Source organism: Pongo pygmaeus, chromosome 7, assembly GCF_028885625.2.
Source record: "Pongo pygmaeus isolate AG05252 chromosome 7, NHGRI_mPonPyg2-v2.0_pri, whole genome shotgun sequence".
NCBI lineage: Eukaryota > Metazoa > Chordata > Mammalia > Primates > Hominidae > Pongo > Pongo pygmaeus.
Window position 1 is genome coordinate 84309722 of NC_072380.2, and position 144179 is coordinate 84453900.

At 38.0% G+C, this 144179-nt stretch overlaps 1 pseudogene; it reads right to left on the bottom strand.

Annotated features, from left to right (window-relative positions):
* Window positions 1-29747: 29747 nt before the first annotated feature.
* On the bottom strand, window positions 29748-90174 carry LOC129042094 (transient receptor potential cation channel subfamily A member 1-like; annotated as a pseudogene).
* Window positions 90175-144179: the final 54005 nt, after the last annotated feature.

Genomic DNA, 144179 nt, shown 5'->3' on the forward strand with positions numbered 1-144179 from the left:
GGAATCAACCCAAATGCCCACCAATGATAGACTGGATAAAGAAAATGTGGTACATGTACACTATGGAATACTATGCAGCCGTAAAAAGGAAATAAATCATGTCCTTTGCAGGGACATGGATGGATCTGGAGGCTATAATGAAATTTTTATCATACTGGGTAACCTCAACTTATGACAATTTTATGTGCACGCCATGGGTGTTTGTATACATGGGGGAGTGTACTTTGAGGACTCAAGAAAATGGTGCTCAGACTTACTGAACCTACAGAAGTCTGGGCCTCAGCAAGGAGTGGAGAAGAACTTGGTTCTCCAATGGCCCCAACTGCAAGGGCCCCAGCTTGAGCACAAGTCTCCAGCAGGCACAGGGAGAACCAGGTACAAGCTCACCCCACAGCTCATCATGCAGTCATTGCCTAGGGGAAGATGCAACCAGAGAGCAAAGAGGCATTCTTTACTTATTAAAATGTTGGGGCAAGAACAATTTTTACTGGTTTTACTGTCCTCCTAGCTGGGGCTGCTAAGGCAGTTCAATTCTACCCGTGTTACATAATGCTTCCTTTAAGTGATTAACAGCTAGACAGGAAAGACTAGATTTGCTGCCCAAAATTCCATCTGCAAGCGGGACCAAGGAGGAAATTGGAAAGATTATTTTAGAATTCACTTGGCTTATTCATAGACTCTGGTTTCAAAATGCCAAATCATTTCTAGATGGGAACACAGTTACCATAGGTGTCTGTAGGTATGCCTGCAGGGAGCGCATGTGACAAATATATAGAATTCGAGGGAAAAACTATATTGAGATCCTCATGTTTGAGATATGGTTCTCTCTCATCTCCTTGGGCAGTGCTTCTTAAACATTTAGGATGCATTCAAATCACCTAGAGGGTTTGTTAAAACCGGAGCTCCTGGGCCTCAGCTCCAGAGTTTCCAATTCTGTAGAGCTGGGTGGGGTCTGAGAATCAGCATTCTTAAAAAGTCCTTGGTGAGGCTAATAGTTCTGGTCCAGGGACCACCCTTTGAGAACAATGGCCCTGGGTGTGCAGGCATCAGAAGCATCAACAGCAGCTTTAGTTTAAGTGCCGGGCAGGGGTGATTTTCCAGCAGAAATAAATCTGGGTCAGAAGGGAAAAATATTTTCCAGGCAGTGGGTTGATTAGGGCTGAGCAATAGTATGATAAGCCCATTGAAAATCTGAAAACATAATAGATGACAGTTTCTGGACCCACTAAACGCACTAAATGACCTCACCGTTTCTTTTTTCTTCAATTAAAATGAGAAGTTTATTCCCATTCTTTCTGTTTCCTGGAAAATGAAATGAACAGATGGTTGGCATCTTACATGTTGCCCCAGGTGAGAATATATTTTTGTTCACATTTGCTCACTCACCACTTTTTTAAACTTTTATTTTAGGTTCAGGGGTACATGTCCAGGTTGGTTACACAGGCACATGGCATGTCACAGGGGTTTGGTGTACAGATAATTTTGTCACCCAGGTAATCAGCATAGTACCCAATGGGTAGTTTTTGGATCCTTGCCCTCTTCCCACCCTCCACCTTCCAGTAGGCCCTGGTGTCAGTTGTTCCTCTGTTTGTGTCCATGTGTACTTGATATGGTTTGGCTCTGTGTCCCCACTCAAATCTCATGTCAAATTGTAATCCCCAACGTTGAAAGAGGAGACTGGTAGAAGGTGACTGAATCATAGAGGTGGTGTCTAATGGTTTAGCACCATCCCCCTAGTGCTGTCTCATGACAGAGTTCTCATGAGATCTGGTTGTTTAAAAGTGTGTAGCACCTTCCCCCACCCTCCTGCCGGCCATGTAAAGATGTGCTTGCTTCCCGTTTGCCTTTCACCGTGGTTGTAAGTTTCCTGAAGCCTTCCTAGAAGCAGAAACCTGTACAGCCTGCAGAACCGTGAGCTGATTATACCTGTTTTATTTATAAATTACCCAGTCTCTGATAATTCTTTATAGCAGTAAAAGAATGGATTAGTATAGTATTTAATGCTTAGCTCCCACTAATGAGGAAGAAAATGAATATTTGGTTTTCTGTTCCTGCATTTATTCACTTAAGATAATGACCTCCAGCTACATCCATGTTCCTGCAAAGGACATAATCTCATTCTTTTATATGGCTGTGTAGCATTCCATGGATGTACCAATTTTCTTTATCCAGTCTACTTTTGATGGGCATTTAGGTTTATTTCATGTCTTTGCTTTTGTGAATAATGCTGCAATGAACATATTCATATTCTATTCATATTCAGGTGTCTGAATATGCATATTCAGGTATCTTTGTGGTAGAACAATTTATATTCCTTTGGGTATATACCCAGTAATGGGATTGCTGGGTCTAATAGTAATTCTACTTTAAGTTCCTTGAGAAATTGTCAAACTCCTTTCCACAAAGGCCAAACTAATTTACATTCCCATCAGCAGTGTATAAGTGTTCCCTTTTCTCTGCGACCTCACCGGCATCTATTATTTTTTGACTTTTTAATAATAGCAATTCTGACTGATGTGAGATGGTATCTCATTGTGGCTTTGATTTGCATTTCTCTACTTATTGGTGATGTTGAGCTTTTTTTCGTATGCTAGTTGCCACATATATGTCTTGTTTTGAAAAGTGTCTGTTCAGGTTCTTTGCCCACTGTTCAGTGGGGTTGTTTTTTTTCTTGTGAATTTAAGTTCCTTACAGATTCTGGGTATTAGGCCTTTGTCAGATGCACAGTTTGCATATATTTTCTCCCATTCTGTAGGTTGTCTGCTTATGCTATTGATAGTTTCTTTTGCTGCACAGGAGCTCTTTAGTTTAATTAGGTCCCATTCATCTGTTTTTGTTTTTGTTGCAACTAATTTTGGTGTCTTCATCATGAAATGGTATTTCCTAGGTTATCTTCCAAAGATTTTATAGTTTTAGATTTTAAATTTAAGTATTCAACCCATCTTGAGTTGATTTTTGTATATAATGTAAAAAAGGGGTCCAGTTTCAATCTTCGGCATATGGGTAGCCAGTTACTCTAGCACCATGTATTGAATAGGGAGTCAGTTCCCCATTACTGTTTTTTTTGTAGACTTTGTGGGAGATCAAATGGTTGTAGGTGCGTGGCCTTATTTATAGGCTCTCTATTCTGTTCCATTGGTCTGTGTGCCTGTTTTTGTACCACTACTATTGCTGTTTTGGTTACTGTAGCTTGTAGAATAATTTGAAGTCAGGTAATGTGATGCCTTCAGTTTGTTCTTTTGCTTAGGATACTCTTGGCTATTCAGGCTTTTTTTTTTTTTGAGATGGAGTCTCACTCTGTCACCCAGGTTGGAGTGCAGTGGCGTGATCTCAGCTCACTGCAACCTCTGCCTCCCAGGTTCAAGCGATTCTCCCATCTCAGCCTCCTGAGTAGCTGGACTACAGGCATGTGCCACCATGCCTGGCTAATTTTTTTTTTTTAATTTTTAGTAGAGAGAGGGTTTTGCCATGTTAGCCAGGATGGTCTCGATCTCCTGACCTTGTTATCCATCTGCCTCAGCCTCCCAAAGTGCTGGGATTACAGGCGTGAGCCACTGCACCTGGCCAGGCTGATTATTATTATTATTATTTTTGCTTTCATGTGAATTTTAAACTAGTTTGTTCTAATTCTATGAAGAATGTCATTGGTAATTTGATAGGAATACCATGAATCTATAAATCTCTTTGGGCAGTATGGCCATTTTAACAATATTAATTCTTCCTATCCATGAGCATGGAATGTTTTTCTCATTTGTTTGTGTCATCTCTGACTTCTTTGAGCAGTGTTTTATAATTCTCATTGTCATGATCTTTCACCTCCCTGGTTAGTTGTATTCCTGGGTATTTTACTCCTTTTGTGGCTATTGTGAATGAGATTGCATTATTGGCTTGGATGTTGTTTTTTCATAGAAATGCTACTGGTTTTTGTACATTGATTTTGTACACTGAAACTTTGCTGAAGTTGTTTATCACATCTAGCAACTTTTGGTCCGAGTCTATAGGATTTTCTAGATAGAGAAACATACCATCTGCAAAGAGATATAGTTTGACTCTCTCTCTTCCTACTTGAGTGCCTTTTATTTCTATTTCTTTCCTGATTGTTCTAGCTAAGACTTCCAGTGCTATGTTGAAAAAGAGTGGTGAGAGTGGCTCTTTTTTTCTTGTTGATGTTCTCAAGGGAAATGCTTCCAGCTTTTTCCCATTCAGGATGGTGTTAAGTGTGGGTTTGTCATAGATGGCTCTTACTATTTTGAGCTATGCTCCTTCAATGCCTAGTTTGTTGAGAAATTTTAACATGAAAAAATGTTGAATTTTATTGAAAACATTTTCTGCATCTATTGAGATGATGATGTGGGTTTTGTTTTCAGTTCTGTTTATGTGATGTGTCATATTTATTGACTTGTGTATGTTGAACCAAACTTACATACCAGGGATAAAGCCTAGTTGATCATGGTGAATTAGCTTTTTGATGTGCTGCTGTATTTAATCTGCTAGTATTTTGTTGAGGATTTCTGCATCTATGTTCATTGAAGATACTGGACTGAAGTTTTCCTTTTTTGTTGTGTCTCTGCCAGGTTTTGGTTTCAGAATAATGCTGGTCACATAGAATGAGTTAGGGAAGAGTCCAGCCTCCTCAGTTTCTTGGATTAGTTTTAGTAGGAATGATACCAGCTCTTTATACATCTGGCAGAATTCAGCTGTGAATCCATCTGGTCCTGGACTTATTCTGGTTGGTAGATTTTTCTTTACTAATACAATTTCAGAACTCATTATTGGTCTATTCAGGGATTCAATTTCTTTCTGGTTCAAACTTGGGAGGTTATGTGTTTCTAGAAATTTATCCATTTCTTCTAGGTTTTCCAGTTTGTGAGTGTAGAGGTGTTCATAGTAGTCTCTGAGGGTTTTTTGTACTTCTGTGGGGGTGGATAGGAATGTCCTCTTTATAATTTCTTTTGTGTTTATTTGTAGCTTCTCTCTTTTCTTCTTTATTAGTCTAACTAACTTTCTATCAATCATATTTATTCTTTCATGAAACAAACTCCTGGATTCATTGATTTTTTGTATGGTTTACACCATCTCAATTTCCATCAGTCCAGCTCTGATTTTTGTTATTTGTTTTCTTCTGCTAGCTTTAGAATTGGTTTACTCTTCTTTCTCTAATTTCTCTAGGTGTGATATTATATTGTTAATTTAATTTGAGATTGTTTTAACTTTTTGACGTGGATATTTAGCACATACACTTCCCTCTTAATACTGATTTAGCTGTGTCCCAGAGATTCTGGTATGTTTTGTTCTCATTAGTTTCAAAGAATTTCTTGATTTTTGCCTTAAATTCATTGTTTACCTAAAAATCAATCAGGAGAAGGTGGTTTAATTTCCATGCAATTGTTTGATTTTGAGTGATTTTCTTAGTGTTGATTCCTAGTTTTTATTGTGCTGTAGTCTGAGAGTGCAGTTGGTTTTATGTGTGTGTGTGTTTTTAATTTGCTGGGGATTGTTTTATGGCTGACTGTGTTGTTGATTTTAGAGTATGTGCAATGAGCAGATAAGATAAATGTATACTCTTTTGTTATTGGGTGGAGATTTCTGTAAATGTCTGTTAGGTCTATTTGGTCAAGTGTCAAGTTAAGGTCCCAAATATCTTTGTTAGTGTTTTGCTATGATGATCTGTCTAATAAATACTGTCAGTGGAGTGTTGAAGTCTTCCACTATTATTGTGTAGTTAGCTAAGTCTCTTTATAGATCTCTAAAACCTTACTTTAGGAATCTGAGTGCTCTTGTATTGGATCCATATATATTTGAGATAGTTTTTCTTGCTGAATTGAACTCTTTAGCATTATGTAATGCCCTTCTTTTTCTTTTTTGATCATTGATGGTTTGAAGTCTGTTTTGTCTGAAATTAGAAGAGCAATTCTTGCTTTTTTCTGTTTTCCATTTTCTTGGTAGATTTTTCTCCTTTACTTTACTTTGAGCTGGGTGTACATCTCACATTGCATGTGAGATATGTCTCTTGAAAACAGCATATAGTTGGATCTTGTTTCTTTATCCAATTCGCCACTACTCTGCACCTTTTAATTGGGACATTTAATGCATTTACATTCACGGTTAATATTGATATATGCAGATTTGATCCTGTCATCATGTTGTTAGCTGGTTTTTATGTAGACTTTATTTGTGGTTGCTTTATAGTGTCAAGAGTTTATGTACTTCACTGTGTTTATGTGGTGGTTTGTAGTGGTTTTTCTTTTCCATATTTAGCACTCCCTTAAGGATCTGCTAAAATGCAGGTCTGGTGGTAATGAATTCCCTTAGCATTTGCTGGTCTGAAAAAGGATCTTATTTCTCCTTCATTTTCGAAGCTTAGTTTGGCTGGAAATGAAATTCTTGGTTGGACTTATTATCTTTAAAAATGCTGAATATATGTCTCCTATCTCTTCTGGTCTGTAGAATTTCTGCTAAAAGTCCACTGTTAGCCTGATTGAGTTCCCTTGGTAAGTAACGTGACCTTTCTCTCTAGCTGCCTTTGACATTTTTTCTCTCAGTTTGATATTGGAGACCTTTGATTACTATGTGTCTTGTATAGACATATACAAGGGGATACATAGGGGATGATTGTCTTGTATAGTATCTTGCAGGGTTCTCTGTATTTCCTGAAGTTGAAATATGGTTGGCTTCTTTAGTGACATTGGGGATATTTTCATGGGTGACACTCTTAAATATGTTTTCCAAGTTTCTTGGTTTCTTTTCCTCCCCTTCAGGGATGCCTATAGATTTAGTCTCTTTACATAATTTAGTCTCTTTACATAGATTTAGTCTCTTTACATAATTTAATATGTCTCAGAGACTTTGTTCATTCTTCTTTATTCTTTTTTCTTTATTTTTGTCTGCCTGAGTTATTTTGGAGAACCAGTCTTCTAGCTCTGAGATTGTTTTCTCAGTTGCTTAATTCTGCTGCTAATACTTGTGATTATGTTATAAAATTCTTAAAGTGAAGTTTTCAGCTCTATCAAATCACTTGCATTATTTCTTAAAATGGCCATTTCATCTTTCATTTCCTGTATCATTTTATTGTATTTTTTTGGATTCCTTGGATTGGGTTTCAACTTTCTCCTGAATGTTGAAGATCTTCATTCCTTCCATATTCTAAATTCTGTTTCTGCCATTTCATCCATTTGAGCCTAGATAAGAATCATTGCTGGGGCACTAGTGTCTTCATTGAGGGAAATAAGGCATTCTGGCTTTTTTAGTTGTCCAGTTCTTGTGCTGGTTCTTTCTCATCTGTGTGGGCTGATGTTCCTTTAATCTTTGAAAATACTGTCCTTTGGATGAGTTTCTCTACTTGTATTTTCTTTGATACCCTTGGGAGTTTGATTGCAGTATAAGGTGGATTCAGTCAACTGGCCTCATTTCCAGAAGAATTTAGGGGACCATGGCTCAGCTCAGCACTACTGGGCTGTATACTCTAACTCTAGGGAGCTGGTACCAGGCCCTGGCTTTGTTCACTGGCCCCTTAAGATTCAGAACCTGCTGAGCTGAGGTGCTAAGGTATTCCTGGTCTGCTGGCCACAGCACTCTGATGGGTGGTGCCAACTAAAGTGCTTCATCTGGGTAGTGGCAGCAAGACCCATGCTCATTTGCATGCATGCCCGTGGCCATGGAAGTGCAGCAGGATGCATGGGTGTTAACTGGGACAGGGACCACCAGGAGTGGGGCTGTATCATTACTGTGCACACTTGTGCCAGTGGCTGGGGTTAGTGGGGAACAGCTGGGACAAAGTTGCCAGTGTCCATGTTTGCACTTACACTGGCAAAGGCAGCTGTGGGGACTGGGCATTGGCGGGCATGAAGCTAGTGGCATCCATGCACGTGTTCACAGTGGTGGCGGTGGCAGCACAAGATGGAGGCAGGGCCACCAGCAACCAGTGTCCATTCCCACATTCACAGCAGCAGCAGTGGGGGTGTGGGGAGCAGGGTGGGGTTGCTTGCATCTATGTGAGTGTTGCCAGCAGTGGCAGTGCAGCCAGATGCCTGCTCATTAGGGAGGCAGGGGCAGCAGGGTATGCTCACACAGGCAGCATTTTGGTGACACAGTACGTGTGCACACACACACTAGTGGTGGAGAAGTGATCTTTGCCTGTGTGCATTCTCACAAAGCAGCGGGGGTGTGGCCATGGGTGAGTGCATCCTAGCAATGCAGGCATGGAGGAGGCTGCAGTGGGAGAAGGTGTGGGTGGGCTGTTGTGTGTTAGTGGAGGCTGCACTGATAGAGCTCCCTGATGATCAGGTGCAGTCTGCTGGTGAGGGAGCTATGATATGAGCCCCCAGGAAGCACCTCAATTGGGCATCCAAGGCTGCATTGCAAGCAGGTGCAATCAGATTGGGGCCCTACGAGAGGTCAGCAGACAGAGGTGCCCTCAGACAGAACTGGCTTTATCTAACCAGCATAAAAAACAGGATTTATACCTCTCTGTGTCTCTTTAATCCCAAGAAGTTGCTTGGCTAAAGATATGAATTATCTTTTTTGCCTCTAAAGATCTTCTTCAGGATGATACACGGCAAACCATTAACATCAAATAAGATCAGTAGAAACTCCTTGAACCATTGAGGAATTCTCCATAAGTGTATTGCCATCATTGGACTCTCTCACATTAGCTGTCAACAAGTTTATCTTCTCAAAATGACCATTTTTATTTATGGTAAAAGTATTTAATTATCTGCTACATAGTTAAAGAAACAGAATGGGCCTGGCACGGTGGCTCATGCCTGTAATCCCTGCAATTTGGGAGGCTGAGGTGGGCGGATCATGAGGTCAAGAGATTGAGACTATCCTGGCCAACATGGTGAAACCCCGTCTCTACTAAAAATACAAAAAATAATAATAATAAATTTGCTGGTAGTGGTGGCACACACCTGTAGTCCCAACTACTCGAGAGACTGAGGCAAGAGAATTGTTTGAACCCGGGAGGTGGAGGTTGCAGTAAGCTGAGATCATGCCGCTGCACTCCAGCCTGGTGACAGAGTGAGACTGCATCCAAAAAAAAAAAAGGAAAAAGAAAAAGAAACAGAATGCTATAGAAATGATTTTGATACTTAGCATTCCCTATAACTTTCACTTTGAATGTGGCGGGTTTCTATGAGAGAGACACCTGTCATTTGTAGGCCTGACATAGATTGCTGCTGATTTTGTTTTTGTTGTTTTTTTCTTAATTTAATTTAATTTTATATTAAGTTTCAGGATATTTGTGCAGGATGTGCAGGTTTGTTACACACATAAATGTGTGCTATGGTGGTTTGCTGCACCTACCAACCAATCACCTAGGTATTAAGTCCTGCATGGATTATCTGTTTATCCTGATGCTCCCCAACACCCCACTCCCCTGACAGGCCCCAATGGGTGTTGTTCCCCTTCTCGTGTCCATGTGTTCTTATTGTTCAGCTCCCACTTATAAGTGAGAACATGCAGTGTTTAGTTTTTGGTTCCTGTGTTAGTTTGCTGAGGATAATTGCTTCCAGCTCCACCTATGTCCCAGCAAAGGACATAATCTAATTCCTTTTTTATGGCTGCATAGTATTCCATTGATGTATATGTACCACATTTTCTTTATCCAGTCTGTGATTGATGGGCATTTGGGTTGATTCTATGTCTTTGCTATTGTAAATAGAGGCAGAATAAACATACATGTGCATGTATCTCTATAATAGAATGATTTATATTCATCTGGGTATATACCCAGTAATGGGATTGCTGGGTCAAATGTTATTTCTGGTTCTAGGTCTTTGACAAATTGCAACACTGTTTTCCACAATGGTTGAACTAATTTACCTTTCCACAAACAGTGTAAAAGCATTCCAATTTATCCACAGCCTCACCAGCAACTGTTGCTTCTTGACTTTTTAATAATTGCCATTCTGACTGGCATGAGGTGGTATCTCACTGATGTTTTGATTTGCATTTCTCTACTGATCAGTGACGTTGTGCTTTCTTTCATGTTTGTTAGCTGCATAAATGTCATCTTTTGAGAAGTGTCTGTTTATGTCCTTTGCCTACTTTTTTAATGTGATTGTTTTTTTCTTGTAAATTTGTTTAAGTTCCTTGTAAATTCTGGAATTTAGACCTTTATCAGATGGATAGATTGCAAAAATTTTCTCCTATACTTTAGGTTGTCTGTTCACTCTGATGATAGTTTCTTTTGCTGTGCAGAAACACTTTAGCTTAATTAGGTCCCATTTGTCAATTTTTGCTTTTTTTGCAATTGCTTTTGATGTTTTTGTCATGAAATCTTTGCTTGTGCCTATCTCCTCAATGTTATTGCCTAGATTTTCTTCTAGGGTTTTTATACTTTTGGGCTTTACATATAAGTCTTTAATCCTTCTTGATTATATTTTTGTATAAGGCATAAGGAAGGAGTCCAGATTTAATTTTCTGCATATGGTTAGCCAGTTATCCCAGCACCATTCTTTAAATATGGAATCTTTTCCCCATGCTTGTTTTTTTCAGGTTTTTCAAAGATCAGATAGTTGTAGATGTGTGGTCTTACTTCTGAGATCTCTATTCTGTTTCATAGGTCTACGTGTCTGTTTTGGAACCAGTACTATGCTGTTTGGGTTACTGCTGCCTTATAGTGTAGTTTGAAGTCAGGTAGCATGATGTCTCCAGTTTTGTTCTTTTTGCTTAGGATTGTCTTGGCTATTTGGGCTCTTTTTTGGTTCCATATGATTTTTAAAGCAGTTTTTTCTAATTCTGTGAAGAATGTCAGTGGTATTTTAATGGGAATAGCATTGCATCTGTAAATTACTTTGGGCAGTATGGTCATTTTTATGATATTGATTCTTCCTATCCACAAGCATGGAATATTTTTTCCATTTGTTTGTGTCCTCTCTTATTTGCTTGAGAAGTGGTTTGTAGTTTTCCTTGAAGTGGCCCTTCACATCCCTTGTTAGCTGTATGCCTAAGTATTTTATTCTCTTCATAGTAATTATGAATGGGAATTCATTCATAATTTGGCTCTCTGTTTGCCTATTGTTGGTGTATAGGAATGCTTGTGATTTTTGCACATTGATTTTGTATCCTGAGACTTTGCTGAAGTTGCCTAGATTGCTGCTGATTTTGTATGACAACTCTGCATGCTATAACATAGCTATTTATTTTCTGAAGCTCTCAGATACATTTTCTTTAACTCAAAATCTTCAGTCTTGCAGAACACTTAGCATTTTACTGTTTACCTTTTCAAATATCAAAATGATAATACATCTTATTAGGTTACCTGGTTTGCAAGAGAATAAAACTTTCAGAAAATATGGTTCATCATGCACAAAAAGAAATGAATGTAAGTGTCCTAGGTCAATATTTCTCTTGTGCAAGAATATCAATGGAAGGGGAAAAAGAAGAAGAAAGTAAATTCTTTAAATTGGGACTGATTTCTAGACCATAGTAGATGGTAACCTAAGGGGAAGAAATGACTCACCATATCTATTTAGAGAAAGCCAGTGAACAGACTGTTACCCATCCTCTTATGAGTTTGTTTGCCTGTGAACTGACCTAAGATAGCTACCAAATTTATTAATTGTCTTATTGAAAAAATGGCTTAGTACCAAAAGAGGCAGGAAATCACTATTGACCATCTTTAAACACCCACCAAACTAAGGCCCAGGAAAGAAGATAGTCCCAAGGGAGTCATTTTCCAAGTTAGCAGCTGCTTATTTGCTTATGTAGCTCAGTCTTCTGCAGTGCCCTCCCCCATGAGAGCTGATAACTTCAACCATGTCAATGGTTACACAGAACTTGCCTTTCTATCAGTTTCCATCATAACTCCAAGCACACCAAGCATTTAATGAGATTCATAAGGTCATACTGCAGACCATGTTGCCCTTAAAATGACTTTTAGACTTGTTCCTTTCCTAAATCTTCACTTCCTATGCACATATTCTACATATGTCCCGTGTTACCTCAAACCTAGGTATCATCACCCACCAACACATTTATCATTCTAGTTAGGACACTCATGTCTTTTAGAAAGATTCATGGATTATAAGGTGTTTTTGTTGTTGTTGTTGTTGTTGGAGTCCCACTCTGTCACCAGGCTGGAGTGCAGTGGCATGATCTCAGCTCACTGCAACCTCTGCCTCCTGGGTTCAAGTGATTCTCTTGCCTCAGTCTCCCGAGTAGCTGTGACTACAGGCGTGCACCACCACGCCCAGCTAATTTTGTATTTTTTGTAGAGACGGGGTTTCATCATGTTGGCCAGGATGGTCTCAATCTCTTAACCTTGTAATCCGCCCTCCTTGGCCTCCCACAGGGCTAGGATTACAGGTGTGAGAAGGTGGGGTTTTTTTTAATGCTTCACTTAAATATACTCACATATGCAATGAATTCCTTCATAATATTTAGCAAGAATCTTAGCCATATTGGTAAAATTTATTTCATAAAAGGCCAGTTCATGTTTTTACCCTCCTGGGCGGAGGCTAAAGATTTCACATATGTACATCCAATAATAAAATCTTCAAAAACTATCATCTATTTATACATTATGGTAGCAATGTTACAAGGTGGAGGAAGGTGGAATGAAATTAAAACAAACCTATATCCTTTCAGGTATCAGACCCCAGGGAAGAATAAAATGAATAGGATAAGCAAATATTCTGGAGATTAATCTGTTTAAAATAAATATAATTTTGTTTACATAAGCATTGTCCATAAGAAAGGTTTACACAATGCATACAAGGTAGGGTGTGACAAGTCCTTCACCTAGAGGGCTTCCAGAATTACCAACCCCATATTATATTTTCTGCTCATTTGCAAAGGCAGAGGTTGCTAAATTCTTTGAAGCTGTTATACCCACAAACCAAGCTACACATAAGTACAAAAACTCATGTGTTCCATGCAGTCACCATGTTTCTTTAGTCTAGTTTAATCTGAAAGAGTTCCAATCTTATGCCTTGATAATTTCATAGAATGCCTCTCAGTTTAGGCTTAGTCTAGTGTTTCTTCTTCATTCAATTTAGGTTATGTGTTTTTGAAGGGAGTATTATGACCTTTGACAGTCTCATTACAGAGGAGGTTAACTTTATTCAGTTAAGGTGGTGTCTGCCATGTTGTTCCTACGCAAACTTACTATTTTCCTCTTCCTCATTAACACACCTCTTGTGGGAGATACTTTGAGACTACGTAATATCCTGCTCCTCATCAGATTCTCACCCTCTAATTTTAGCAGCTGCTGACAACTATTTTAGCAATTCAATTATTACTCTGATGGTTGCAAAATGGTGATTTTCTAAGTCTATTATCCATTTACATGTATTACTTGGCAATCTATTGTAAAGAAAAAGACTTTTTCTTCTCTATTTATCCCATTTGTTTGTTTATATAATGTCAGGGCAATTCATGAATTCTTATTTTATTCTAGGGTGGATTTGTTGTCCAATACTGCATAGCTAATCATTCTAAAACTTAGTGATTTAAAACAACAGTAATCATTTATTGTCTCACATCCATTCTGTGGGTCACAATTTCAGCGTGGTTTGTCTGGATGGGTCTGGCTCAGGGTTTTGATGACATTGCAGTCCAGAGTCAGCTAGTCTTCTGAACATTAGACTGGGAGGAGAGGGGTCTGCTCCAGGGTGGCCACTCACAAAGCAGGCAATTTGGTGTTTGCTGCTGGTGGGAGGTCTCTCCCCAGGAATGTCTGAGTGTCCCACAGCATGGACTCTGGTTTCCCCTAGAGTGAGCCATCCAAGAAACTAAGGTGGGAACTGCATTGCCTTTATGACCTACTCCTGGAAGTCATGCTCTGCTGCCTCCACTGCATTCTATTACTAACACAGCCTCCATTCAATGTGGGAGGGATTGCACAAGGGTGTGAGCCTTAGGAGATAAGATTCATTGTGGGCCATCTTAGAGCCTATCTACGAGTGGATCATTACTCTTTATTATCATTATTTATTTTGAAACTCACTTTTCTCCAGATTTGGCCCTTCAGCGTGGCTCCTATATCCTTTTGACCCTCCCCCATTATTCTTTCAGAACTTCCTTAATTCCAGGTGCTATAAGAAACCCCAGGCTCATCTTATACCTTCTTTGCTCCAGCTCTGGAATTAACTATGTATTTATGGATTCCTTTTAGTGAAGAATGGTTTTGAGAAACCAAGATCTAGGGGCTATGTGTGCTCAGTGCTACAGAGTATCATTGCTTGTAGGTGCTCTCAGCAGAAAGAGGTAGTAAAAGAAAATGCATGCATATATATACATATATATACATATCCATGAATGTATATTGATACCTACAATTCCAATCCAACACCACAAATGTTATTCTAGCCTTCACCCTTTCTATAATTTTAAACCTCCTCTCCTGTGGTAAAAATTCTATTGCATTTTCATCAATATATTTGTGTATTTGCTCAACATCAGAAATTACTAAAAGCAGGTTCAAAATTGTGAACCCACACCACAGGGCAAACAAATGATGATATTAATATGTGTTTATAGTTTTTTTGTCTTTAATCTGAGGATATAACAATACTGTGTTCACAATCACTTGGCTTTTTATCCCCTTCAGTATGGCTGCATTAGTCATCCAAAATACAATTACATTCATCTGTTCCTGTTTATCGTACATTTTTGTTTCCTTCTCATCTTTAAGGCTTTTTTTAGTATGAAAAATTAATAAAATCAGGAGAGGAAATCATTCTTTAGATTTCAGCTAACTCTCCCTCTAGCCACTTCACTGTTTGCTCAATTGACCCATTTACAAGTCCCTATAGTGGCAGATATAGAGGATGTGCATAGGTCCAACAGCATAGCTCCCCCTCACTGAAGCCAACGTGAACGCCACCATTGTTGACTGCCCAAATGACCAGTAGAAGGGACTAACACGAAGACACTGATATAACACCCGCTACCTGGAGGCAGACTGGTTGCAATAGACCTTTCTACCCTACAGGGAACAATGATATGTCCTCACTGGACTAGAGACTTATTCTGGATATAGGTTTGTCTTTTTGTCCACTGTCTTTCTCCTAGCTTCATTATATGTAGTGCCATATTTACCATCCTGTTTTCTGATATAGCACTGCTTCTAACAAAGAAACTCATTTTACAAAAAGATGAGTGGCAATGATACCACAGTCAAAGAATTTCTTGCTCTTTCAACATACTTGATAGAACTGGCTTAGTGAAAAACCCAGTTACGGAGCTAATTCTCTGCAAAATATATGTGGCCTCCAATATGACATGGTGTACCCAAAAAATCACTGCCACTATTTAGTTTTCTCCCATAGCCAGAATATGTGAGTCCAGGAATCAAAGCATGATAATTGAAAGGGCTTGTCTAACTATTTTACCCAAGTCATTCACAAAATTTTTGTTTCTCATCTTCATGTCTTTGGACTCTTGTATGTTCTCAGAGAATACAACAATTGTTTCCAATTGGAAACTAGGACTGCCATTTGGTAATTTGGTCTTATCATCCTATAGAACAAACATCTGAAGGAGATTACTGTGCAGGTTATTATTATTGGTTCTGATTAGCAAGAGGAAATATGGTTGCTTCAACACACAGAGGTGGAAAGGGAGAAGTATATCTGGAGCCCAGAGGATTTTGTGAGATGCCTCCTGATATTTCTGTGTCAATTAGTAAAATTAATAGAAAACAATAACAATCCAGTTGAGGTAGACTCACTGGGGACTTTGATCATCCAGAAATAAAAGTTTGGAGTATTGAGGTAAAACATCCTACTAGCTAAAGTGCTGACTGAGCACAAAGAGAACACCGAAAGAGTAGTGGGGCAGGAAATTATAGATATTAACTTCTGCCTTATGACATATTACAGAAACAATTATAGCATCCATGCATATTTTCTTTCTTTCTTGTCTTAGTAGCCAGCTTCCAAGATAGTCCCAGTGATTCCTGCCTCCTGGTATTTCCATCCATTCTCTTTCTCTCTCTCACTACTTCTCTAGAAAAAGTCAGCTACCAGGACATGAACAGTTTTAAGGACGAGCCTAGATGGCAAAGAACTAAGCACTCCAGACAACAACCATGTGCTTAGAAATGAATCCTTCAGCCCCAGTCTAGCCTTCAGATGTGTATTACTCCATCATCACACTGCTATAAAGAATTACCTGACACTGCATAATTTATGAAGAAAAGAGGTTTAATTGACTCATGGTTCTTCAAGCTGTACAGGAAGCATGTCTGGGAGGCTTCAGAAAACTTACAATCATTGCAGAAGGTGAAGGGGAAGCAAGCATGTTTTACCATTGAAGATCAGAAGACAGAGTGAAGTGGGAAGTGCTACACCCATTTAAACAACCAGATCTTGTGAAAGCTCACTCACTATCATGAGAACAGCAAGGGGGAAATCTGCCCCCATGATCCTATCACCTCCCATCAGGCCACTCCCCCAACATTGGGAATCACAATTCAACATGAGATTTGGGTGGGGAGCCAAACCACAACAAGTGTCAAACCATGACAATATGACTGCAATCTTAGCCAATATCTTGATTGCAATTTTATGAGAGGCCCTGAGCCTAAACTATCATTAAGTTCCTTCCTAATTCTTGATTCTCAGAAACTAGTGAAAGATATTTTTTGTTTTAACCTCTTACATCTTGGATTAAGTTGTTATACAGGAATAAGTAAATAATGCACTTGTTATATTCATATATATAAATATTAGCTAATCCTCCTTTTTCTTTTCATTATAACTTTATATAATGACCACTGTGGTGGTTTACTTAATAATTTGGACTTACACAGGAGATTGAGACCATCCTGGCTAACACGGTGAAACCCTGTCTCTACTAAAAATACAAAAATTAGCTGGGCGTGGTGGTGGGCACCTGTAGTCCCAGCTACTCAGGAGGCTGAGGCAGGAGAATGGCGTGAACCCGGGAGGCAGAGCTTGCAGTGAGCCGAGATCGCACCACTGCACTCCAGCCTGGGCGACAGAGCGAGACTCCATCTCAAAAATAATATAATAATAATAATTTGGACTTATAGAATAATCAGATGAGATCGTGGCTAAACTGAAAGGAAATTACTACCATCTAGAGATGAATAACATGATTGATGGATCTTTCTTTGTATCTCAGCTTGTTTTTAAGAGAGGATAAGACCATCTTCGCTTGTACAAGGCTTAATTGCATCATACAAGGTGGAAGCATAAAGAGGATGTTTTTGCTGCATGGAAGCTTAAATGTGGGTAAAGGCAGTGTTCGAATATTGAATAGCCAAACTGCTGGGCTGGGCTGGTTATTTTTCTGTCAGGTCTTAACACCCACATATTTCTATACTTTGATCAATGCTGCTGGGTTTGGGAATTGGAAACTACATTTCCCAGATGCCTTTACCAGCTGGCTATTTGTTCTGCCAATGGGTGGCATTGGGAGGAGACTAGAAGGTAAAACCTGCATAGTCCTTGTTCTGACAGTAGTGACAGTTGCCAGCAATGAGGGCAGTGCAAGAAGGGGTAGGCTGCTGTGAGCTCAGCAACCCAGGAAATGTACCACCTCTCTGGTGACTCTACTACCTTGGTTACCCCTCTTTGATTCCAATGCTGTCAGAAAGAATAGCTTCTCAGCATTTCCAGTGCTGGCAGCTGCAGAGCTACACATGGCACAGCAAGCAAGTGCAACACATAAGTTCCAGTTAGGGGTATTAGAAACTTTCTGATCTTGTACTTTTATTCTTCCCCCTTTTTAAAAACCCCTCTAGCATCCCCTACTTCTCTTTTTTGTTCTTCAGTCCTCCTAATCACTTTATAAATCATTCACTATATTATATCTTTTCTAGTTTAAATCCTTAAAATGGTTCCTATTTTCCCTGACAGTAATAAGAATAATAGATACTCAGGCTTGATGGAGATGCATTTTGGAAAACAACAAGCTTAAATATTCCCCAGACATTTCTTTTTATCTCTATATATTTTAGAAATACATGAAACTACTGCATTTTTACCTGCATTGTTCTCTAGAAGACTATGCATATGATCAAAGTTTGTTAACATCTGGAAACTAGTATAGTGCTAACAGTTCTAGTGGTAATCAATGCAAAGCAATCCATAATCCAGAAACTAGTAATATGAAACACTTAATTCAGTACTTAAATATTCAGCTACAAAGTAAAGTGTTCTCATGCTGAGATACATTTATCTTCAATATAATATTTGCTTATTTAACTGGAAACTGTTGTCTTCATGTCATGTTGTGTGTTAACACCGTGTTTGTAGATATTTTCAAATCCTGGGTTTTTTCCTTTTTCTATTCTATGGTTTTTAATATGCTTCTAATGTGTTTAAATAAATAACGAAGGAAGTTGAGAATGAAAACAATGATGCAGAGATGCTTATTAATTGATAATTGATAAATGCTAATTGCTTCCTATCTGATCTGGCTTCTGACAACCTCCACCTGCACCCCTGCCACTTTCTGTGGTACTGCAACCACACTTCTTGCTGATCCTCAAGCACACTAAGTTTGTTCCCATCTCAGGAACTGTTCCCTCCGCCTGGAATGCTCCTCATAATATCTCCATCTGCCTCACTCCCTCACATCATTACAGTCTTTGCTCAAGTGCTTACTTTGAAGACAGCCTTTTCTTCTCCCCATATCCTGGCAGTCCAGATTGCTGACCCACACCTGGTCTCTCTCCACTGGGCGTACTTTACTTTTACTCTCAGCACTTATGTCTCCCTGAAATCATGTTTTGCAAGTATATGCTTAGTCTTTTACTCTCTGTCCTTCACTGAGTGTAAATTCTGTTGGGCCTGGAAAACTGTCTTTGTTCACCACCTTATGTCTTGTACCTAGAACAGTGGGTGCTTGGCACTTAATAAATAAATGTCACAGTAAACATTTATTAAATCAACGTTTTGGTCCCTACATTTTCACTGTCATACATGTTTCATAGTTTTACCTCTGCCAATTTTTTAGATTTAACACACACTTTCAGCATTATATGTTTTAAGCAATACAGAGTGTGATGGCTAAATATATGTCAGCTTTACTGGGCCATGGGGTGCCAGATATTTGACCAAATGTTATTCTGAGTGCTTTTGTGAGGATATTTTTGGATGAGTTACATATTTAAATCAATAGACTGAGTAAAGCAGATGGCCCTTCCTGATATGGGTGGGCCTCATCCAATCAGTTGATGACCTTAATAGAACAAAAAGACTGATCTTCCCCTGAGTAAGAGGGAATTCCTCCTGCCTGACTGCCTCCAAGCTGGGGACATTGGTTTCTTCCAGTCAAAACATTGGCTCTTCCTGGGTCTTGTGACTGCTCACTTTTGGACTGTAACTTATACCATGGGCTCTCCTGATTCTCAAGCCTTTGGAGTTGGACTGGAATACATAATTACTATTCCTGGGTCTCAGGGTTGCCAACTGCAGACTTGTCAGCCTCCATAATTGCATGATCCAATTTCTTATAAGAAATATATTGATTGATAGATAGATAGATAGATGATAGATAGATAATAGGTGATACATAGATAGACACAGACACATGCACACACACAAACATACACCCATATTCTGTTGATTCTGTTTCCCTGGAAATCTCTGACTAATACACAGATGTTATCTAATTTTTCTATAAATTACACATAGATTAATAACTTTCCATGTCAACAGACTATCTCACAGGTGAGTGCTCTTGGTCACACTTTTTGTGACAGTGTCTATGAATAGTGTGGGTTCTAGCTACCACTGCTTTTAGACACATACCTTATAAATGCTATGAATCCTGGCTCATTATTTTTATTCAAATGTGTATACAGAGACCAACACGCTTAAGCTAAACTGAAGAGCATTTCAATACTATTTTGCAATAAAAGTAACTTCTATGACACAGTCACATTTGATAAAGAGATTATGGCTCAATGAGGCAAATGAATCCTGCCATCACCAAGTGCCCTAAATGATACACAGTGTGTATCAACCCATATTTGCATTGTTTTCCAAAATGAGTAAATTTTGCTTTATTAAGTTTGTTTTAATAAGGAATATATGTACCTGTCACTTTTGAGTTCTTTAAATCAAGTTTTTTCCCCAACTCAGAGATTTCTAGATATTCTCTCTCTCTATATATATATATATTTATATATATATTTATATATTTATATATATATTTATATATTTATATATATTTATATATATATTTATATATATTTATATATATTTATATATATATTTATATATATATTTATGTATATATTTATATATATATTTATATATATATTTTTATATATATTTATATATATATTTTTATATATATTTATATATTTATATATATTTATATATATTTATATATATTTATATATATTTATATATATATTTATATATTTATATATATTATATATATTATATATATTTATATATATATTTATATATTTATATATATTATATATATTATATATATTTATATATTTATATATATTTATATATATTTATATATATATATTTATATATATATTTATATATATTTATATATATATTTATATATATTTATTTATATATTTATATATTTATATATATATTTATATATATATTTATATATATTTATATATATATTTATATATATTTATATATATTTATATATTTATATATTTATATATATTTATATTTATATATTTATATATTTATATATATTTATATTTATATTTATATATTTATATATTTATATATATTTATATATTTATTTATTTATTTATTTATATTTATATATTTATATTTTTATATATTTATATATTTATATTTATATATATATTTATATATTTATATATATATATTTTTTGGAGACGGATCTCACTCTGTCTCCCAGGCTGAAGTGCAGTGGTGCAATCTCAGCTCACTGCAAGCTCTGCCTCCCGAGTTCACGCCATTCTCCTGCCTCAGACTCCCGAGTAGCAGGGACTACAGGCACCCGCCACCACACCCAGCTAAATTTTTTGTATTTTTAGTACAGACGGGGTTTCACTGTGTTAGCCAGGATGGTCTCGATCTTCTGACTTCATGATCTGCCCACCTCAGCCTTCAAAACACTTTAAATGATGTTTACACTAGAGGAGTTCTGCTTGTACAATACTGAGAAATGGACACTTGAAATACAAAAATCAATTTTCTATTTTGCACTATTTTCCTACATGAGTCCAAAATATGTATTATCTTCTCTATGCTAATTAGATGTTAGTTAGAATATAAGAGAATACATTTACAACTCAAGTTTTCTTCTATTGCCTTATATTTTGTTTTTATAGTTTTGTCTATTTAAAGTCAGAATTTTAAAAAGACACAGAGAAGCCTGACAAATAATCCCTTAATCATACATCAATTAAAAGTTTTTTTTATTCTGACTTCATCTCTTTCCCTCGCAGGCATCACTATCTTGCTTATATCTATCCTCTTGAGGTAAGAGAGACCAGTCTAAGCCCTCTTCACATTGTCAGTGTCTACTTGTACATAAGAAGTGCTCAACATGGTTTTTGATAGTAGTAATTACTTTTGTTTAAGTTGATAAAACAATTTACATTTGTCAATGCCCTATAAAAATGAAATCATGCAAATATTGGGATGGATTTGACTTGCCTGTTGCAAATTATCCTATTTTGAATAATAGTTCTTGTTTTGTACTTGTGTCTTTTGGTAGGTTTTGTTTGTGTTTTACTGAGAAGGCACATGGCCCTCCCCCTCCTAGTTTGCCTTAGAGACCTGGATGCTTGTATTGTACTCTGATGTTTCTACCTCACTTGGAGGGATCGAGCTTACTTGCCAGTGTGTGGCTCATTCACATGAATCCACTGTAGAAAAATATAAAGCAGATTGTTCTATTTTCTGACTGTTTTTGAGACAAGCTTAGGCATTCACCCATCTCTTTCAATTGGATTGGCTACTTTCATTAACTTTGAACTAGCATTCTATATAACATACCATTTCCACCATCTCAAAGATAAGCTTGTCCCATGCCATGGCCTCCATCCACTCTTCATTAAGTGAGTGTGTGAACCAATGAAAGCCTGTGATCCTTCCTAAAGTCAATTCAGTGGAGCCATCATCTTAAACAGGTGGATATTCTCTGATTTTACACTTTAAAGAGAAAACACAATATAAACATTTTTTTTAGATTTATTAGGTTGAAAATTGAATGGGAAAGGTAACTTTTATCATTGTGAAATTTCTGATTAATACAAAAAACTTTTGTGCTAGGTCCCATAAGAAATGAAAGACCAAGGAGCAGAAACATGAGGGCAGGTACCCTTTAAAAAAAAATCTATGGGAGGATCTGGCAAGATGGCCGAATATAAACAGTTCTGGTCTGCAACTCCCAGTGAGACCAACACAGAAGGCGGGTGATTTCTGCATTTCCAACTGAGTGGCACCTGGAACCCCAGCAAGACAAAAACTGTTCACACTCCTGGAAAGGGGGCTGAAGCCAGGGATCCAAGTGGTCTCGCTCAGTGGGTCCCACTCCCACGGAGCCCAGCAAGCTAAGAACCACTGGCTTGAAATTCTTGCTGCCAGTACAGCAGTTTGAAGTCAACCTGGGACAATTGAGCTTGATGTGGGCAGGGGTGTCCACCATTACTGAGGCTTGAGTAGGTGGCTTTCCCCTCACAGTGCTAAGGACTGGGTAGAACTCAACACAGCTGTGGCCAGACTGCCTCACCAGATTCCTCTTCACTGGGCAGGGCATCTCTGAAAGAAAGGCAGCAGCCCAGTCAGGGGTTTATAGATAAAACTCCCGTCTTCCTGGGACAGGGCAACCGGGGGAAGGGGTGGCTGTGGGTGCAGTTTCAGTGGACTTAAACATTCCTGCCTGCCAGCTCTGAAAAGAGCAGCAGATTCTGACAAGGAGGTTTTTCCAGCACAGCACTTGAGCTCTGCTAAGGGACAGACTGCCTCCTCAAGTGGGTCCCTGACCCCCATGCCTCCTGACTGGGAGAGACCTCCCAACAGGGTTGACAGACACCTTATACAGGAAAGCTTCAGCTGACATCAGCCTTGTGCCCCTCTAGGACGAAGCTTCCAAAGGCAGGAGCAGGCAGCAATCTTTGCTGTTCTACAGCCTCCGCTGGTGATACCCAGGCAAATAGGGTCTGGAATGGACCTGCAACAAACTGCAGCAGACTTGCAGAAGAGAGGCCTGACTATTAGAAGAAAAACTAACAAACAGAAAGCAATAACATCAACATCAACAAAAAGGACCCCACACAGAAGCCCCATCCAAAGGTCATCAGCCTCAAAAATCAAAGGTAGATAAATCCATGAAAATAAGGAAAAAACAGTGCAAAAATGCTGAAAATTCCAAAAACCGAATCCTCCTTCTCCTTCAAATGATTGCAACTCCTCTCTGGCAAGGGCACAAAACCAGATACAGAATGAGTTTGATGAATTGACAGAAGCAGGTTTCAGAAGGTGGGTAATAACAAACACCTCTGAGCTAAAGGAGCATGTTCTACTCCAATGCAAGGAATCTAAGAACCTTGACAAAAGGTTACAGGAACTGCTAAGTAGAATAACCAGTTTAGAGGAAAACATAAGTGACCTCATGGAGCTGAAAAACACAGCATGAGAACTTCATAAAGCATACACAAGTATCAAAAACCAAATCCATCAAGTGGAAGAAAGGATATCAGAGACTGAAGATCAACTCAATGAAACAAGGCATGAAGACAAGATTAGGGAAAAAAGAATGAAAAGGAATGAACAAAGCCTCCAAGAAATATGGGAATATGTGAAAAGATCAAACCTGTGATTGATTGGGGTCCCTGAAAGTGACAGGGAGAATGGAACCAAGTTGGAAAACACACTTCAGAATATTATCCAGGAGAACTTCCCCCAACCTAGAAAGATAGGCTAACATTCAAATTCAGGAAATACAGAGAACACCAGAAAGATACTCCTCAAGGAGAAGAGCAACCCCAAGAAACATAATTGTCAGATTCTCCAAGGTTGAAATGAAGGAAAAAATGTTAAGGGCAGCCAGAGACAAAGTCAGGTTACCTACAAAGGGAAGCTCATCAGACTAACAGTGGATCCCTCTACAGAAACCCTACAAGCCAGAAGAGAGTCGGGGGGCCAATATTTAACATTCTTAATGAAAAGAATTTTTAACCCAGAATTTCATAGCCAGACAAACTAAGTTTCATAAGTGAAATAAAATCCTTTAAAGAGAATTTCATAGAGAAATAAAATCCTTTAAAGACAAGCAAATGCTGAGGGATTTTGTCACCACCAGGCCTGCCTTACAAGAGCTTCTTAAGGAATCACTAAATATGGAAAGGAAAAACCAGTACCAGCCACTGCAAAACTACACCAAATATAAAGACCAATGACACTATGATGAAACTGCATCAACTAATGTGCAAAATAACCAGCTAGCATCATAATGACAGGATCAAATTCACACATAACAATATTAATCTGAAAAGCAAATGGGCCAAATACCTAAATTAAAAGACAAAGACTGGCAAGTTGGATAAAGAGTCAAGATGCATCAGTGTGCTGTGTTCAGGAGACCCATCTCATGTGCAAAGACACACATAGGCTCAAAAGAAAGGGATGGAGGAATAGTTACCAAACAAATGGAAAGCAAAAAAAAAAAAAAGCAGGGGTTGCAATCCTAGTTTCTGATAAAACAGACTTTAAACCAAGAAAGATCAAAAAAGACAAAGAAGGGCATTACATAATGGTACAGGGATTGATGCAACAAGAACTGCTAACTATCTTAAATATATATGCACCCAATATAGGAGCACCAAGATTCATAAAACAACTTCTTAGAGACCTACAAAGAGACTTAGACTCCCACACAATAATAGTGGGAGACTTTAACACCTCACAGTCAATATTAGACAGATTGATGTGACAGAAAATTAACAAGAATATTCAGGACTTGAACTTAGCTCTGGACCAAGTGGACCTAATAGATACCTACAGAGCTCTCCACCTCAAATCAACAGAATATACATTCTTCTCAGCACCACATAGCACTTATTCTAAAATCAACCACATAATTGGAAGTAAAACACTCTTCAGCAAATGCAAAAGAATGGAAATCATAACAAACAGCCTCTCAGACCACACTACAATCAAATTAGAACTCAGGATTAAGAAACTCACTCAAAACCACACAACTCCATGGAAACTGAACAACCTGTTCCTGAATGACTACTGGGTAAATAATGAAATTAAGCCAGAAATAAATAAGTTCTTTGAATCCAATGAGAACAAAGACATAACATACCAGGATCTCTGGGACGCAGCTAGAGCAGTGTTTAGAGAGAAATTTATAGCACTAAATGCCCACATCAGAAAGTGGGAAAGATCTAAAATTGACACCCTAACATCACAACTAAAAGAACTAGAGAAGCAAGAGCACACAAATTCAAAAGCTAGCAGAATACAAGAAACGACTAAGATCAGAGAGCAGAAATGAAGGAGATAGAGACACAAAAAACCCTTCAAAAAATCAATGAATCCAGGAGCCTATTTTTTTAAAAGATTAACAAAACAGACCACTAGCCAGACTAATAAAGAAGAAAAGAGAGAAGAATCAAATAGACACAATAAAAAAATGATAAAGGGGATATCACCACTGATCACACAGAAATACAAAGTACCATGAGAGAATACTACAAATACCTGTATGCAAATAAACTAGAAAATCTGGAAGAAATGGATAAATTCCTGGATACATACACCCTCCCAAGACTAAACCAGGAAGAAATCTAATCCTTAAATAGACCAATAACAACTTCTGAAATTGAGGCAGTAACTAATAGCCTACCAACCAAAAAAAGCCCAGGACCAGAAGTATTCACAGCCACATTCTACCATAGGTACAGAGAGGAGCTGGTACATTCTGAAACCATTCCAAACAATAGAAAAAGAGGGACTCCTCCCTAACTCATTTTATGAGGCCAGCATCATCTTGATAACAAAACCTGGCAGAGATACAACAAAAAAAGAAAATGTCAGGCCAATATCCCTGATGAATATCTATGCAAAAATCCTCAATAAAATACTGGCACACTGAATCCAGCAGCACATCAAAAAGCTTATCCACCAAGATAAAGTTGGCTTCATCCCTGGAATGCAAGGCTGGTTTAACATACACAAACCAATAAACGTAATCCGTCACATAAACATAACCAATGACAAAAACTACATGATTATCTCAATAGATGCAGAAAAGGCCTTCGATAAAACTCAATACCCCTTCATGCTAAAAACTCTCAATAAACTAGGTATTGATGGAACATATCTCGAAATAATCAGAGCTATTTATTACAAACCCATAGCCAATACTATGGTGAATAGGCAAAATCCAGATGCATTCCCTTTGAATACCAGCACAAGACAAGGATGCCCTCTCTCACTACTCCTATTCAAGACAGTATTGGAAGTTTTTGCCAGAGCAATCAGGCAAGTTAAAGAAATAAAGGTATTCAGATAGAAAGAGAGGAACTCATATTGTCTCTGTTTGCAGAGGATATGATTGTATATTTAGAAAACCCCATTGTCTCAGCCCCAAAACTCCGTTAGCTGATAAGCAACTTCAGCAAATTCTCAGGATAGAAAAATCAATATGCAAAAACCACAAGCATGCCTATACACCAATAATAGACAAGCAGAGACCCAAATCATGAGTGAATTCCCATTCACAATTGCTACAAAGAGAATAAAATATCAAAGAATACAACTTACAAGGCACATGAAGGACTTCTTCAAGAAGAACAACAAACTACTGCTCAAGGAAATAAGAGAGGACACAAACAAATGGAAAAAAATTCTATGCTCATAATCAATATCATGAAAATGGCCAAACTGCCCAAAGTAATTTATAGATTCAATGCCATTCTCATCAAGCTGCCAGTGACTTTCTTCACAGAAGAAGAAAAAACTACTTTAAATTTCATATGGAACCAAAAAAGAGCCCATATAGCCAAGACAATCCTAAGCAAAAAGAACAAAGCTGGAGGCATCACACTACCTGACTTCAAACTATACTACAAGGCTACAGTAACCAAAACAGCATGATACCAAAACAGATACATAGACCACTGGAACAGAACAGAGGCCTCAGAAATAATACCACACATCTATAACCATCTAATCTTCAACAGACCTGACAAAAATAAGCAATGGGGAAAGGATTCCCCATTTAATAAATGATGCTGGGAAAACTAGCTAGCAATATGCAGAAAACAGAAACTGGAACCCTTCCTTACACCTTGTACAAAATTTAACTCAGGATGGATTAAAGACTTACACGTAAAACCAAAAAATATAATAAACCCCAGAAGAAAACCTAGGCAATACCATTCAGGACATAGGCGTGAGCAAAGACTTCATGACTAAAACACCAAAAGCAATTGCAACAAAAGCCAAAATTGACAAATAGGATCTAATTAAACTAACGAGCTTCTCCTCAGCAAAAGAAACTATCATCAGAGTGAACAGGCAACCTACAGAATGGGAGAAAAATTTTTCAATCTATCCATCTGGCAAAGCTGTAATATCCAGAATCTACAAGGAACTTACACAAATTTATGAGAAAAAAAAAAGAACCTCATCAAAAAGTGGGCAAAGGATATGAACAGACACTTCTCAAAAGAAGGCATTTATGCAGCCAACAAACATATGAAAAAAAGCTCATCATCACTGGTCATTAGAGAAACGCAAATCAAAACCACAATGAGATACCATCTCATGCCAGTTAGAATGGTGATCATTAAAAAGTCTGGAAACAACAGATGTTAGCAAGGATGCGGAGAAATAGGAACACTTTTACACTGTTGGTGGGAATGTAAATTAGCTCAACCATTGTGGAAGACAGTGTGGCAATTCCTCAAGGATCGAGAACCGTAAATACCATTTAACCCTGCAATTGGGTTAACCCATTACTGGCTATGTACCCAAAGAATTAAAAATCATTCTACTATAAAGACACATGCACACGTATGTTTACTGCAGCACTATTTACAATAGCAAAGACTTGGGACCAACCCAAATACCCATCAATGATAGACTATATAAAGAAAATGTGGCACATATACACCATGGAATATTATGCAGCCATAAAAAAGAATTAGTTGCCAGGCGCGGTGGCTCACGCCTGTAATCCCAGCACTTTGGGAGGCTGAGGCAGGTGGATCATGAGGTCAGGAGATTGAGACCATCCTGGCTAACATGGTGAAACCCCGTCTCTACTAAAAATACAAAAAATTAGCCAGGCATGGTGGTGGGCGCCTGTAGTCCCAAGCTACTGAGGAGGCTGAGGCAGGGGAATGGCGTGAACCCGGGAGGCAGAGCTTGCAGTGAGCTGAGATTGCGCCACTGCACTCCAGCCTGGGTGACAGAGCGAGACTCCATCTCAAAAAAAAAAAAGAAGAATTAGTTAATGTCCTTTGCAGGTACATGGATGAAGCTGGAAACCATCATCCTCAGCAAACTAACACAGGAACAGAAAACCAAACATCTCATGTTCTCACTCATAAGTGGGAGTTGAACAATGAGAACACATGGACACAGGGAGGGGAATACCACACACTGGGGCCTGTTGGGGGGTGGGGGGAAGGGAAGGGAGAGCATTAGGACAAATACCTAATGCATGCGAGGCTTCAAACCTAGATGATAGGTTGATAGGGTGCAGCAAACCACCATGGCACATGTATACCTATATAACAAACCTGCACGTTCAGCACATGTATCTCAGAACTCAAAGTAAAATTAAAAAAAAAATCTATGAAAATCACAGAAAAAAAATCACATAAAGAGAGAGTCATCCAAAATATACTAACACAATTATGACCAATTTTTATGAAGTCACACTAGAAATGATGACATAATATTTAAAAATTATCTGGCCATTTTAGATTAGCACACGTTAAATAATCCCAATAAAATGCCCACTTCAGCATTTTAAATTTCAGGCAACAGTCTCCAAAAGAAAGCCCTAGAAATTTTATCACTAACAATTTTAATATAGACAAAGAAATAATCAGGTTTTACATTACGAAAATTCTAAAATTACAAAGAAAATATTTATAAGAGATGGTTTTAATGGAATTTCTTTAAGTTTCCCAAAAAGGCAGTTCTTTGTAAAAGTTGTGCTTTCAAAGTCAGTCAAGTATATCATGAGAAAAATAAACTCACTCTAAAAGGAATGACAATAGCATGCCGTTGTTACGTTTTATTTCTTGTCTGGTCACAGGAGAAGTTCTCTCTCATAGTCTACCCACTGAAGAGGCAGGGCTTGGGGAGGAGCACGTGATATGTGATTTGCTGCAAAGACCCATCTAAACTGGGTAGTACTTCGAGGAATTCATACAAGCGATTCTGTGACTTTCTCTCTGACAAGGGATTAGGGCAAAGACTCTCTGTAAAACTCAGATGTATGTTTCTAATTTTGCTGGACAACACGCTCTTGGAAATACATTGATTAAATAAAGTTTATTTTTGCTTGTTTATAAATCTTGACTCTGCCAGGTTACAGGCAGTTGGTGACTGTATGTAGAAATTACATGAATTTATGAGCATTTATTTATTTAACCTTTTAAAAAATCAAGCTCAAATTTCTATAGCACATCAGCTAGTTTATACTTAAACACTGCAAAAAATTTATGAGTTTTTTTTTGTTTTCAAACATTTATTTATCTAAAAAGAGTTACAGGAAGTAGAACTATCATTGAACTTTGAAATAGAATTCTGAAAAAAACATAGAAAAAAGGCTAAGAAAATATTAAAGGGAACTTCATTGAGCAGCAGGACTAGAATGAACCTACATGAAGCTGTATGTATCTTTCACAGAGAACCCTGAAGAAATGGAAGAAACATTGGAAGCACGAAGAGTAATCATAAAGAGTTACCAGATTTGAATACACCTCTAACTGTAATAAATGTAGAGTAACATAAAGGACATACATTATTCAACTATGTGTCCAGCAATCCAAGCATGAATCATGTCAGTTACAGTATCTGTAATACTGATAAAAATTTTTTACAGTCATAAATGTTTTAAATAACTGTTTTTATTAGATTTGGTTTTAATTCGATAGTATGAGCAATTTAATTTTTGGTAGTTTCTGATTATAAAAATTGAATTAACATTATAATGTTAGTTATTTAGGGTAATGGACTTCCTTCTATTTAATAAAATACCATCTTCTCCCACTGGATGGCAACAATGACTCAAAAATCAAAGGAGTTTTGCAAATTGCCTTAATGTGTTGCAAGTCTCAAGTAAAGGACAAGTGAAGAACCAAATATACGAACAGATAACTACAAAACCACAATAATATAGTTAGGTACCCCAAGACAGGAAGTGCACAAGTTCATGAAACTGTACAGTACGTAGAAATGAGCAATTTTTTAAAAACTTACTGTTTTTTGTCTTATGATCTATTGATAATACTGATTATAGTTGTTTAATTGGAATAAGAAAACCATTGTAAATGGTATCATAATCCTAAATGGATTAAGTGCCATCAGACATACAAATGAGCTACATGGACACATCAAGGCATCATTTTTCTCTAGACCAAATTTTAAAAGTAATAGTTTGTGTTGGACTACTTGTAAGTAGGACTAATGTCTCAATTATCCTAGATATATACTTGTATACCTAAAACATTGGCTGGTACCTACAGATATTTAATATATATTTATTGAACAGAAACAAACCAAAGATATACTTGATCATATAAGGATATAAGATTTTGTAAAATTCCCTTCCAGTCATATCTGCTTTCCATCTTTGCAATTGTGGCAAAGGAATGTCAGCATTTATCTACCCATGCAACAAGAGTATTGGGGGCTTATCCTTTATCAGTCACTTGCTAGGTGCTGAGAGTTTAAATTCAAATAATACCAGGTTCTTGACGTCAGAGAATTGACACTTTGATGGAGTAGAGACTTGTAAACAAATAATTTTAGGAGATTCAGAAATATTTACAGATATATATCTATACGTACTGCTGTTAGAGAAGAAAAAAAGGGGCAAGAAATTCCAATAAGGGACAGATCTTAGTCTTCAAAAAGAAGTACCATTGAGGTGCTTTGCAAACTGTTTGCCTGCTAGTCAAAATAGATGAGTCTCTCATCAGTCAGCAACATAAAATATCAATACCATTGCACTCACAAGAAAAATACTTGAATTAGAAGTCATGGAGCTCCTGTTAAAATTCAGGCAAATAAAACTGAGATTCAGTGAATAGATTCTAAGTGTGTGGAAGACATGATCTATTTACACATTTAGAAAATGGAACAGGTTTGGGCTGGGTGTTTCTGCTTCCCCACACTCCTTTAAATCTTGGTCAAAAGCTGCATGAGAAGAGTGCCCCTCATCCCACAGGGTCATGAAGAAGAGCCCTCGCGGAAACTCTTCTCCCCAGCATCTCTCTGCTTGTTTGCTTTTTTGTTTTTTGTTTGTGTGTTTTTTGTTTTGTTTTGTTTTGTTTGAGACTGAGTCTCCCTCTGTTGCCAGGCTGGAGTACAGTGGCGCAACCTGTGTCCCCCGGGCTCAAGTGATTTTCCTGCCTCAGCCTTCCGAGTAGCTGGGACTACAGGCGTGCGCCACCAGCTAATTTTTGTGTTTTCAGTAGAGGTGGGGTTTCACCATGTTGCCCAGGATGGTCTTGACTCTTGACCTCGTGATCCCCCCCACCTCGGCCTCTCAAAGTGCTGGGATTACAGGTGTAAGCCACCGCACCAGGCCGTCCCTCTGCTTCTAATCCTCCTCCATTCCCCTCCTGAGTCGAGGCTTCTGCTGAGGAGCCCTTACTGGAGATCAGCATCCTGTGATCCTGCGCATCCACGAGACATATGCGCCTGTAACCTCCCTTGGAAAGGGTTTACATAGGATAGAACGGAGGGAGAGTTACTATTGTTTTTACTTCTTCTCTAAGCCATGTTTGCTCTCGCACACACCAGATTTCGGTGGCTTGACTTCTGTGAATATAAATTTGTCAGACACTTCTTTTGTTGATTTAGTTCCGTTGGTAAACACTGGAGCACAGTCTCATAGTCATCTCTCAGAACTGTCAGCTACTAGGAGCTAAAAAAAAGAGGGACTCCTAGGCATACTGCCATTCAACAGAATCTCTTTCTTTATTCTAAGAGTTCAAAAAATATGGTACAGCCAGATTTTTTCTTTTTCACAGAGTTAAGTATAATCCAGCTAAAAATAGTGCCGTGTTTTAATATCTGTAACCTAGAATTTTTATCCACGTAAAAATATTTTCACTTCTTATAGCCCTTTGTGTAAACTTTGCTGAAGGAAATTAATTAATAGATATATGAGTACTTAATTTTAAATGTGAATCCCCATAAATAAAAACATATTTTCATTGGCTAATAAAATTCCCTCATCCCCTCAATTACTTTGCTCTCTCCAATGTAAGTGCTTTTTAGGAAAAATGGGATGACAGCTGGCATTATTTGGTCTCCGTTATGTGCATGGCTGACTGATAAGCAACTTACACACATTTTCCTCTTCAGGTCTTATAAGAAACTTATGTCTCTCTTAGAGAGACATATTATCTCCATTTTCCTAAGAAGAAAACAGATTTGGGGGATTAAGTAACATTTCAAAGATCACATAGAAAAATGTCAATGCTGGAATTTGAGCTATGGTCGATCTGATTTTAAAAGTCTACTTCTAGATTTGTAAAATTTAATCTGTCCTTGACACATGCATGGAATAGAAGACTCTTCCTCTAGCACTGGCAGAGGAAAGGATTAGAATAATGAGATAACTTTCTACAATATGTAAAACCATGTACACCTAACAACACATCAACAATCATACAATTGAAAATGTGGTTTAATCGTATCTGTAGATATGTTTTGTCATAGGTGAGACCCACACTTCAATAGCAACAATAAAAATGAATTAATATTTAGAATATAAATTCTGGCACATACACCACATATTCTTTAAAATTGATTGAATATATTGAAATAAAACCAGTCATGTAAAATGACTTGATGATGAACTTATGGAATATCCTATCGTTCTCAGTGTATGTTTAGAACTTTCTGGTGTTCCAATCTTACCGTAGATCAGGGGCTTACAGCCTGTGCCTGGTACCATCAGGACCCAACAGGTGGATGTTCGATATTATCTTCTTTTATCTTTTAGGTCATTTGCCAATCAGGAAGTTAAACAATGACCTATGTTCTTCATATAAGAAAGCAGAACATTTGGGGCCTTTCCTGTTTCAAAAATTTCTCTGTATTGGCCTAGAGGCTTCTCTTACTTGGACTTTTGCGGTGGCTTGAGGTCATAGTTTTGGGATGCAAACACGTAACGTTCACCTCCAACTTCTGACTCCATTTATATTTCTCATCTATTTATTTCTGCCTTGGTTCTTGTCTGACATCTTGATTCTGGTACCAAATTAGTTCTTCATAAGAATGAATCTACAAGTAGGCCCTGCTGTTTATTCTAAGTTTTTCTTAAATCCTCTGATTTTCTTCCTAGGTATGTCTCCATATATTTAACTATAAGCAGTCCTTTTTCAGCACATTATATTGGTGCTCATAATATGTTATCAGAAGACTAGTTTTTGCTGCACATCATAAAAACCTGGATTCCAATAGGCTTGAACTATCCATTATTCCACATAGCAGCAGATCCAGAGAAAATGCAGGCTTCAAGTTTGGTTGACCTGGTGATGTCATCAACGATCCACAATCATTTCATCTCTTCTCAGCCATTCTCAGTTTAGGCTCCGTTTTCAGGCTGGTGGAAATATAGCTGCAGCAGTTCAAGTTTTCTCATTCCGACACAATATCTAGAAGGGAAGAGAGCATCCTTTTCTGGAGGTCTCTCTTTGAGCCAAGGAAATGTTTCTTGAAGGTCCCTGCAGACTTCCTCACACGTCTCATTGGTCATATGCCCAGGCTTGAACCACTCACTGGAAAGAGGAATGAATCTGCATTGATTCAGGTCAGTCACCTAGGTGGAGTGAATGTTGGGGAATCAGCCACAATATTCACATGTAGTGAATTTCTTCCAAATATGTTATAAATAGTGATGATGTTGGCATACTATCTGGTTGTGTGCATAGTGCCATGACATTGGTCTGTTGAAAACAAAGAAATATTTTACATGGTGTAATATATTGCAGGCTCTTGGGGGCAAAACTACAAAGTATTTTTGATGCAATGTTCCTGTTATATTTACAGGACCTACTACATGCTGGAGTTCTCTGATACAATGCTAATAAATTTATCCAAAGCTAAAATTTGAATGAATTGTATTAGCTGCTTCATCTTTATGAATAAAATTGCATCCTTTCAATAATGGGTGTAATACCATATTAAGTGATGCATTTCACTGTTGCTGGCTATGCAGGATACGCTAAGAGACTGTGATTCTGGTTTTCCCAGCATTGATAGATCATTCACCTCCATACCACCTAAAAGAAGAAAGTTAAAGGCAGCAGTATATTTATTTGTTGAGGGTTGTCACCATGCTCCCTTTCCTTGCTGTGGGTGAGTGGAAGGAAGCTGCAAGAGGACCACTCACAGAGCTTGGCATATGCCCATTAGTATTTGGAGGAGGTAGCAACTGGTACCTGATGTCTACCTGAAAATGTCTAATGGGAAAGATCTGGCCAACCACTCTGAAGGCAGAGCAAGAGGAGTGTTCTACATTCAGAGAAAGCCACTCTTCTACCAAAAGCAAGGACAAGGTATGTTTCCCATGATGACCAAAACCCGCAGAAGGAAGGTGTTCGTGAGTCCTCTTAACAGTGATCTCAGTAGGAAGAAAACTAGGAAAGCAGGGTGTGGTGGAAGCCAAAGAAAGAATGGGCAGCAATTACAAACATTCTTAGATATCAAGTGCCCATTGGATTTGGCATGAAGTTCGTTGGCACCTTTGGTGGTGAAGGAGTAAGCCCAGTTGCAGCACATTGCATTTTCACGGTCATCAGTTGTAGGTTTGATGGAAAGAAATTGAGGAAGTTTCCATCTGTATTCATTATTTGTTGCTTCATAACAAGATCTCCCCCCAACCCCCGAAACATAACAGCTTAACACAGCACACATTCATTATTTCACAGTATGTGTGGGTCAGTAATTTAGGCACAACTTATCTGGGTCCTCTGCTTTAGGGCTTCTCAGAAGGCAACAGTCAAGGTGCCAATCAAAAGTGGAGTCTCATCCAAACACTTGTCTGGGAAGGAGCTGTTTCCAGGGACAAGTGAGCCTCAGCAGAATTTAGTCCCCACAGGACTGTTGGGCCGAGGGCCTCAGTTCCTAGCCAGCTGTTGGCAAGAGTTCCTTGCCACATGGGCCTCTCAAATATGATGACATACTAGTTTTATATCACTGAATAACAAATTACCACAAATTGAGAAACTTGACGGAATCCAGAAACGCTTGACTAAGTTCTGTGAATCTCATAAGGTTGAAGTCAAGGTATCAGTCATGCTGGGTTCTTTTCTGGAAGATCTGGGAGGAAATCCACTTCCAAGCTAATAAAGGCTGTTGGAAGCATCCAATCCCTTGTGGTTGTAGACCCGAGGTCCCTGTTTCCTTGCTGGCTGTCAGTTAGGGCCTGATCTTTGCTCCTAGAAGCTGCCTGCATTCTTCATCATGTGGTCACTTCCATCTACAAAGCCAGCAATGGCGTGTTGAATCATTTTCATGCTTTAAAAGTTTTACTTCCCTTATTGCCACCTGTCAGGGAAAACCCTTTGTTTTGAAGGACTTGCATGATTAGATTAGGTACACCCAAATAGTCTCCTATCTTCAGGTTAACTGTGCCATATAACACAACACAACATAACATAACATAACATAACATAACATAACATAACATAACATAACATAACATAACATAACAGTGAAAGTGATATAAGTTTCATAGGTTCTGGGGATTAGAGTATAACATCTTGGGGTAGGGTAGGTTACCTTTTTATGTTTCTATTTTCTTCTAGGAGTAGGGGGCCTAGAGCGAGTAGGACTTGCTATGGGCAAAAGTTTAGAGTCAAGTGGGGAAGTGTTCAAATAGAGTTAAGAACAAAGAAACAGACAAATTGGGGAAACAGAATTATTGCTGGGAAGCACAGGATGATGCCTTGAGGTAAGAGGTTAGGAATTCAGCTATTAAAAGACACAAAATGCTTATAATTTTCAAAATTCCCTGTCTTATTTGTGTAGCATACATAGATACAAGATAGCATTTTTAGATTCATGAGTGGTCCAAGGGACTTTGATTAACTTAACTATAGCAAATATACCATTCTTTGTGAGACTATCTGATGGGCAGCCATGGACCCAAGGAGATTTTCTACCCAAAATCTCACAAATTTCCACTCCCATATGTATTTATTTTAGGCAACAATAATCAAAATTTGGTCAATGTAATGGCATAATTAAAATGTGAAATTATTGTTGTTATGCAAAGCGTAAGTGGATACATGTTTAGTGTTAAAAAAAATTGAGCTAATATTGAGTTGGTAGTGTTTCATCTGATTTCAAAATTTCTGCAGGATTCTCCAGCCTTGAGCAATTTGAACTGTGCAGTGAATGAAACTACTGAAAGAAACTAGCATACAATAAGCAAATGAAAAGTATGCAGTTGTATAACTCTTAGGCATATTGCTGGACAGTACAATATTATTCTGACCTTAAACAAGTTACTTAACTTCTCTGGGCCTTAGTTTCTTCATCTTCAAAAATTAGGAAAATAGTATGTCTCTTGCAGTGTATTAAATGAGACAACAAAAGTAATTAAAACAGAGTAAGGGATACATGTATTTATTTATCCTAAATGTATTTTTTCTATTTTGTTGTTCAATTTACACCAAGAAGAATTACTAGTCCAAATGTTGCCATTCAAACCTTAATTGTTATAAAATCAAGTAAATGTCTGAAATCTATTCTAAGATGCTACAAAAACTTAAAACAACATTATATATATATTTTTCCCTTTGGGAGGGGAGTCTAAAAACAATGCAATCCCCTTTTCAGTAATAGAAACTTTATCTTAATTTTATATTTATTCAAAAGACTAATTTACAATCACTAATTCTAATGTTGGCAAAGAACCTTATTATTTCTCTAATGGAATTGATCTGTAAATTTTCATACTTCAAAAGTCTTAATAAATAAATATTAATCAGAGGATCTCACAAAAACTGTGACTGAAAAATATACATATGAGTTCAGCCAAGAAAAAAATGAGTGTAATCAGACTGCTACTCAATTTTAATATTGGAGAACAAAGAAGGTAAATAGCTAATTTATGACAAATGAGGATTTACTCATTGCCAAAATACAATGGATCATTTGTTGTATACTTAAAAAAGTAAGATCTTAATGGAACTTAATAATATCAGCTTTTCCAGTGGCCCTTTTTTTTTGTTCATATAAAACTTGATTTTTTTCAATTAAGTACAATTGCAATTGTACTTAATCAAACTGCAATTTGAAAATAGTAAAGTACATTTTAATTTGTTATCTACTGTTTTTGGTAAATCGATGCATCACCGACAATCAAAGAATATACACATATAGATATTACTGTCATTCTTATATTACAAGCCACATTTACTGACTCACTTAAATGACTTAATATGGTGTGTATACCAAATTAAAGGCTGGAGTGATCATTGAAAATTTCTAATCACTTTTGACAGCTTGATTCTACTCTGCTTTGTAAGAGTTAGGCTTTGTAAGCCTACTCAGAAGATAGTGTGGGGTTAGAGTAGAGCCTAGACTGTTATTCAGGGCGAATTTATCATTTTATGACTACACAAAGGAAATTAACCTGCAAAGAACTCAGGAAAAACAGTCATAGAGATGAGGGGAGCCCAGGCATGGTTATAATTAGCACCCAGTAATTCTGGCTCTTTATATGGTCCGTCTTCCATTATAATGCAATGGTCTTGCTTAGTCTTTGATCACTTCATATACTTTCTATAGTGGACATTCCAACTGTGAGTGTGTGTGTGTGTGTGTGTGTGTGAAAGAGAGAGACAGAGTTAGGCTTTTTGTTCCCAACCAAATCTCATCTTGAATTATAATCCCCATAATTTGTCACGGGAGAGACTAGGTGGAGGTAATTGGATCATGGGGGCAGTTTCCTGCACACTGGTCTCATGATAGTGAGTGAGATCTCATGAGATCTGATGGTTTTATAAGTGTCTGGTAGTTCCTCCTGCATTCATTCTCCATCCTGTACCTTGTGAAGAAGGCGCCTTGCTTCCCCTTTACCTCTGTCATGATTGTAAGCTTCTTGAGGCCTCCCCAGCCATGTGGAACTGTGTCAATTAAACCTGTTTTCTTTATAAACCACCCAGTCTCAGGCAGTTCATTATAGCAGTGTGAAAATGGACTAATACAGTAAATTGATACTGGGGAGAGTGGGATACTGCCATAAAGATACCTGAAAATGTGGAAGTGACTTTGGAACTGGGTAACAGGTATTGGTTGGAACAGTTTGGAGGGCTCAGAAAACAAGAAGATGTGGAAAAGTGTGGACTTGTTAAATGACTTTGACCAAAATGCTGATAGTGATATGGACAATGAAGTCCAGGCTGAGATAGTCTCAGATGGAGATGAGGAACTTGGGAATTGGAATAAAGGTGCTTCTTACTATGCTTTAGCATAGGGACTATCAGCATGTTGCCCCTGCTGTAAAGATCTGTGAAACTTTGAACTAGAGAGAGTTGATTTAGAGTATCTGGCAGAAGAAATTTCGAAGCAGCAAAGCATTCAATAGGTGCCCTGCATGCTCTTAAAAGCATTCAGTTTTATGCATCCACAGAGAGATGGCTTGGAATTGGAACCCATATTTAAAAGGGAAGCAGAGCATAAAAATTTGGAAAATTCGCAGCCTGATAATGTGATAGAAAAGAAAAACCTATTTTCTGTGGACAGATTCAAGCCAGCTGCAGAAATTTGCATAAGTAATGAGGAGCCAAGTGTTAATCCCAAAGACGATGGGGAAAATGTTTCCAGAGCATGTCAGAGGTCTTTATGGCAGCACCTCCAATCAGGCCCAGAGGCCTAGGAGGAAAATACAGTTTTGTAGGCCGGGCCCAGGGCCTTGCTGCTTTGTGCAGTCTTGGAACTTTGTACCTCATGACCCACCCATGGCTAAAAGGGGCCAAGGTACAGCTCAAACCTTTGGTTCCGAGGGTGCAAGCCCCAAGCCTTGGCAGTTTACATGTTGTGTTGGGCCTGAGAGTACACAGAAGTCAAGATTGAGGTTTGGGAACCTCCATCTAGATTTCAGATGATGTATGGAAATGCCTGGATGTCCAGCCAGAAGATTGCTGCAGAGGCGAAGCTCTCATGAAGAACCTCTGCTAGGGCACTGTGGAAGGGAAATGTGGGCTAGGAGCCCCAACACCGAGTCCCCACTAGGGTACTGCATAGTGGAGCTGCGAGAAGAGGGCCACCATCCTCCAGACCCCAGAATGGTAGATCCACTGACAGCTTGCACCATGCACCTGGAAAAGCTGCAGACACTCAATGCCAGCCTGTGAAAGCAACTGGGAGGGGTGCTGTAACCTGTAAAGCCATAGGGATGGAGCTGCCCAAGGCTATGGGAGCCCACCTCTTGCATCAGTGTGACTTAGATGTGAGTCACTGAGTCGCATGGAACTTTAAGGTTTAATGACTGCCCAACCAGATTCCAGATTTGCATGGGACCTGTAGCCCCTCTGTTTTGGCTAATTTCTACCATTTGAAACAGGAATATTTACCCAATGCCTGTACCCCCATTGTATCCTGGAAGTAACTAATTTGCTTTTGATTTTGCAGGCCCCTAGGCAGAAGGACTTGCCTTGTCTCAGATGAGACTTTGGACTTGGACTTTTGGGTTAATGCTGGAATAAATTATGACTTTGGAGGACTGTTGGGAAGGCATGATTTGTTTTAAAATGTGAAAGGGACATGAGATTTGACATGGGCTGGGGCTGGAATGACATGGTTAGGGTTTGTGTTTCCACCTAAATCTCATCTTGAATTATAATCCCCATAATCCCCATAATGCCCACATGTCAAGGCAGAGATGACGTGAAGATAATTGGATGATAGGGACAGTTTGCCTCATGCTGTTCTCACGATAGTGAGTGAATTCTCACAAGATCTAACGGTTTTGTAAGTGTTTGGTAGTTCCTCCTGCATTCATTCTCCTTCCTGCTGCCTGTGAGAAGGTGCCTTGCTTCCCCTTCGCCTTCCACCATAATCGTAAGTTTCCTGAGGTCTCCCAAGCCATGTGGAACTGTGAGTCTATTAAACCTCTTTCCTTTATAAACTACTCAATCTCAGGCAGTTCTTTATATCAGTGTGAAAATGGATTAATACTATGTGCGTGTGTGTGTGTGTGTGTAGATGTGTGTTCTTTATTGCATATTATAAACACTTAGCTGTACATACACACATATATATCTACACACAAATGTAAGTGACATGTGACTAGGAAAAACAAATGAAGTATATCTTTGCTGTAATAAAAGATACTGAAAGGGTAAGGTTGGTCTCCCACCCATCTGCTCTCACAGGGACAGTATGTATTTAACACAGATGCTATGGATGAGCCACCCGAAACATGAGGGCAAATTTCACCCTCTGTCACTTAGTCCTTTCACATCTTGAGTTAATCATATTCATTTTTTTAAAGCACAGCTATTTCTTTCTCATAGGCAGAGATGGCTCAAAGTCTATAAAATGACCCCCTTAGGAATAACACAAGGAATGGATGTCAAGCAATGTCAGGTTATTGATGTTATTTGTTACGTGTACTTACAAAGAATGTCCCACCACATCTGGGTTTGTTGGGACATACGGTGGTGGATTTCTGATCCACTTTGCGTATGCAACAGCATGGCAGCTTCTTTTCTAAGCTGGTATGGAGTTCCACCTAAGATGCATTTTGGATTTATTGACAGAACCATTAATTAGTATCTGAAATTCTTATATGGCACAGAGGCAATCATTAGTACAGCAAAATGAATACTGATTCCTACTTCCTGACTTCTGGACAGCAGCTGGGCTGACCTCTCACTTTCATTTCAGAGAATTCTATGAGAGCATTAAATGACCCTGTAGGAAATGCATGCTACATGTCCACTGCTGCTATGGGCTCAGACATAGGTTTCAGAATGGATGCAGAGAGTTGCTTAAGAAATAACTCAGGGGAAGTAGGAGAATGGCTTCCTGGTTTTCCAGTCGATGCTGTTTTTGATCCGAAACAAGGCACAGATAACATGGGGGTACTAGGATTTGTGTTGTTTACTTTCAGGGAGCAAAGTAAACAAAATATAGCATCGTACTTTTCAGCTCAACGCCACTGGCACTGTAGTTGAGTGAGCTTCCCCAAGATATTTTATTTGGTGCTACTGCTTGTATTATTATTTTTATTCCCCAGTGTATTTTAAAGAGGTATTAGGGCATTATGAGGTATTGCTGACATACCTGCCAAGAAGTTTATACATCCCCTCTCCATATAAACATACCTGGAGTCCTAAACCCCATCTTTGTGACACTAACAACCTATCATTAGCTCTTCCTACCTCTGATCTTTCCCCACTAAACCAAGATAACAGCAGATCACCATATACACCATTTTCATTGTGGAAGAGCTAATAATAACTCTCCACTAACTTACAAAGTAATTTGAAGCACTTCATAATTTACTGCCCTTTTGCTAAGGTTTTTCTCTGCTAGTTTTGAATAAACCCCCCTGTCATCTGCAGCAATCTAGTTACCCACTAACATGAATGATCCTTCCAGACAAGGGGGCCTTGGGCCAGTGCCTTGGCCATTTTCCCTGTTCTGATGTGGTCCTTTGCTCTTACTGGCCCCTCCTTTCAGGACGGTATCGATGTCCTGCTAAATCCCAACCATCTTTCAACACTGACTCATCTCACCCCCTCCATGTAGCATCCCTTATTTTTGCATGTTTTTATGTACCTGATAATCATTTAACTGTTTCTGTTCTCTAAATGTTCCAATCGCTCTGTATCTCTGTATAATATACACCCATGTCATACAGCATAGAATTTAAGGATAGTTCTCAGTTGATTTTTGATATTTCATTCTATGAATGCCTAGCTGGTGTGCTAAGTAGACATAGTTCACTTAACAGTCAGGGATCACATCTCTCTGTTTCCTCTGGGCTCTCATGCTAAGCATCCCAGCATCTCCTGGGATGCTGCACTTTGTTCACTCTATGTATTGAAACATTGTTTTTCAAAAAATAAATGTTAATGTATGGCTGAATGAATAACAGAGAAGAAAATTGTGACAAATAAGAGTGAAGAGGAGACAAGAGTGAATAGAAAGTTATAACATAATATGATTTTTCTATCTCTCAAACTGGCCAAAGTTTCTGAATGCGTATAGTAAACTGGTCAACAAATATCCTTGAAGCATCAAAAATGCCCACTTGAATTTGAAATTTAAAGACAATCCAGTCAAGAACAGGTAAATAATTTGGTGTTGTATTACAGAAAAGTAACTCACAATATTCAATAGCCAAGGACCTAGCCAAGAAACTTTGACACCACATTTTACATCAAATTGTCCATAAAAATAAGAGAGACGTCACAAGAGAACAAAGCCACATAGATTCAGTTAAAACTTCAATATAAATCATGCTGTGGGGACCCTGTGATTCCCTGCACAAAATAGAAGAAGCTCCTTTAAACAGCGGGGCTAGGATGCCAGTGATGCTCTTGATCAAGCAGCTAGCTACCTGGGTAGCCACAGGTTAACATAACAAAAGATGCTCAGGCAATTTCTTAATTTCTCTACTAAAATTGTTCTAGGACATTTTTTTCATCATCTTTGATTACAGCAGGTATACCAGATAACATGCAAAAAGACACAGGATGTGACTCCTCAGGATTAAGAAAACATCCATTGCTAAATAACTGTGCTCTCAGAAAAGGAAGTAATTATAATTGTATTAATTTCAGTAGGTTTAAATAGATGTAATGTAGACAATGCCTAATTTAGGATGGTTCAACTCATGCTTTTTTGACTTTATGATGGTGTGAAAGTGATACACATTCAGTAGAATCTATACTTCAAATTTTAAACTTTGATCTGTTCTGGGCTAGCAGTATGTGGTACTCTCCTGGGATGCTGGACAGTGGCAGCAAGCCACAGAACCCAGTCAGCCACATGATCAGGAGGGAAAATAGCCCAACTTAACAGTGTAAGTGGTGTAAATTTCTAACTGGCATATTCCTACAAAATGCCCATTTTTGACTTGTAATATTTTTAACTTATTGTGGGTTTACCAGAACATAACACTATCATAAGTGGGGAGGCACTGCACTTACCTGCATAGCTATCCTCTTCAATGACGTATGTTTCTGGACCTCAGCAATGTCACCAACTGCCAAGCCAATCTGAAGTATGACACAAAATTAAATCACTACAGTTGAATGGTCCACCTAAAAATGCATGTAAGGTCTGTCTTAGTCCATTCAGACTGCTGTGACAAAATATTTTAGTCTGGGTAATGTATAAATAGCAAAAGTTAATTGCTTACAGTTCTGCAGGCTGGGAAGTCCAAAATCAAGACTCAGGCAGAACTGGTTTCCAGTGAGAGCCCATTCCTCACAGGTGGCACCTTCTATATGTTCCCATATGGCAGAAGGGCAAAGGAGCTAATAAGCTCCCTCATAGCTCTTTTATAAGGGAACTAATTCCATTCATAAGGGCTCTCCTCTCATGGCCTAATCACCTCCCAAAGGCCCCACCTTCTAATGCCATCTTCTTGGTGATTAGGTTTCTATATGTACATTTTGGATGGGATAAAAATTGAAAGCATAGCAAGGTCTCTGTGGCTAAATTGGGAGACTGGGCATGTGATCTACTAGTAGTAGCTGCAGAATACTTTGGTAATACACCTTACAGAAAACTACAAGGCTTATATACCTCTGCAACGATTATGGCCACTTTCAGAGGTTCAGTACTCTTAAGTGTTAAGACACACAAATTAATCTGAAATTCATTTCATTTAAGATAAAAATCTGTTTTGTTTTTTTGTTTTTTTTTTTTTTTGCAAGGACAAGGATGATGTGATATCACATGCCATTGGGTGTGGCCACACAACATGGTAGGAAACTCCAGGAGTTTAGTAACTAAGGTAGACAAGAGTGATTTAACAACATGGAAACAAATACCAAACTGAGAGAATGATACATTTCATATCTTACATATGTTCAGAAGGAAAACATATACTATAGGGGCAGGAGAGGCTCTAGTGAGAAACCAGAAATTTATGGCTAGATAGGATTAGGTGGGGGGAAGGTGTTAGCTCAGTTCTACTCAATCTGATGAATTAGCTCATTTCACTCACTCATTTATTTTTCAGGCACTTAGTTCCTGTCTTTGCTGAGCCAGCATCTTGCATACTGCACCAGAAAGAAAAGTCAGTGACTGCTCTTGAGGAGCTCAAAGTCCAGTAAACCCTATGTGAAAAGTGATCTGTGAAGGTCACCACTGGATGCCCAGTGCTCAGTATAGAGCAGGGCACATAATAGGTAAACAAAACAGTCACAGAATCAATGAAGAGAGGGAGACTATATTCTAGGGCTTGCAAACAAGCATTGAGAACTGGATATAGTCAGGAAATAGGTTTTACTGGGCAGAATAACTTTTGTTTGGTTTTTCATTTGCAAGTCTTCAACTGGGTATTCTCACCGATTTACAACAGTCCCCATCAAAACCAAATATCTCTGATTTTTGCCAGGCGTGGCAGCTCACATTCGTAATCTCAGCACTTTGGGAGGCTGAGGTGGGAGGATCACCCAAGCCCTGGACTTCCAGATCAGCCTGAGCAACACAGTGAAACCCCCTCTCTACAAAAATACAAAAATTAGCTCGGCATGGTGGTGAGCACCTGTAGTTGCAGCTACTAGGTTGGCTGAGGTGGGAGGATCATCGGAGACTAGGAGGTAGAAGCTTCAGTGAGCCATGATCACTCCACTGCACTTCAGCCTGGGTCACAGACTGAAACGCTATCTCAAAAAAAAAAAAAAAAAAAAAAAAAAAACCAACCCAAAGCTAACCATCTCATACCTGCTGCTTCACATATTTTAGATCCTTGCCTGGGGTCTGAAGACATTTGAACTTGTAAGCCATAGAAGAGATCAATTATTAACTTTTAATGGTCACTAACATTTATCAAATGCTTATCATGTGCCAAATACTGTTTTAAGTCCCTTATATTAGCTGATTTAATCTTTGCAATAATCTAGAAAGTAGGCTTCATTATTATTATCTATTTGTATCCTCAAAGCTATGGTAACACAAGGAAAGAGCACCCAATAGAGTAAGGTAATTGGAAGTCTACCCCAAATAAGTGATACTTGTGCTGTTTTGAAAGCATAGCGTTAACCCATGGTGGGAGGATTTCCAGGCAAAAGGAAGAGCCTCTACAGAGTGTAGGCAGCATGAAGGAAAGAGTGACACACTCAGGGAATGTGCATTTCTGGGTAAATCCTGGGAACAGTAGGAATTGGGTAAGATATAGGTAAATCCAGCTCATAGGGACCTTTGCCTGCTGTGCTGATGGGTTTGGACTGAATTAAAGCTTTTCAAGTGGCATGGAAAAAATATTTAAAAGAGTCACTGATGGGTTCAGTTTTTAATTATCAGAATGTCACTCTGGTGACCATTTGTAGGAAGAATTAGACAAAGCAGTGTGATAAGGTAGAGATGCTCTTGAGGCTGCTGCAGAAATTTGGATGAGGAACCATGACAGTCCAAGCCAACTGGAAGCAGATGTGAAAGCCAAAGAATTATTGAAAGAACTGAGGAGAAACGTGGGAGAGTGAAATAGAGACTATCTGCCAATGATCTTAGTAGGATGACTAGGAGATTGTACTGAGAGGCAGTGGAGATTCTGAAGGAAAGATAACATTAGTCTTGGCTCTGTTGGTTTTGATTTTCCACCAGGATATCCAGGTAGAGATGCACAGTGGGTGTTGGATGTTTGGATCCTCAGAATAGGGCCAACCTGCACTACTGCTAAACCCAATTCTCTTCTGGATAATTATCTCCTAAAACATAAACAATTATCGGAGAAGAATGTAGACTTTGTGTCATTCTCCATTATTCCTATTGCCATCCTTTCTTTTTCTAGGTCACCGAAATAAAACTCTGGAGTTGTATCAAATAAGTGGACCAAAATACTTACGAGCCTGCATAATTTTTTTCTTTCCAGAAGCTCTAACTAGTACATTCTCTGGTACATAGTCAGACTCAGAGAAAGTGTGTGGAATATGTGCATGTGTGCATAAATGGATAAAGGAAAAACAGGCATGAAAATGCCAATAAGCAACCTCCATGGACCTCGAGTGGGATGCACCTTTGCCTGCATCAGCCAGCATGCTCATGGCTTGGGCAGATTCTGTAGAGAATTCCATGTGGAAGGGCACTCTCATGTCTACTGATAGTGTCTAGGCTTTGGCTGGGTTCAAGGTGGCATCTGAACATTGCAGATGCCCTCTGCATGAGAGACTTCTCCACTTGGATCTCTGGTCAATGGTAAATTCAAGCATAGAGACAATATGTTCCATAAAGGTCTCTGCCTAACCTCTGACCCCCTCTCCAACTCCAAAGCATCACACACCTTCACCTTTATTGCTTTTCCCTGCTTCTTATTTCTTCATAGCATTTATCACCCCCATGACATTATGCTACACAGTTATTTGTTTATTTAACTTCCTGACTATTTTGTAATCACACTAGGACTGAATATTGGTCTGCTTTCTTCAACACTGTTTCCCAGAACTTGCAACAGTTCATGGTATTTAGTAGATTCTCGGTATTTGCCAAGTGCATGCATCTTTGCACGCCTGAGCCTCTTGATGTGCCTGGTGCTCCTCAGGCACCAAATGAGTGTTGAATGAATAGATTTTGTGGTAGATCCTTTCTCATCTCCCCAGTGGAGGGAGATTAAAGAAGTTAAAAATAATTATCATTATGAAATGTTTCAAATGGTCAACAAACAGAAAATACATGAAAAAACTACTTACAAGTAAATTCATGAGGACAATTGGGGCAAATACTGTGAAGGAAATAAGCTGTGCAAAGGACAGAACTGGATGTGCCAATTTATTCTTCAGAAATGGTTCTAGGAAGGACTCTCAATAATTGATATTTCCTTGTATCATGCTGAAGGTCTGTATTATAGACAGCAATGGAGAACTAAAGGCATCCTGAAATGCGAAGTGTATACAATGAAAAAATGTTTCCTGGAGAGTAGAATTCTGAAAAAATGTTTCAGAATACTTTTTAAAATTCAAAGGTATGCAGTGATAAAATATTAATAAGCAGTGGCAAAGTCATCAAAAGTATATTTTCTGCATAAAGAATAAATCATCATGCACTTTACATAAACTTTTTTTTTTTTGAGATGGAGTTTTGTTCTTTTTGCCCAGGCTGGAGTGCAATGGTGCGATCTCGGCTCACTGCAACTTCTGCCTCCCGGGTTCAAGCGATTCTTCTGCCTCAGCCTCCCAAGTAACTGGGATTACAGGCATGAGCCACTACGCCTGGCCTAAACTTTTTGACAATAGAAAAAGTTACTTAACAAGACCCTACTTTTTTGTAGAATTCAAAAAAGGAAAATAATTTTTCTAAAATCATTTGAAAGATATAGCAGAAGAAAAAACTAAAGTATTAAAATACTGTTGTGATGTAATTATAAATTTTCTAGACTATTTAGATTTACATATAAATATATATTTCCATAATTCACAGTGACAAAATCAACTACTGATACAACTGCCTTACCTGTAAATTCAGGAGGACATAAAAGCTGAGTCCAAAAGCCAAAAGAAGGAAGAAAAATACAACTGCAGACCTCAACAAAGTTTTAAAAATTACCTCCAATATAACAATGAAAATTCCACAATTCTCAAATCTAGGAAAATGAAAAAATAAAATATATACTCACTTTTGTAGTCAAAGTGTATTCATACAGTGAAACTATCGTGTATTAAATCAGGTATTAGATTTCATAAATGAGATCACTGAGGCCAATTATTTTGAAAAAGAAAACATTAATTGAATAATCATATCTCATTTTCAATGTGTTAATCAAATTTATTTTTTCTTACTCTTAATGTTATCTAGTTTTGGATCCAGGGTCTTGCTTTGTCACCCAGGTTGGAGCACAGTGGTGTGACCATGGCTCACTACAACTCTGACCTCCGAGGTTCAGGTGATCCTCCTGCCTTAGCTTCCCAAGTAGCTGGGACCACAAGTGTGTGCCACCAAACCTAGCTAATTACTGCATTTTTTTTGTAGAGAAAGCATTTTGCCATGTTGTCCATGCTGGTCTCAAACTCCTGGTCTCAAGCAATCAGCCGACCTCGGCCTTTCAAAGTGCTGGGATTACAGGGGTGAGCCACTGCACCTGGCCCTAAGGTTATCTTAAATCATTTTACTACTTGGCAACTGGACATTACTTCAACTGAAGTAGGCGAGAAAAATAACAGCTTCCCAATATCAAAGAAGATGCTACCAAATTGGTAATAAAGAAATTAGAGAGGTAAATTGTGTGCTACATCAAGCAGAGATTAACTGAGTTCATGAACTGGAAGACACCTAATGCAGGGTACACAACATATGATTTGTATTTGATCCTTTTATCTCCTTCAGTTTTCTTTTCTACCCACTGCATCCTATATTGGGAAATGTCTGGATAAATAATGGGTTTGTCATCTGGCCACTAACTTGTACTTTGCATTTGACAAAGACAACTTGTTAAAAGAGGAAATTACAATATTATAAAGCTGAAAGGGACTTCAGCTAAGTTCACAGAGATGCCTAGTAACTCACTAAAGCCACTAATAATGACAGAGCCAAGGGTGTGACAGTGTCTGTCTTAAATCCTGCCTTAAATCCTCTTATTCCTTAGCCACTGCCTTTCTTACCATACCATGTCCTCTCCAAGAGGGCACACTCAACTTTGTGTCACTGTGCTCCTGACACAGTAATGCAGACGATATGGTAGAAAAAGTATGCCCCCTGGAGTCAGAAAGACTTTGATTAAATACCTATGTAGTGAATGACTAGCTGAGATCTTCAGCAAGTTACTGAACTCAGTGCTTCAGCTTCTTTTAGACAATGCGAGTAACAACATTAGCCTAGAGTAACAACATTGGCCTCATTATTGGAAAGATTATGTGAAATAACATGAAACTTTCAGAGGCTGGGGAACTCAACCTTTTTTCCCTCTCTAGAATTAAATTATTTAGGCTTATTTTTTCTTTTATACCACTTTGATTCCACATAGTATCTATCAGTTCACTTTGAGTGTTTTAATGCAAAGTAAATGCTTACATATAATATCAGGTAAAACAAGAATAGCCAACACTTTTCCCATTTACTCTCCCCATTTAATCTAGATTTGTCTAAATCAAGGTTCTTGACCTGGGCTCATTTGGTACCCAGGGGACATCTGGCATTGTCTGCATACATTTTTGGTTGTCACAACTGGAGTGGGGTGGATGCTACTGGTATCTAGTGGGTAGAAGCCAGGAGCCAGGAATGCTGCTTAGCATTTTAAATTATACAAGACAGTCCCCCTCTAGAAAAAAAAAAAAAGAAGAAGAAGAAAGAGAAGGAGAAGGAAGAAGAAGAAGAAGAGGAAGAGGAAGAGGAAGGAGAAGGAGAAGGAGAAGGAGAAGGAGAAGGAGAAGGAGAAGGAGAAGAAGGAGAAGGAGAAGGAGAAGGAGAAGGAGAAGGAGAAGAAGAAGAAGAAGAAGAAGAAGAAGAAGAAGAGAGAAAGAAAGATAGAAAGAAAGAAAGAAAGAAAGAAAGAGAAAGAGAAAAAGAAAGAAGGAAAGGGGAGGGGAGGGAAGGGAAGGGAAGCGAAGAGAAGGGAGGAAAAAAATTATCTGGCCACAAAGAACAATAGTGCCGAGTTTGAGAAACCCTGGTCTACATTCTGAACTCTGGAATCATGCTCCAGCCTTTCCTTAATAGAGTATAAAAAATTCTCCACATTTTGAAACAACTGGAAAAGGAATAAGCCAGTTTCAAATGTACACCACTTACAATAGTTTTTCTTTTGATACTAAAAATGCTTAAAGATGGGGAAATCATTAAATCTTGTTTTACCTTCGAAGACACAATAAGAAATTAATCCAATAGAAATAAACCACAATTGCTCCACATTGCCACTGCAGATGGGCTGCTATTTCAGTGAACAAGGGCAGCACTAAAATGGGGCCTGTCATGTTGATAATCCATTCAATACTATTGCTAATATCCATAAAGTAATTCCTTTTCTGGGATAGAAAAGAATAAAAAATTACCACATATACAGACCTTGCATCTATGGATGATTATATACATGTACCCAGTAATAAAATTTTTCTAGCTTTACAGCTATCTGGGGAGAAGTTTAGGACCAAGGAGTAACCTCATGCCATCCTGTATTGACTTCAGAGCCCTTGGGTTATAGATCAGTGTTGGAAATGGCCCAGAGTCCTCTGTTAACCTAGTGTTATGGGAGTCTGTTGCCTAAGGAAATCCTACAAATTGCTGGGCTTTCCTTGTGGAGACCACTCTGCAATGACAAAAATGCAAAGCATTATTATCATCAAACTTATAAATGCAAATATCTATGTGTTTACACGATGCAACAAAGAAAATTTTCACACAAAGTGAGGTGTTGTATAAAACACGTATGATTTATAAAAATAATATTCATGAAAATATACAAAAAAATTATAAAAGACTTTCAACCTCCATACTGAGAAATGAAGGATCCATACCATTTATCAACCAAAGGAAGGACCTGCACATAATTTATATACTTGGTTCTGATCTGAACTTGGCTCACTCATTAAAAAAATAGAAGATAAAGTAAAAATTATGCTATAAAAAGTTCCAAAATTGTATTAAAACTTGGAATTTTATTTAAAAGGAAAAATTTCTGTTAGAATTCAAAGAAAGACCCATTTGAAATGGAGTCTTGGGCCAGATAACTTCTTTATAAACTTTTACATTAAAAATTATCAAGTTCAAAATCTAACCATTATGTTAGCAAAATGTTTAAAAATTATGTAAGAGGAAAGACAGAAAAGTCACTCATAATAACAAAAAGGTCACTCATAATAACCATTTGTAGCCACACAGATCTTTATGGACCAGTAAAAGTGGAACATCTCTTTTATGGATATATATAGATACATCAAACAGGCAGTGACCTTACCTAAAATCATGTGATTTCTACATTTTGAAACATTTATGCTTGGTATTTCTAATCTATATGTTAGTCAAGCTATGTGAATTTATTACGACACAATATTATCTCAAGTAACAGCTTATCAATTAATTTATGTTCTGAATATTAAAATATTTGCAACTTTAGACATACAAAACGTATTCCATACCTGTTGGAAAATTTGAACCACTTCTTTGACATACCCTAATATACTTGAGCAAAAAACTAAAATCATACAAATTGTTATTAGACTTGAATTCTAAAACAATAAAGGGTAAGATACATAGTTACGAGGATATAAAACACTTTAACATTTCCATAATTTTCACTATTAAATTTTTTTTTACTTATTTTGCTTAATTTATACTGTCTACATTTGCATTAAACAGAAAATTTAAATGATGCAAATACTCATATAATTTACTAGAGATTAACACACCCACATTTCATAATGTCCTTATTAAGAGAAGTTCAAAAATTGCCAATGGAATTATAAAAGAATACGAATCTGTAGACCTACATAAAATTTTTATTGTGGTAAAATACATATATAAAATTTACCATTTTAAAAGTGTTACATTTTACATGTACATTTACATTTTAAAATATAAAATTCAGTGGCAATAAGTGTATTCACAATGTTATACCACCATTACCATTATCTGGTTCCATAACTTTTTCATCTTTTCAAATGGAAATCACATACCTACAAAGCATCTCTCCCCATTCCCATGCCCCACTTTCCCGGGCAACTACGAATGTGCTTTCTTGTAGACCTATTTTAAAGTTATACACTTCAGCATTTAAGCTAGCATCTAATAGATGTCAATTCCTTTTAAATTAGTTCACAGAATCATTAATTGACCTGTTTGTTTATATTCCCTCTCATTCTACAAAGGATTTTAGAAGAAATTCATACCACATACAAATGTTTACAGGCTATCTATAGTAATCAAAGTTTTGATATTTCAGATTTATTATGGTTTAGTAGTCTTAAGAAAAAATACACTTTTTATAATCCTGTATTTTAAAAAGTCAAAATTTGAAATTACCTAGTTATCCAGTATTTCTGAATGATCACTAGTTTTACTGATGATTCCAGCGGAGTTGAAAGCCATTCCTGGTTTTATTCTGACAACAAGAAAGGTCATAGGTATGAGACCAAGACAGTAAAATCCTAGATTTATCATATGGGCTATAAATCCGTAAGCTAACCTACAAAAAAAATAAGCAAACCAGAATTGAGTCGTTTTAAACAAAAATATTTACTTCAGATACCTGTGGGAAAAGTGGTAGTAGTCTTTCAGAAACCTAGTTTGGAAATTCACTGAAGTTTAAAATCAAGTAAATCTTCTAATTCACCTTTTTCATTTTCAGAGAAGGAATCTCAAGTTCTGAGGAAATTATGACTTAACAAATTAATGAAAGAGTAGGGTATTTAGCCCATATACTCTGACACCAAGATGAACGCTCTTCCCAGAACACACCTCTCACTTCTATGTCCACTACACTTAGGCTTCAGAGTGCCTCTCCATGTTTGACATAATAATTCCTTCCCATTCCCCAAATATTCAATTTAATGTTAAAGATAAACAAATTGTAGGCTCTAGGAAGTTTCTTCATGTCTTATATAATATTTTTCTCCCACCTCCTAAATATTTCATTTAATGATAAAGATAAACAATGCCAGTATTTAAATACCAATATTTGCCTTTGATGCTTATTCTTTTAAAAGTGTAAAACATTAAAATAACAAAATCAAAAACATTAAAGTACCACTAAAACATAATTGTTTTGAAGACTTTTAAATAGATTCAATAGGCACAGCATTAAACAATAAATACTACTTAATATCTACCATTTCATGAGTAAATACTCTTTACACACAGGATGATGGAGAATCTCTGTGCAGTTATATTGTAACACTGCCTCAGAAATAAAGAGTAATAAAATACAATAATAATAAACTACTGAGTATAAACTAATATTTTTATTGTCTAGTTTTATAACTTTATTTTGATATTATAAAAGTGACACTTATTTTAGAAAATTGGAAAAATTAAAAATTATATCAAGATTAAAAAAACAGAAAACCATTTCACACAAGGACAATCATATGACACAGTTTGTCCCTTTAGATGTCTGGCTGCTTGAGGTAACGTAAGTTTTTTAATCTTATATAGGGTTACAACAGGAAATGACATTAAAGATAAATTATCAAGAGTTATATCCTCATTCTGTCCTTGAAGGAATTCAGGCTTATCTTTCCAGAAAGTTTTTATATAGTAGAATACACATAAATATTTGTTAAGTTAAATCTAGATTATAAATTTTCATTAGAATTATTTGTAACTACTAGTATTTATTTAAAAATTAGTTTTTAATTATTCAAGAAATACATAGAGGGACAAATGTCAATAAGGTAGAAAAACAGTAAGTCCCAGGCCCTCCTTCCTCCATAGAGATATGTAATTAAAAACAATACAAAGACCATTATCTTTGTGAGCAATGCAGAACCTAGTTAAGAGATTCCTAAACCCTAGGTGAGCATGTAGCCAAAAAGAACCATATCAAAGACAGTAGAAAAATTCATGGCCTTTACTTGCCACAGCTCTTCCCTCTGGCACAGCACAGTATCACTGGGAAAAAAAACTTCCAACTCCTGGTTTCTCCCTGGAATAAGAGAAAAAAAAGAGTGGAAGATACATCCAATGTTCTGACTTCTGAGAGGGTACCCAAGAAAATGAGTTTTATCTTGCCTGAATCTAAGCTCTGAAAGGAATAAGTGTCAGGAGGGGATCACTGATAACAAAGTAGGTCATTGGGACTTAGTCTAGTGCCAGAGAAGATAGTGTCACAGACAGACACTAGGCAGTGTCCCAGTATCATGACTTGCTACAGCACCAGAGAGGCTGTAGTACCACAGACATATTATACTGAGGGGAGGTACTGAGTAAAGAGAGGTAAGCCTCTTCAACTGGTAGATAACAAGCACAAGCCCAGAGAAGATGAATCCCTAGAAAAGGCTTGAGAAGTCTCCAGCATTTGTAGCGAGGCAGAAGAAACAATGAGTGAATTCAAAGACAGGATATTCAAAATTATCAAGTCTGAAGGGCAAAAAGAAAAAAGAAAAGAAGAAAAGTGAAGAGAGCCTAAGGGATTTAAAGAAAACAAGCAGAACAGCATGCACATTATGAGAAGTTCCAAAGAAGAAAAAGAAGATGGAGGATTAGAAAGCCTATTTGAATAAATAATGACTGAAAATCTCCCAAATCTGAGAAAAGAAATGAACACACACATTCAAGAAGCTCAAAGAACTCCAACTAGCATAAATTTAACGTGAGCTATCCTGAGACACATTGTAATCAAACTGTCAAAATTCAGACAAAGACAATTTTGAAATCAGCAAGAGAAAAGCAAGCTATCACATACACGGTAGCTCCAATATGATTATCAGCAAATTTCTAGGCAGAAACATTGCAGGCTAGAAGACAGTGGAATGATATATTCAAACTACTGACAGAAAATAAACTGATAACCAAGAATATTATAACTGGTAAAAATGGTCCTTTAAAAATAAAGGAGAAATAAGATTTTCCCAGGTAAACATAGGGTGAGAAAGTGCATCACCACTAGACTAGCCCTATAAGAAATGCTGAAGAGAGTTCTTCAAGTTGAAATGAAATAATGCTAAACAGCAACACAAAATCATACAAAAGTATAAAACTCTCTGGTAAAGGTCAACATATAGACAATTATAGAATTTGGTTATATTATAAGCAAAAAAATTACTTTTAAATCTGGCATAAAAGTACTTAAACAATACCATAGAAAGTAACTCTAAATCTATGTTAATGGATATGCAATTAAGAAGCAGTATTATGCATCATCAAGAACATAAAAGTGGACGTGGATGAAGTAATACAAAGGAGTAGAGTTTTTCTATGCAGTTGAAATTAAATTGTTATCAGTTTAAAATAGATTCTTACACATTTAAGATATTTGATTTAATTGCAATGTTAACTGATAAGAAAATATGTATATAATATACACAAAAGGAAACAGTAAGGGAATCAAAACATATCACTACAAGAAAAATATCAATGACACACAAAAGAAGACAGCAAGATAGGAGAAGAGAGACAAAACAGCTACCACATACTGAAAACAATTAATGAAGTGGCAATAGTAAGTTATTTCCTGTCAGTAATTACTTTAAAGTTAAATTGGTTAAACTCTTCTATTAAAATACAAAGATTGACTGAATGGATAAAACACAGGATTCAACTATATGCTGTCTGCAAGAGACTCAGTTTAGCTATAAGAACAACACACTGAAAGTGAAAGGATGGAAAAATATTCCATCCTTTCACATATTCCATGCAAATAAGTAATATGTAGTATTTCTTTAAAAAGACAAGGAATATGTGGTATGTACACACAATGGAATATTATTCAGCCTTAAAAAAGAAGAATGTCATGTCACATGCTCTAATATGGATGAACCTTGAGGAGATTATGGTAAATGAAATGAGCAAGTCACAGAAGTACAAATACTTTTAAGATTCCACTTATATGAAGTACTTAAATTAGTGAAAATCGTAGAAACAGAAAATAGAAAGTGGTTTCCAAGGGCTGGGGGAAGGATGAGGGGAAATTAGTGTTTAATAAGTACAGGGTTTCAGTTTTGCAACATGAAAGAATTCTAGACATTCCTTGAGTAACAATGTGAAAATAATTAACACTACTGAACTGTACATTTGAAAACAGTTAAGACAGTAAATTTAACTTTATATTTTTTGCCACAATCAAAAAAGAAAAGAAATACATAAACAAATTCTTTTTTAAACTACTGAAACATTGGATAAGGCTGTACTTCTCACCACACCTATGCCCCAATTCTGGGCATGATGTCATTTCCCCAGTAGTATCATCATTACTAACTTCTTGTTCATCCTCCCAAATCCTTTTCTATATTTCTAAACACAAACATGCATGTACAAAAACTTACATGTAGTTATAGAAAATATGATTATTTTGTATTTACGTTTTTACTCAACTTATGTCTTCCACTTGCTTATTTATTCAACAACATAGCCTAGAAATATATCAAAGTTATTTAAAGATTATCAGTAATACTGTTTTTAAATACTGCTTAATATTCTATTGTATGGATATAGCAGTTTATTTAGACTGTCCCTTGTTGATTAATACCACTACTGTTTAACATTTTGCAAGTAAAAATGATGCAGCCAGGATGGTCTGCTTAGCCCCTGGGGAAGATTATTTTTAATTTGATAAATTCTATCTTTTATTTCTGGAAAATTCTCAGACATTATTCTGCTTAATTTTTCTCTCCATCTTTCTCTCTAAAAATAAAAAAAAATCCATCTTTCTGGAACAACTTTTAGATAGAAGTTAGGGTTTCTTGTTTTAGCTTCCTTGTATTAACTTTGATTTGTTTGTAGTTTCCAAGATTATTCCACCAAACAACTTCTACATTTTTGGACTGAACATCCACCTACATTTTGGAAAACCTGTTATAATTCTCATCAGCACTGTATTAGACTTTTTCTATCTTGGTGTTCATAAAAATCCTCTGAGAGGCTTATTTAAAAATTAGATTCCTAGGTCTACTCCCAAATATTCTGGGTTAGTAGGTCTAAGATGGGCCTTAGGAACCTTCATTTTAATAAACGAACCACAATAATTATGATTCAAGAAGCTAGAGATTCCAGTTTAAAAACTACTACTGTGTCATCAACAACTGTATATTTCTAGGTTCACTTTTTTTATTTTCAACTTATTTTTACCCCAACCATTTGAAAAGTAATTGAGATATATTTGTATATAGTATTCTTGGGGAATTAAAGAAACCCTTGTTGCAAATATTCGTTGTCAGTTGGATGCCCAGTGGAACCCATAAAACTACATATCTAGCTATTCTTGGGAGAAAAAAAAACCTGGCAGGATCTATTGTTTTTTGAGATCTCAACTAAATTTCCATGTAGATGTGACTCTTTTTTCCGTTTAAAATTAATGTTTTTCTCAAGCTAAAATGAAAAATATGGAAACATATTTGTAAGAGGAACTCACTTAATTAAAATGTTACTAATATTCAAAAACCATACTAGAGACACATACAGATAGTTGTTTTCCATGGGCTTTCATTAAAATAATCCTCTTATTATGTTTTGAAATCTTGTAACTCTGCTTTTAAACTATTAACAAATATGGCAAACCTACCCCTTAAGGTATATAAGTACAATGTAAGTTTAAATATCACCCAAATGAAGAGTAAATAAGACTTAAAGTATCCAATGTGTTTGTAGCTGTGCTAATAGAGTTTCTAAGGAAGCTCTACTCTTGCATGAACCATTAATGAAATAGTCTCTCACTGGATCCAGTTTGTCTTAATCTCAGTATCTGATTTCTTATCTTCTCCTATTTGGTCCATCTGACTTTCAAACTTTCTGTGCAAAACAATTTCCAATCAGGCCAGCTGCCTTCCTGAAAAGCCCCACTCAGCTCACTTATATCTAAGGCAAGGTTTGCTAAGCTATTAAGACATCATAAACTCTTGTGCTGGTTTGACACTGAGTGCACTGTATCCAAGTGAGCCTATTTCATTTAAATTATACACTGCCCATTGTTATATATTGTCTATTTCTTTTTAGATGCCACATAGATCTTATTTCCTCCTATTCTTATTCTGATGGTGGAGACCAAAAAAAAAAAGATACATTTTCTTTATGATAGAAGTATTGCCTATTTTAAAAATTAAAATTAAGAAACACATACATATGCAACAATTGTTCTAAGTATAACTGTAGTGTAGTTACTATTAGATCACTGGACTATCGATTATAAACTATACTAATAGCAAAACATAACATACTCCAGGAGAGCTGAAGTTCTTACAGCAAAGGTGAGTCAGTTGCCATCACCAGTGTTGAGGGCATAAAATCCCCATGAGTCTGCATCCTTCACACTCCAAGTGCTTGGTAAGCCTTATAGGTTTAACTTTGGGTGATGACTGCAGCCATGGTCTGTACCAAAGGCTCCAGGGTTGGGAAATGAACTCATTGAAGGTGAATGAAAATTCCTTATTGGCCTACAGCAGTGTTGCCCAATAGAACTTTCTGCAGTGACAAAAATGTCTTCTACCTGTGGTGTTCAATATAAGAGCTGCAAGTCAAATGGGTTGCTGAGCACTTGAAATGTGTCTAGTGTGACTGAAAAAATTATAAACTTCATTTAATTTTAACTAGTTTTAATTCAGGTAGCCACATGTGACTAATGGCTCCCATATTAGATAGCACGAGTCTAGACGAAAATTTTCAAATCCAGTCCTCAAATCTGTTTTGCTCTGTTTTGTTTTGCATGCACACAATTTTAATTTGTTGTCAATATTTACACAAGTATTGGCTGCTATTGCCACGTGGCAATGATTTGTTGAACCCAGTAGCCACTGTCCTTTTAACCAGGAGTTTAAGTTACTTGTCTATTACTGTTTTCTCTGTACTTATTTCAGTTTGAGACCTTTGATTTAGACTGAAGGGGATCATATGCATGGTTTTGATTGCTTCATTGGCTAGAAATGTAAAAGTATCTTTGAAATAAGAGCTGCTTTGGAACAAGTTACTTGGGAAGTTCAAGTCCATGGTGTGTGTTCAAAGCCTACTTCAGACTGGGTTCATCCCTCTGGAAGGCACCTCTCCATGGTCAGTTTGTCTTGGAGCCCAGCGGCTGACCGAACTTGAAAGCTGTGACTGTAAAATATCACCCTTTGCATTTTCCTGGAGTTTATACTAGAGGAAACTCTTAAATATGCAGGTGGATAGAGGTGGCAAGTGTTACCTGTGTTGTCCATGGTTTATTTGATTCTGGTTTGGAGCAGGTCTTACGTGACCATTAGAAAAGAAGGGTAGAACTTTATAGCAACTGAAAAAAATGATTGCTTTCTTTATTAAAAAATAAAGGGTTGAGTCACATGGCAGACACGGGCATAGAATTATACAACTGGAATTCTCCCCATCCACCTAATGTGGGACTATTGTATTAAAACATTTTAGAACCCGGCTAGAAACTACCTAGATAATGAAAACACCGAACTTACATTGAGGGCTACAAGAGGTTTATATGTGATATTCTTTGTAGGTGTTATATTTTCTGTTAATTCTAATGGGCATTGAAGATATCTGAAATTATACTTGATCTGTAGAAAATTTTTAAAAAGTAGTTAGTCAAGTACAGAATCCACAAAATAATTCTTGAAAAATCAAACATACAAGTATACAATTTTGCTAAAAATTAAGTGATTTGAACAAAGTTGAAACATTTCGAGTGGAAAAAAGATATTATATTATTGCATATTAATTATAAAAATAAACATCCTGGAAGGCTGTTATTCAATTGCTTTATACCTCACAGTCATGGAAAAAGAGTAATTCTCAAAAGATCATTTAGATATTTTAGATCTTCATTATTAAGGCAAAACTACCCAAGGAAATATAAAGACTAGACATAACACTAAATGATGCTATTAGAAACTATTAAAATATTAGAGGAAAACTGAGGAGGTAAGGGAAAAATTATTTCACAAGTAGATAATACAATAATATGAAAAAAATGAGACCAGTATTTGCCATCTCCAGTAGATTACACATTGATAGTAATAACATTTTTAATATTTTTCAAAGAACATAAAAAAAGCAAATTTCAAATTATTATGATAAAATAAACTTTTGTAGTAGTCTTCGCAGGACTTATCCTCTGGGGAAGGCAACATGCAGAAATCTAAAAGTACCTTTCAAACAGAAAAACCACCTAAGATATTGGGCAGGCCACTATATATTAGAAAGAATTTTATCCCATTTCTAAAATAACACACAAGATATTTCTCTCCCTTTTCTTGGCTTCTTGCATCTCAAGGATAAATTATAATCTATGTCATCCAGGAACAAAGTTTACAATACAAAGTGTTACAAATACATCTGCATGTTTCAGAAATAACCAGGTGATTCAGAAAAATACCATGTGCTTGAGAGTAAAATTGCAGGTACTAAAATTTGGGTAAGAGATATTCCACTAGTTTTGCCCAAGATTTGATGTCTTTCTGGGCTCCTAAAGCATATATAGATTACAGGTTGAGCAATCATAATCTGAAAATCTAAAATTCTAAGTGCTCCAAAATCCAATACTTTTTGAGTACCCACATGATGTCACAAGTGGAAAATTCCACACATAAGTACCTAAACTTTGTTTCATGCACAAAATTATTAAAAATATTGTATAAAATTAACTGTAGGCTATGCTTTTAAGAATTATATGAAACACAAATGAATTTTGTATCTACACTTGGATCTCATCCCCATGATACCCCGTTATATATAGGCCAATATCTTGAAATCCAAAACACTATTGGTCCCAAGCAGTTTGGATAAGGGATAGTCAATCTGTCTGATTCCTTTACTCAGTTTCTTACAGTGACAACTTATTGTCCCTAATCAAGATTTTTCATCCCAGGTCTGGAGTCTTTCCATGATTTAGGTTCAGTCTTCTGAATTGCCCCAGTCTGGAGTAATGTGTTTGTTCCTATACCTCATATGCCAAGCAACACAGAGAGAGTATGGGTTAGAGGGCAGTGGACAGGATAGTGGGGGATAGATGCTGTAACAAGAAATAGATGAAGACCCTCTAGATAGTTAACTCAGGGAGAGAACACTTATAGGGTCACACTAGAGCCACCCCTATGGTGTGTGGAAAAGAACTATTTTTGTGGGGCTGCATAAACAATTTGAGACATCTCAAATCTGGTGGTCCAAATTTATGATCCTGAGAAAGAAATACCACTTGGCCAGGCTGCCCTCTTGGAACCAGACTGGACACAATACCCCATATGGTGCCACCAATGCATCCAGGAGCTCCTGGGGCATCTGGTGAATGCCATCTGCAGAATTTGAGGGTAGATGATCCGACTATATCCAAAAGGGAAGAAACAGGACCCTGGGTGCTGTCAGGTACCAACGGGACTAAGAAATCTTAAAGGAAGACTCTACTGGTGACTGGATGGCATTACTGGGGATCACAACAAACATTATGAAAAATAAAGACAAGACTAGTCAGTAGTGCTGTTCAAGGCAGAAACAGGCAGGTCTGGTTATTTATTATAGCTTGTAAACTTGTTAATAATCAACATCGGCAAAATAAAGGATGGACTGCCTTGGCTGGGGGCTGGGCAGATTGCAGGAGCAACTTTTCAGAAATGTTGTGTAAGTAATTCAAATGTGTTATATTGAGCTAAATTAAGACATTTAAGTTCATTAATTTTGTTAAAAAGTATTCAAAATACCAAAATACCAAATAGAAGTCATCATAGAAAATTATATAGAAAGCATAGTAGCATAAGGAAGAAATTAAAAACTATTCATAATCCCATAACAGACCATTTTTATTAACATTGTGGTATAATTTCAATTCTCTACTATGTTTTCACATGTGAATATTTCACCTTTTTTATAATTATTAATGATGCTGCAGGAAACATTCTATATAAATCTGTCTGTATCTCTGATTATTCATTAAGACAGATTTCAACAACTATAATCACTGAATAAGAAAGTTTGAGATTGTTTTCAACCTTGAGTATTTATGTGTCCTTCGATGAGATTTAGCCACCTAACAAGATAATCTGTACACTATTTGTACCAGTACATACGTACTAGACTGGCTCCAGTTTTTATTATATTAGGCATTATAAAGAAAAAAATGCACATAATGTTTAGCACATAGTAAGTCCTTATTCAATAAATAAAAACAAAATGCTAGTAATACTAATAACCACATAAGCAGTATAAAACAGTAGGAGGTAAATTATGTACTGACCATTGCCCTTAGCACTTTATATATTTTACCCCTACTTTTGTAATCACTTTGTAAACTCAGCATCAGCATCATTGTTTTAGACATAAATAAAACAGAAAATAAATTCTGAGGTGAAATGACTTATCTAAAGTAGTATAGCAAGAGATAGCACCAGAATTAAATCCCATGGCCTCCAGAAGGCTCCAAATCTGGGCTTTTATTCCCTCTGTCACTATATCTTACTGCCTCCCCCAGCATTTCAATATATTTTTCCCTTTGCGTGAAATCTGAAGTGATTCTGATTTTCTGTCTGTCCCAACCCTCAAATCCCAACTTTCCTAGATCTTTTATTTGCATCCTTTAATACTCATCTGCTCAACAGTTTGTGCATATTTGTCTTGTATGGAGTGTCAGGTCATATGTGGGGTGTGTATTTAATGTAGCATAGAGAGTCACATGTTTAAAAACCCACAGAGGCCAGGCACGTCATGCAAATAAAGGAACCATGCCAAATGTAAGAACTCTTTCCCATTGTTCTTGAGATATTGGCTATCCTAGGGCAAGCTTTAATCTTTACAGTTGGGATAGAGCCATAATTCAATACTTCTCTACTCTAAGGAAAGCAATTGCACAAGAACGGCTATATGTGACAACTAACACCGGGCACTAGGCCCAATGTACAAAAGGGAGAACTGGGGCGTTTCAAATAGGAGAGTGATTGCCCCATCCACGGGAAGCATCTGGTGCTGAACCCAGCAATTCCTGCCTTGTGAGAAGGCAGGCTTAGGTACCAAATTTCATTCTTACGAGAAGCCAGATAACTGGAACCTTAAGGAAAGCATCCTGGTTTCAAATGTTAGCAATTCATGCAAATTTGAAAGAGCAATAACATGCATGCCAAACAAAACACATATAAAGGTTTTATTCAGCCAGCAAACACTGGTTTATAGTCTGTTACAGGCGTGGATTGTTTGAATAAAAAAATCTGTTTACCATATTATCCTGTATTACACGTAATAATGAATAGGATTCTTTAATTCAAGAAGGTCCTCATTAAATACTTCTTGTCTAAATTCCCTTATAGCCTATGGGAAACTAGAAGCTTTATTTCATGATGGAACTTTGTATTATTAGGTTGTGATTACAACAATAAATCCTCACATCATATATGCCAAGCATAAACCCAGGAAGAGTTTTGTTTTAGAGAGTTTACCTTCATGCATTCAGGGAGGTATTCTATCATTTCCAAAATTGGACATTTATTGTTTGGAGAATAATGACTAAAAACCTTAAGACATTCATCCCATCTGTAAAAAGTGAATACATAAGACAAGCACAGGTCTTCAAACTTCTGTTCTGCACAACAGTTGAAACTCAAGATTATTTCTTTAGGAGAAATCTAAACTTAAGCTTATTCATGAAATGCAGTGCTTGCCCTTAGTTCTGATGGAAACAATATGTAAACCGAGATCAACCCAGTAATAGGATCCTTGTCTGTTAATAGACATTAGGAATATGGGCAAATTTTGGGATTGCTGTTACAATCATTGTTCTGTCTCTTCTTCTAAATGTCTTTCAAAGAAGCTGGGACTATATCTTCTTTCTCTCCCGAAATCATAAACTAGTAAGTACTTACAGTCCTAATCATGTTCGGTACAGATTCCACATTCACATACCTACACCATCAATGTAGTACTAGATCAATATTTAATAGCTAATTCATGAATTAAACTACAAATTAACACATGTAAAGTGCATTGATAAGCACAGACTCTGCAAAGAAAAGTTTGCCCTTTTTCTTCATTATCATCCAATTGAACAGGGTAAGAAGGTGCTTACCATACCAAGGAGGAACTAAATCTACAGCAGGATGCAAAGAAGAGCCCGTTTATCTCCAAGATCCTATCTAATTTTCTGTTAACTCTACCAGTAAAACCCATCCAGTATATCTGTATTATCAACGGAAAAGTTCTGGTTGAACACTTTCATTAAAAAGTGCTTTAAAGGAACTATCAGCAGGAGATTTTTGAGGCTGTCCATGCTCAAAAACAAGGGCTTGATCTGCCTTGAATGTGGAATTGTTCATTCTGTGTCTACTATTGGGTGACACTGAGCCCTTGTGCATGTCTATCTGTGATTATACAGAAAGTGATATTATGAGATATTATGAGAAATTAGACAAACTACCCTCTAACTTCATAATTAAAACTCTTACAACATGGATTAGAAACCCACAACCATAAAAATTATTTGCTAAGAGATATCCCATTAAAGGGCATGGATAACAATCTGGATTTACCTTGGGTAATATTTTGGGGTAATATTTTTGCCAGCATCCACTTTTAGGGTTTCTATTGGCACATGTCAGGCAAGTTCAGGGAGGGCAGTGTGAAGTTTGCTGACAGTGACATGGTGCCAGACAATACACATGCCTAAACCCCTGGAGTCCCATAAGAGTGCTGCAAAGCTTGGTCTTAATGTGCCCATATTTTATTTTGTTAAGAAATATAAACTGAAGATCAGAGACATAAAGTAATGTGCCTGTTGTCACTAAAAATATTCATTTAAAAATTATGTAAACATTTAAAAATAACTAAAGGAGTACAACGGGATTGCTTGTAACACAAAGAATAAATGCTTGAGAGGACGGATACCCCATTCTCCTTGATGTGATTATTATGCATTGCACACCTGTATCAAAACATCTCATGTACCTGATAAATATATACACCTACTATGTACACACACAAATTAAAAATAAAAGACTTCTTAAAAATTTAGGTAAACATCTGATATTTTAAAATTGTGATTAATGGCTAAAACTCATTTATTTTCTCTCAGACTTCGAATCATCCCCGACACCAGAGAACACTAAATGACAGTGGACAGGACGACAGTGTACCTTTTGCTCCTGATGGTCGAAAGAACCACCTCCTTCCTCTTATGGTGAAGTGCAAGGTGCAAAAAGGAGGCCTGCTCCTTGTTCAGGACTATGTCAGCATTGTGGCTCAGAAGAAGTGCAAAGGCTTTGGCATGGCCTTCCCTTGCAGCAAAGTGAAGTGCAGTGTTCTTTTGAAGAAACGGACACAGAAAATGTGGTGACAATGTCTAATCTGCCTTGTTTCATGGCTGAACTGCCTAAAAGACATTTGCAACACTAATGATTTAATACCAAAACACATAGCATTTAAAACTGGTGTTCAAGCTTCAAAGTAATGAGTTTATAGTTCAAAAATGGTGTGAGTGTGCATGCGTGGGAAGTGGGTCTGTTTTTGTATGTGTGGGAAGTGGGTCTGTGTGTGTGTGTGTGTGAGAGAGAGAGAGAGAGACAGAGAGAGAGACACAAAGAGAGAGAGAGAAACAGAGACAGAGAGAGAAAGAAACAGAGAGAGAGAAAAAAAAAAAACAGAGAGAATGAATTCCAAGGGGGTTGTTTTGTGCTGTTTTTGCAATGGGATGATTCCATACGGACAGAGGACAAGCTTTCAGGGTACAGATGTTGGGTTGAACACAGAAGAAAATACTCCTGAGATTTATCATCTTGTAGAGCAGTGGCTTACAAATTTGGGGTTTCCCAAGCTTGTACACTTTTTGAAAATTCAGAGACTGTTATAAGGTTGCCAATTTTTAGTTTCCCCACATAAAGACTATTTTTTTGAAAAAGGCAACAACAATTGTCCATCTCCATCATTTTAAGAACAAATGTACATTTCAATAGTTACTCTCCCTAAAAGAAGGAATGACATAATAGTACAATAAAGGGCAGTCCTTCAAGTCAATATACTTCAAAATAAAGCACCTATTTTAATGAAAACTTACACCTTCCTTTATTTTTCTGAGTCTACCACGGAGTAAAAGCTTTATCGTCAACTCACAATGGCCTGTGGACCAGCCTCTGTGAATCTAGTGGTTTCCTAAACATTCATCCACCCGTTGGTATTCTCCCATTTCTGTTGCCTTTTGACTCATACTTCACCTCAAGAGTCTGCTTGCTAAACACCCAAAAAGGCTGGGAAAAGAGCAAGGAAGGGAAGAAGGAGTCTAGGAGGGTTTTCTGGCAATGCTGGAAGTTTCTGGTATGTCAAGATTTTGGGTAAGTGTGAGGACCATGGTACGTACCCCGTCTTCATCTATGTGATCTGTGCACTTCAAATTACTATCAAGAATGACCTTCATGGTCCGAGTGTACCCTTATGGATGCATGATGCAAAGCCATCTAGCCATTGTGGTCACTGATAAAGAGTTAAGAAAAGATGTGTGCATACACTTAAAAGACGAAATTTGGGATGGGATGCCACTTGGCTCTTTCTAGGTAAATCTGATGACAACAAAAAGCATAATAAGATATGGCAACTAAATATTTATGAAATATTTATAATAAATGAGTGAATTTCAAGCTCAATGATCTTAAATAATCTATTTGTAATGTGATCCACTCATATTTTTTATTTAGTGGTTTAAGATATGAAAGTATATAAACACATTACCAAACACTTCGGGGTAGGAGAAGTACACTTAGTGTGTCTGTATCATGCATAATTTTTTCAAAGCTATAATGAACTTATACACATCCACTTAAATCTTGTCTTATTTTTTCATTGAACATTGTATCCAAAAAATTTTTTTGAAGTGGTGTTAGTCTTTGTGGTCAATAGTTATTGGTAATACTACTAATAATATAGTACGTGGCTATAAGATATTTAGCTTAGTGTCACTTATTCTTCTAAGAGTTCAAGTCTGAAACACTTTCCTCTTGTGCTCTCAAAGATGCTTACCCAATCACTTTGAAAACTGCTTATTCTTTTTCACAGAAATTTGAGATGTAAATATAATGAAGCCTTGTCATATTGCTAATACTTTTTGAAACTAAACATAGAAAATATTTCCTGACACAATTTAATTTCAGTGCTAGTGAACAGATGTTTTAGGGTATAAGAGCCATTTCAGTTATGATGTAATTAAGCAAAAACTGTCTGGTCTGGTTCTACTTGGGTACCCTTTGCAGGTCAGTTGCTTGGCATTTCCTTCTTGTAAACCAGAAGAAACTGAGCAAAGCATTCATTTTTGCAGCTATATCACTTAATTTGCTGGCATCAATATTCTGTTAAGAAAATGTGTTTCTAAACAGCCTAATAAGCTCTTTGCTACTGCTTTGATGAAATACCAAATGAAATACCTCTGTAAAATATTTCCAGGTTTTTTTCTTTTTTTTTACAACAATATCATTTAACTATGCCACATATTTTATTATGCTTACATATTTTAACTTGGTTTTGTTTCTTGTGCTTGAGTTCCTTTAAGTATAATGAAGTTCAGAAATTTTTACTGTCTCCTGTTGTCACTCAAGGGGAGTTTTTTTATGTCTACCATTCATCAGACTGAAGAAAAAGTAGGGTATTTGAACTTGTATGTTTGTGTGTGTGTGTAGGTGCACACATGCACATACACAACCATGGTTTTGTATCTACATAGGAAGATGGCAGCATGATGAGCTAAAATATAGGAAACTGTATTTCAAAGATTCTGAAAAAGGCTCTGCACAAAGCCACTTATTCTGTGACCTTGAACAAGGTTCTTCAACTCTATAAACTTCAAAGTCTTTGTCAGTTGGAAATAATACTGACTTCCCTTCCAGTATTATTATTATTATTTTTTTTTTGAGACGATTCAAGCGATTCTCCTTCCTCAACCTCCTGAGTAGCTGGGATTACAGGCATGCACCACCAAGCTCAGCTAATTTTTTTTTGTATTTTTAGTAGAGATAGGGTTTCTCCATGTTGGTCAGGCTAGTCTCGAATCCCCAACCTCAGGTGATCCGTCCGTCTCGGCCTCCCAAAGTGCTGAGATTACAGGCTTGAGCCACCGCGCCCGGCCCCCTTCCAGTATTTAAGAAGTTATGTGTTGATGATAAAATAAAATGTATAAAACTACTTAGTGAAATATAAAGTTAGACAACATAATTAAAAATATAATGAAAAGATAGCCTGAAAATGGCTAATTAAAGAAACTATATAAACACCCCAATCATATATCCTCACCTGAGAAACACTGCATCTTTTTTCAGAAGAAGCTGAACTACTTTATCATGTCCATTTTTTGCTGCCAGATGGAGAGGAGTCATTCCATGAAGGTCACCTTCATTCAGAAGCCTCGTATCACTCAGGTCTTGTAGGCGCCTCTGACAGGTATTGATATGCCCATAACTTGGAAAAAATTAGGTTTCATATTTTCAAAGCAAATATTAAACAGAAAGAAGACATGTTCATACATTGCTAGACTGACCCTTACCTGGCTGCAAAATGCAGAGGTGATTTCTTATCTTTGCTTTTGGAATGAATGGACACATTAAAGCCAAGCAGGTTATTTACAGAACCAGGGCCTCCCTGTCTACATGAATAATGTAGAGGAGTACACCCATCATTGTCTTCATCCATTACCAGCTCTTTGATCTGTTGCATCTATAGGAAAAAATTAATATTATACAAATAACTCTGCTATTATGCTAATATGATGGTTTTCAAACTATTCTGTAGGAAAATATATTCTAACAAGGGTCAATATGTATTCCTTGGGGGCAAAAATGTAAATAACCTAAAGGATATTAGAGTAAAATACATGTGAATGAAGTTTAATGCTCTGTCTCCATGTAATGTGCATTACCATATTAAAGGCTCTGAGAGATCCTGCAAGTAGGAAAACATACTTAACATTTTTAACTCAGTATTTTTCAAACATATTTGATCACAGCCCTTCCTTCTGCTCCTCCTCTCATTTCCTCCCACCCCTAAGTAACACCTAACAGCTTCATGTTAATATGTTCTGTTAGGTAAAATGGAAGTGATGTTAAAATTAGGTTTACTTTATCTTTTATATGTATAGTAAATTAAAAATGAATGACAAATGAGTAGCTTAGTCCAATCAATTATCATTTTGCTATTTTTGCTGAAAATTTTCAAATACATATATATTCTTGATTCTTTATTAAAGACAGTGACAATATTGAATTCTATTTACTATAAAAATATGTTGTATTTCACATGCACTTGATAGTCACCCAGTATTAACTGGTGAATATAAATATGAAAATAATGCTTTTAACCTGTCCTCAGCAAGTCAAGTGTGCTGAGTAGGTTTTTTTAATTGATGGTGGAGTATTGATAATTCATACCCATAGTTGGTTTTTCCACTGATATGCAAATCCTAATGATCAAAGAATGAAGAAAATCAAACTAATTAAGGATGTATACTTATCATACATGATAGCACATGAAATCCTTCTGTAACTTAAAAAACTCAATACAATTAATTATCATCATCACCATCATCACTACCACCATCACCCTGTTATAACTATTCAAATATGTCATCTTTATTTTAAAACATTGTTAAAATTCCAGAATCAGCTTTGATAATAATAAAAATTACAATAAACAAAATTAGTTTATCCTCTGTTGAACCCAACTTAGTTAATGGAAATCCATAGATATATATTACTTGCAAAAATTCAGGTGGCAGATTTTTTAATCCATAAAGTTGCTGTACAGTTAAATGCAGAAAATTACGTCCAAAATTACCTTTAATGTCTACTTGGGCACCTAAAAAAAGCACAATGTAAATATAAATTCTATTCACTTATTTAATGCATCCTTTATGTGGATTTTCAACTTGCAAAAAAATTTTGACTTAAAATTTTGCTGACTTTTAGTTTACAGGAAATGTTGTTTAGATGAGAAAACTAAGCATAATTAAAAATGGGCTTACTACGTGTGTGTGTGTGTGTGTGTGTCTGTGTGTGTAAGTGGGGTAGAAAATATGTGATACATTACATAAATACATGAGGCCTTACCTTTCAGAGCAGAAAATATAAAAATATAAATATAGATACATTAGAGATCAAGAAAGAAGAGGATAGCAGAGAAGGACACCTCACTTCTTTGTTTTCAGAGGCCCAGGTTAGAATCTAAAACAGGGATAGTTATAGTACCTACACCACATAGGACATTGAAAGACAGTTGATTAAATGTTCAATAAATGCCTGGGGTATAACAATTGCTTTATAAATGTTATCTGCTATTGTTCTGAAATTATCTTTTTAAGCATTGCTCCCTTACTGTACTGAAAATTATTCTAGACATGAAAAGTGTTCTGTTTACCTTTGTATTTACAGCACCTGGCCCAGGGCCCGGCACACAATAGATGGTTAATAAATGTTCATCTAATCAAATTGAGTAATACTTCCAAAGACTTGGCTTGGTCCCTCTTGGTACCTTAAGAGAGTAGCAAATTTACAATATTCCAAGATGCAGAAGCAGTTGCTAGTATAAGTGGAGAGTGTCCTACAGAATCAATGCTATTAATATCTGCTCTCTAAAAATCAAGCCATTCAACAAGGAGCTTACAAACAGATAAATCACCATATATTGCAATCTCTAAATAAGGTTAATTTATTGATACAGAGTGTCTATATTATGGCTAGCACTAAAGTATATGACTAATTATAGAACTATTTGAAATTTCTCCATAATTCATATATTGTATCATCAGAAATCAAGGCATTCTTTAATAATTTCAGCAAGAAATTATTCTCACATGTTAGGCTTTATACTGACACCCAGCAATAGCTCTAGTTGCTACATAAACCATAAAAATAATATCCTTTTACCTAGACCAATAGTTTAGTATCCACTGTAAGAAATAATTTTTAAATGACTATAATTATAATTTTAAATGACTATAATTATAAAAGTCTTCCAAATTTATTACATCTATGACTTAAGAAAAATTCACAAAAAATTCCCTTTTTAAAAAATCCTATTTTATCTGAAATAGATGAACTGAAATAATTAAATTGACATCACTCAAATCCTAAAATAAAATTTTAGTCAAACATTTATTTGAGAAAATTTATATTTAAAAATCACATTAAACCTATATTGTTAAAATGAATAAGTCAATGTTAACCATTATGTATTATAATATTTGATATGACAAGAAATCAAAGCCCTTTTAAAATTCCATGGAAAGAATTCTATACTTTACACAGAGTAATAAAAAATACTAATAGCTTAAACTCCAAATGTGGATATTTCCATGTTCTTTTGGGACCCACTGAGTATAAATGACAATGGGGGCAGCACCCCCTTGGCAAGCTCCATGGTGGTCAGTGAGGCCACATTTCTCTTTCCTGGTGAAGAGATGGCAGCCTTTGCAGGAAACCATGAATGACCATGGTTTAAAGTTTATGGTATATAATGCATAGTTTAAAGTATATAATGAGTCTCCCCAGGACTCTTCTATGTAAGTGTGACAATTTCAATAGTTGTTATTGACAACACAAAATGTTCAATACGACCAACGGAAATCCGTCATTGCTGATATGGTGCCACTTAAATAAATTCACCACACTTTTAGCTCTCTAAGGGGCTTATTAAAGTTCAACTCAAAAGCTGACTGATTCCACTTCTTAGAGTGAAAAAAGATCTCATGCTTTCTCTTCATTACAAGAGAATGAAGCTTTCTCTTGTAATAAACCTTTGACAATATTTTTTAGCTCCTCAGTTTTTCATTGTTTGTAAAGGTGGCACTGAGGCAGCTGAGGTAGGAGCTTCCCCCAGTGCTGCCTGTCCTGCCTCCACCTCAAAGCAATCAGGGCTGAAGAAGGATCACCACCCAAACTCACACTCCCTTAGGACCCTCTAACAGGCCATGGGAACAGCTTTCCTTGCAATGTACCTGCCAGCTTCCTGCACTAAAAACACTGATATGGATATCCAAAAGCACGCTTTGACACTTCTAAGTTCACAGTAATGTTTGGCTGTTACATATTCATATACAATATACTCTGTTTCCAAGTGTGTCGATCATCCTTTTGTACACATCACATTAATTGCTGATAAGCAATAAATTAAAATTTGATTTATTTTTGAAAATCCCTATTATGTAATCATATGATTTTTTTCAACTATAAATAGTAATAAAAATAAACCAGTAAATGGAATAGTTACCACTGAAATTAAATAGTCTGCCAGTTCACGGTGATCAAATAATGAAGCTCTGAAAAAACAGAATTATAAACATTATAATTAAAGTACTATTGATATAAATACAAATGTATTTAATAAAGCTACTTATTCAGAAAGTGAATTTAACTAATCATAGAACTACATGATAGAATGTTAAAGAATTAGTAAGCTTTCAAAATATATAATTTGATTCTGATTAGGGTAGCATTTTCAAAGTAATAATAACAGGAAAACACCAAATACATCACAATATTTTCTTCCTTATCCTTTAGGAAACCTGTTTTCTCCTGTAAAATCACCATGAAGATGTTCTGAAGTGAGGAGTAACATCTGTCCCAAGACAGAAGAGACAAAGAAATCGCTGGTACTGCTATGATCATGAGGAATAACAATAGCTACATGCAAGATATGTCTGAAATTCACCTGCGGGATTCAAAAAGTCCCTCTTTGGGACACTCCTCTTTGGCAAAAGTTAAATAGCAGTGTTAACTTTTCTGAGTTTTTATGAAGCCAAAAATAATTATGGGGAGGATAGAAAACATTTTGGTATCATCTCACAGCCAGTCATAAGGGTAATGTTAATTAAAAAAGCAAATAAAAGTTTTCAATCTACATTAAAACGCCACCTTAAAACATGTTAATAATTTTTTTTTTTTTTTTTTTTTTGAGACGGGTCTCATTCTGTCACCCACTTGAGACGGAGTCTCGCTCTGCCGCCCAGGCTGGAGTACAGTGGCGTGACCTCGGCTCACTGCAAGCTCCGCCTCGCGGGTTCACGCCATTCTCCTGCCTCAGCCTCCAGAGTAGCTGGGACTACAGGCACCCGCCACCACCCCTGGCTAATTTTTTTTTTTTTTTTTTGTATTTTTAGTAGAGACGGGGTTTCACAGTGTTAGCCATGATGGTCTCGATCTCCTGACCTCGTGATTCACCCACCTCGGCCTCCCAAAGTGCTGAGATTAGCAAATCTCATTTCTTTCCTTCAAGATTGTCTCAAGTATTCTTGGCCTTTTATATATGAATTTCAGAATCAGTTTGCTAATTTTCACCCAAAATATGAAAAGAGGTTGCATTATATTTAAAATATATTAGTTATATTTAGTAATTTTAGGGAATAAATTATAACATTAAGTACCCAGTTACCTAAGATAATTTCATCTCATGCATATTAATATATTAAGGCTGTTTTCTGAAGATACACTTCAACAGTAACCAAATCATTGGGTTTCTAAATTGGCTACACATTGAAATCAAAGAGTTTTTTTTTTTAATTCCTGCCACTCATCCCAGATATTTTATATATTCAAGGTTATTAATTGGCACTGGGATTTTATGAGCTACCCACATGATTCCAATCTGCAACAGTTTGAGAATCTCTGGTCTAGAGGTTAGTCTATTGAGTTTTAATTTTATTTCAATGGCTCCTTTTTAACTTTTTTATTTTACTGTATCATTTTCATATCACCAATCCTAGATTCATATATGACAACCTGTTTTTACAATTCTGTGTTGTCTTCATATACTTACTTTTACATAACTTATTAACCTCCCTTTAAATTTTTTAAGGTCTCATATATCTTTATCTCAAAATTCTCTTCAGATTCCCCTATTATTTCTTTCTTTTTTTTTTTTTTTTTTTTTTTTTTGAGACGGAGTCTTGCTCTGTCGCCCAGGCTGGAGTGCAGTAAATTGGCTTTTTGTTGACTTTTTTTTTATAAGTTTTCTTTTATGCTATACAATTTTAGTTTGCAAATTCATCCTAAGTGGGAGTTCCTTTCTCTTCACACATACCCTATCGTGGCTGGTGGTTTTGCGAATGCATACATTCATTAGAAAGAGATCTTATATTGGTAGCTAGAGATTCTTTTTTTCTTTTTTTTTTTCTTTCTGAGGCAGAGTCTTGCTCTGTCGCCCAGGCTGGAGTGCAGTGGCGCGATCTCGGCTCACTGCAAGCTCCGCCTCCCGGGTTCATGCCATTCTCCTGCCTCAGCCTCCGGAGTAGCTGAGACTACAGGTGCCCGCCACCACGCCCGGCTAATTTTTTGTATTTTCAGTAGAAACGGGGTTTCACTGTGTTGGCCAGGATGGTCTTGATATCCTGACCTCGTGATCTGCTTTTTTTCTAAGAGATATTTAGATGGATAGATTTCCAGGTCTGGTTACCTATTGAAAATATATCAGCTACTCTGACTGTGTGTGTGTGTGTGTGTGTGTGTCTGTGTGTGTGTGTAAGAGACCGAGAGACTGAAGGCTCAACTCAGAAAACTCTTTCACTCACATGGGGAGCATTTGGTACTTGTCTTTCCACAAGAATTGAATTTCCAGTCTACACTGCTTGTTTCCTATCCTAGCACCTAGTAAGCCTACAGTTCAATAAATTTTCCCTGACTTGTATTTCTGTCAAATGTCACAATTTTTTTAGCGTTTTTGGCAACTTGGTTATAATTTCCTAAAACTTTATCTTTTGAAACCATTTATGTATAATTGGGGGATTAGCAGAAGGGATTAGGTTGGGAAAGGTAAAATATCCATATGTATCTGCTCCATTATTGTCATTAAAAATGGAGATAAAATAAATATGAGAAATTGGAACAGATTAGAAAAGGCTTGGAAGACCTTGTTTGTAGACTTCTTTAGCATACAGAAAATTAATTTTGATCCTATATCCACTGAACTCGATTCAGAATATGCCATAGGAGATTTTATTCTGTGAAATTTCTTTAACATTATACTCCCATTCCCTAGGAACACAAGCAATTCCAGTTGATACACAGGGTCTTTGCTATTTTGTTCTTTTCTTTTAAACTACATAATCTTTGCTTCCATTAGTACTAACTGCTCTTTGCAATTTCTAATTTAACATGTGAAGACTAAACGTCTGTATACAGAATGATAGGTAGAAAACTTGCCTGTGAAGCAGTCTGATGACTTTATTAGCACAGTAACAATATCCATGCCACCAGAATAGGATGATATCAACAATTTAATAATTTCAGTCTCTCCATGATTCACAGCAAAATGAAGGGCTGTGCACTTTGCCTTCTGTAAAGGGTTTTAATACTAGAACCAATATTTAAATCCCAATTTAAGAATATAACTTATATTCATCTGTGAGTTTTTTCATCCCAGGTCAATAAAATCAAGGAATATCTATTGCATTTCAGATGATTAATAGTGATCAGTTTTATCTGATCAGTTTCATCTGATCACCATTAATCATCTGAAATGTAATTGATATTCCTTAATTTTACAGACCTACGAAGAAGAGCATCCATACAAAATTTGTAGCTGACAAATGTGCTTCTTTCTAATAAAACAACTCTTGGCATATACTTCCACCATCATCATCTGGGTAACATTCTTTCCCCCAGGAACATAAGAACAATGTCTCATCCATTGCTGTAAGCACTCAGCGTATGAAATGACTTCAGAATCCATACCAAGAGTAGCAGCTCTTATTTCTATATTGAAGGGACTTAGGATTAGTGTCCAGAAGATACATGAAATTAATAACCAATCTTCTCTTCCTCTAGAAAGCACAGGCCTTTGCAGTGTCTTGGAGGGGAGCTTGTTGCCACCCAAAACCCAGATATTGAAGGGAAAAGGGCCCAAACTCTACACTTTGGTCAGAGATGCCTGGCATAAGGTCAGATCCCAAACACAGTCAGCATTTTCACAGACATATTTTTAGAAATTAGTTAAGTGTTCCTTAGTTTTAAAAATGATAACTCTTCCAAATAGAACTAAAACCAAAGACATTCATGATTGGGCTTTAATGTTCCTAGCTGAACATTATCATCTTCTGAGGGTAGGCCTTAACTTATGTAATGGCAATTGAACTAGATATCGTCTTTTTTCTATCTGTATTTGTGTCTGCAATTGTTTTAGGGAGGTCTCAAAATTCTTTACATAGATCGAAACTTGGGGTATCCCCTTATTCTGCTTCTGCAGAATCAGAAGGAAATAATATCTATTTCTTGTGTGTATTTCAATGTAAATTAACCATAAAAGAACTATAAAGTATTTTATATGCTTTTGACAACTCTAAGATGAAAGTGTCATATAGAATATGAAGAGTTACCTCCACTAGGTCTATTTGTGCACCATTGTCCAGGCACATTTTGATCATTTCCAAGTCACCATTTTGCACAGCCAGATGGGGAGGGCTGGCTTTCCCATTACCCACAAAGTTGATATGAGACTGTCTGCTGTTCCCATGCTTTTCACCTTTAGAAGAAAATAGCATTCAACTTAACAAATATATAAAATAAATAATAGGGAGGGTTTTTTATTTTTTAAAAAAAGGAAGGGCACTGAGACACATACAAGCCTGTGGTAAATTTGGTTAAATATTTTTCAAATTAATAGTACCCAACAGAGTAGACTTATTTATAGTGTATATATGGAAAAGCCCCCACTCACCAAACTTTAATATTATTTCCATGCATTCTTTGGAACCTGAAAGTACAGCCTGATGAATAGGAAAATATCCAAATGTATTTGATTTACATGGCTTAGCTCCTTTGTTAAGCTGGAAGAAAAGACAAAACTATAAATGACACCAGTTAAATGTCAAATCACAAATTACATTGTATGTCTATGTAAAAGTACATAGCGGGCTTCATATATTATAAAATCTAAGCATGAAAGTAATTTTGAACTAAGCAAAGATTCTGAAATAGGGACATTTTATATCTTCCGAAGAAGTAACAATGTAGACACAAAAATATAAATTTTGATACCCCAGCAAACTAAAGTCAACATATTTTTTAATGGAATTAATAAAAATTTTAAAGACATTATCATGACTTCTATACCCATTTTCAATTTCTTACGCGAATAAAATGACAATATTTCCCAGATGCTTTTCCTTCTATTTATGTAAAATTAATAAATGAATATGCCAGCACTCTTGTTAAGCCATGAAAATCAAGTATTTTCACTAATAATAGTTCTTCACTAAAAAGGCATTAGAAGAACTAAGTGTTATATTACATTGATAATCTGAGCCAATCATTTTAAACTACCATTTTCTATAGATCATTAACCTTCAGTTTTGTTTTAAGTACCTTTAATAAAAGAAAATATTTTGAGTAAACAGAAATGTGTGTAGAATCAAATACCACCTGTAATCTCAGCTTTTAGAGATAGTATTAGTTTAGTTTCTATAATATATATAATAGCCCAGAAATACATATATATAATATAGTCCAGAAATGGAAGATGTACTTTATAAAATCATATTATTGAAGAATATTGTTGGCCGGGCGCGTTGGCTCCTACCTGTAATCCCAGCACTTTGGGGGGCCGAGGTGAGTAGATCACCTGAGGTCAGGAGTTCGAGACCAGCCTGGCCAACATAGCGAAACCCCATCTCTACTAAAAATACAAAAATTTGTGGTGGTATGCTTCTGTAGTCCCAGCTACTTGGGAGGCTAAGGCAGGAGAATCGCTTGAATCTGGGAGGTGGAGGTTGCAGTGAGCTGAGATGCGCCACTGCATTCTAGCCTGGGTGACAGAGTGAGACTCCATCTCAAAAAAATAATAATAATAAAAAGAATATTGTTAAGTAAAAGCTTTTTAAACAATATTGTCACACAGTATACACATAAAAATTAAACTGGCAAGGAAATCAGACTTTAAAAATATGTTGTTTTCTGTAGGACTTTCAACTTTACTATTTCTTTATACCAATTTTCCTTTGGTTAATTTAAGGTTCTTTTCCTAAATTCTTTGTTTGAGTGTTAGTTAACTTATTTTTATTCTCTTTATCATTTATTCTCTTTTTGGTCCAATCATGAGAGTGTAGAGTATTTACCTGTCTCTAAGTACATCTAGTAAAGGTGCTAAAACATATATGTATGGTACATTTAAACATTAGGCAAATATTTTTAAATTATTTTATTTCATTTTCTTACTCTCTGGGATGGTAAAGAGGCAAAATCTTGTGGTAAAAATAAAGATCCTGGTCGGGATAACATGCAAATGATTAAGGAATATTTGAAACAAGGCTATTTGCTGGGATTCTAACAGCACACTCAGATGGATCACTGCCAGAAGCAGGAGGAAGTCATGTAGACAAGCATCTCCATCGCCTCACTGGACCTCGTCAGGAAGCCTCGCCAGAGACAAAGCTGGCTCTACTCTCAGGCATGTGGCTAACAACCTTTGTCATTTCATCACTCAGGGCACTGTTTTTGGGAACACCTGGCAATAATTTCTTCAGGTCTTCAGGAGTGGCTGTTTCCTTTGGCTTTTATTTTATGGCCCAATAAGTCTGGAACTGATTATATTCATCTTTCCTTTGACAATTCAGAAGCTCAGAATCGAATGTGCAAACCATCTTTATAATATACAGGCCATTATACTTTGTATTTCGCATTCTAGCCTGACCACCAGCTTCATCTCAATCTTTCCTGCCTATATTTTCTTTTCACTTTGAATTTCTCATAGTTTTCATTACTGCTTTACTATTCGTCTTCTAAAAGCAATCTCAGATCCACTTAAGGCAGGGAGTGTGTATACAAAAACACATAGAACAACTTTTTTTTCTGACATAGTTTCTGCATTTTATGTTTTTCTAAGGAGAAAAACTCAACAGCTTTTGTAAATAATAATAATCCATGTTGTATTCATGAAAAGATAAAGAAAGCAGAAAGATATGACAAATATGCAAACCAAAATCTGCAGTGCTTCACTATTATTTTTGGTGCGATCATCACAGCTGTGTTTCCATTTTCTCCTTCCAAATTAACATCAGTACTTCTATGCTCAAGCAAGACCTACACAAAAGTGGAGAATAGTTGTCAAAATTTTACAGATTTCCAAATAAAGTACTTGTCTTCCACTAGATTTTAAGTTCTCAGATGCCAGGGACCATGTGTATTTATCTTTTTTCATCCTTCTCCCACACAATCTGGCACAAAATTCTGCATACTGTGGGTACTAAGTAAATTTCTCAAATAGATGAAATAATCGTGATTTCAATGTCACAATAATTAAGGTGATAATGAGCTGTGGCATTGTAAATACTAATTGTAGATATTAGTTATCATAGCTTCACTTAATACTTCCGACTAGCATTAGGTGAAGCTATGTTAACTAATATTTTCAGAAAAATAAATTTGTGGAGCCATTTAGAATGTGTTCACAGTGAAGGAGGAAGTCAGGAAGGGAAGAAGGAAGAAAGTAAGAGCAAGAGAGAGAAGGAGGGAGGAAGGAAGGCAGGAAAGGAATGGTTTTTTTCCCCCTATCAGTCATTTTTCTTTTACTTAGATTGCAAGCATCCTAGGAAATGTCAATGGAATCTCTTTTCTCTTCAGTAAACAAAACAGAGTTTTGCATAACACTTTGGTAAGGCTTAACTCAATTAATTCAAACTTGGTCTGCAATGGAAACTTTCTCTACAATGTAAGAAATTAGCATCCTGGCCAAGCACGGTGTCTCATGCCTGTAATCTCAGCACTTTCGGAGGTGGAGGCAGGTGGATCACTTGGGGTCAGGAGTTTCAGACCGGCCTGGCCAACATGGTGAAACCCCATCTCTACTAAAAATACAAAAATTAGCTGGGCTGGATGGCGCAAGCCTGTAGTCCCAGGTACTTGGGAGGCTGAGGCAGCAGAATTGCTTGAATCGGGGAGGCAGAGGTTGCAGTGAGCTGAGATCACGCCACCACACTCCACCCTGCGAGACAGTGCAAGAAAAAAAAAAGAAGAAAGAAAGAAAGAGAGAAAGAGAGAAAAAGAGAAAGAGAGAGAAAGAGGGAGAGAAAGAGGAAGGGAGGGAGGGAGAGAGGGAGGGAGGGAGGGAGGGAGGGAGGGAGGGAGGAAGGGAGGAAGGAAGGAAGGAAGGAAGGAAGGGAGAGAGAAAGAGAGAGAAGAAATTAGCATCCTGATAAACGGTCACGTAATTTTTCTGATGGAATTTCACTGAAGACCTGTTACTGCCTCACCTGGTTGACGGCCAGCTGATTATTGCCCAAGTGTCTACAGATCTTTGACTAGTCTTTCTTTTATATTCAATGTAACAAAATTATCTCATCTAAATACCTTATCAAATCTTTAAATTGGCCTACTAGAGGCTTTTTCTCTTGCAGAAAGACTATGATAAACAACGGCATGTCCTTATAATTAAATAATGTTAAAAGAATTTATTAAATAAGCTGTTTCTCAAAAACATTGACTTCTTTAAAAAAGCATACAACCTTTTACCAGAGCCTCTTGTTAACAGAACATGCCCCATGTGAGTATCAGTAAATGAATTAGGTTTACTAATTAGCTCTGCTCATAAATGAAAATTAAACTGAGATTTTAGTACATAAAAATATATGGGAAAATGATTGATGAATTAAGGGAAATGAGAACACAAGATTCCTTCCATGGACTTTAGGCACCTTTGCATTCTGTTCTTAAGAAGCTGTAGATTCATATGGAAAATAACCTATCAAAGAAGAGGCTTTTCTCTCTTTGCCGTCTTAGAATCATAGACCATAAATGTGTAGCATTAGGCTGTTATTATTGTACCACCAAAAGCACAATCTTTCAAAAAGCTGTGTTCAGTTATATGTGGCAGAGATCCCAGAGACAGCAACTAAACTGTGCACCTACTTCAAATTCAGTCATGACCAAGCAAGTCTGGAAGGTTCGGAGGTGAGCCTTCCACAGGTCCCTTTGATGAGAATCTGGAAAGCCTCATGGAAGGGTCAAACAACTGGATACTTTGAAGTAAAGCCCCAAGGACTAAGGCCTGCAGGCCACTGAGAGAAAAAACCACCTCCTAATCCCCAGGCCAATGTGTCCCAGGGAATATTATGCATACCATAAATCATTTGTGCAAGAACTTGAAGTGATGCGTGGATGACAGTTTTTTACTTTACAACCATTATAGGCAGCAGAGGAAGGTTTGAGGGAAGGTTAGTGGAGCAGCTTCTAAACTGGCAGGGGCTGGGTGGGTACAGGCTGGACCATGGGCATAACTGGGAGAGGCAGGTAGAGAGGATTGCTGTTTGCAAGCATGAGGGGAGGCATTCCAAAACACCTTCTCCTCCTTCTATTCCTGTCATCTCTGGTGAGCCAGAGGAGTCTGAAAATATTTTTAGACATAATTGTGGTTGGTAAGACCAAGTAGGGGAGAGTCAATTTTACTTAGAACTCTATTTTTCTGCTTGTTCTGGTGTCATCAGGAAAATTTGTTTTATGTCCATCACTGAATTTATGAATCAGTTAGGAGCTTTGTTTTCTATTTCTATGTGATACCTATCTTTCTGAATTTGTTGGCCTGGAGATTTCTGCTTTCTAATAACAATAGTCTTTCAACAGTTATCTGTCTTCATATTCCCAAACTCCACTTTCAGAGCCAATATTAAATGAGTTAATAGGTGTTTGCTCTTAAAAAGAGCCTTCAGAGGGAGCACAGAGCTCCATGAGGAAATATGTGACATCTTTGTGGGAGTCCCTGCAGTCATTAGTGGCCCAACCCGGATGATATGGAAACAACAGTTGGCTCATGAATAATGCAGATATTTAATAAAACAACAAGAACAACAACAAAAACCAGCTTGTTTCCAGAGGACTTTCTACAACCTCTTCAGGGAGCCACCCTGACCTATCTCATAGGTACTGAGACTTCAGCTCGCCCCTTCTCAGTCAGCCAAAACTCCCATTTACACATTCATTCATCATCTGCCACCACAGTGCTGATGAATAAGAGATATTTGGATTAGCAAGACACAGCCCTCCTTCAAGGATAATTACCCAGTGGGCAAAAAAAGCACCTGAATATTTGATTCCAATATCATGTGTTAAGAATTTTGATAGAGCCATATACAAGGAACAGTAGGAAAGCAGAAAGTGGCTCCTCTAATACCCTTCATGCCAAACGTAAAGGAGCCAAGGTCTCAGAAGGCTGAGAGAAAAGGTTTTTGGGCTAAAGGGAGCCAGAAATTCATGCATCTCTTTGGCAATTTATAGAGAAGTTGGTTTTCTTGTGGCTTACCACAAATAGCCAAATCATCATTCGCAATAATATTTCTACAGGAAAATTTATTGTAAGTTCCAAATAGCCTACCTTAGAAATGAACTTCTGGAACATGATCCATTTGTAAACTCCATTCTTCATCAGTTAAGCATGTTTGTATTTTAGTGTGTCTGACAGACTTTGAGAGGTAGTTTTAAAGCCATGGCCTAATTCTTACCCTTTAGCAATTTTCTGGAATTTCCTCTACTTGATCAAGCTTATTCTTACACCTTGAAACAATAAGATGTCTCCCAATGGTATTGTCATGTCCTCGGCGAACTAATCTAACAGGCCATACACTCTAACTAAAACAGCAAATCATAATTATGTTTTCTGCTTTCATTGAGGCTCTCATTACCTTCTTCCTTTGTCATTAAATCAGTCAGGTAAAAGAGATAAAGCCTAAACTTGAAAACATAAAGATGAAAACAAAATTCCTTAGTCTTGCTGTTTTACTTGTGATGTGCCATTAGACAAGCTATTCAAATTCTTTTGGCACCTCAGCATACTCAGCTATGAAATGGGAATACTAGTATTTTATTAGATCTTACTTCATAGAGGGCTTATTTAGATGAGAATTTAATAAACGAACACGCACAAAGCTCTTTAAAAGTGCTTGGTAAATAAGAACTGTTCAACAAAGTTAGAACTAATCATCATTATCATCATTAGTTGGTGAGAAGTAGAGCAAATGTAATTATTACATATCATTTGACCTGGAAGCTCAGAAGGTGCTCATCCTGGTGCAGGCAGAGAGAGCTGGATCTGGGTACCAGCACCTGCGCCGCCGGTCAGGTCCTTTGGAGCCGGCCAATACCCTTACCTTCATCACCTCATTGTTCATGCCCGGCACAGCTACGTGGAGGGGCACCATCATGTTGAAGTTTTGGAGGTTTGGGTTTGCTCCTCTGCTGAGAAGAAACTTAACGCTTTCAATTTGGTTTTCTTCTACAGCACAGTGCAGAGGGCTATTCCATAATCATCCATAATCATTGCATTCAGCACTAGAAAAAGAAACCAAAATATGGATTAGATTTTGCTCAACACCTCTTGAGTGCCTATCCACTGCAAAACTCAGTGCCAAGTGCAACTGAAATCAGCTGCATCTTTTCTATGGAAACTAAAAACACAGCTTCAATTCTCATGAAACATTTAATGGGCACCTAATGGGAATATATAGAAGCATGGCACTGACTTTATCAATTGAGTTAAATTTCTATCCGTAGCAGTCATAAGAAAAAGATCCTCCAATTGCTACATATTTTTATCTATATGAGTTTGGGTATTGTGATAAAATATTGAGATTATATAAAAGAAAGAACTATATACTGGGCACTCTACTAAGTTCACGTGACCATTATTTCTTTCAAGCCCCAACAGCCTGCTAGGCATCACCATGACAAATGTTCAGGAGGAAGATGTTGAGGTCCAGAGAGGTTAAAAGTCTTGCCAACATCACAGAGCCAGTAAGGAGGTATGGTTACCATGCCTCTCTGAACCTCAGCTTTCTCATATTCAAAATTTGTAAAAAAAAAAAAACAACAAAACATATATTCATATGCCTACACAGACAGAGAGAGAGAGAGACACCTTGCAATGTTGCAGTGTTATTGGGACAATAATATTAAACCGTGTCTTTAAAGATCACAGCAGAGTGCCTGGCCTGTAGGAATGGCTCCGAAAATGTTAATAAGAAAAAAGACACATCACTAATAAACCACAAGACTAGAATTCGAGCTTGAGTCCCTGATGCCACACCTGGTTTCCACATATTTCTACAATACGATATATGGCACTATTTATCCTGTGAGCTCAGCATACAAGTAATAGGTCCTTTCATCCTGCAAAGTCCTATAGCCATTCTAAATGGACATGGCCATCTGCTTTATCAACCTTGTAAATTAGTGGCAATGTATCTTTATATCCAGAAAAGGAGAAAAAGCATTGTCTCATAAATATGATTTGAGGACCATCTATGGTACTTGGAACCATATAGCCACGTTTTCTGTTTCTCTCCTTTTTAAAATATATCTCTCCACTATTTCCTTTCATTCATCTAAGTGCTTCATTCTAAACAACACACACATTCACGGACACACACACACATCTCTTGACTGTTCCGTCTGATCAAGAAGAATCACTCCATTCATCATTCCATTTGGCACAACACTTAAACAGGGATCTATATTTACAAAATCCCATTCACTAATTAAATAACTTGAATTTCGCTTTTATCCTCATCACTTTTCAGAAATCATTTCTACAGAGGTCACTGGGGCCTTCTAATGTAGGAGCTTTATTGTGACCTCTTTCCTGCTTGATCTCTTTGTAGCAAGAGCTCCTTCCAACTCTTCTGTCCCAGTAACTTCTCCCGTGGCTTTAATATCATCAATTTTTATCCACCACTATCTTCATCTTTTTCTGGCTTTTCCTCTGCCATCTGTCTCTTGATGTTTGTACTCTACTCTTAGCTACCTTAATTAGCAATTTTGTGACCCCCTAAAGTATTTTCATGCATTTCCACTGTCTCATCGACTTCCTACGCAATCATGCTCCTGTAGGGCAGCCCCTTTCATTCTACGTTTCTGGATATTTCCAGATATTGTAGAAGATTATAGATATTGCCTGCTGGATATTTCCAAGTGGATGTCCCCTGGGCCTTTCAAACTCACCGTGACCAAATCTCACACCTTCACACTCACTTACTTTCTGTTTTCTCATATTCCTCCTTTTGGGGGATGTTTACATTATTAGCCTAATCTCCTAAATTTAAGAATTTCAAAGTCAGTTCCAACTCCCTGCCCCCTTCTCTTCCCATTTACTCTGCTGTTAAGCACTGTTGACTTTACATGCCAATATCTCTTCAACCTCTCCCTGTCTCCTTATTGTAGCCTCACAACCCTGGTGAACTCCTATCCTCTGTTTACTACCAAAATAGCTTTTTAGCTTGGTTTCCACTTCTAATCCATCTTCCACAATATTGACAGAATTATCTTATATAGTGAAGGTCTTATCACACCACCTCACTGTCTCCATCTCTGTGGCATCCACCTCCCTCATTGCCTGCAGTTGAACTGCTTAAACAAGGCAGAGTGTACAAGGCTGGCATCTGGAAAACATCACTGTGGGGGGATGTTACACCTTCTTGAAGTGTCCATTTTCTTCAATGATAATAATTTAGGTGTAGAATAACCTCAATGGAAATAGTACAGAAGAGTACATAAATATATATGCATTTTTACAATTTATCTAAAAATTCAAATAAAGTCTGTGCTTATTGTGGGGTGTCCTAGATCTCTGCACTATGCTTTGCAATATTTCAGTAGAAGAAGTTGAGGAGTGCTGGTGTGTAGGAAAACCCAGATTTCTAAGTGAAATATACAGGTTCTTTATAATTGAAACTAATTACCCTTAAGAATCACTTTATTCCACCTTCCCAGTGAACTGAATGGGATAAAAGATTTCTAGAAGATGCATTGTAATGTTTTGTTACCTCCAGGAAGGAAATCTTCAGGGAACATCTCCATCTACTCGAATTGACCTTTTCCTACAGCATATTGCGAAGGGAAGGCGTTCATGTCATCACAATTGTTTAATATCTTTTGTTTCTTAAAGCTTTGTAATCCATATGCACTTCCTTCAAACTCCTCCTAGAGGTATTTAAACACCATTACAACAAACAAGCATATGCAAAACTTATGACTATAATCATTTTATATTCTTAAATAATTTATTATCCAAAACTCTTTATCATGCTTATAATAAAGTAAAAGTTTTTCTTGAAATACACAAAATGTTTACAGATACAAAGAAGGTATGAAAAAATGCCCCCAAATTGTTCAGTATATGAAATAAATGTTTTTATTTTTTGACCATAAACTCATATATGCTTAGAAATAAAGGCCTTCTTCTTTGTTGCCAAGGAAATGCAGAAATCTTCCCCAAACAAATGAATCAGATACTTACTTTAATTCAACCATTGACCATAACTAGTCACATATGCCGCATGATAATATATGTGTTCAAACTCTAGTTTGTTATTTTAAGGATAACTAGAGCATTTCTCACTACTGAAAAAAAAAGCTATCAATTAAAATGATGTATTAAAGTATTTAATGTATCTTAATATAGCTAAGAAATGATTTAGGATATGAGGACTTATTCAGTAAATGTCAAATTGGAATAAATAAAATTTAAATTCTTAAATTTTTGAACTTTAGATTTTGCTTCTAGAATCACAAAATAGTACTTAACAAATCACTCTTCTATAGTAGTCTCTTAAACTGAGATATGTTACTTTTTAACCAAAAAAAAAAAAAAAAAAAAAAAAAAGAATTCTATATAAGCTACATATGGCTTTAGTGACTATAGGATATGACAATGAGCATCCAACCACTTTCAAATTTACACATATTCAGTAATAAATTTAAAATGGGATTATTGTAGAAACAGGGTATTCTCATATCTCATGCTATCAAAGAAAATGTTGATCTAAATCTATTTGGAAGCATTCTGGCACTTGAATTTGATATGCTATTTGGGTAATAAAGAGTTTGTGCTGCCTACTCCCTAGTGCCAGAATGTGCAGTTTGGGATGTCTGTTCAGCGATGTGCTGTCAATGCAAACCCAATTCCACACTCTTTAGAGGGAGTACTAGGTTCAGATGCTCACAAGGCACTATTGAATTCACAATGACAAAACAGCATCTAAATACTTTACATGAGTATATCAGATGTACTAGATCTTCTCAATCAGTACCTGACGTATTGTCAGACTTTGAAAAGATTTTTTAAAGTTCTGAAAGTAAGCCAAGGATGTCATTTAGACAAGTTATATATTCACTTAATGTAGTTTCATGTTGTCACAGAGTCACTTCAGATTCCTTATGATTCAGAACTATGTGATTAGATTCAGAACATAATAGACTAGATCACTTTTAGATAAGTTAATTCTAACTAAACCCTTTAAAACAGCGACATCAAATACATCTGTTTTAGGTTGCTTTAATGAAATATGTATAAGTAGCAACGTGGCCAAAAGGTTGGAAACTAAGGTGAGAGATAACAATTGGAAGAACAAATGCTAAAGTATTCACTATCCTGAAAGAAAATAATTGGAAAAGGCTAAAAGCATCAGTCCAATGGTTCTTTTTCCACATTTCTCAACTTGTAAGTTTTCTGTGATCCTTCAGTTTTGTTAGTGTTCCTGAGATACTGTGTATGTGCTGGAGAAAATATGTTACACAGCTTTTCTTTTAAATTAGGAAACCACCAAAAACCCTCTAGAGTTCAAAAAACGCTTCACAGTATTATATGTTTCTTTGTAAAGAGTACAACCACTGAGATTTTTACAAGATGATCTGAAAGTACCACAGTTAATGAACTAAAATATATAAATCCCTCAATCTACAAACTCAAATAAAAAAATTAAAAAGCCTTAAATAATGTAAGTAGTTCTACTTAGGCATTAAATCTAAATAAGGACAATTAGAAACATGAAAAAAAATAATTTTGAGACTTGGTGCTGAGAAATCCCTCAGCAAATATCTCTAGAAAATGAAACCACAGGCCAGGCATGGTGGCTCATGCCTGTAATCCCAGCACTTTGGGAGGCTGAGGCGGGTGGATCATGAGGTCAAGAGATTGAGACCATCCTGGCCAACATGATGAAATCCCTTCTCTACTAAAAATACAAAAATTAGCTGGGCATAGTGGTGTGCACCTGTAGTCCCAGCTACACAGGAGGCTGAGGCAAGAGAATTGCTTGAACCTGGGACACGGAGGTTGCAGTGAGCCGAGATCATGCCACTGCAGTCCAGCCTGGCAACAGAGCTAGAATCTGTCTCAAAAATAATAATAATAATAAAGAAAATAAATAAATAAATAAATAAAACCACATGGGTGATATTAGAAATTTAAAATGTCTTCCAGTCCCATATTAATTGTAAAGATACTATCCTGGAGGGTGAAATCCATTCATGACTCAGTTCTCTGGAGTAAGCCAAAAGGCCACAGTTACCTTGCTAATATTAAGAAGGACAAAAAATGTCTGTGGTCAAGGTGGATATGCCAACAGACTCACCTTGGGAGGCCTGGCTACTTGGTGTGTGTGATTTACTATACATGCCTGATTCACACACACAGCTGGCAACAGTGCCAATTTGTGCAACCTATTTAGAGAGCAATTTGACAATTGCTACCAAACTTAAGGCTGTATGTACCTCTTGACCCTGCTGGACTTTAACATACAGACAGTCCCCCAAAAGTACCAATGGACAGACAGACAGAGAAGCCACGTCTACACTCACAGACACACTCAGTCAGGTGTATAACAGCAAAACAAAGCAAACATAAAACAGCCTGAGTGTCCATCAGTGCAAGACTGGTTAAATAAATCATGATCTATTCATACAGTGGGATGTTATGAAGCTGGTAAAAACAGGTAAATTTCCAAGTGCTGATTTAAAATGTATTCCAAAATATATTTTGTAAGTAAATCAAAGTGGAAATCTGTGAGTTCATACTTTTGCAAATAAAAAAAGATCCATTAACATGTGCGTTTTTGTGTAAGCATTTTTTTTTAACCTGGAAAATACGTAAGAAACTGTTAACATGATTCCACTGTTGAAAGAGATTTGTGATGAGGGTTTGGAGAGTCTTTTTAATGTTGTCTCAACATTTTAAATGAGCCCCTTTCTCCTGTTGACAATCTCATGAAATCCATTGGTGGACTCTGAGCACCCAACAGCCTCTATCCCTTAGACTACGCCATCAGGTAGTAGCTAGTGCTGCCTTTAGGTCCCGAGTGCTGCATAAGAAACAAGTACGGGCGGTTGGTGGGAAAGGGCTGATACTGGAATGGTGGAATGTGGGACACATATGTGTCAATTCAGTTTCCTTAGATCAGTGTGGAGGGTTAATTGAAAACCAGGACCATAAACTTTCAGAACTTTGTATTACGCAGAGGGATCTGTGAAACTAGTCAATTTGTTTCATTAAACAAATATTTTAAAATTAAAAAAAAAAAGAAAAAGAAACAAGTACCTATCCTAGAGCCTCAGGCCACTCAACCATCTTCAAAAGTCACCTCCTCCACAGCATTTCCTGACGTCCCCACCCCCTGAAGAAGGAATTCGCCAGTTCTGCCTCCGTTTTACAGGGGACGTTTTCTCTGGTTTCTCTGTTTCACTCTGTTAGACCAGAAGCCTTCTCAACTCCCAAAACTCTTAAATAGCTATCCGATGACAATCAGACACAGCCTTTCGGCTATTTGATTCTAAACAAAATCTACAAAAAAGTTCAAGTGAAACGACACCCATTCCAAATTGCCCTGATTTTAGGCAGCTGCCCGAGCTTGTGCCAAATGATACAGATACTTTTGGAGTAGGTTTCCCTGGACTACAGTTGTCCAGGAGCAAGAATAGATTGGGCAAACAAGCAAACCAAATAGATAAAGCAGGCGCTGCGTGGGCGCGTCATTAGCGGGGTCTCCTCTTGGACTGTGAACACACCCCAAAGCTTGCAACCCCCTGGCCACTCCAAACTTTCTCCAAACCAAGGGCTGCCCGCAAGGAAACCTCGAGCCGTCCCGCGGCTGGACTTCAGAACCCGTCCCGACCCGTGAACCCCCAGGGTACCTTAAGCTGTTCCTTGCAGGCCTCCGTGTCGTCCCGCACATCCTCATAGACAACGCCCTGGGGGTCCTTCTTTTCTCCAGGGCGCCACATCTTCCTCGGGCTGCGCTTCATTGACCCACCCCGGATGCCATCTGGTGCGTCTGCTCCCCACGCGCGCAGGCACCTGGGGCGAGAGAGCGCTGTCAGCCTGCCAGGCGCTGGGGTCCGCGCGAGCTTGAGCTCTCCCGCGCTGCAGCTCACAGGCAGCGAAAATCTCGCTCCGCGCTGCAGCTCACAGGCAGCGAAAATCTCGCTCCGCGGGAGCGCTGGAGAACTTCTGAAAGGAGTTCTCAGGCCCGCGCTACTTATAGTGCAGGAAGCAGGCGGGACATGAAGAGGAGGTAGAAACAGACCTCCCTAGCAAAGAGGGCGGCGGCGCAGCGTCTGCCGGGGACTCGTCCCTTCAGGGACAAAGTGACTCCCCCGTCCCACTGTCCTGCAGCTGCAGCAGCGCACTCCCAGAGTCAAGCGTGTCAGGTCGGTGTGGATGCAGCGAATTTGTTGTAATCTACACCCTAAGAGCCCCTTGCCTCGCCCTGCCCCCCCAACCGTGTGTGTGTGTGTGTGTGTGTGTGTGTGTGTGTGTGTGTGTGTGTAAAGAGAGAGGACGAGAGAATGACAAGGTACATTGGAAAGTTTTTTTAGTTTTCAGGATTTTTTTCCAACTAAAATTCTATGGACCTGTGTTTCCCTCCATGTGCAACTACTTCTGGGGGCCTCTTTGGTATGGAAATAAGGTTTTTAGCAAAACTTCTCATTCCAAACATTTGGGAGAATAGCTAAACCCTAGCACTGGTTTGAGGGACCAAATTAAGTCCTCATGAATCTCAGGTCCCATTTCCTGTGGATAATAATATTGATCCCCGTCATGCTTTGGTGTTTAAGGGTGGTTAATAAAAAGGTTAGGTTAAAGGTAAACCACTGCTGACTGGTGTGTTTGTTTGCCCCCAGCTTTCTTTGAGAGACTTATCTTCATAGGTCTGCTCTGCATAGGTGTCAATTGTGTAGAATAAAAGGTGTTCCCTCTCAATCGAAGAGGCTGGTTCTACGTTTATGTACAGACAAGGGAGCCTCTGAAACTGTTGACAGTAAGTTCAAGTTTACAAGGCTAGAAAGCAAGAAACCTTCTTTCCAAGGCTGATTATACTTTGCACAGGACAGAAGGTAGCTTTGACAGTCTTTTGCTTTGACAGACTGTGCTTCCTGAAGGCCCTGGATTGTCATATTCACCTGCTCATCTCCAGCACCTAACAGAAGATCCCTGTGGATCCAGGACCTGGCATAGGTGCACTCAGTAATGGTTTGTGGACTGTCTGACCTAGGGGCTATGATGGGCTGAGCTTAGGGCTAGGCAGAGTGGACATGATGATGTTGAGGAACCATGAAAGGTCCCCCCAAATCTTCCAATGGATATGGCAGGTTACCATCAATTCCACCCCTGCAGTGGAATTCCTTGGAAGGATAATATTGAACTTAACCACATCATGAGTCCATGAGTATGGTTTGCTGGAAGATACAAGTGTTCAACTTCACCCTCGCACACTTCTTCCACCAGCGTCTTTGTTCAGGGTGTACAGAATAGGAATCAGTTGCACAGCTTGCTCTGATTTAGTTGAAGGAGGTAATGCATTTGGAGAAACCAATAAAGAAAAGAATCAGAGGGATGGGTAAAGAGAATAACTCTCCTTGAGTCACTGCTGTCTACCTGATATTTTCCATACACCAGGTTCGTGTTTTAAAATGGAAATACCTCATAGGAATATGACGACTTTTTATTCTTTATCATTGATTACTTTGATCAATTGCTTTTCTCACAACACTTAGCTGAAAAGGGTCACTAAGGCAAAAAGGGAATAAAGAGGATGTTCAAAGTGGTCATTTTGGAAGCTGGGGCAGAAGGCATGTCATCAGATGGCTCTGTTGGCCCTTACAGACAGGGGAGGGAGGCGGTGCAGGGAACTACAGCAATGGAGGGTGGAGGGGAATGCTGGGAGAAAAGTGGCTCCAGGTCAACAGCACCCCTTGTTTGTGACATCCCCTGGGGTCAGCTGCCAGCACAGAATGATGCTTTCTGCATTCTTGCTTCTGTACCCCATTGACATCCCCAAAGCATGTATTCTTTTAAATTTGTCTTCTCCAGCTTTAACACTGAAAAATATAGATGGTTAGTATTATAGAACTGAATGTTTTCCTGATTTCTGCTTATAAAAGCAGAGATTAAATGTTAGTTTAATTTTTAAAAAATATTTTGGGGCTCTTGTTCATTTTAGGCACTTTTCAGGCAGTGTCTTTCTAAGACCTCTCAGAAATTCTCATGACTGTTTCTTCTTAATTATTAAATTATTTCCTACCCATCAAAAATACGTATTTCATGGGCAGGCAGGGAAGCTTCCTTTTTAAATTAACTGCCAATCTTGGTCTTAGAATGTATAATGTAGACAGGAACAACATGGTATCTAGCTGTTTACAAGCAGGATCTGATTTTTGAAATTTAATTATTAATGAATAGCAATAAAGTACAATCTTTTTATGTCAATTATACTTTTAAAATAATGATAATGATAAGAGGAAAGGACCCTTCATAGAAATTTCCTGAAAATAATTTTTATTATCAAACTACAATTTGATATTACACAAGACCTTATTCAAGAAAATAAAAAGTAATAATAATAAATGATTTTATTTAAATTCTCAGGGAAAATATAGTTATATGCATATATTGTTTAGTAACATTTTATGGAAAAAATCTAAATTACCAAAAATTCTCCTTAATTATTTTGTTCCTTAAATTAAAAAATGTTTTTGTTTATAAATTAATTACATAAATATTTATTTTTAATGTCACTAATCCAGATATGTTTTTAATACCTGGAATTGAAAGTAAAACCTCTTGGTTCTCTTAAGTGCCTTAACCAATAAAATAATGAAAAGGGGCCCAATAAACATACCAAGGAAGAGAAAATAACATCTTGAAAAGAAACATAAAATGCACCCATGGAAAGTGCAAAGTTTGATGGTTTTTAATAAATGTATACAATTATCTCCACAATCCAGCTTTATAGTATTTCCAACAATCCAAAAAGTTGGCTTAAACCCAAATGCAGTCATTCCCTCCCTGACCCAGACCCCTAGGCAACCTTCAATCTGTCTTTTTAGCATAGTTTCTGTCAGTATAGTTTAGCCTTTTCCTAGAAATTTCAGATACATGGAATCATACACTATTTAATCTTTAGTATCTGGCTTCTTTTGCTTAGCATAATGCACTTGAAATTAACCCATATTGTATTGTGTGTCAGTAGTTTCTTCCTTTTCATTGCTCAGTAGTATTTTATTGTATGGATATACTATATTTTCTTTATCCATTTACCAGTTATTGGACATTTAAAATATTTCCAGTTTGGGTCTATTATAAATAATGCTGCTATGAACATTTTCATACAAATCTGTGGACATACATTTTTATTTCTCTTGTTTAAATAGATACCCAGTAGTGGACTTGCTGAGTCATGGATAAGTATGTTTTTAGCTTTGTATAAAACTTCCAAATTGCCTTCCAAAGTGGATGTACCTTTTTATATGGCCTCCAGCAGTGTGTGAGGATTCTACTTCTCCACAGCCTCACAAAACTTACCATTATTAATCTTTTTTATTATAGTCATTTTAGTGGTATATACCATTGAGACTTTAATTAGCATTTCCATAGTGGCTGATGATATTGTCCATGTTATCATGTTCTTATTAACCATTCACGTATTTTCTTGATGAAATGTTTGTTAAATTATTTTGCCTGTTTTTAAATTGGATTGTCTTCTTACTATTGAGTTGTAAGAATTCTTTATTCTAAATACAACTCTTTAATCAGATGAATAATTTGCAAATATTATTTCAGAATCTGTTACTTTATTTTCTTAATAGTACTTTTTGAAAAGCAGAACTTTTAATTTTGATAAAACTCTAATTTGTTAATTTTCTATATTGTGTTTTAGGTGCCATATATAGAAACTTTTGCCTATGCAGGATTAAAAAGCTTCTCTTCCATATTTTCTTCTGGAAGTGTTAGCTCCTAACTAGATCAATTTTGAGTTAATTTTTGTGTAGGGTGTGGGGTAGAGGTCTAAGTTCATTTTTATTACATACAGATATACAACTATTAATAGTTGTTTTAAAAAACTACACATCCCACATAGAATTGCCTTGGAAACATTGTCAAAAATCAATTGGAGATGGATATATATATATATATATATATATATATATATGTTTGTTTGTTTCTAGACCCCTATCCTCTGCTATTGATCAATATCCCTATATTTAAGCCAATACCATATGGTCTTGACTTATATATTCAGATTATTAATCCCTTGTCAGATGAATAGTATGATGGTTAATATTAGGTGTCTATGTGACTAAATTGAAGGATGCCTTGATGGCTGATGAAGCATTATTTCTGGGTATGTCTGTTGCATTGAGTCTATAGGTCCATTTAGTGAGAAGGGTCATTTTTAAAATATTGAGTCTTCTGATCCATATATGGCATATTTTTGATTTATATAGATCTATCTTGATTCTCTTGGCAGTTTTGTAGTTTTCCATGTACAGTTCATGCATATTTTTGTTAAATGTATTCCTAAGTATTTTATTAGTTTTAAGCTATTTTAAATGGAATTGTTTTTTGTTTGTTTTTGTTTTGTTTTGTTTTGCTTTGAGATGGAGTCTTGTTCTGTCACCCAGGCTGGAGTGCAGTGGCGGATCTTGGCTCACTGCAACCTCCGCCTCCCGGGTTCAAGTGATTCTTCTGCCTCAGCCTCCCAAGTAGCTGGGACTACAGACACGCACCACCATGCTTGGCTAATTTTTGTAATTTTAGTAGAGACAGGGTTTCACCGTATTGGTCAGGCTGGTCTTGAACTCCTGACCTTATGATCCACCCACCTTGGCCTCCCAAAGTGCTGGGATATAGGCATGCGCGACCGCACCCAGCTGGAATGGTTTTCTTAATTTTACTATCAGATGATTTGTTGTTTATAGAAATACAATTGAATTTTCATATTGATCTTGTTTCCTACAATGTGACTAATCTTGCTCATTAATTCTACTAGTTTTTTAGGAGATTTTTTAGAAACTTAAACATAGGGGCAGGGCCAAGATGGCCAATTAGAGCAGTGGTGGCTGGAGGCTCCCACTGAGAACAAAAACTGTGTGCAAATCCTGCACCAGCAGGAGAGTCCAGTATCCAGGACTCTCACCAGGACTAAGTGGTTGGCATGACTTATGGAGAGCAAGGAAAAGCAGGGTGGTGCATAGACCCACCTGCGAGCCACACAGGGTAAAAGGAGCCCCTAGCCCCACCCAAGGCAGGTGATGAGTGAGCGTACTGCCCTGCCTGGGAAACCATATTTTTCCACAGATCTGTGCAACCTACAGATAAGAAGATCTCACTTGTGAGCCCACACCACCAGGGCCTTGAGTCCCAATCACAGGGCCACACAGATTCTCAACAGCCACTTGGCTGGAATCTGCCTGAGACTACTGAGTTCCTGGGGAGAGGGGTGGCCATCATCACTATGGCTGCCTGCTGTCTAAGCCATCTGAGCTCCCATGGGGAGGGGTGGCAGCCATCACTGTGGCTTTAGGCTGCCATTTTTTCCCTGGTGGTGCCAGGGAGATTGGGTGGCTTGGTCCAAAGAGGTATTCCCCACCGTGCAGCATGCAGGCTGTGACAGACCATAACCAGACTGCCTCTTTAGGCCAGACTCTGACCCATCCCTCCTCACTGGGCAGGGCCTCCTTGTGGGAACTCCAGCAACTCCAGCCAGGGGCTTAGGGACTGAACTCTGATCTCCCTGGGCCAGAGCTCCTAGAGAGAGGAGTGGCTGTGGTCTCCACAGACCAGAAGACTTAGTTTTTCTCCTTGAGAGCTCTGAGGAATCCAAGCAGCCCAGATGAGTGGGTTTCCCCTTTACACAGCACACCCTCTTCACCAAGGGACAGTCCAAATGCTTTGCTAAATAGGTCCTGGATCTTGGCCCCCCTAACTGGGTGAGACCCTCAACAGGGGTCACCAGACACCTTATACAAGAGTGTTTCTACTGGCATCTGTTTTGTGACCCTTGAGGTCAGAGATCCCAGAAGAAGGAGCAGGCACCCGTCTTTGCTGTTATGCAGCCTCCTCAGGTGACATCTCCAGGTGCAGGGGGTACCCAGATAAATAGGGCCTGAAGAGAGTGCCCAGCAAACCACAGCAGCCCTACTGAAGAGGGACCTGACTACTGAAAGAAAAACAAACAGAAAGCAACAACAACAGCATCAACAAAAAAGTCACCACCCAAACCTCATCAAAAGGTCATCAGCCTCAAAGATCGAAACTGGACAAACTCATGAAGATGAGAGAGAAACAATGAAAAAAATGCTGAAAACTCAAAAGGCTGGAATGCCTCTTCTCCTCCAAATGATCGCAACACCTCTCCAGCAAGGGCACAGAACTGGACAGAGGATGAGATGGTCAAACTGACAGAAGTAGGCTTCAGAAGGTAAGTAATAAAAAAAACTTCACCGAGTTAAAAAAAGTGTGTTCTAACCTAATGCAAAGAAGCTAAGAACCATGATAAAAGCCTACAGGAGCTGCTAACTAGAATAACTAGTTTAGAGAAGAACATAAATTACCTGATGGAACTGAAAAACACAGCAGGAGAACTTAGTGATGCAAACACAAGTATCAGTAGCTGAATTCATCAAGTGGAAGAAAGGATATCAGAGCTTGAAAACTATCTTGCTGAAATCAGGCAGACAGACAAGATTAGAAAAACAGAGTGAAAAAGAACAAGCAAAATTTCTAACTATGGGACGGTATAAAAAGAACAAACCTACAAATGATTGGGGTACCTGAAAGAGACAGGGAGAATGGAACCAAGTTGGAAAACACCTTTGAGGATATCATCCAGGCAAACTATCCCTACCTAGCAAGACAGGACAACATTCAAATTCAGGAAATACAGATAACCCCAGTAAGATACTCCATGAGATGATCAACTTTAAGAAACATAATTATCAGATTCTCCAAGGATGAAATGAAAAAAAAAATATTAAGAATAGCAAGAGAATACCCAGGTCACCTACAACAGGAAGCACATCAGACTAACAGTGCACCTCTCAGCAGAAACCCTACAAGCCAGAAGAGAGTGGAGGAAAATATCCAACATGCTTAAAGAAAAGAATTTTCATCCCAGAATTTCATATCTGACCAAACTAAGCTTCATAAGTGAAGAAGAAATAGAAATAAAATCCTTTTCAGACAAGCAAATGCTGAGGAAATCCATCACCATCAGGTCTGCCATGCAAGAACTCCTGAATGAACCACTAAATATGGAAGAAAAAAAAGAAAAAACATTATCAGCCACTGCAAAAACACATTGAAGCACAAAGACCAACAACACTATGAAGAAACTGCAACAACTAGTCTGCAAAATAACCAGCCAGCATCATAATGACAGGATCAAATTCACACATAACAATATTAACCTTAAATGTAAATGGGCTAAATGCCCCAACTAAAAGACATAGACTGGCAAATTGGATAAAGAGTCAAGATCCATCAGTGTGCTGTATGCAAGAGACCCATCTCATATGCAAAGACAAACATAGGCTCAAAATAAACGAATGGAGGAATATTTACCAAGCAAATGGAAAGCAGAAAAAAGCAGAGGTTGCAATCTTAGTTTCTGACAAAACAGACTTTAAACCAACTTAGATCAAAAAGACAAAGAAGGACATGACATAATGGTAAAGGGATCAATGCAACAAGAAGAGCTAACTAGCCTAAATATATATGCACCAATACAGGAGCACCCAGATTCATAAAACAAGTTCTTAGAGACCTACAAAGAGACTTAGACTCCCACAGTATAATAGTGGGAGACTTTAACACCCCACTGTCTATATTAGACAGATCAATGAGACAGAAAATTAACAAGGATAATCAGGACTTGAACTCAGCTGTGAATCAAGTGGATCTGATAGACATCTATAGAACCCTCCACTCCAAATCAACAGAATAGACATTCTTCTAATTGCCACATGGCACTTACTCTAAAATTGATCACATAATTGGAAGTAATTATTTTTACTCCTCAGCAAATGCAAAAGAACTGAAATCATAACAAACATTCTGTCAGACCACAGTGCCAATTAGAAGTCAGGATTAAGAAACTCACTCAAAACCACACAACTACATGGAAATTGAACGACCTGCCCCTGAATGACTCCGGGATAAATGATGAAATTAAGGCAGAAATCAAGAAGTTATTTGAAAACGTTGAGAACAAAGAGACAACATAGCAGAATCTCCGGGACACAGCTAAAGCAATGTTAAGAGGGAATTTTATAGCTCTAAATGCCCACATCAGAAAGCTAGAAAGATCTCAAATCGATACCCTAACATCACAACTAGAAGAACTAGAGAAGCAAGAGCAAACAAATCCAAAAGCTAGCAGAAGACAAGAAACAACTAAGATCAGAGTGGAACTGAAGGAGATAGAGACATGAAAAACCCTTCAAAAAATCAATGAATCCAGGAGCTGTGGTTTTTTTTAAAAAAAATTAATAAAATAGATAGACTGCTAGCTATACTAATAAAGAAGAAAATAAGAAGATTGAAATAGTCACAGTCAAAAATGTTAAAGGGGATATCACCACTGATCCTGCAGAAATGCGACCATCAGAGAATACTATAAACACCTATACACAAATAAACTAGAAAATCTAAAAGAAATGGCTAAATTCCTGGGCATACACACCCTCCCAAGGCTAAACAAGAAAGAAGTCAAATAACTGAATACACTGATAACAGGTTCTGAAATTAAGCAGTAATAAATAGCGTACCAACCAAAAAAAAAAAAAAAAAAAGCCCAGGAAAAGCCGAATTCTAACAGTGGTACAAAGAGGAGCTGGTTTCATTCCTTCTGAAAGTATTCCAGACAATTGAAAAGGAGGGACTTCTCCCTAACTAATTTATGAGGCCAGCATTATCCTAAAACCAAAACATGGCAGAGACACAACAATAAAAGGAAACTTCAGGCCAATATCCCTGATGAACATTGATGTGAAAAATCCTCAATAAAATCCTGGCAAACTGAATCCAGCAGCACATCAAAAAGCTTATCCATTACAATCAAGTTGGCTTCATCTCTGGGATGTAAGGCTGGCTCAACATACACAAATCAATAAATGTAACTCATCACATAAGCAGAACTAATGACAAAAACCACATGATTATGTCAATAGATGCAGAAAAAGCCTTTGATAAAATTCAACACCCCTACATATTAAAAACTTTCAATAAACTAGTATTGAAGGAACATATCTCAAAACAATAAAAGCCATTTATGATAACCCTACAGCCAATATCACACTGAATGGGCAAAATCTGGAAGCATTCTCTTTGAAAACTGACACAAGACATGGATGCTGTCTCTCACTACCCCTATTCAACATAGTATTGGAAGTTCTGGCCAGGGCAATCAGACAAGAGAAAGAAATAAAGGGTATTCAAATAGAAGAGAGGGAGTCAAATTGTCTCACGGACCACATGATTCTATGTCTAGAAAACCCCATTGTCTCAGCCCAAAAGCTCCTTAAGTTGATAAGAAATTTCAGAAAAGTTGGAGGATACAAAATCAATGTGTGAAAAATCAAGCATTCCTATACACCAACAATAGACAAGCAGAGAGCCAAATCATGAATGAACTCACATATACAATTGCTACAAAGAGAATAAAATACCTAGGAATACAGTTAACAAAGATGTGAATGACCTCTTCAGGGAGAACTACAAACCACTGCTCAAGGAAATAAGAGAGGACACAAACAAATGGAAAAACATTACATCCTCATGGATAGGAAGAATCAATATCATGAAAATGGCCATACTGCTCAAGGTAATTTATAGATTCAATGCTATTCCCATCAAATTACCATTGACATTCTTCACAAAATTAGAAAAAACTACTTTAAAATTCATATGAAACCAAAAAAGAGCTCATATAACCAAGACAATCCTAAGCAAAAGAACAAAGCTAAATACATCACATTACCTGACTTCAAACTATACTAGAAGGCTACAATAACCAAAACAGCATGGTACTGGTACAAAAACAGACACATAGAGCAATGGAACAGAACAGAGATCTCAGAAATAAGACCACAAGTCTACAACCATCTGATCTTTGACAAACCTGACAAAAACAAGCAATGGGGAAAGAATTCCATATTTAATAAATGGTGATGGGAAAACTGGCTAGCCATATGCAGAAAGCTGAAACTTGTGATGGGTTGATAGGTGCAGCAAACCACCTTGGCACACAATTACCTATGTAACAGACCTGCACATTCTCCACCTGTATCCCAGAACTTAAAATAAATTTTTTTTAGAAAGAAACAAATGTATAAGACAATGCTAATAAATACAGTTTCTTTCTTCCTTTCCCAAATTTATGCCTTTAATTTTTTTCCACCTCAATCACTGATTGGAAGCTTCTGGACATTGTTGAATAGAAGTGGAGAGAATGGATATCCTTACCTTTTTCCCAGTCTTAGAGGGAAAGCAATATCTTTCACCATTAAATATGACATTGAAGTGTGATTTTCACAGAAGCCTATTATGAGGTTGAGAATATATTTTTATTCTTACTTTATTTTTATCAAGAGTGGGTGTTGAATTTTATCTGATGCTTTCTCTACAACTATTGAGATGATCATATGTTTTTTCTCCCTTATTCTATTATTCTATGTTAATAAATTTTCTAATATTAAATCAACCTTTTCATATGTTACTAGATTCAGGTTGCTAATATTTTGTCAAAGATTTTTGTGTTTAGGCTCGTGAATAATATTGGTCTGTAGTTGCCTTTTTTGTGGCATTTTTGTATAGCTTTGGTATTAGTATAAAAGTGGACTCTCTGAATAAGTTGAAAAATGTTGTCTTCTATTTTGTAAAGTAGTTTGTATAATATTGGTATTATTTTTTAAAGGGTTAATAAAATTCACCAGTGCAGACCTTTGGGAAGATATTTAATTACTAATTCAATTTTTTATCATTTATAGAACTATTTTGATTTAATATTTCTGCTTGAGTAAATTTTGATAATTTATTGAGAAATTTTTCTATTTCATATTAGTTTTCTATGTATTTTTTGTCATAAAGTTATTCATAGAATTCCTTTACAATCAATTTAATCAGTCAATTTCTTGTAGGGTCTGTAATAACACCCTTTCTTTCATTCTTGTTTTTTGTAATTTATGTCATCTTTCCTAGTTAGTAGTTTATAAGTTTTGTCCATTGTTTTTCAAAGAACCAACTTTTGTTTTTACTGATTTCTTCTATTGGTTTTTCTACTTTCGGTTTCATGTTTTCTCTTTTTCTGATTTTTCTTTGTAATTATTTGGGTTTGGTTTGCTGTGTTTCCTCTACCTCCTTGAGGTAGAACACTCAATTGTTGATTTTGAATCTTTCTTCTAATATAATTATTTAAGGATACAAAATACTTGCTAAGCTTTACATTAGGTGCATCTCATAAATTTTGATTTGGTGTGTTTTCATTTGTGTTTTTTTCTTCAACTCACAAATTACTTTTGGAACTGCATTTCTTAATTTTCAAGTATGTGAGAATTTCCCAAATCTCTTCCTGTTGTTAATACTCAGTTCAATCTAGTTATGGTCAGGAACATACTTTTTATGATTTCAATTTATGTAAATTTAATTGTAGAATTGTTGAAACGTGTTTTGTGGTTAACATGGTCTATCTTGTAGATTATTCTACATGCACTTAAAAATAATGTGTATTCTGCTATCATTCAGTCAAGCTTCGGAGTATGTTATTGGGTATACTTGGATGACAGTGTTGCTCAACTTTTCTACATCCTTAGTGATTTTCTATCTATTATGTTATCAGTTACTGAGAGTATTAAAATCTCAAATTCTGTTTGTTAAATTGTCTATTTCTTCCTGCAATTCTGTCAGGGTTTATACTCCATTGAGAGGGTGTCTCTGTTCTTAGATGCATGCATACTTATAATTGTTGTCTTCCCACTATATTTTCCTTTTTAGCATTATGAAATTTCTTTTATGGTATTTAATAATATTTCTTGTTTTAAAGTCTATTTTATCTTATATTATTATTCCAGATTACTTATGCTTATTGTTCACAAGGCAGATCTTTTTCCATCCTTTGACCATTAATCTAGTTGTCTTTAATGTGTTTTTGTTTGTTTGTTTGTTTTCTGGTTTTGTTGGTTTTTTATTTTTGAGATGGTGTTTTGCTCTGTCTCCCAGGCTGTAGTGTAGTAGCACAGTCTCAGCTCACTGCAACCTCTGCCTCCTGGATTCAAGCAATTCTCCTGCCTCAGCCTCCTGAGTAGCTGGGACTACAGGTGCATGCAAACATGCCTGGTTTATTTTTGTATTTTTAGTAGAGAAGGGGTTTCACTATGCTGGCCAGGCTGGTCTCAAACTCCTGACGACAGGTGATTCACCCACCTTGGCCTCCCAAAGTGCTGAGATTACAAATGTGAGCCACCACACCTGGCTTTTAAAGTGTTTCTTATAAATAGAATACAGTTGAAGTTTTCTCTTTTATACAAGTTGACAGTCTCTCCCTTTTGATTACAATATTTACTCATTATCTCATTGACATTTAGTGTAATTGTTGATATGCTACTGCCATTTTAATATTTGTTTTTTGTATCACACCTTTTTCTCTCTTTTTTTTCTCTACTGCCATCTTTTGTATTCAACAATTCTTTTAACATACATTTTAATTCATTGGTAGAAGTTTTAAAGTTTTAAAGTTATTTTCATAGTGTAGTGATTTTTATACAATGTTCATCTTTAACTTGTTAAATTCTACTTTAGGTTAATACTTATTTAATGTAGTAGACTACAGCAACTTTGCTCTAATGTATCACTGCTTCCTCCCCCATTTTATGTTATTATTGTCATATTGAAGTGGAATCATTCATCTGGGCTAAACATCTGAGATTCATTGTCTTGCAGCCATGGAAAACTAGGACACAGACACACCAGAGTGAAGTTAAGAGTGGAACTTTAATAAGTGAAAGAAAAAGAAGAGCTCTCTGTGGCAGAGAGGGGTCCTGGAGAAAATGGTTGCCACTTCTATGGTGAAGTGCAGGAAGTTTTACAGGTGATCTTAAGGATGTTGTGTCTGATTTACATAGGACATGAATGATTGGTTGGCCCAGGTGTGCCATTTGCACAGAGCATGAAAAGCTGTCTGTTTCCATCTGAATCTTTTTTTTTTCTTTTTTTTTTTTTGAGACAGAGTCTCGCTCTGTCACCCAGGCTGGAGTGCAGTGGCGCAACCTCGGCTCACTGCAAGCTCCGCCTCCCAGGTTCACGCCATTCTCCTGCCTCAGCCTCCCGAGTAGCTAGGACTACAGGCACCCGCCACCGCGCCCAGCTAATTTTTTGTATTTTTAGCAGAGACGGGGTGTCACCATGTTAGCCAGGATGGTCTCAATCTCCTGACTTCGTGATCTGCCCGCCTCGGCCTCCCAAAGTGCTGGGATTACAGGCATGAGCCACTGCACCCGGCCCCATCTGAATCTTTTATATGAAGATGGGTTCTTTGCCTGGCCGGTATCATGTTGCCTGCTTCTTTACTGTACACATGGTGAAAAAGAAAGGGGAAGTTGGAGCCTCCATGTTGAACATACCTAGCCCCCAGGTAGCCTTTTCCTATTGGCACAGCTGTCAACACTCACCTGTGCAAGCTTTTAGCTCACTTATCTATGTTTGCTGTTTGATTTTTCAGGCTGCTATTTCATAGAAAAAAATGATTTTGAGGGTTGCTTTTTGTTAAAAGAGAAGGTCTGCTTAGAACTCTCTTACCCTCACTATCTGCCAAAATAATTTCTTTCTATCTACTGTATTATATTTCCCCCCTTAGGAGTGGTAACCCTAACTGCTGTTCTGGAGTGTTGGATGATGACCTTTTCTTTCTACTTCCTACTGGAGAGGGGTGTTGTGTGGGAGACAGCAGCTAAGGGTCCTCATGGGGTTGATTTAAGGGACCTCAGAAGAAAGGTGTGTCCATGCGTTGTTCCATCTGCAGCACCATTTGGAATTTGATAGCTTCTAGGTGAGAAGAGAGAAATTTTACAAGAAGTTTATAAATTCCAAATATGAGTATTAAGATTACTACTATTGGTGGGAGTGTCATTAGTGTCATAGGCCACAACCACGACACTAGAATTTAAAACCTGTTATCCATTCTGATGGTTTGTAATACTGATTTGTCTCCCCACCAGATGTTGCTGTACTTTACCAGAAATGTTAATATAAAAGTAACATTTTTCTTAGGATAAGTGGCATTGGATTGGGTGGCTAGATTAACTTTAGTGTTAACCTTGGGTAAGTCCCTCCTGCAATTATTAATCCTTTCACGACTTACACAGACCATCTATGACATGCTTAAACTTTCTGATTTGTCCTAAACATCCCTCCATCTCTTTAAACAACCAGTTATTTCCTTGAAGACAAGAATTTACCATACAAGATTCTTTCCTATATAAAATCCCTTTTCTTTTTCTACCTTCCTTCCATAAGTAGGGTTGATATCATAGGAGCTAAAGGGTGACATATTACCAAAGCCAATAAAAAGTCCTAGCAGACTCAGTGATAGTAAAACTTTCATGTTTACTTCTTGTCAGTAACTATTGTCCCACTATAAGGATAATAATTAAGGAAAATACTACAGCAATTGAGATAATTTTGTCCAATATTCCACTTTGGAGGTGCTACATTATATAGTCCTACTTCAAACAGTAGAGTGAGTATAACAATTCATGCAAGGGTGGTGTAGTATATAATTTTCATCTAAAATTTTGCTCACCAAGATACAGAATTTCCCTTTGGGGGTCTATGAAGTTACAAATGTAATCCCATGGATAATCAAAATCTTCCTCCAAGTATGTATCAAGAAGCTCTAATATCTGATAGTGAATCTCAAGAGGAATGGTAGAAATACTGAAAGTATCTGATAAGGTAGGGGTGGAACTTTTATGGTTTTTAGATTAAGATCTGTTATTTCTTTGCATTGATATCCAGGATGTTCCTCTAGGCTGTCTGGGGTTGCTCCCTTAGCTTTCCAGGCTTTGATTTGACTGTGATGTACCTAGGAGTTCATTCCTGTACTTTAATCACTGAGTGGGTTGAAAGGAGAACAGTGTAGGGTCCTTCCATGCTTGGGCATGGGGAAGGAGAGAGAGAGGGCAGAAATTTTACCAATACCAAATCCCTTCAGTTAAATAAAGATGGTCCTATTTATTGGGGTTGGGCTTCTACCAGTTGCATTAACTCCTATTGAAAATGAGCCAAAGCGATTACAGGCTTAACCAATTCAGAGTTGTTTTGTATAATAGAAAGTCATTGGTAAGAAAAGGCCATCCATACAGCATTTCTAAAGGGCTCGGACCTAAATTTGAAGGGGTATTTCTTACCCACAGTAAAGCAATGGAAAGAACAGTGAGCCAGGGAAGGTGAGTTTCTCAGGACAGTTTTCTGAGGTGTCTTTTGATACTGTCATTTGTTTTCTCTACCTTTTCTGAGGACTGGGGTCTCCAAGAACAATGGAGATGACACTGTATGCCTAGTGACTTTGAGATCCGTTGTGTGACAGCTGCCTTTAATGAGGGGCCATTGTCCATTTGTAGGTACTTATGTAGACTAAAGCAGGGAATTATTTCATTAACTAATACTTTTATTACCTTACAAGCCTTTTCTGTACAGCATGGAAATGCTTCTACCCAGTTACTGCTAGTATCTACCCATACCAGCAGATACTGGATGCCTTTCATCTTTGGCATATGGGTGAAGTCTATCTGCCAGTCCTCCCCTGGATAGCTTCTCATCCTTTGTGTTTGAGGAGGAAGGAGTCACCTGTTGAGGGGATTATTTTGAAGTCAGACTTCACTAGCATTAACAACCTGTTTTACTGTTTGTAATAAATTCTCTCCTGAAAACAGTCTCTGGGCACACTGATAGGTTTTATCCTTTCCCAAGTGAAAAGTTTGGTTTAGGATCTTAAGGAATTTCCGCTGGTTGGAGGCAGGCAAGTGGAGCTTGCCATCCTGTGACTGTAGATATCCAGAGGGCTAGAAATTTATACCCTCAACAGATAGTGAATTCTATCTCTGCAGGGGAGTACTGGGGCTTAATTTCTTTTATGAAGCCTTCACAAATTAGAGGGGCTTCAAGTGTGTTGAGGCCCTGAGGCTTTCTTGCTGCTGACTTGGCTGCTTGACTAGCTAACTTGTTTCCTTTGGCTATTTCAGGGTTGTCAAGAGGTACTGCCTCTTTTCCTATTGAGAATGGAGATTCTCCTATTTCTTCTCCTTCCCTATATTCTGTTTTCCTTTTTGGCCTGCTGTGTGAGACATATTGCTTTCTCCAGACTTCTCTCCTGTCTGTAGAGCTGCCTATCTCTCAGCTGTGATTAAGGTTTGGCTTATGAGCAGCATAACATCCCTCCATGAGAGGTCAAACACCTGAGTTAAAGTTTGGAAAGCTTCTATATACCTATTGAGGGTCAGAAAATCAGCCTAAGTCACCCTTTATTTGCCTAAAGTCCTGAAATTAGAATGGAAATTGAACACTAGTGGCATCACCTTCATTGGGCATTTCCTACAGGGATAAGAGTGAAGCTGGGTTGACTGTGCAACTCTTGCAAAGGTTTAGTAAGAAGGCCATACCCTTGTGCAAAAGAAAATGAGCCACTGTTTTTTTCAAAGTCTTGGTGTTTAAGATGTTCCAGTGCTTCAGAATGCACTGCAGAGGGGTGCAGGCAAAGATGGTTTGTTACCCATCTAGAAAGGGAAGTCAGAAAAAGGAGTTCCTTTAATATCCCTTCTTCCCTTAGAAATGGCCCAGGATGGAGGAGAAGACAGTAGGGACATACCCCCAACTGTTTCCCCTCCTTGGTTTCCTGAGCTCAGCATCCATTAAAGGTGCTCCCCATGGATGCAGACATGACCCTCAGCCATAGAACCTGAAGAGTGAAGCAATTGGGATTAATCACCTTCACCCAGGTGACTCTAATCCTCTGCTAGTAATTTGACTCCCTAGGCTTGTGTAATCTATGTAGCTCTCTGATAAATGGATCTTGAAAGAGACTATGTAGCAGTTGTATTTGGGCAAGGCCCCTTAATAGAGGGAGTGTATTGGGTTGAGCTCTATATTCTACTATTATGGCCTGGACTAAAGTATTTACTCTTAGGCAGTGGCTCTGGTTAGCTTTCAAAAGTAAAATCTCCTTACTATTTAAGTAGTGTTTTAATTAGAGGCAGAATAGGTTCCTTAAAAGAATGTAGGGACTAAATGCAGGTTTTCCTGCTGATGGGACAGCACTGAGACTAAAATTTGGCTTCGGAGGACATTTTCCTCCTCATTATTGTATTTTTCCATTCAAAGAAGGAGCATAAATCCTGGTCTCTAGTAGTGGGGTGCAAAAAGGGAGGAGAATTAGGAAGATAGAGTGTTTCAGCACTGTTAACAGGGTCACCAGGGCGTGTGAACTTTGTACTTGTAATAACCCAAGAAGCCACTGCATTCCTCACCCCTACTCAAACCTATACAACACTGATGAACACAACCTGGGGAAGACTGGTAAATAGATTTCACTCAGATGCCACCATACAGGGGACAAAAATATCTGCTAGTATTTATAGACACTTTCACCAGGTGGATAGAGGCTTTCCCAACAAGGACAGAAAAGGAATTAGAAGTGTCCACATACTTATGTAAAGGGATAATCTCAAGGTTTGGATTACCAAAAAGTCCACCCAGAAATAATATACCCTCCTTCACAGCTAAAGTGATCTAGCAGATTTCCTCAGCCTTGGACATTACACATTATCTTCACTCCTCCTGAACACCTCAATCCTTGGTTAAGCTAGAAAAAGCTAACCATGTTTCTGAAAGGACATCAGAGAAACTCTGTCAAGAGACTTCAAAGGCCTGGATTTCTCTCCCACCCATAAACCTTTTATATGTGAAAATGGCTCCGAAGGGGACTCTAAAATTTAGTCCATTTGAAATGACTTACAGGAGACCGTTTTTAACTTTAAACCTCCTGTTTTATGAAGTCACACATATAATGCTCACCCATATTATCAACCTAGGCCAGGTTCAAAAAGCCCTTCAACCACACGGAAATAAAATATTGCTCCGACCACAAAGGAAAGAATTAACCCCCCTATTCCACCAGGAGAATAATAATAAAAATTTGGAAAGAAGAATCCCCTGATGATCAATAACAACTGACATGCAAGGGCCCCTATCAGGTGCTGTTGTGTAACCCCACTGCTGTTAAACTTCAGGGTGTAACTAGTTGAGTACACCTATCCAGGATTAAACCTGTTTCTTATGAGTTGCAGGCATGAAAGCAGGACATCATGACCTACATCTGTGAACCTTTGGAATTCCTCCACTACCTATTTAAAAGAATCAACACTTAGCCAGAAGTGATAAGCATGATGCTGTGGGTCAGGAATAGGAACATTAACTTTTCTCTTCTTCCTGATTATAATACTTCTTTTCTATTGCTTTAGCCAAATACCTCCTTCTAGGAAACACCTCTTTTGTCTTTGTTGTGTGTGGAGACCACTCTAAGGCCCAACCAGGCACCAAGCTGTCACTGCTAATCCAACTTGCTCTCCCAATTACCCTGATCCAATGAGGGTGGGAACAAAACCCTATAGTAAATATTTCAAAAATTATAAAATCAGGGAATCATCTTCATGATGATGGATTTGTCATTAACATCTCCAGGATAGAAACTTCCATCTTCTATCTAGAGAATCTCATGGCCATCTCTCTAGACTACCTAACTAACCGTAATGACCACAGGGTACTCAGACTCCTACTTATTAGGTGGGACTCTCTCCCACTCACAGATTCCACATGAATCACCCAAAACCCCCTGCTCACCCCCCTCCCACTATTACCTGGACCTGGGAAGTTTGGTATCTATGTCTCCAGCACACTAATGATTCTATATTTTGAAATCACTGTTGCATTAATGACACAAAAGCAGAAGTTTCCCTGTGATGCTCTAATCCAACTCTAGTTGCCAAGTTCCCAAGGCTGCAACTTGGTAGATGTGATTTCACTTGTAAGCAAGAGACCATATATGGTGCCTTCTACTGGATCAGAAGATACTGGAGAAAAACAAGTACCTAATCTGAGAAGGTAACAGTACTGCCACTTTCTGGAAAATAAGCGTTGTTTGCCACTCCCATTGGAGCAGAGGAAAAATATCTCTATACATCCAACCTGGAAGCAAAAGATAGACATCATGCCCTGTGGCCCAGCTGGACTCGTTTCTGTTTTTGGCTATGAATGGGAAGACATTACACCCGTAATCACTTCCAGCTTTCCAAGGAGCCACCTGTTTCTTTAGGAATAGTTTTCCCTTGCATATCAACAGCTTGGAATGGAGGTTAATGTACATTGGCAACCCTTGCCCCTCCAGGGGTCACAGTCTATAATCCCATAAGACCCCAGGAACACCAGAAATCAGTGAGTAATAGGATTAATTCTGGCAGGAATCGGGATGGCAATAGGACTAGCAGCACAATGAGGCTTTGCCTACCACTAGTCAGCACTAAAAAAACTTGAATCAAACCCTAGAAATTTTAATCACCAACACATGTCAGACACTAAAGTTAATTCAGGAGCTCCCAAACTCTTGGGCAAATGTAGTTCTAAATAACAGACTCATGTTGGATTATTTATTGGCTGAACAAGGTGGAGTCTGTGTTAACTATTAATAAAACCTGCTGCACATATATTAACAACTCTGGACAGATTGAGGTTCACATTCAAATCTATGAGCAAGCTACCTGGTTACATAGACCTAACCAGGGCACTGACCTCAACAATATCTGGTCAGCTGTGAATAGTGCCTTTCCCAAGTCTCACCTGGTTTTTACCTCTCCTGGGATTTTTAATAGCCATCTTGTTATTATTGAACTTTGGCCCTTGCTTGTTTAGTAGAATATGTGTCTTCCAGATGACAGCAATTCCAGGTAAAGACTATGCTGGCACAAGGCTTTCAACCTATCCCATCTACTGACCAAGAGATTGAAAGCATCCTGCCTTTTGGCCCCTTAGATCAAGCACCCAGAGAATTTTATACCTCTGGTGCTAGGCAGGGCCTATGCCCAAAAAAATCCACAGAAAACAGTTACAGAAGATAGATATCCACCCTTCTGCAACCCCCTTAAGATTAGGAGGAATATCTAATCTCTGAGAAGGCAGTGAGGTAGGAGGTAAGATTCAACTCTGGACCAGATTGAAGAATGGCTGAAACAGGGAAGAGGCACCTCTCTGAAAGACATACTCAGCAGTGCCCGTCAGTTCACTATTGTGAAGGCAACACCTGGAAGTTACCACTACTTGCCATGGAAACAACATAAAAGTTATCAGTCCTGTTCTAGAAATTTCAGAATACCCTCCCCCTAATTTGCATATAATTAAAAGTGAGTATAAATATGACTTCAGAACTGTCCTTGAGCTGCTACTCTCCACACTGCTGATGTGGTAGCCCTGCTCTGCAGGAGCAGTCATGGAATGGTAACACTGCCATCTCAATAAAGCTGTTTTTTTCCTATCACCAGCTCAATCTTGAATCTTTTCCTGAGCACAGTAAGTAAACTTCCTAGTTTAAGCCCCAATTTTAGGGCTCACCTGTCCTATATCAAAGCTAAAAAAGTTATCTTCTTCCAAAGTACAATTATGGAACATTCTGTTTATGATGACATGTATCTTCTAAGTATAAGAAGCTTTCTCTACCATGCTCCTTAACTCTTTCTGCACCCTCACCAGAAAAGCCTTCAACTTCCATTATGGAAGTCTATGTCCTATAGAAGGGGGCTCAGGTAGGAAGAGCTTCAAACCACAGAGCAGCTCTGAGAAAGTCTTCTATAGGCCAATGTGGAGTCAGTGATGATTGACCATTACAGGAGTCCCTCTTTGGGCAGAAAGAGCTCAGGTCTAGTACCCTGCTTTGCTGAGTGCAGCAACAAGTAGCCAGGGAGAGCACAGCCTTGGTGTTAATACTGCCAAGGACCCCAAAGCTGTGGCAGATGGAAACAGGCAGCTAACTGCACTCCTCATGGCAGGGGTTCTCTGGAAAGAAGCTTTGAGTGGTGCACTCTGAAGGCTGCAGTGCCCCATATTTTCTTGAGGAATCTTCCAGTGGTGGTAGATGTAACTGAGAAGCTTAAAGGAACATCCAGCAGAATCCTGAGACTAAGAGGATACAAAGGAAACTTAGGGCCTGACAAAGGTCTATTACAAAGAACGAGGGCTTTGGGTAGTAACTTTGAGGGGTCACAACCTAAGAATAAGGGCTTAGCATCTACTCAGCTCAGTCCCTGATGAGACTTAGTAGATCTGGAATTGCAAGGGCCACGGCATGGGTGCTGGCTAAAAGCAGATACAAATTCCTTATGGAAGGAAAATAATACCACCCAGAGCCTCAAATTATCTATAGCTTTTTATAATCAAAAATAATTTAAAAACACACTAAGTTGAAATTTCATGTAACCATTAATAAAGCCAGGCTCATATCATTTGTATGATGCTTAAATTGAATTGGCACCCAGTAGGTTACACCTCCCTAAAGTGAATATTAATGCATTATTTTCGTCATCGTTGGTGATTACCAAGAGAAAATTCAACAGCAACTGTTTGGGATTTTATATACTTTCCATGAAAAATGTCTAGAGTTTGAATACTAAACTTTTTTCAGACTTTATCAAAATTGTCCTTAGACAAAGACCTAATATTTCTAATTAGGAGTTTTAGCTATTAAGAGTCTTTGATTTTAATAAACATTTTATACAAATTAGTGCAGATGTTTTAATATATTTTTGAATTATAACCCTTCAACAGTTGTATTTTGGGGATATCATAGTGTGGAAAAATGGAATTAAACTAACTGAACTTCAGTAGAGTTCTCAGGGTAAGTGTTGAGTTGATAATGGGGCTGGGTCATTCCCTGAGGATCTGAGGTATCAACCTTGACCTCCTGCAGTGGAAATTTGTTGGAACCTGGAACTGAGTGGGAGGGATCTGTGGAAATCTTAGAAGTTTCATCTAGAGGAGTTTGGTTCTTTTTTATTATTTTATCAGATTTAAGTTCTAAATTAAGGTGGAAGTCCCATTTTCTCAAAAAAGACAACATGGAAAGACATGCAAACTTCAAAAAAAAAAAATGTGGCAAAATTATGATACCCAAACAGAGGATACTCAGGAAATCAGGAATCTAAGTGAAGATTCTGTACTGGTCATTGCCTGCTTTGTACTTGTATAGAAATATCACACATAATATATGCTGTTAAACATGCCCTTTCCAGCCTCTTTTTAGTATTATTGTTTGTGGAAAACTTAAATTGCCTCCAATAGGCTTTGAGGAAACAAGAAAAATAATGCCCTTGGGTTGATGTTGATGTCCTTGGATTAGTTATTTCCAGTAGAAACAGTGAATTAGGAGAGCCAGGACTAGAAGCCACCCTTGGAGTCATCATGAGAAAATCCTGGGGTGGGTATAAATGAGCACAGGGCAGGAAGCTGGGTCTGTACCTAAGACTGCCCCATTCCATCCAGCGATTCCCTTGAGCTCTGTCTGGTTTAAACTAAGAGTTACTGAAATTCACCTGAATAAGGAATGTTCTTACCTTAAACCAGCATGTAATACTTACTGAGAGTGGTTTTTATGAAAGTAAATATTATATTATTTCTTTTGAAGCATTTGAATATTATTTAACATTTTGAGAAAGAACTATTTTGTTGTTGCTTCTTGGAACACCTGGTTTGCTTCAAATGATGAAATGTTATACCAGTAGCACATCACAATTGCACAACTGCTACTGTTAATTGGCATTCCTTCAATAACTTAGGGGGATCTCATCCTAGTCACAACAAACTAGGAAAATCTCTCCTCCCACCATTATTATTGCTGTTGAACACTTGTTGGAACACTGCATTTCTATTTCACTGATGTATCCCCTGCCAATTACTGTGGCTATTTTTTTGTTGTTTTCCCAGAGTTTCTACATTATTACTACTCAACAGGCCTGAGGTTTTCTTCAACACTTTTCGGAACAAGAAATTTCAGTTCACTGTGAGAAGCTTAATAGTAATAAAATTGTGCTCTCAGCACTATTCATCTTTCTTATGCTTAATGTTTCCCATTAGGGTTCTCACTAGATGAATATGATGAGGCTTTTAAAATCCATTAGCTTTCCAACAGCATTCCCTTTTCTTTCTTGTATTCAAATCATTTCCACACCATTATCTTCTGGGAGTGGCACCAGTAACAAGGGAATCAGCTCTTAACTGAGTTTCTGAAATTAAGTTCATTAGAAAGAGTCTTCTCTCAATAAACCTTGATCTCATATCTCTTTACAGAAATTATAACTTCAACTTTTCTCAGATACAATTTTTATCAAAATCTGGATAACCCTTCATCTAGACTTTCAGTCACATAACTTGGGTTATATCCAAAAGAATTGAGAGTAAAAGTGCTTTTCTCTTTTTTGTGAAAATGTTCCAACTATATTTTGAGAACACTAAGTTTAAGAATGTTAAATAAAATAGAATTTTTTTTAAAGTATGACTAAAGATCTTTGCTAAATATAAATGGAATATTTTCTTCTGGCTTTCAGTGTCTTTCACATTCATATATTAGGCTATTAATTACGTTGGAGTGCCATATTGTCATGATAAATAACTGAGGGACAGTATGTTCTAATATTTAACAGACCAGGGAAGTGTTTTATTCCTCTTGGAAAATTAACATACACTACATGTGCTATGGTGACCTTATCATGTGTACAGTTTAAGATTGCTTTTGAAACACATATTTTTGGAGTATTAGTTACATGAAGTCAAAAGTTAAATGCAAAATTTTATGAAGTGGCTTCCTCTGCATTCTGTAATACTGAGACTTCTCTGCTCTGTTACCTAGAATTTTCTAGTCTTTCTGGTACATTCTGCTTGTATACTATAGTAGTAAAAGCATTGATTTTGTTTGGTTGTGTCCCCACCCAAATTTCATCTAGAATTCTCATGTGTCATGGGAGGGACCCAGTGTAAGGTAATTGAATAATGGGGGCAGGTCTTTCCTGCTGTTCTCATGATAGTGAATATGTCTCACAAGATCTTATGGTTTTATAAAAAGGAGTTTCAGTGCACAAGTTCTCTTCTCTTGTCTGCCTCCATGTGAGATGTGCCTTTCACTTTCCCCCATGATTGTGAGGCCTCCCCAGCCATGTGGAACTGTGAATCCATTAAATCTCTTTTGCCTTATAAATTACCCTGTCTCAGGTATCTTTGTTAGCAGCATGAAAATGGACTAATACAGTAAGTTGGTACCAGGTGTGGGGTGCTGCTGACGATACTAAAAAACATGGAAGCAGCTTTGAAACTGGGTAACAGGTAGGGGTTGGAACAGTTTGGAGGGCTCAGAAGAAGACAGAAAACGTGGGAAAGCTAAGAATTTCTTGGAGACTTGTTGAAGGGCTTTGCCCAAAATGCTGATAGCGATATGGACAATAATGTCCAGGCTGAGGTGGTCTCAGATTGAAATGAGAAACTTGTTGGGATCTGGAGCAAAGGTGACTCTTGTTTTAGCAAAAAGACTGGCAGCATTTTTCCCCTGCCCTAGAGATTTCTGGAACTTTGAACTTGAGAAGGATAATTTAAGTTATCTGGCAGAAGAAATTTCTAAGCAGCAAAGCATTCAAGAGGTGACTTGGATGCTGTTAAAAGCATTGAGTTTTATAAGGGAAGCAGAGTATAAAAGTTCAGAAAATTTGCAACCTGACAATGTGATATAAAAGAAAATCCCATTTTCTGAGGAGAAATTCAAGCTGGCTGCAGAAATTTGCATAAGAACAGGGAGTTGAATGTTAAAATGTCTTCAGGGCATGTGACAAGTCTTCATGGCAGCCCCTTCCATCAATGACCCAAAGGCAGGAGGAAAAAATAGTTTTGTGGGCTGTGTCCAGGGTCCTTGTGCTGTGTGCAGCCTAGGGACATCGTGCCCTGTGTCCCAGCCCCTCCAGCTATGGCTGAAAGAGGCCAATATAGAGCTCATACCATGGCTTCAGAGGGTGTAGGACCCAGCCCTGGCAGCTTCCACTTGGTATTGAGCCTGCAAGTGCACAGAAGTCAAGAACTGGGGTTTGGGAACCTCCATCTAGATTTCAGAGACTGTATGCCAATGCCTGGATATCCAGGCAGAAGTTTGCTTCATGGGTAGGGCCCTCAGGGAGCACCTGTGTTAGGGCAGTGAAGAGCGAAATGTGGAGTCAGAGCCCCCACACAGATTCCCTACTGGGGCACCACCTAGTGGAGCTGTGAGAAGAGGACCAGTGTCCTCCAGAACCCAGGATGGCAGATCCACTGACAGCTTACACCATACACCTGGAAAAGCTGCAGAAAATCAATGCCAGCCCATGAAAGAAGTCAGGAGGGAGGCTGTACTCTGCCAAGCCATAGGAGTGGAGCTGCCCAAAACTATCAAAACCCAACTTTTGCATCAGTGTGACCTGGATGTGAGACATGGAGTCAAAGGAGATCATTTTGGAGCTTTAAGATTTAACTGCCCTGCTGGATTTTGGACTTGCATGGCACCTGTTTTGGCTAATTTCTCCCTTTTGGAATAGATGGATTTACACAATGCCTATAACCCATTGTATTTAGGAAGTAACTAATTGGCTTTTGATGTTAAAGGTTCATAGGCAAAAAGGGCTTGCCTTGTCTCAGGTGAGACTTTAGACTGCAGACTTTCGAGTTAATGCTGAAATGAATTAAGACTTTGGGAGACTGTTGGGAAGGCATGATTGCTTTTGAAACGTGAGGACATGAGATTTGGGAGGAGCCAGAAACAGAATGATATGATTTGGCTCTGTCCCCACCCAAATCTCATCTTACATTTCCACATGCTTTGGGAGGGACCCAGTGGGAAGTAATTGACTCATGGGGGCAGGTCTTTCCCATGCTGTTCTCACAATAGTGAATAAGTCTCATGAGATCTAATGATTTTACAAAGGGTTGTTTTCCTGAACAAGTTCTCGTCTCTTGTCTGCCACCTTGTGAGATGTGTCTTTCACCTTCCACCATGATGGTGAGGCATCCCCAGATATGTGGAATTGAGTCTATTAAACCTCTTTTTCCTTATAAATTACCTAGGTATGTCTTTATTAGCAGTGTGAAGTCAGACTAATACAAGCACCCACATGAGAATTACACAATTGTGATTCTTACATGAACCATCTGTATAGGTTATTTTCATACAGATCATTTGGTAGGTTACGTAATCTCTGTCAGTCTCAATCTCCCCATAAGGGGAAGGGGTGACAATTTTCACCTCACAATTTTATTATACAGATACATGGCAGAATATTTTAAGCATGTATTAATATGTACCCAATCTTATAGTCAGTGCCTAAAATATTGTAGTTGCTGAAATATGTTTATGGACTTGAATATTGTAAGCAGCACACAACTTCATGTCCATATTATTTTGTTACAATATAGCTAAATTTATTTCTAAAATTTTATTTAAAGTATCTGTAATTTACAGATTACCTAGAGGTGGCATTCTTAATATATAGATTAATACAGTTTACATCCTAAAAATTTATTCAGTATGTATTCCCACAGAAATTTGATACAAACTGTGGTTAAGTTTCTAGGCTGCATCACAGAAAACTATAACATCCGTAAAATAGCTGACATCATATTGTTACAGAAGGTCACTATTCAGATATGAGCAAGGCAGGAGAGGGCCACCCTCTGCCCCACCAAGAATGTCAGGTAACCATCAGATGATAATCAGACAGCTGTTAAGCTGTCTCTCTAAAATAATAATTGGTTGTAGCTGGCACCAGGGAAAAGCAGTCTCCCAGTAAAGAGAGAAAACCTGAAGCTGGTGAGCAGAAGCTTCTCAATAAGATCTCAGGAGCTGGGCCAAGGGGCTCAAGCATGCACACAAAGAGGCAAAATTGTGGAGTTTAAGCACTAGACTAGTAAGGAAAAAAGGTCTCAATTGAACATGCATACAACTCCAATAAACACACTGTGAGTGTGGCTCTTTCAAGTGCTGACAGGCCACTGTGCACATGGACAACCCACCCCATGGAAAAATCAGAGGAGAAGAAACAGAAGATCCTGGAAGCATGCCAATATATAAAACTCCAAGTTAAAATTTATAAAGAGCACTTGAATCTCTCAAGTCACCCACTTGGTCCTCTTCCAAGTGTACTTTACTTCTTTTCATTCCTGCTCAAAAGCTTTTTAATAAACTTCCACTTTTGCTCTAAAACTTGCCTCAGTCTCTCACTCTGCCTCATGCCCCTCAGGCAAGTTTTTTTCTTCTGAGGAGGCAAGAATTGAGGTTGCTGCAGACCCATATGGATTTGCTATCACGAACACTATTAGTTTACCTTATGCACCAAATACATTAATCTTGAGAGCTCAAGTTTACTGTGAGTCGTGTGCCTTGAAAGCTTAGCTAACCCTGCTGACCACTGCATCTTCATGGATATTGCTTTCCTCCTTGAGACTGTGAGTGCAGCAAAGAGCTCTGGAGAAATTGGGTGGAGAGAAGAAAGAAGAAAAAAATTTCAACAGCAAACCTACTGGAAGAAATTTGAGACCTTGGAGAAAGGGTTTGAGTTAAGGTAGAACTAATTTAAAAGAATTAAATTTTACACCCATGTTCATAGCAACACTATTTAAAATAGCCAAGAGATGGAAGCAACTCAAGTTTTATTTCAAGATGAATAAAAAAAGTGTGTGTGTGTGTGTGTGTGTGTGTGTGTGTGTGTGTGTGTGTGTGTATGCAATGGAATATTATTCAACTTCAGAAAACAAAAAGATTCTGACACATGCTACAACATGGATGAAATTTGAAGACACTATGCTAAGTGAAATGAGTCAATTACAAAAAAAAAAGCTGTATGATTGCACTTATATAATGTATGAAGAGTAGTCAAATTGATAAAGACAGAAAGTAAAATGGCAGTTTTCAGGGGCTGAAGGAAGAGAAGGTTGGATAATTTCTGCTTAATGGAAATGAAATTTCAGTTTTTCAAGATGAAAAGAGTTCTGCAGATTGGTAGCATAAAAATGTGAATTTACTTAATGCTACTGTATATTTAAAAATAGTTCAAATGATAAAATTGTACATGTATTTTATCAATTTTTTTTAAACTAGAAAAGTGGATCATAGTACTAAGAAAATAGGTCATTTATCTTGATTGTCAACATGCTTTGAGACGTCTGACTATTATTTAAGATTCTGCTTTGGAACAACTTGATGGGTGAGAGAGAGGGGAAAGCGTTAAAAAACTACCTATTGGTGTTCCAGCAGGTAGCTAATCAGGCATAATCAGGTCAGGGGAGGGCTCCCACACCCACTCAGGACTGTAAGGTAATCATCAGGTAATGGTCATGTGGTCATTAAGCTATCTCTGTAAAACGGCTGGTTGCAGCCAGCACCAGGGAAAGGCAGTCTCTCAATAGATGGAAAACACCTAAAGTTGGTGATCAGAAGCTTCCCAATAAGATCTCAGGAGTTGGGCAAATGGGATCATGCATGAACACTAAGAGGCAAAATGTTGGAGTTTCAATGAAATATGACCCTTCTCTGTGAACATTCACTTGGTAAGGGAAGAACACCTCAAGTGAGAATGTGTACAAGTCCAGTAAACACATTGTGCATGTGTCTCCTCCTAGGTTCTTGCAGGCCACTGTACATGAAAGGCAGCCCACTCAAAGGGAAGAATCAGGGAAGAGGGGATGCAACACCCCAGAAGCATGTCATGTACCTTGGTTTAAGACCATTTCCTCCTTCCTCCTCCCTAAAACCTTCATGTAACTAAGAGAATTTGGGGGCATTACAGGATTTTGCAGACTATGTATACCTGAGTACCGTAAGATAGCTCATCACTTATAACATCTTATGAAATAAACTCAAGTGGCTAAAACTCATTTCCTCACCTGGGAAACTGAAGCACAAAAGTCCTTTAACTGGTTAAAACAAGTCTTACGTAAGGTACCAGCTCTCACACTTCCAGTAGGGAAGGCCATCAATCTTTTTTTTTTTTTTTTAATCAGCAAAAACGGGAATGGCCCTGGGAGATTTAACTCAAGCTCAAGGACAAGCTCAACAGCCAGTGGGCTACCTGAGCAAGGAATTTGATTTGGTGGCTAAGGATGGCCAGCATGACTCCAAGCAATTGCTGCGGTGGTCCTGTTGGTACCAGAAGACAGCAAATTAACTTTGGGAAGTGGCTTAACTGTTTATACCCCACATAATGTAGCAGAATGCTGTCCCCTATAGGTAACCTTTGGCTAACAGACAGCTGACTCCTTAAATACCAGACTGTACTTTTAGTGAGGTCTACAATTCATTTAAGATTTTGTTCCCCCCTCAACTCAGCCACTTTCCTCCCTGAGGAAATTTGGGGCGCCTGAACATGACTTTGAACAAATTGTGGTACAGATCTCTGCAGCCAGGTAGAATCTCAGGAAAACTCCCTTAGAAAATCCAGACTGGACCCTCTTCACAGATGGAAGTTCCTTTGCGGAGCAAGGTCTCCATAAGGCAGGATATGCAATAGCCACTCTGAATGATGTTATTGAAAGTGCTCTCCTCTCTCCAGGAACAAGTGCTCAATTTGCAGAACTGATAGCTCTTACAAGAGCACTTCAAAGAAATAAGGGAAAGGTAGGTAACATTTACATGGACGCCTTGTATGCTTTCTTAGTTCTTCATGCTCATACTGCCATTTGAAAGAAAAGACACTTTCTTATCACTAAGGGATCCCCTATAAAATATCATCAGGAAATTAACAGGTTATTATCCTCAATTTTCCTTCCAGGAGAATTAGCAGTGATGCATTCTCAGAAACATCAGAAGGAAACAGATGAAATCACAAAGGAAAACAAGTTAGCTGATGAGACAACCAAGTCTTTGGCAAGAAAGCCTAAGGGCCTCGACATTCTTAAAGCCCCTCTAATCTGGATAGAATCTCCAAGAGAAATTAAGACTCAGTACACCCCTACAGGGATAGAATGGGCCACTTCTCAGGGGTATATTTTTTACCCCTTAGGATGGCTACAGTCAGAGGATGGCAAACTCCACTTGCCAGCCTCCAGGAAGTAGAAAGGCCTTAAGATCCTTCACCAAGCTTTTCACTCGGGTAAGGATAAAACTTACTGTGTCCAGAAACTGTTTTCAGGAGAGAACTTATTAAAAAGAGTCCAATAGGTTGTTAATGCTTGTCAAGTCTGTCTTAAAAATAATCCCCTCAACAGGCAGCTCCTTCCTCGTCAAATTCGAAGGATAGGATTCTATCCAGCAGAGGACTGGCAGATAAACTTTGCCCACATGCCAAGGATGAAGGGCATCCCATACCTCCTTGTATGGGTAGATACTTTCACCAACTGGGTAGAAGCATTTCCATGCTGTACAGAAAAGGCTTCTAAGGTAATTAAAGTGTTAGTTAATGAAATACCTCCCCACTTTAGTCTACCTAAGTACCTCCAAAGTGACAACAACCCCTTGTTTAAGGCAGCCATCGTACATGGGGTCTCAAAGGCACTAGCCGAACAGTACCATCTCTATTGTGCCGGGAGATCACAGTCTTCATGAAAGGTAAAGAAGACAAATGATATTATCAAAGACACCACAGAAAACTGTCCCAAGAAACTCACCATCCTTGGGTCAATCTTCTTCCCATGGTTTTACTGCAGGTAAGAAATACCCCTTCAAAGTTAGGTCTGGGCTTTGTTGAAATGCTGTATGGATGGCCTTTCCTTACAAATGATTTTCCAATAGACTAAGAGACCTCTGAACTGGTTAAACATGTAATCTCCCTAGCTCACTTCTAACAAGAATTAATGCAAGTAGCAGAAGTCCAGCCACAAGAAATAGAAAAACCTTTATTTAAACCAGGAGATTTTGTATTGATAAAGGCTCTCCTCTCCCTATCTTCTTCCCTAAACCCAAGCTGGGAAGGGCCTTACACTTTTTTTTCAACCTCATCAGCGGTAACATTTACAGAAATTAACTTCTGTATATGTTACAATTGAGTCAAATCTTGGAAAGCTGAGGGAGCAGCCCTGGATGGCCCAGAGGAATATCCTGGATATCAATGCAAAGAGATAGGGGATCATAAGCTGAAAACCATAAAAGATAAGTAAATGAGTGAGAGATACTTGTCCTACTCAGTCTAACCCTTACCTTACCAGATACTTTCAGTCATTTCTACCTTTCCTATCAAGATTCACCATTAGATATTAGAACTTCTTTTCATGCATACTTTCAGGGACATTTTGATTATCCATGGGATTACATTTGTGACTTTATAGACACCCAAAGGGAAATGCTACATCTTCACGAGTAAAATTTTAGATGAAAATTATTTACTAAACCATACTTGCAGAAGTTACTATACACACTCTACTATTTGCAGTAGGACTATACACTTTGCCACATGCAATGCTGAATTCCAGGAGGAAAATTCTAATTGCTGTAATATTCTGCCTAATTTCACCTTTATGGTAAAACTAATAATTATAGAAATGATTTAGACAAAGTTAACACTAAAGTTACTCTAGTCACCCAGTCCAATGCCACTTATTAAAAAAAAAAAAAAAAAAAAGTTGCTTTTTTATTAATGCTTCTGGTAAAGTACAGCGACATCTGGTGGAGGCAAACCAGTATTACAACCCTACAGAATGGCTAACAGGTATCAAACTCTTCTGTCATGGTTGTATCCTATAGTACCCCCACTAATTGTGGTGATCCTAATATTCATATCTGAACCCTATATTCTAAACCTTCCTCTTTTCACCTAAAAGCTATTAAACTCCAAATAGTGCTGCAGATGGAACCACACATGGACATGACTTTCTTTCAAGAACACTTTGATCAACCCCAGGATGAGCCTTAGCTGCTGTTCCCTACACAACGCTCCTCTCCAGCAGGAAGTAGTCAGAAAGAGTCATCATCCATCCTCCTCTAACAGCAATTAGGATTTCCACTCCTCAGGGGGAAATATGATACAGGAGGAAGAAAGAAATTGTTTAGGCAGATAGTGAGTGGAAAACAGTCCTCCACATAATTTCTTTTCTAGCAAAAAGTGGCCCACAGCATTATTCTTTTTTTCTAACAAAAAGCATCCTGAAATATCAAGCTACAAACTTAGATAAGCAAGCTGGAAGCTTACACTGGGGAATGACAACAGCTGCACCAATAGAAAAAGGCAACCTAGGGGCCAACCATGTCTAATATGGAGGCTCCATCTTCCCTTTTTTTATTACCATGTGTTCAGTAAGAAAAAAATAGGCAACATGGTGCAGCTCAGGCAGAGACCAACCTGCATAATAGATGTTTAGGGTGGGAGGTACCAGAGATTGTGCCTTGTGAAAATAAAACACATGATCTAACAACTTTCTTCATGGCATATATAAATCACACACCACCTCTTCACTAGCTCATCGATAAAATGCCAGGCATTTCACCATGGACCCAGCAACCCATTTTTCCAGCACAACTCTCTGCAGCAGAGGACTATTCTCTTTCTCTTGCTATTAAAATTCTGCTCCCAATCTCATGCTTTCTGTGTCAGTGTTTTTATTCTCCATGGCTGTAAGACAACAAATTTCAGGTGTTACTCTAGACAATGAGGCTGCTTCAATAGCAGACCCCAAACATGAAAGTATTTTACCCTGACATATGTTTATTTGATATATTTTGAAATGACCCTGCAAAGATGTCTTTTTGCATCTTTAGAACATTGCCATTAATACAGCCAGGCCGTCCCATTCTAGGACTTTCCCAGATCTAGGAGAGATTAAATGAGAGGCTGATGCTTTTAACATCTGAAAAGAGACAATTGCCACCTATACTCTCTGAAGGCTGCTACCAATGAAGCTTCTTCTACGTAACAAGAAACTTGGCCTCCACAAACCCCCTTAACTTAACTCAAGCATTCCTTTCTACTGACTTCAAGTCTCTTTAGACTAAGCTTAACTCTTTCAAACAATTGCCAATCAGAAAATTTTTGAATCCACCTACGACTTGTACCTGTCCCCCTTGAAGATATCTCACCTCTAAACTTGAACCAGTACATTCCTTCCATGTATTTATTTATGCTTTTATCCACAATTCATGTCTCCCTAAGATGTATAAAATCAAATTGTAACCCAATTACCTCAGGCACACTGTCTCAGGACCTCTTGAGAGTTATAGTCACTCATGTTGCCTCAGAATAAACCTCTTTAAATATTATACAGCGTTTTTTTTTAATCAACAAGACTATTTTATAAGTCTTGTAAAATTATCTGGTTGTTTAAAACATGTACATGTATAACTTTGATAAAAAGAATATAATTATCTAAAATATTACCACATTTATAGCACTCTTCACCTATGCCAAAATTATAGCCTTCCTAAAGAAATTAAAGTGATTCTTATTTTCCATATTGGAAAAAAAATGTTTCCACCAATTTCTGGATCTGTTAGCAGGATAAGCTACAGACAAAACCCCTCAGACAATGAGTTAAAGAAGGAAGGGCTTTATTTGGCCGGGAGCATCGGCAAGACTCATGTCTCAAAAACCGAGCTCTCCAAGTGAGTAATTCCTGTCCCTCTTAAGGACTTACAACTCTAAAGGGGTCCATGTGAGAGGGTAGTGATTTATTGAGCAAGCAGGGGGTACGTGACTGGGGGCTGCGTGCACCAGTAATTAGAACGGAGCAGAACAGGCCAGGGATTTTCACAGTGCTTTTCCACACAATGTCTGTAATCTATAGATAACTTAACTGATTAGGTCAGGGGTCAGTCTTTAACTACCAGGCCCAGGGTACGGCACTGGGCTGTCTGCCTGTGGATTTCATTTCTGCGTTTTAGTTTTTACTTCTTTTTTCTTTGGAGGCAGAAATTGGGCATTAGACAATATGAGGGGTGGTCTCCTCCCTTAGATCTAGTGGATGTTTGCCACCCAATTGACTTCTAAATCCTCTGTTTCTCCTTGCAGCCAATTTTCTTTACATAAGTAGACAAGGAATAGTAAACATGGGTAATTTTAAACAGAAATAATATAATAACCTGTGGATAACAATGATAACATGGTGTCAACTGAAATTTCCTGGAAAATTTAACCACTCAAGAACATACATCACAGATTGTGTCCTGACAAATTTGTGTCCTAACAGATTAAGAAAATCCAATCCACACTCTTAATATTGTTTAATTCCATGGCAAATGTTTCTAGACATAGAATGGGTAAAGAGAGAAAAAAAGAAACAACAGTTAAACCTTGAGCTGTGAACAGTGTTAAGTTGTATGCCATCCTGAATTTAAATATGCCAATGTGGAGGCTTTAGAATAGAAGAAGCCGAAGAAAATACCAAGTATAAAGCCCTCATGAAAGAATTCTAACACCCAAAGTAATGAGTTGGTTTACTCATACTGATTTGATGAAAAACTAATTTTAAAATAAAGCACATTCATTTTCTCTAGTCCTTTGTACAGAGATACATTTTAGGATTATAGACCAGTTTCATCCCAATAGAGAAGAAAGAGGTAGTGATTGATATAGGGAAGCAGAATTCCCACCAAATTAGAGGTTCTCAGGGTACAGTCATTTTTATCTGCCTGGCCAAAGGATAAAATTTCAGTAGAGTGTCCCAGTAGGGGCAGCAGCATAAGCTGACTGCCTGTCCTGTTGCCTCAGACCATCCTGTTGAGCTGCCTCTGTAATCTTCTTACAGGGCCACCAGGCTATGGTCCTGCCTTCTGCCTGCACTGCTGGGCAACCAAGGGCAGGACCAGATTCTAGGGGAGGAATACCCAGGCAATGAAGTTCTGGAGCACTCCATGTAAAAATAACACAAATCCTTTAAAACAGCCTATGTAAAATAAATCACAAGATATATATTAAACATACAATGGTGCTGAAAATTTGCAATATTCTAGAGTTGTGGGGTTTTGTCAATTATCTAAGCTTTGTATTTAAAGCTTACAGGCCTTATTCTAAGAATGCTTAATCCAATGCTGGGAATCATTTAATTGTATCAAGCAGTAAACAAATAAATAAATTAATGGTCAGATTTGTTTAAAAATGTGTATCCCCTTGGATCACTGCTGACCAATCTAATCTCTTTCCTGCATTCCTGCGTCCTGCCTGGCCTCAGCTGCCTCTCCCTTTCCTTGTCTTAGACATCAACTCCCAAGCCACCAATTCTTAACTTTGCCTGCACTTTGGTATCCTCTGGTGATTTAAAAATATAGATATCTTGGTCCTGCTCCTGGAGATTTCGATTTGGTTGGTAACGGGTGTAATTCTTTTAAAACACCCCACGGTTTGTACGATGCAGCCCAAGTTGGAAACGATGTCTTCCTCTCACCGACTGAGGACCTCGGTTCTGGTGTCTGCCTCGGCACCTGCATCCCACCTGCTTCCCACTTGCTTTTCACCTCTATAATCCTCACCACCTTGTCAGGAGCTGCTCATTCTGGCCAGAAGCAGGCCTAATACAAGCTGCTTGTGTGCACGTTGGTGACACGTGCCAGCAGTGAGAGAGGTTCAGTCCCTCCATCCCAGATGTCTGAGAGACTGCTTTTGAATCGCTGCTTCCCATGCATTGAGCCACCTAGAAGGGTTTCATGTAACCACATACAGTAGGGAGTTGTTCTTCTCCAGGACGGCCTCTCCTAGGGGGGACAATCGTCCATCTTCTTCTCTCATGGTGGGCTTGTTCTTCCCTGTCCTCGCCCCATATCACCCTCACTCTTTTGAAGCAGAGACTATGTGTACGTTCTTTAAATTATGCTTAAAATCAGTCATTCTCAGGGTGAAAGCAGATTTCTCTTGAGGATATGACTATTTAGATTGTGCTACTGGCTTTGTCTCATAAAGAGAAACAGTTAAGGTGGTGCACATATCTGTTTCATTTCCACGTATTAGGAAGACCATGCCGTCTTACCTGCAGCTCTGCTACCACCTCCTGGCCACCTTTAGAATAACAGCTTTTCCGCTCTTGCTAAGTAGCTTCTGTTTTTCTTGGACATGAATACTTTTTATACTTTGCATTTCTTTCTCATTTTCCTTCCCCTCATATTCTCACCACTACTCTTCTAGACTTTGATTATACTATTTAATTGCTCTTATAGATTCACATGGCAAAGCTGAGAATGTATTTTCATTATAGAGCTGGCCAAGTCAGAAAAACCAACTATACCAGTTATTTGGGATCACACACACATGAGCGCTCACACACACATACACACACGCTCTCACAAAAAGACAATTAGCCAATGCACTTTGCTGCCAGTTAAGCAGGCACTTGGTATCCACAGGCAATGCACCAGCTGGTCCCACCATGCTTAAATCAGCCAGGCCAGCAGCATCCTCCACCTGGCCAGCATCCCCATGTGTATTATCTGTCTGTTCTTGCATTGGTATAAAGAAATACCTGAGACTAGGTAGTTTCTAAAGTAAAGAGGTTTAATTGGCTCACAGTTCTGCGGGTTGTACAGGAAGCATAGTGGCTTCTGCTTCTAGGGAGGCCTCAGGAAACTTACAATCATGGTGGAAGGCAAAGGGGAAGCAAACACATTATACATAGTGGGAGTAGGAAGGAAGAGAGAGAGGGGAGAGGTGCTACACCAGATCTCATGAGAACCCTATCACGAGAACAGCACTATAGGAATGGTGCTAAAGCATTAGAAGCTGCCTCCATGATCCAGTCACCTCCCACAAAGACCCATCTCCAGCATTGGGTCTTTCTTTCTCTTTCTTTCCTTTTCTTTCTTTCTTTCTTTCCTTTCTTTCTTTTTTTCTTTCTTTCTTTCTTTCTTTCCTTATTTCTTTCCTTCTTTCCTTTCTTCCTTTCTTCTTTTCTTTCTCTCTTCCTTTCTTTCTTTGAGAAAGATCTCCTGACCTCTTAGGCTTCAAGTAATCCTCCCAACTCAACCTCCCTGGTAATCGGGAGAACAAGTGCGCACCACCATGCCTGGGTAACTTTTCTTTTGAGAGACGGGGTTTCATTTCCCTATATTGCTTGCCCAGGCTTGCCTAGAAGTACTGAGCTCTAATGATCTGACTGCCTCTGCCTCCCAAAGGGCTGAAATTACAGGTGTGACCCACCATGCCTGGTCCAGATTTGGGTGGGGACACAGATCCAAACCATATCACCATGGTAGCCATGGTTTCATGATCAAAAGAAGTATTAACTACCATAGCAAATACCATACCAGGATTAAATACCATATTCGGTGAATTCCTACCTTTATCTTTTAAATCATTTCCGTGATAGATATTAATTTCATTTTAATGTTTTGTGATTATTATTGTTTGTTTATCAGTAGAAGCTAGCGTTACTACTTTCCAATATGAAGAATGATTTATTTAAAAAACACAAATTTAAGGAGATACTTTTACTTTTTAGCCGACATTTTTTTCTCAGTAAAAGAGTATTTTGGGTCCCACTGACCTCTCATTTTATGCCATTGAACTATGTAACCACTTTAGATCACTGGTTTGGATTAGAGATGGTAAAAAAATTTTTTTCTAAAAGTAAAGTATGTCTTGGTACATATAAGGTTTATGTCATTGGGCAGATTTTGAGAAAGTAAATGCGAAATTAAAACACTTAATTCAACTTTCCTAGTTAACCAGATGATGGCAGCATATCCACATTTTATCAACTGTGAACACAAGGATCAGGGACTCGCCTCTACTTAGTACTGCTAAATACTAATTTCCTGTAATTATCCCCAAATAATTTCAGTTTTCAAAGTATTTTAGTACCAATACTGTAATGTTTTATATTATAAACATAGAACTGAGTAAATACTGAGACCATATCTTTAATTTGCCTGCAGGTGAGCTGCATTTTGATTGCATGGCTCCTTTCTTGGGCAATAACAGATCCATCAATTATTTTCTGGATTAGCAATGTCCAATAGAACTTTCTATCATATATCTGTGCTGTTCAATATGATAGCTACCAGGATCATAACCAAATGTGGCTATTGAGCACTTGAAATGTGTTGGTGCTACTAGTACTACTAGTATATAGTGCCACTAGTGCTACTAAGGAATTAAGTTTTAATTTAATTTGAATTAATTCAAATATATAGAGTCATGTATGATAGTAGCTATTGTTACTGGATAACACAGTGCTAGCTGATACAAATGACTTACCCAACAAGTCAGCCTGTTTCTCAGACTGATTCATTGCTACTTTGTAAAAGCTTGCTTAATATAAGCATATCTAATCAGAAGCTATTAAAATTAAACTTTTAGTGGGAATTCCCAGTCTCATTCTTGACCCAACTCTTGATCAAATTCTCTCCAGTCCTACTAGTTCTTTCTAAGGCTCACCTCTCCAGTGCCACCCCTCAACCCATGTCTTCCTGACTCTTCAGTGAGCTGATGGATACTTTTTTTTTGTCCTGTAAGACCTCCCATTCATGTTCCACCTTTGACCATGGGCCTCTATATTCCACACATTCTCCTGGATTATCCCACTTACTTTGTGGTTTTAATTTCTATCCCAGAGCTTCTGACTTCCAAATCTGTAGCAACAGCCTTGACCTTGGCAATACTTCTTAAGGCCAGATCCAAAGTCTTCATGGACATCTTCACCTGGGAAGCTCCCACATAAAATATCCATAAGTAAGCTTACATTCCTTTAAGTCTACTTTTCCTGTGGGCTATATTTCCATTACAATCCATCAGTTACTGAAGTCAGATACTGAGTCAACCACCTCAAGTTTTTCTCCTTCACTTTCCCCGCATTCTATTAATTTTAGCTCCTGATAATTTCCAAATCCATCTCCCATCTCTCCATCCTTATGGCTACTGCCTTGTTCAGTCTTCGTCATCTCTCTCCTGCTGCAATGGTTCACTTGATGGCTTCCTTATTTTGTTTTGTCTGCCTCAAATCCTTTCTCCCCACAGCCACATCTTTCTAAAGACATCTTTGCCACTGAACACTCTTCCATGGCTCCTGCACTGCCTAAGGATTAAGACCAGAGCTCTTACACTGTTTGCCATGACCTGCTCAATGTAATGACCCAGCCTCAACCCCCACCACTCCAGTCTCTCACCCTGCCCTGTCACACTTTTAATGGCTTGTGACTCCCTGGACACACTGCTGTGTTTCCATCTCTCTTTTCATACCTCTGAGGTTTTATCCATTCTGCTCCATCCACTAGAAATAGTCTCTGCTCACCCTCCCTTCTTTCCTGGCTAAGAACTATTTATTCAGGCACAATTCAAGCAGCATTTCCTCTAGGAAACTTCCACTCAGTTCCCAGACTAGACAAAATTACCTTACACAGCCTTTTTGCATATCTTTGTCATTGTAATTATAATTGTTGATTTTCTCTCTCAGCTGCTTGAATGCAAGGATTTTCTCTTATTCAATGATTGCAGGCAGTTGACGCTCAAAATTTTTACCAAACTTTGACATGAAATTCACATTGAATTGCAAGAGCTGTTTCCATTGTAGTAGGTGTATTTAAAAAGTACAGTGAGTGTACATAGAAGAAAATCGTGACTAGCTCTGAATAGGACTTTCTATGTCCAAATTGTCCCAAACTCTCTACAGTAACTTGCCAATCATAATGGATTTTTTTTTCACAAAATCATCCCAAGTGGCCTGTAGCTCATCTCAAATACCTGCTTTGAAAATGAACATTCAGGGGGCAGTTCCAAGATGGCCAAATAGGAACGGCTCCAGTCTACAGCTCCCAGCATGAGCAACACAGAAGACCAGTGATTTCTGCATTTCCAACTGAGGTACTGGGTTCATCTCACTGGGGCTTGTCAGGCTGTGGGGGCAGGACAGTGGGGGCAGGACAGTAGGTGCAGCCCACCCAGCGTAAGCCAAAGCAGGGCAAGGCATCCCCTCACTCAGGAAGTGCAAGGGGTCAGGGAATTCCCTTCCTAGCCAAGGGAAGTGGTGAGGGACAGCACCTGGAAAATCGGGTCACTCCCACCCTAATACTGCACTTTTCCAATGGTCTTAGCAAATGACACACCAGGAGATCATATCCCACGCCTGGCTCGGAAGGTCCCATGCCCACAGAGCCTTTCTCATTGCTAGCACAGCAGTCTGAGATCAATCTGCAAGGCAGCAGCGAGGCAGGGGAGGGGCGCCCACCATTGCTGAGGCTTGAGTAAGTAAACAAAGCAGCCGAGAAGCTCGATCTGGATAGAGCCCACCGCAGCTCAAGGAGGCCTGCCTGCCTCTGTAGACTCCACCTTTGGAGGCAGGGCATAGCCGAAAAAAAGGCAGCAGAAACCTCTGCAGACTTAAATGTCCCTGTCTGACAGCTTTGAAGTGAGTAGTGGTTCTCCCAAAATGGAGTTTGAGATCTAAGAACAGACAGACTGCCTTCTCAAGTGGGTCCCTGACCCCCGAGTAGCCTAACTGGGAGGCACCCTCCAATAGGGGCAGACTGAAACCTCACATGGCCGAGTAACCCTCTGAGATGAAGCTTCCAGAGGAACGATCAGGCAACAACATTTGCTATTCAGCAATATTCGTTGTTCTGCAGCCTCTGCTGCTGATACCCAGGCAAACAGGGTCTGGAGTGGACCTCCAGCAAACTCCAACAGACCTACAGCTGAGAGTCCTGACTGGTAGAAGGAAAATTAACAAAAAGAAAGGACATCCACACCAAAACCCCATCTGTACATCGCCATCATCAAAGACCAAAGGAAGATAAAACCACAAAGATGGGGAAAAAACAGAGCAGAAAAGCTGAAATTCTAAAAATCAGAGCGCCTCTCCCCCCTCCAAAGGAATGCAGCTCCTCACCAGCAACAGAACAAAGTGGGATGGAGAATACTTTGACAAGTTGAGAGAAGAAGGCTTCAGAAGATCCAACTTCTCCAAGCTAAAGGAGGAAGTTCGAACCCATCACGAAGAAGCTAAAAACCTTGAAAAAAGACTAGACAAATGGCTAACTAGAATAGCAAATGTAGACAAGTCCTTAAATGACCTGATGGAGCTGAAAAACATGGCATGAGAACTATGTGACAAATGCACAAGCTTCAGTAGCCAATTCAATCAACTTGAAGAAAGGGTATCAGTGATGGAAGACCAAATGAATGAAATGAAGTGAGAAGAGAAGTTTAGAGAAAAAAGAGTAAAAAGAAATGAACAAAGCCTCCAAGAAATATGGGACTATGTGAAAAGACCAAATCTGTCTGATTGGTGTACCTGAAAGTGATGGGGAGAATGGAACCAAGTTGGAAAACACTCTGCTGGATTTTATCCAGGAGAACTTCCCCAACCAGCAAGGTAGGCCAACATTCAAATTCAGGAAATACACAGAACACCACAAAGATACTCCTCAAGAAGAGCAACTCCAAGACACATAATTGTCAGATTCACCAAAGTTGAAAATGAAGGAAAAAATGTTAAAGGTAGCCAGAGAGAAAGGTTGGGTTATCCACAAAGGGAAGCCCATCAGACTAACAGCAGATCTCTCGGCAGAAACTCTACAAGCCAGAAGGGAGTGGGGGCCAATATTCAACATTCTTAAAGAAAAGAATTTTCAACCCAGAATTTCATATCCAGCCAAACTAAGCTTCATAAGTGAAGGAGAAATAAAATCCTTTACAGACAAGCAAATGCTGAGATATTTTGTCACCACCAGGCCTGCCCTACAAGAACTCCTGAAGGAAGCACTAAACATGGAAAGGAACAACCAGTACCAGCCACTGCAAAAACATGCCAAAGTGTAAAGACCATCGATGCTAGGAAGAAACTGCATCAACTAACGAGCAAAATAACCAGCTAACATCATAATGACAGGATCAAATTCACACATAACAATATTAAGCTTAAATGTAAATGGGCTAAATGCTCCAATTAAAAGACACAGACTGGCAAATTGGATAAAGAGTCAAGACCCACCAGTGTGCTATATTCAGGAAACCCATCTCACATGCAGAGACACACATAAGCTCAAAATAAAGGGATGAAGGAGATCTACCAAGCAAATGGAAAACAAAAAAAGGCAGGGGTTGCAATCCTAGTCTCTGATAAAACACACTTTAAACAACAAAGATCAAAAGAGACAAAGAAGGCCATTACATAATGGTAAAGGGATCAATTCAACAAGAAGAGCTAACTATCCTAAATATATATGCACCCAATACAAGAGCACCCAGATTCATAAAGCAAGTCCTTAGAGACCTACAAAGAGATTTAGACTCACACACAATAATAATGGGAGACTTTAAACACTCCACTGTCAACATTAGACAGATCAACGAGACAGAAAGTTAACAAGGATATCCAGGAATTGAACTCAGCTCTGCACCAAGTGGACCTAATAGACATCTACAGAACTCTCCACCCCAAACCAACAGAATATGCATTCTTCTCAGTACTACATCACACTTATTCCAAAATTGACGACATAGTTGGAAGTAAAGCACTCCTCAGCAAACATAGAAGAACAGAAATTATAACAAACTGTCTCTCAGACCACGGTGCAATCAAACTAGAACTGATGATTAAGAAACTCACTCAAAACCACTCAACTACATGGAAACTGAACAACCTGCTCCTGAATGACTACTGGGTACAAAATGAAATGAAGGCAGAAATAAAGATGTTCTTTGAAACCAATGAGAACAAAGACAAAACATAACAGAATCTCTGGGACACATTTAAAGCAGTGTGTAGAGGGAAATTTATAGCACTAAACACCCACAAGAGAAAGCAGGAAAGATCTAAAATTGACACCCTAACATCACAATTAAAAGAACTAGAGACACAAGAGCAAACACATTCAAAAGCTAGCAGAAGGCAAGAAACAACTAAGATCAGAACAGAACTGAAGGAGACAGAGACACAAAAAAACTTTCAAAAAATCAATGAATCCAGGAGCTGGTTTTTTGAAAAGATCAACAAAATTGATAGACTGCCAGCAAGATTAATAAAGAAGAAAAGAGAGAAGAATCAAATAGATGCAATAAAAAATGATAAAGGGGATATCACCACCGATGCCACAGAAATACAAACTACCATCAGAGAATACTATAAACACCACTACACAAATAAACTAGAAAATCTAGAAGAAATGGATAAATTCCTGGATACATGCACTCTCCCAAGACTGAAACAGGAAAAAGTTGAATCCCTGAATAGACCAATAACAGGCTCTCAAATGGAGGCAATAATTAATAGCGTACCAACCAAAAAAGTCCAGGACCAGACGGATTCACAGCCGAATTCTACCAGAGGTACAAGGAGGAGCTAGTTCCATTCCTTCTGAAACTATTCCAATCAATGGAAAAAGAGGGAATCCTCCCTAACTCATTTTATGAGGCCAGCATCATCCTGATACCAAAGCCTGATAGAGACACAGAGAAAAAAAAAAATTTTAGACCAATATCCCTGATGAACATTGATGCAAAAATCCTCAATAAAATATTGGCAAACCAAATCCAGCAGCACATCCAAAAGCTTATCCACCATGATCAAGTGGGCTTCATCCCTGGGATGCAAGGCAGGTTCAACATATGCAAATCAATAAACATAATCCAGCATATAAACAGAACCAAAGACAAAAACCACATGATTATCTCAATAGATGCAGAAAAGGCCTTTGACAAAATTCAACAGCCCTTCATGTTAAAAGCTCTCAATAAATTAGATATTGATGGGAAGTATCTCAAAATAATGAGAGCTATTTATGACAAACCCACAGCCAAGATCATACTGAATGGGCAATAACTGGAAGCATTCCCTTTGAAAACTGGCCCAAGACAGGGATGGCCTCTCTCACCACTCCTATTCAACATAGTGTTGGAAGTTCTGGCCACGGCAATGAGGCAGGAGAAAGAAATAAAGGGTATTCAATCAGAAAAAGAGGAAGTCAAATTGTCCCTGTTTGCAGTTGACATGATTGTATATTTAGAAAACACCATCATCTGAGCCCAAAATCTCCTTAAGCTGATAAGCAACTTCAGTTAAGTCTCAGGATACAAAATCAATGTGCAAAAATCACAAGCATTCTTATACACCAATAACAGACAAACAGAGAGCCAAATCATGAATGAACTCCTATTCACAATTGCTTCAAAGAGGATAAAATACCTAGGAATCCAACTTACAAGGGATGTGAAGGACCTCTTCAAGGAGAGCTACAAACCACTGCTCAATGAAATAAAAGAGGACACAAACAAATGGAAGAACATTCCATGCTCATGGATAGGAAGAATCAATATTGTGAGAATGGCCATACTGCCCAAGGTAATTTATAAATTCAATGCCATCCTCATCAAGCTACCAATGACTTTCTTCACAGAATTGGAAAAAACTTTAAAGTTCTTATGGAACCAAAAATGGGCCCGCATTGCCAAGACAATCCTAGGCCAAAAGAACAAAGCTGGAGGCATCACGCTACCTGACTTCAAACTATACTACAAGGCTACAGTAACCAAAACAGCATGGTACTGGTACCAAAACAGAGATATAAACCAATGGAACAGAACAGAGCCCTCAGAAATAATACTACACATCTACAACCATCTGATCTTTGACAAACTGGACAAAAAAAGGAAATGGGAAAACCATTCCCTATTTAATAAATGGTGCTGGGAAAACTGGCTAGCCATATGTAGAAAGCTGAAACTGGATCCCTTCCTTACACCTTATATAAAAATTAATTCAAGATGGATTAAAGACTCAAGTGTTAGACCTAAAACCATAAAAACCCTAGAAGAAAACCTAGACAATACCATTCAGGACATAGGCACGGGCAAGAACTTCATGTCTAAAACACCAAAAACAATGTCAACAAAAGCCAAAATTGACAAATGGGATCTAATTAAACTAAAGAGCTTCTCCACAGCAAAAGAAACTACCATCAGAATGAAAAGGCAACCTACAGAATGGGAGAAAATTTTTGCAATCTACTCATCTGACAAAGGGCTAATATCCAAAATCTACAAACAACTCAAACAAATTTACAAGAAAAAAACAAACAACCCCATCAAAAAGTGGGCAAAGGATATGAACAGACACTTCTCAAAAGAAGACATTTATGCAGCGAACAGACACATGAAAAAATGCTCATCATCACTGGCCATAAGAAAAATGCAAATCAAAACCACAATGAGATACCATCTCACACCAGTTAGAATGGCGATCATTAAAAAGTCAGGAAACAACAGGTGCTGGAGAGGATGTGGAGAAATAGGAACACTTTTACACTGTTGGTGGGACTGTAAACTAGTTCAACCATTGTGGAAGACAGTGTGGTGATTCCTCAAGGATCTAGAACTGGAAATACCATTTGACCCAGCCATCCCATTACCGGGTATATACCCAAAGGACTATAAATCATGCTGCTATAAAGACACATGCACACGTGGCACTATTCACAATAGCAAAGACTTGGAACCAACCTAAATGTCCATCAGTGATAGACTGGATTAAGAAAATGTGGCACATATACACCATGAAATACTATGCAGCCATAAAAAATGATGAGTTCATGTCCTTTGTAGGGACATGGATGAAGCTGGAAACCATCATTCTCAGCAAACTATTGCAAGGACAAAAAACCACATACTGCGTGTTCTCACTCATAGGTGGGAATTGAACAATGAGAATGCTTGGACACAGGAAGGGGAACATCACACACTGGGGCCTGTCATGGGGTCAGGAGGAGGGGGGAGGGATAGCATTAGGAGATATACCTAATGTAAATGACGAGTTAATGGGTGCAGCACCCCAACATGTCACATGTATACGTGTGTACAAACCTGCTCATTGTGCACATGTACCCTAGAACTTAAAGTATAATTTAAAAAAAAAGAAAAGAAAATGAACATTCAAAGTCAATGCTACCAAATAATACCAATGAGAAAGCATCAAAAACACACTAAAAAAGATGAATTTTCAGTTTCCTTTTATCAATGTTGTTCAAAGCCTGATTTTCGGGACTTAATCTTGGCCTCCCCTGTGCTTTGTTGGGCTTGTCAATTCTTTAGTAGATGTATCCTTGTGATCAGGACTAAACCGGGCGCATGGATCATTGAGCTACCTCAGTGTCTACAGCCTCTTGGCCTTCCTGCACTCTTTACACTGTTCCCTGGGTGCTAAACATCCCATCCAAGCCTGAAATCCACACTCCACACATAGATATCCATCTCTCTGGACCACTTTCGCTATGCAAAAATCAGTTGCTTATAAGAATGAGTCGATCTGGTGAGGATATATGGAAAAGCCAATTTCTCTTCTAGATTAAAAGTCAAAACAGTCAAAATTTTGCTCACCCTAAGGCATTACATTTAGATGATCTCCTCCTCCAGTTAGAAGCATGGAAATGTGGGCTGGGTGCAGTGGCTCACACCTGTAATCCCAACACTTTGGGAGGCCGAGGCAGACGGATCACAAGGTCAGGAAATCAAGACCATCCTGGCTAACACAGTGAAATATCGTCTCTACTAAAAATACAAAAAATTAGCCAGGCGACGTGGCAGGCACCTGTAGTCCCAGCTACTGGGGAGGCTGAGGCAGGAGAATGGCATGAACCCGGAAGGTGGAGCTTGCAGTGAGCCAAGATCACGCCACTGCACTCCAGTCTGGGCGACAGAGCAAGACTCCACCTCAAAAAAAAAAAAAGCAAATGTGATTTTGTGATTTTCTATTAATTTCATTGAATTTTCCCTCAGGTGTGGTGCCTTCAAATTTACAAACTCTTAGACGTTTCAGATTTTAGAGTCACACTTCAACTGTGAGCTAGTACTTTACTGAATGATGTCACTATATGACTAGCATTATACCATCACTATTAAGGAATCTTGGGTAAAAATCACTGATATTTTAGAAAATCATCCCAAAATTAGAGACATACACATACATACAAGAAATAGTTATAAAGTATTTTGAATCAGTAAATAATTTGTCAAACTTTTTATAATCTGATCAATTTTTATAGTATTATTGTGTGAGTCCGATTGTGGGGCTATAACAAAATACCTGACACTGAGTAACTTATAAACAACAGAAATTTATTTCTCACAGTTCTGGGGGCTGGGAAATCCAAGATCAGGGCACTGGCAGGTTGATGGTTGATAAGGGTTGCCCTTTCTGCTTCCAAGATTCAACTTTGTTGCTGCATCCTTCAGAAGGGATGAATACTATATCTTCACATGGCAAAAACCCTTTTATAAGGCACTAATCCATTAGCCCACATGGTCTAACCCCCTCCTGAACTCTCCACCTCTTTATTCTGTTGCCTTGGGAACCAAGTTTCAACATGAATTTTGAATGGGACACAAACATTAGCCTGTGAGCCCGGCTTTCACAAGCTGTGCATTTGCCCTCTGAACTAAGCTTTAGTCTCCAACTAAGCCTTTGTCATAATACATTTTATGTCTTACTCCATGTTTCATTTCTCAGCCTATTCAGATATCCAGCTGAGATAAAAGTGTGTGTTTTTGTTTTAGGATCTGTCACATACCTCAATACTTGTGCATGAACAAGGAACACTGTCAAATATAAACAGAAGAGGGGAATTTGTGAAAGATAGGCTGTTAGTGGGAGCAAGGTCTTCTGGCTTTAGACATTGGACTTCACTGTATAAACAGCAACTGACCTTCACACTTTCTACAGGATCATAAGAGGTCAGATGAGCTTTTAAAATTGTGTGGTCAACTATGGTGATTTTTTTAAATTTAATTTAATTTAAAGTTTTGGGATACATGTGCAGGATGTGCAGGTTTGTTACCTAGGTAAACATGTGCCATGGTGGTTTGCTGCACCTGTCAACCCATTGCCTAGGCATTAAGCCCCATGTGCATTAGCTATTTATCGTGATGCTCTGCCTCCCCCTGTTCCTACCCCCGACAGATCCCAGTGTGTTGTTCCCCTCCCTGTGTCCATGTGTTCTCATTGTTCAGCTCTCACTTACATGTGGCAACATGCAGTGTTTGGTTCTCTGTTCCTGCCTTAATTTGCTGAGGATAATTCACAATAGCAAATACATGGAATCAACCCAAATGCCTATCAATGATAGACTGGATAAAGAAAATGTGATACATATAGAGCATGGAATACTATATAGCCATAAAAAGGAATGAAATTGAGTCCTTTACAGGGACTTGGATGGAGCTGGAAGCTATGGTAAAAGTTTTTATCATACTGAGTACCCTCAACTTATGACAACTTTATGTGCAAGCCATGGCTGTTTGTGTAGACAGGGGAGTGTACTTTGAGGATTCAAGAAAATGATGCTCAGAACTCACTGAACCTACAGAAGCTTGGGCCTCAGCAAGGACTGAAAAAGAACTTGGGTCTCCAATGGCCCCAACTTCAAGGATCCCAGCTTGAGCACAAGCCTCCAGCAGGCACAGGGAGAACCAGGTACAGACTCACTCCTCAGTTTGCCATGCAGTCATTGCAGTGGGGAAGATGCAACCATAGAGCAAAAACAGGCATTCTTCACTTAGGACATAACATGTTGGGGAGAGAATAATTTTTATTGGTTTTACTGTCTTCTTAGCTAGGGGTGGTAAGGCAGTTCAATTCTACACGTGCTACATAATGCTTCCTTTAAGTGATTAACAGCTAGACAGGAAAGAATAGATTTGCTGCCCAAAATTTCATTTGCAAGCAGGACCAAGGAGGAAACTGAAGAGATTATTTTAGAATTAACTTGGTGTGTTTGTAGAATCCAGTTTCAAAATGTCAAATCATTTCTAGGTGGGAACACAGTTACTGCAGGTGTCTGTAGGTATGCCTGGAGGGACAGCATGTGGTAAACATATAGAATTTGAGAGAAAAAACAATATTGAGATCCTCATGTTTGAGATATTTTCCTCTCTCATCCCTGTAGGAAGTGTTTCTCAAACATTTAGGGTGCATTTGAATTGCCTAGAGAGTTCGTTAAAACCCAGGTTGCCTAACACGGTGAAACCCCGTCTCTACTAAAAATACAAAAAATTAGCCAGGTGTGATGGCGGGTGCCTGTAGGCCCAGCTAGGTGGGAGGCTGAGGCAGGAGAATCGTGTGAACCTGGGAGGCGGAGCTTGCAGTGAGCCAAGATCACATCACAGCACTCCAGCCCGGGCGACAGAGCGAGACTCCGTCTCAAAAACATTAAAAAAAAACAAAAAACAAACAAACAAAAAAACTGGTTGCTGAGCCTCAGCTCCAAAGTTTCCAATTCTGTAGGTCTGGGTGGGGTCTGAGAATCAGCATTCCTAAAAGTCCTCAGTGAGGCTGATTGTTCTTGTCCAGGGACCACAATTTGATAACCATGGCCCTGGGTATGCAGGCATCAGAAGCATCCACAGCAACAACAGCAGCTTCAGTTTAAATGCCAGGCAGGGGTGATTTTTCCAGCAGAAAAGAATCTAGGTTTGAAGGGAAAAATATTTTCCAGGCAGTGGGTTTATTAGGGCTAAGCAATAGTATGATAAGCCCATTGAAAATCCGAAAACATAATAAATGACAGTTTCTGGACCCACTAAATGACCTCACCATTTCTTTTTTCTTCAATTAAAATAAGAAATTTATTCCCATTCTTTCCATTTCCTGGAAAATGAAATGAACAGATGGTTGGCATCTTACATGTTGCCCCAGGTGAGAATATATTTTTGTTCACATTTGCTCACTCACCACTTTTTTATAACTTTTATTTTAGGTTCAGGGCTACATGTGGAGGTTTGTTATACAGGCACATGGCACGTCACAGGGGTTTGGTGTACAGATAATTTTGTCACCCAGGTAATCAGCATAGTACCTGATGGGTAGTTTTTGGATCCTTGCCCTCTTCCCACCCTCCACCTTCCAGTAGGCCCTGGTGTCTGTTGTTGCCCTGTTTGTGTCCATGTGTACTTGATATGGTTTAGCTCTGTGTCCCCACTCAAATCTCATGTAAATTGTGATCCCTAATGTTGGAGGAAGGGCTTGGAGGGAGGTGATTGGATCATAGAGGTGGTTTCTAATGGTTTGGCACCATCCCCCTAGTGCTGTCTCATGATAGAGTTCTCATGAGATCTAGTTGTATGAAAATGTGCAGAACCTCCCCCCACCCTCCTGCTGGCCATATAAAGATGTGCTTGCTTCCCCTTTGCCCTTCACCATGATTGTAAATTTCCTGAGGCCTCCCCAGAAGCAGAAGCCTGTACAGCCTGCAGAACTGTGAGCCAATTAAACCTGTTTTATTCACAAATTACCCAGTCTCAGGTAGTTTTTTATAGCCATACAAGAATGGACTAGTACAGTACTTAATGTTTAGCTCCCACTGATCATTAAGAACATGCAGTATTTGGTTTTCTGTTCCTGCCTTAATGCACTTAAGATAATGGCCTCCAGCTACATCCATGTTCCTGGAGGACACAATCTCAGTCTTTTATAGGGCTGTGTAGCATTCCATGGTGTATATGTACCAATTTTCTTTATCCAGTCTACTTTTGATGGGCATTTAGGTCGATTCCATATCTTTGCTTTTGTGAATAATGCTGCAGTGAACATATTCATATGCATATTCAGGTGTTTTTGTGGTAGAAAAATTTATATTCCTTTGGGTATATACCCAATAATGGGATTGCTGGGTCTAACCGTAATTCTGCTTTAAGTTCTTTGAAAAACTGTCAAACTCCTTCCCACAATGGCTGAACTGATTTACATTCCCATCAGCAGTGTTTAAATGTTCCCTTCAACAGCATCTATTACTTTTTGACTTTTTAATCATAGCCATTCTGACTTGTGTGAGATGGTATCTCATTGTGGTTTTGATTTGCATTTCTCTGCTTATTGGTGATGTTGAGCATTTTTTCATATGCAATTGCCACGTATATGTTTTCTTTTGAAAAGTGTCTGTTCAGGTTCTTTGCCCACTGTTCAATGGGGTTGTTTGTGTTTTTTCGCTTGTGAATTTAAGTTCCTTATAGATTTTGGATATTAGACCTTCGTCAGATGCACAGTATGCATATATTTTCTCCCACTCTGTAGGTTGTTTGCTTATTCTATTGATAGTTTATTTTGCTTCATAGGAGCTCTTTAGTTTAATTAGGTCCCATTCATGTTTTTGTTTTTGTGGCAACTGATTTTGATGTCTTCCTCATGAAATCTTTGACAGAGTCTATATCAAGATGGTATTTCCTAGGTTATCTTCCAGTGACTTTATAGTTTTAGATTTGACATTTAAGTATTAAATCCATCTTGAGCTGATTTTTGTATATGATGTAAAAAGAGTTTCAATCTTCTGCATATGGCTAGCCAGTTACCGCAACACCACTTATTGAATAGGGAGTCAGTTCCCCATTACTCTTTTTTGTAGACCTTGTTGAAGATCAGATGGTTGTAGATGTGGCCTTATTTATGGGCTCTCTATTCTGTTCCATTGGTCTATGTGCCTGCTTTTGTACCAGTACCATTGTTTTGGTTACTGTAGCTTGTAGTATAGTTTGAAGTCAGGTAATGTGATGCCTTCAGTTTGTTCTTTTGCTTAGGATAGACTTGGCTATTCAGGCTCTCTCTCCTCTCTCGCTCTTTTTTTTTCTTTTGCTTTCATGTGAATGTTAAAACATTTTGTTCTAATTGTATGAAAAGTGTCATTGGTAACTTGATAGAAATAGCATGAGTTTATAAATCTCTTTGGGCAGCATGGCCATTTTCAAAATATTGATTCTTCCTATCCATGAGCATGGAATGTTTTTCTCATTTGTTTGTGTCACCTCTGACTTCTTTGAGCTGTGTTTTCTAATTCTCATTGTAGAGATCTTTCATCTCCCTGGTTTGCTGTGTTCCTAGGTATCTTACTCTTTTTGTGGCTATTGTGAATAAGATTGCATTCTTGGTTTGGATGTTGTTGGTTTATAGAAATGCTACTGGTTTTTGTACATTGGTTTTGTACCCTGAAACTTGGCTGAAGTTGTTTATTACATCTAGCAGCTTTTGGGCAGAGTCTATAGGATTTTCTAGGTAGAGAAACATACCATCTGTGAAGAGAAATAGTTTGACTTTCTCTCTTCCTACTTGAATTACTTTTATTTCTATTTCTTTCCTGATCATTCTAGCTAGGACTTCCATTACTATGGTGAATAAGAGTGGTGAGGGTGGGCCTCCTTTTCTTGATGTTCTCAAGGGAAATGCTTCCAGCTTTTGCCCATTCAGGATGATGGTAACTGTGAGTTTGTCATAGATGGCTGTTATTATTTTGAGGTATACTCTTTAATGCTTTGTTTGTTGAGGGTTTTAAAGATGAAATAATGTTGAATTTTATTGAAATTCTTTTCTGTGTCTATTGAGATGATGATGTGGGTTTTATTTTCAGTTGTGTTTGTGTAGTGAATAATATTTATTGACTTATGTATGTTGAACCAATCTTACATACCAAAGATAAAGCCTAGTTGATCATGGTGAATTAGCTTTTTGATGTGCTGCTGGATTTGGTTTGCTAGTATTTTGTTGAAGATTTTTGCATCTGTGTTCATTGAGAATACTGGCCTGAAGTTTTCTTTTTTGTGTGTGTCTCTGCCATGTTTTGGTATCCAGATAATGCTAGCCACATAGAATGAGTTAGGGAAGAGTCCCACCTCCTCAATTTCTTAAATTAGTTTTAGTAGGAATGATACCAGCTTTTTAAACATCTGGCAGAATTCAGCTGTGAATCCATCTGTACTGGGCTTATTCTGATTGGTAGGCTTTTTATTGCTGATCCTATTTCAGAACTCATTATTGGTCTGTTCAGGGATTCAATTTCTTCCTTGTTCAATCTTGGGAGGTTATTTGTTTCTAGAAATTTATCCATTTCTTCTAGGTTTTCCAGTTTGTGAGTGTAGAAGTGTTCATAGTAGTCTCTGAGAGTTTTTTGTATTTTTGTGGGGTGGTTGGTAATGTCCTCCTTGTGCTTACTTATTGTGTTTATTTGGAGCTTCTCTCTTTTCTTCTTCATTAGTTTAACTAACAATCTATTGATCGTATGTATTCTTTCAGAAAACTAACTACTGGATCCATTGATTTTTTTGTATGGTTTTCTCCATCTCAATTTCCATTCGTTCAGCTCTGATTTTTTTATTTCTTTTCTTCTGCTAGCTTTAGAATTGGTTTACTCCTCTTTCTCTAATTTCTGTAGGTATGATATTATGTTGTTAATTTGAGATTGTTTTGACTTTTTGATGTGGGTTTTTAGCAAATACACTTCCCTCTTAACACTGCTTTAGCTGTGTCCCAGAGAGTCTAGTATTTTTTTCATTAGTTTCAAAAATTTATTGGTTTTTGCCTTAATTTTATTGTTTACCCAAAGTCAGTCAGGAGAAGGTTGTTTAATTTCCATGCAATTGTTTGATTTTGAGTGATTTTCTTAGTATTGATTTTTGTTTTTATTTTGCTGTAGTCTGAGAGTGTGGTTGGTTGTGTGTGTGTATATGTTTAATTTGCTGGGGATTGTTTTATGGCTGATTGTGTTGTTGATTTTAGAGTATGTCCAATGTGAAGATGAAATGGATACATATTCTCTTGTTATTGGGTGGAAAGTTCTGTAAATGTCTGTTAGGTCTATTTAGTCAAGTGTCGAGTCAAGGGCCCAAATACCTTGTTAGTGTTTTGCCTCAGAGATCTATCAAATAAACACTGTCAGTGGAGTGTTAAAGTATTCCACTATTATTGTGTGGTTATCTATGTCTCTTTATAGATCTGTAAAAACTTGTTTTAGGAATCTGAGTGTTCCTGTTGGGTCCATATATATTTTGCATAGTTAGGTCTTCTTGTTGAATTGAACCCTTTACCATTATGTAATGCTCTTCTTTTTCTGTTTTTATTATAGTTGGTTTAAAGTCTGTTTTGTCTGAAATTAGAAGAGCAACTCTTGCTTTTTTCTGTTTTCTATTTTCTTGGTAGATCTTTCTCCTTTCCTTTACTTTGAGCTGGGTGGATGTCATTGCATGTGAGATGGGTCTCTTGATACGTGCAGATTTGATCCTGTCATCATGTTGTTAACTGGTTTTTGTGCAGACTTGATTTGTGGTTTATTTATAGTGTCAATAGTCTATGTACTTCACTGCGATTTTGTGGAGGCTTGTAATGATCTTTTCCATATTTAGCACTCCCTTAAGGATTTCTTATAAGGCAGATCTAGTGGTAATGATTTCCCTTTGCATTTGCTTGTCTGAAAAGGATCTTGTTTCTTCATTTTTGAAGCTTAATTTGGCTGGAAATGAAATTCTTGTTTGGAATTTGTTCTCTTTAAAAATGCTGCATATATGATCCCAATCT